The sequence below is a fragment of the Monodon monoceros genome, unplaced genomic scaffold, assembly GCF_005190385.1.
Source record: "Monodon monoceros isolate NGI ecotype Baffin Bay Population unplaced genomic scaffold, NGI_Narwhal_1 Super_Scaffold_2, whole genome shotgun sequence".
NCBI classification, from domain to species: Eukaryota; Metazoa; Chordata; class Mammalia; order Artiodactyla; family Monodontidae; genus Monodon; species Monodon monoceros.
In genome coordinates this window covers 11403978-11548156 of record NW_021703776.1, presented here as the reverse complement: position 1 = coordinate 11548156, position 144179 = coordinate 11403978, and positions in this window count along the sequence as shown.

Here is a 144179-nt window from a genome sequence, read left to right as displayed (position 1 = left end):
ACGAGAGTAGAGGAAGGGTTGTAACTATGCTTTTTGTGTTCCTCCAACTCATCTTCTCTCTGTCCCGAACACCCTGACAAACACAATCCCAGCTCCAGTCACACAGTTTTCATTATGATCTTTCATCTAAAATATTCTCCTCCTTCCAGGAGAAGGCACTAGGGATACGTTGAAAAGAAGACCCAAGATGGCAGATAGAATGATCATTGGAACCTAAAGCTTCCAATACAAACAAACAGAAATAATTGACTATGTTTTAAAAGAAATCCTATGGACCAGGACCAGAGATCAAACCCACAGAAGGAAGCAGGGAAACCAGAGCATTGCTCTCGGTGCTGGGTCTTCCATGGGAACCTGGCCTGAACAGCTCTATGTGATGGGCACTCTGCATGAAGCCAAGAGCTGGGACCAAGCTGCCTCTTATGAATGAGGGCTGGAGGAGTTCCCATAGCCAGGAATAGAAGCAGACTTACCACTTGAAGCTAAGACCCACCATGCATAATAAGACGCCTGAATTTTGGTCATCTTTGTGGCAGGAGAGTGTAACGTCCAGTTTAGAGCCAGAGACCTTAAAGGGCTAGGGTGAAAGCAGAATTAAAGCCTTCTTACAAGCTGGGGAAAATTCCCACAGATAAACAAGAATTACCAAGCAAGTGAAAAAGTCTAGCAACAAAGTTCAACAGATCCATTAAACAAAAATTCCCACATAAACGTAAATATCATAGAACAATTTTCATTCATAAAATGAATATAACATTCTCAAAGAAATGAAAGATGGACTACTGTCCATGGAAAAAACAAAACAGAAAACAAGAGGTTATAAAAACAAGACAGGTGCATGTACCAAAAAAAAAAAAAGTATCATTAGTTGAGTTAAACTGATCACTGGACAGAGGTGAAGATAGAATCTTTAAGACAGAAGACAAAACTAAGAAGATATCACAGAAAGCATTATAGAATGATAAACTATTAGCAAACATAGAAAAAAGGCAAGAGACAGAGAATAGATCAAGCAATTCCAACTTAACATCAGATTCAGAAAGAAAGAATAGAAAGAATGGTTGAGAGACAGTGTTCAAATAAATGATGGCTCAGAATTTTCCAGAACTGAAAACAAGCCCTGATATTTTCCATTGATGGATAATTGGGAAGATTTAAAAAGAAAACAAACCCAAACTAGAGTCATTTTAGTGAAAATACATAATCTTGAGGTAAAGAGAAAATCTTAAAAGCTAGTAGAAAAACAGAAGACATTACTTACAAAAGAATGGCAATCATTTGATGATTCTCAAAAGTAATAACATGTAACCTAAGGCACTAGGGGCTTCAAGGTATTAAGTGAACATATAATTGTAAACCCATATTATGTAACACACAAACAAATCATCATTCATAAAAAAGTAAAAATTAAAAATAGTTTAGACTTTAAAAGTTGACTATTGACAAGGAACAATGAATTTAGAAGGAAAGTGATAAATGGTAAAATCATAACTTCCAAACTGGGGGTGGGGAAATAGAAGGAATGAAGTAAAAAAAAAAAAAAATCAATCTATCAGAATTTAGACAAATAGAAAAAATAAAGCAAGGGGAAAACCACACACACATATATATAGCATAAAATATGATCAAAACAATAACTTAATAATAAATAAGCAAGCATAGTAAGGATAAGTGGGTTCTCTCAGTTAAAAGAAAGAGACCTCAAATTAGATTTTTTAAAACTCCAGTTGTAAGTATTTACAAGATATAAACTTAAAACAATATTAAAACTTTGAATGTAAATACAGGGAAAATATTTCTAAGATAAATGCCTGTTCCCCTAAAGGGTGCTATAGCGATATTAATATAAGTCAAAAGAGAATTTAAGCTAAAATATAGGGCAGGTTAGATTTCAGATATTCAAGTGTTTTCAACCTTCCATTAACCATTCCACTTTAGAGGAAATATCAGTAAGGAAGGAGCCAACAGTCATGCTTCACTTTCTGGATAACCACCTATTTTTTGGACAGGAATAGATGAGATGCATCTTGAATTGAAAGCTGATCTCTTTCTAATGTATTTATTTTCTCTAAAAAAGGGATAACCCAGGATTTCTTTTTGTGATGGAAATGATGAGTAAATGATAGGCTGGTTTTTGAAGTACTGAACCTTCTGGGTTTTGTTTCTGGAAACCAAAGAAATAAAAACCTATAATAAATCACAAAAGCCATATGATATTAATAATTAATAGTCCCAGAGTGCAGGCTGTGTGCCCATCACTGCACTGGGCACCTTAGAGGCATGACCTCATTTAATCCACTGTGAGACAGGCTTTCTTTCAATTCCACATCACAGAGGAAAGTGGTGGGCTAGAAAAAGCAGAGCCGGGCTAGGAACCCAGATGAGGCTGACCTCTCAGTCGGGTACCTGCTTCCTGATCCACATTCACATCACCGACCCACACTTCTCCCTCTGGGATGGAGCTGAGAAGCAACTTAAAGCTTCTTCACATTGGAGAGCTACTCTCGTCCTCTGTGTCTTGAGATGCAACCTAGGGAATCAGAGAATGACTTTTTAAAAAAATCCAGAAAGCCTAAGTAAGCTTAAGGTTCTTCTCTTCTGAAAAGCCACAAGAAGAAAAACAAATCTGGGATCAGAGCATCTCTATGGCTTCAGGGAGGATACTGGCTGTGCCCGTGGTAGGTCCAGGCTCCTGGCCAAGAAGTAACCAGTTGCAGCTGCAGGGGCCCTTGGGAGTGGGCAGGGCGGGGCAGACACTCAGACCCACAGCTGCTCAGCAAGGGGTGAGAGGGAGCTCCCACCCTGCCAGGGGACCCGCCTGGCCAGAGGCAGCCAGAGCCCTGTGTGGTTCCTAAGAGGCCAGGTGCCCGGCCCAGCCTCCAGAGAGGAGTGGTGACAGAAGTGCCTTAAAATGAAGCAGGGACAAAAGGATGAGTCTCCAGGAGAATGTCACAGCTTTATTCTCTGCCCGCCTCCTTTTCTGAAGAGCATTGTCCTGCTAGCTGGTTCTCAGGCACAGAATTGAAAGCTCAGTGAATCGTGATGAAACAGGAGGCTTGGGACCACAAAAGAAAACTCCACACACCACGTGTGAGCTGGTCCTCATTCCACATTCCTCCCAGCCTTGTTCGTTCTCACACATGGGCCTCCTGGAAGGAAAGAGGGGAAGCAGGCTCCCCTTTGATGTTTGAAGAAACACCAATCAAGTGACTTCCCTCTAACAGATGGTCTCCAATGTACAGGGATCAAGGCCATTTAGATGAGGGAAGTCTTGTGACTTTCAGAAAATGGGATTGGTTTTCCTCAATAGCCAATGGAAAATTGGGAGCAGCAGAGCCAAGGATAATGGCCAAAGAGTACATGAAAAGGTGCTCAACATCACTAATCATCAGGGAAATGCAAATCAAAACCACAATGTGATATCACCTCACATCTGTGAGAATGGGTCTCATCAATATGACAAGAGATAACAAGTATTGGCAAGGATATTGAGAAACTGGAACCCTCGTGCCGTTGGTGGGAATGTAAATTGGGCAGCCACTATGGAAAACAGTGTGGAAGTTCCTCAAAAAATTAAAAATAGGATTACCATATGATCCAGGAATGCAGCTTCTGGGTATATAACTGAAAGAAATGAAGTCCTTATCTCAACAAGATATCTGCACCCCTGTGTTCATTGCAAAATTACTCACAAGAGCCAAGACATGGAAACAATCTAAGTATCTATTGATGGATATATGGATAAAGAATATATATATATATCAGCCTCAAAAGAAAAGGAAATCTTGACCTGTATGACAATGTGGATGAACCCAGAGGACATTATGCTAAATGAAATAAACCAGTCACCGAAGGACAAATACTGCATGATTCCATTTACATGAGGTAGTCAAATTCATAGAAACAGAGAGTAGAATGGTGGTTTCCCGGGACTGGGGGGAGGGGAAAATGGGGGGTTGCCTTTCAACTGGTATAAAGTTCCAGTTATACAAGACGAATAAGTTCTAGAGATCTTCTGTATAACATGGTACCCATAGTTCACACTACTGTATTGTACATCTAAAAATTTCTTTAAAGGGTAGATCTCGCTTTAAGTGTTCTTACTGCAATTAAGAAAAAAAAAGAGAGAGACAGCTAGGTGGGAAATGTACAGGTCATCACTCTATGCTATTATATACCATGAGATACAAGATTGTAGAAAAATGTGCATTTTCAAGTTTTAAATCTTGGGATAGCTTCAAACTGAAGAGGTCTCTCACCAAAAAGCTGATAGTTAAAAGTGGCCCCGTATCTGTGTTCGGCATCTGATGGACTCACTTTGTTTTGTACTAATGCTTTATATGTGTTCATAAATTAATATATCCATTGTTGCAGGAGGTCATATAATATTGCATTATGGAGGCCATGTGATTTCATTAATTTATTCAATAAATATGGATTGAATACTCACTGGGTTCCATGCACCGGGCACACATACAGGAGATGGGGACATGGCGATGGATAGGCCATATCACAAGGCATGGTTCTAGCAGGGGAGACAGACAGACAGAATGCCTGTGTGAAGGAGGGCCCTGGAGCACAGCCCTGAGGAAGTCAAATAGTGGATGTCATGAAGCTCTGGGGGAAAATCATTCTGGGCAGAAGGTCTGACACCCACAAAGATTCTGAAATGGGAATGTACTTGGCCTATGACAAAGGGCAGGTAAGGATCCCGAAGGTAGGCTGTGGTAAAACATTTTCATTTTATACCAAGAAAAATGAGAAGCCGTTGAACGGTTGTGATCAGAAGGAGATGTTTCCTGGTTTATATTTCAGAATGTAGTCGAGGCAGGCAGTGGTCAGCCATGGATTTATCACCCATCTATTCATTCACTTGTTCATTCACTTAATATGTATTGAGCATTTACTATGTACTCAGCTATCAACCAGCTAATGATGGCACAAATTAATGGCTTCTGTGGCTCTGTTTCCTTACCTATAAAATGGGCTCCCCTTTATAGGCCCTTCCTACTGTGAAATTTCTGTCTCTGGGAAGGGGCAGGCTCTCTGGCCTTAGTTATGTACGTCTGAGATGGGTCCACCCTGGACGTCTACCAGAGCAACACAATTTCTGGAAACCTGCCCATTGTTCATTTGGAGGTACATGAAACACATTGGGTCCTGGGTTTGTATTTGAAGAATAAAGTATAAACGCAGAAAACCATAATTCAAGAAGAGTCATGTACCACAATGTTCATTGCAGCTCTATTTACAATAGCCAGGACATAGAAGCAACCTAAGTGTCAGACAGATGAATGGATAAAGAAGATGTGGCACATATATACAATGGAATATTATTCAGACATAAAAAGAAATGAAATTGAGTTATTTGTAGTGAGGTGGATGGACCTAGTGTCTGTCATACAGAGTGAAGTAAGTCAGAAAGAGAAAAACAAATACCGTATGCTAACACATATATATGGAATCTAAAAACAAAAAATGGTTCTGAAGAGCCCAGGGGCAGGACAGGAATAAAGATGCAGATGTAGAGAATGGACTTGAGGACACAGAGAGGGGGAAGGGTAAGCTGGGACGAAGTGAGAGAGAGGCATGGACATATATACAGTACCAAATGTAAAATAGATAGCTAGTGGGAAGCAGCCACATAGCACAGGGAGATCAGCTCGGTGCTTTGTGACCACCTGGAGGGGTGGGATAGGGAGGGTGGGAGGGAGATGCAAGAGGGAAGAGATATGGGGACATATGTATAGCTGATTCACTTTGTTATAAAGCAGAAACTAACACACCATTGTAAAGCAGTTATACTTCAATAAAGATGTTAAAAACATTTTTAAAAATTAAAAAAAAAAAAGTATAAACGCAAAGGTCTAGGCCAACACGGCTCTCTAAAAAAGAACGTAGCAGAGTTTTGAGGCATATGAAGATGGGATTGACTGTCTCTAAGGGCAGTAGAGTAGAGTTGGGGAGAATTTTAAGTGAAGATACATTTAACCTCTGTGAAAAATAACGGGCAGCAAAGTCAGAAATTCCACAGGGGAACAGTTAGGTTCAAAGTAGAGGTAAAAACTTCCGATGGCAATGAAATTATGGGCTAAAACTGAGGTCAAAATGGCAGACATGTGGCCCCTCATATAAAGTGATAGTACTGTTTGCCTTCTACCCCGCATGTAAAGTGTACATCAGTCATGGCAGCCGTGTTCGGTTTTTTGTGTGTTTTTCTTTGTTATTTTTTTTGTTTTTTTTTTTTTGCGGTATGCGGGCCTCTCGCTGTTGTGGCCTCTCCCGTTGCGGAGCACAGGCTCCGGACGCGCAGGCTCAGCGGCCATGGCTCACGGGCCCAGCCGCTCCCGCGGCACGTGGGATCTTCCCGGACCGGGGCACGAACCCGTGTCCCCTGCGTCGGCAGGCGGACTCTCAACCACTGCGCCACCAGGGAAGCCCCCCGTGTTCTGTTTTATAGGCACATCCTCTCAGCCCCAGCGAGCCGCAACGGGCACTGGGAGCTAAAATGCAGCTACAGCCAGTGATCGCGAGCAGAGTGTCCCTCTGGTGTGGAGGGGTTTAGCCAATTAGGTTGACCACAAGCTGCTGACTTCAATGGTACCATTCTGTAACAAAAGACATTTTTTACGAAGAAACCAGTCATTGGAACAAGGGAGTCAGTCAGCACATCGGCTCTGGAGAAAGACAATCTGGCTGCACCATTGTGGGACTGAGGGAAATCCCTCAACATATCTGGGTCCCGGTGTCCTCATCTATCAAATGGGGCCATGCCACAACCTTCTCTCATAGTTGTTATGAGGAATAGATGAAATTATGTACATGAAGACTTTCGTGCTGTGTTTGGCACGTGACAGATGCTCTTAGGTATAAGCCACCAACATATGTAATTAGTCATAATAGAAGCTTTTCTCCTGAGCCCAAGGACTGTGCTTATATGGTGTCCCAGACACTTATGGGAGTCAGGTTCCTTCATGGAGTTACAGGAAAGTACTTTAGCTCTTCCGCAGGCACAGTTTAACTCTCTGCTTTCAGTTTGAGATGTCATCAGCCAGCGTCCAAAGAAATCTAGCAGGGAGAACTGTATTATCTCAGGGACTTTTCCATGTTTCCAGGTGTAGCTCGAACCTTCTTGGCAGACACACTGATTTTGTAAATACTGTGATGAGGTATCCACTTCTCCTAGGCAGAATCACCTGAAACAAGATGACAAGACTGACCTATATATCAGAATGTCACGGACAGAGGTATTCTTAGAATCTGTCAGACTCCATACACGTCTTATTTATCTCACTGTAATAACATAGCAATACGAAGAGAATGCCAACACGGTGATCTGTAATGCAGATGACTCCACAAACATTTCCATGTTCAAAGTCTGTAGGGTCAGTGCACAGTGACTCTGTGGGCTGAGTTTCACAGGAAGGAAGGGTGTAATCAGAGAGAGATTTGGGGTGAACATGGAACTAAACAAAGGAGTAATTTGAATGGAATGTTTGAAAGGATCAGCTAATCCATTTCACCACCGGGTTGGGCTTGCCCAAGGCATAGCGATTTGGTTACCATACTCTGCTTCTATCCCCATATGAAGGGTCATTTTGCCAGTGGGTCTGAAGTCTTTGAAGTCCTTTGGTTACTATTCCATGTCCCCATTCATTCCTCCCATGGGCACTGGATATGTTTCCTAGTAACTCATTCTTTCTTTGCTAGTCTATTCCCTCATCGCCCCCTCTGGATGGACTTGTTTTCTCTTTAGTCACGTTAATAGCATGAGTCAGGTAAAGAGTTAGTGAGGATGACAGCAAGGCAACATCTTTTTCTTGAAGATGCTCATATAATCTTGGAATCATTCTATGTTCTTTTATTTTCTGATGACAATTTAATTCCAGTGATTTCCAAGTTATTACAAGAAGATGTATAGAACCCTTCCAGTACTGACAATAAAAACTCATCCCTCTGGGGTCTTCCTACATTTTATTTTGCCTGGTTCGTTCTCTTCTCATATCCTGTTGATATCCTCCTTATTCTTTTTCCACATCTCATGTGGCACAAGGTCACATTTCTCAACAGGGCACCTTTGGGCTAGAAATGGGAAAGAAATCTTTGCCCCTCTCCAGCCCTTTCCCACATATGAGCTGCAATGACCTCCCCAAGGGGATCTGACATAGAAAAGAGCAAATGATGTTCCTCAAAGCAGCAAGTATCATTTAGAGTTTTGTTTTAGACAAAAAAAAGTTAATTTAGGATTGAGACTCCAGCCTTATGCTGACAAACTTTGCATTTTATCAAGTTAATAAATGAATTAGTCATGCAAGAATGGAGGAGTGTAACAAAGATATCTGTCCATGCCAGTAAAGGTTCTGCTGATCCCAAAGAGAATGAGGTTCGTGTCAGAGGACATGCAAAGTCATCACAAATATACTTCGCATTTGTGTTTCCAGCTTAATTGCTCATGGCTAAATGGAAAATAATAGAAATGGGGTTTTGTTTACATAAAGCGTGAAACTTTGTCCTGGGAACTTTTGTCCTCCAAATAATTCCCAGCAATGTAGTCTTTGGAAGGTGCCCGACCATGTGGAGTTTTAACAGGAAGAGCAAAGAGAACCAATGTAGAGGTTAAGAAAATGTCACAATGCCAGTGGATATGAGTGATTTCCTCTTTATAGTATCAAAGCGGGAGGAGATGTAACTGCTCCAGTGAAGATATAGATGCTCTTTTCACGTTGTCAGTATCTTTCCTTTTGAAGGAAAGACTTTATTGTCCAGGTAAATCCAGTCAAAAACTCCATGGCTCAACACTAGAGTACCAGGGAATACTGTCTACTGAAAAACAGTGTCTTCTGGAAAACTCCATTTCACAGCACCTGTACTGTACTGTTGGTTTTGGAAATGATGTAATAAATCTACCGAAAAAAACACCCTCTGCCAATGCAGTTGTGTATATAAAATCATCTAGCTGCTCTGCTCTTACTAATGAACATAAGCTTTGGGCCATGCTCATTGGGGTAAGGTTACCAGGTGGGTATTTAGAGCTGTCTTCAGGTCAGACCCATGGCTGCCTGTTCTCCTCATTTTCCTCTGATGCACTGGATCACTTTCTCTCCCACACACCCTTAATTTTCTTGGCTGTCTTTAGGTTCTGCTTCCAACTTGCTTGGGACATTTTCATTTCCTCTCCTTCTCCTGTCGATTTCTTAGTAAGCCATTCCCAAGCTCCTTTCCCCCATTGCTTCTCTCTCGGTTAACCCTTTGCCCACTTTCCTCTTCCATCAATAACCACAAACATTTCTGCCCTCCAAGTAACCCAGATCAACTATCTACTAATCACCAGGGCACAAAAGTGCTTTCCTCATGTTGTCAGGGATTTAGCTTCCCAGGTAATCCCACCCTCCCTCACCTACCTAGAGTTCACAGAAAAAGATTTCAAAATGAGGCTTTTGGAAACCAGGTGCAGTAAGATGTACAGGGGACTTGGGATCAGTCAGAGATGAGTCTTGTAAAACACAAACACAATATTGTAAATCAGCTATACTCCAATAAACTTTTAAAAAATCTATTATATCAAGAAAAGACAAATGGAGACATATTAAACATTTTAAAAGTTTATTTGAGCAAAAATTGATTCAAATCGGGTGGCACCAGATTAGAAGGGGTTATGTGCTCTACCAGCAGGAGCTGGGGAAGATTTCTATAGAGAAAAGGTAGAAGCAAAGCAAGGAAACTATGTGATTGGCTGTAGCTTTAAGCAGTTGCATTCTTTCGGAAAGGCTAGTTGGATGTTTGTGACTGGTTGTCCTAAGGTTTTGATTTCTTAATCTTGAGGCATTCACACTTAGATCTGGGTTTGCTTAGGAAGGTAGGCTGCTGAGGCATTAGAGCCACCTGAGTCTCATGGCCTCCTTGTTTCATTTATTTAACGATTCCCTTCATTTGGTGATCCTCTCAGACGTGAGGGACCCGTCAAAAAGTTGTGTCACTGTCAGTCACCATTGGGGTTAAGCAGTCCTGTCTCATCATGAAAATCAGAGGTTACGATGTCAGGTTTGTGGAAGAATGGTTTTTGCTGTTCATCTTGTTTGTTTCTCCAAGTGAAGTGAGACCATCTGATGTACAGCTGATGGCTACGAACGTGTATCCCCGAGAGCATACAGTGCACCAGGGAGACTACAATGGTGACTATCAAGAGAATGATATCAAGAGATTGAAGTATGTTCCGTAGTCAGGGCCCCCAGGAAGCAAACCAGTTGGTTTCAAATACACCAACGAATTTATCAAAAGGAACATCAACCTGTTTTAGCCATGTGAATCATTTGCTAATGCCTTGTATTTGCTACAGTACAAGAGGTATTGATCCAGGTACAGCAGGAGGTATTTGCTGTGGCACAGGCTTTTCCTTCTTGAGCCAATAAGTGATCTAAAGCAGTTCTATTATCTAAACCGCCCCTTAACAAGAAAGCCTAGGGACCTTGCTTGTGCAGCTATGACCTTAGCAGTCCATTCAGTGGTAGTTGCCAGAGTTAAGGAGCATTATCTTCTCAGGCATTAATAGAGAGAAAAGGCAAGTAGTGAAAAGGCAAAAGAAATAAAGGTTTCTTATTGGAGATGAAGATCTTGGTCTGTGATCTTGGGAGAGCTGTCCACCTCAAGGCGTCATCTGCTTCTGGGGAGGAACCTCCCTGGTCCATTTTAATTTTAGATCTCCACCTGGTGTGCAGTTCCAAGAGTATGGAGGAGCCCTTCTTAACTGGGATATGTGGATCAAGGTTCCAGGCCCTGAAGTTTGGCTGCCATCTGGGTAGCGGCCCGGTATGGTCCCTTCCAACGAGCTTCAAGTGCAGTCTTTGTTCTTTTGTGATTCTAAGTCCAAATGGTGGGAGAAATTCAGAGATATTAGTTTGGAGAGTTGTAGTCAGATATTTGAGAAAACAAGAAGAATTCAGGATCCAATCCAGTTTACCAGTAGATAACAAAAATCTCAAAGATGGTGAAGAGGACTAGAGTTTAATACCCACAAGCGTTGCTAATATTTTTAAATCAAAATACGATTTTTCTCTCTATAGTTTCTCCCATTTCTATAAAGGTTAATCAAAGTAAGACTAATTTGTTTGCACTATAAGTCTAGTTTTATTAAACTAGGCCTGATGATTTACATAAGTGCAGCAAGAATAGCGACTGACCCCATAGGCTCTCTTTAAGTTAGTTTTGCTGGACCTTTTCATAAGGAATCCCTTATGGGCTTTTTTTTTTTTTTGCGGTACGCGGGGCTCTCACTGCTGTGGCCTCTCCCGCTGCGGAGCACAGGCTCCGGACGCGCAGGCTCAGCGGCCATGGCTCACGGGCCCAGCCGCTCCGCGGCATGTGGCATCTTCCCGGACCGGGGCACGAACCCGTGTCCCCTGCATCGGCAGGCAGACTTTCAACCACTGCACCACCAGGGAAGCCCCCTTATGGGCTTTTAAAGGCCTCTCTAGGCTACGGAGCCAAGCTAAAGACTTATCATCAGACTTTGCTGGGAATCTCTATAGATTTGGGTGAATTGGTGAATTCCTCCCTTTTTGTGGGCCCCTAATTTGCTCTTACTCTTGGGGCTGCCAGGAAGTGACCTTATTGCTCACCTGGCAGGGCTTGGAACCTTGTCAACAAGATACCAGATGATTTTTCCAAGGGGCTTTATTGGTTCTATAAAGTCAACCTTAGTTCCTTTAAAACTGTCTGATCAGATTTGATTTTGTGCACATCACTCTCAAAGATGACATTCTAGTCAAAGCCTTGGTAATATAACCAATGTTTCCAATTGTGTCCTGTTATAAGGAGAACAGGACACAATATTGAACTTATTGAACTTAGGCCAATAACTATATTGCCATGAAAATAAGAACACTCAATATTTTTTCAAATTCTGGAGGGATCAGATAGGGAGAAAAAGTAAATGTTTCAATTCTGTTTACAAATATGTAATTTACCAAATTGATGTTAAGTCATAGATAGTTTCAGAGAAAAGATTTTCTTAAACCTGGAAAACCAAAACATTAAAGAGTCAGCAATGTTTCAAACAAAAAGTCATTAAAAATTATAATCATCCACATCAGTTTATTCAATCTTATGTTATTAATTCTTATTTTGCTTGAATCCAGTTTTTCCATCAGAGTTTTGGAAATTCTTACCCAATTCAGTGGTCTGATCTTAAAGTTATCAGCAACCTGTATTCTAGAGTACTTGTCAGAATCTTTTCCATGAATCTCTCTGAAGACAAAGCACTTTTGCAAGCATCAGAGTAAAACAATAACTGTCTGTGAATAACAAAACAACTTTAAAAAATGACCTGTTGGGACTTCCCTTCTGGCGCAGTGGTTAAGAATCTGCCTGCCAATGCAGGGGACACGGGTTACAGCCCTGATCCGGGAAGACCCCACATGCCGCGGAGCAACTAAGCCCACATGTCACAACTACTGAGCCTTCGCTGTAGAGCCTGCGAGCCACAACTACTGAGCCTGCGTGCCTAGAGCCCGTGCTCCGCAACAAGAGAAGCCACCGCAGTGAGAAGCCCGCGCACCACAACGAAGAGTAGCCCCTGCTCGCCAAAACTAGAGAAAGCCTGAGCGCAGCAACGAAGAGCCAACACAGCCAAAATTAAATAAATAAACAAATTTTTAAAATGGTCTGTGGTTAAAGACCTGATGAGAGTTTATTTGATAAGAAAATTTAGTTCTTTCTGTGGCATACAACAGTTTAAGATAATAATTGGACAATAAAGAAACTGGAAATTTTCTATTAACTTCTATTTCTGGAATACCTGCATTAGTAACATATATCCATATATACTTAACCTAAGACGGTTTATCATCACTTCTTATTTGATAATGCTTCCCATGTAATTTAGCATGAATATCTATCATGTAACTTAATTTAGTAGAACTTTAAGTTTTCAAGTTACCAGAAAGATTTCAGTAACTATTTTTAAGGTGACATACCATAAAACATAATTATTGTTGAAAAATTTATCTTATTTACACCTATTTAATTTATATAAATTTTTAAATTTATTTAATTTATTCTTAACAATTACGTTTAGCTAATTCTTGAAAATTTCACTATACATTAAATAGCTAACCATCATCTTAAGTTATTTTTTTGCTGACAAATTTTGAAATAGAGATAACATGAGCTTATGTGACTTTTAGTAAACCCAGTAGAATAAAGTTTGTATGTCTGCACTATATTTAATATTGATAACTCTGAAGTGCTTATTTTAACTAAACCAACAAAACTTAAACTAGCTTTTATTTACTGAATATTATCCTAGATCATGTGAACTTGAAAAATATTTGCGTTAGTTTCTATACTTCTGAGAAAACTTTACAAGCATTTATTTTTCTTTAAACCAATTAAATAGAGCTCTTTTACAAATTAAGTTTGGCAATACCATTTGGCGGTAGAAAGTCACATGTGTATAACACACATATATAGATATACATAAACATACAGACAGATGTAAACAGAAATATTATAGCTTTCATTTTTAAACTTTAGCCATGAGATAGACAAGATAGTACAAAACTTACTAGGTTACTTACTGCTCATTACTTGCTCCCCCAGGGCTGTCAGGGTCTCCTTCAGATCCCTCTTGACACCAGAACTATTATGTGATAAATGGAGACATATTAAAATTTTTAAGTTTTTTTTTAACAAATTGATTTGAATTGGAAGCGCCAAACCAGAAGTAATTAGCAACACTCCACCAGCAGGAGTTGGAGGAAGGACTTTACAGAGAAGAGGAGGCAGTAAAGCAAATACATGATTTGACTGGACTTAGCTTAAGTGGTTGACTTATTTAGGAAAGCCCAGTTGGCTACTGGTGATGGATGGCCCTTAGGTTTTGATTTCTTAACCTTGAGACAGTTCAGGCTTAGACTTTAGTTTGCTTATGTAGGCAGATAAGGTATTACAACCACCTCAGTCTAATGGCTTTTTTTTAAAATTAACAGTCTGAATCTTCAGTAAACCTGTTCCCTCGTAAAAACAAAAACAAAGGTGAACGGGGAAAATGGGTTCAGCAACATGACCTCAGAATTGTGAGGGTTGATCCTACATATATAAACTTGTCTAGTCCGTGCTGAGCATACAGCAAATGCTCAGCAGTTATTTGTTTTCTCGCCTTTAATGTCAATCACTAAACTTTGAAGCAGAACTTTGCTACTTCTCATTTATTATAACTTTTCCACCACTTGCTACTGTGTGTCTACACGTCTTATACAAAGACGTGTAGATTTTTCCTTAATAAGAGTTTTGTACCCTCTCCCAAGTAACCACTCATTGTGCAGTGCATTCAACAAATACCTTACATTTCCAAACTGCCTAGTGTATGACTCATGAGTCCTATTTTGTGTGTCTTGGTCCAACACAGGCACAAAATTAGTCATGTTTCAAAGAAAGCTGTAACTTCGTAGGAGAAAGCGGTGAGGACCCCGGGCCTGGGCTGGGTGGAAACACACCTGGCATCCCCGCCGTTGTGCTCATTCCCGCCCCCAGTTCACACTGCATCTTGCTGTATTTGCAGGGGAGGGGAATGGGGCACGCGGGATTAGGAGTTTCTTGGGAAATAATTTAAACCTTGTCCATAAGTAGACTTCAGACCATTCATGGTCCTTTATAATTTATCACGTTCTTACTCCCACCCGTCCCCCTTCCACGGTCCTTAGGGTCCATTCCATCCTGTTATCACCACCACCTGGGAGGCAGGTACTCCAAGACTATCAGGTAGAAAATGGAGGCAAGTCAGACAATGTGCCCCCGCTGGGACTTGAACTCAGGCAGTTACAGTTGAGAGCGTCTGCATTACTCTCTTGAACTGTGGAGTCTCATAGAGGTCCACAGAAGCTAAATGATAATGGGACCCTGAAGGAATCTGGAGATCAATTCTACCCTGGGGGGAAGGAATGAGGGGTGATTAGCTATGACCAGCAGGTCCTAAGGTTGGGAGGAGAACAGGTGTCCCCGTTGGTATTGGGGTGTTTGGTACCTGCTTCCAGGCCGATCCAGGCTCACTGCTCCCCACCACAACCCCCCAGTGCAAAAGCCCCAGCCTGGCAGCGGACGTGGACTTGGAAGGGAGCCCTGACTCTGCGGCCAATGGGCTTCCTAGGCCCCTGGGTGTCCTATTGAAAATGCAGCCGGTTGTCCAGCTGTGCTCCCACCAGCAGGGTTTGAAAAAACCCGATTCCTCCTAACCAGACTGGAGACCATCAGGTGTTTTCTTTTCTGACAAGGTAGCGTAGGAAAGATATTCTCTTACAGTTTGACTTTGTATTTACCTGTTTGCTGGGAAGGAAAAATATTTTTCTATATGTTTATTGACCATTTTTTCTCTCCTCTGAATTTCCTGTTTATAACCTCTGCCCCCTTTTTTTTTTTTTTTCATTTATTCTCCTGTCCTTTTTGCCTTCTCCTTGTCGATCTGGAAGAGTTCTTTATATAATTCTTGATCATAATCCAGAAACTTAATATATGTTGCACCTTGTTATATACGTTGCAAGGATTTTCTCCCTGATGATCATTTATATTTCAATTTAGTTCAGTATGTCCTGTGTGGATGGGGGGAGTTCAAACAAGCTAAACTTCCTTCAGCAGGGGAGAATCCAGTTAAATTACATGACTTCCTTTCTGTGGCCTGCTCAACAGTGGATTAAAGGCATGAAGTGAATCTATTCTTAATTAATATGGAAGCATACCCCCAATATATTGTTGTTGAAAAGGCAGGTTACAGAATGAGAGCTCAGTATTTACTGTTGACTAAAAATACATATATACAAATAACAATACTACACATTTCCTGTGACTGTGTAAATAGAGAGAGATAGAGAAACAGAGACAGAGAGTCAGAAAGAGACACACAGAGAGAGAGATTAGGAACAGAGACTGGAATAGACATCTATCTATCTACCTATATCTCTATCTATAGATAGGTATCATATATTATATTATTAATTTATTTATAAGAGTATAAATATATTCCTATGAGTATTCCATGAGTATATTTTCTGGAAATATATACAAAAATTGAAAATCATGGTTGCTTCTGTGGAGAAGGTTGAGACCTGGGGTTTTCAGGGCTTCTGCCTTATCTATGATATTTAAAAATTTTATAAGAATATTTTTCATGAACTTCAGGTAATTTAAATTAACTTTAAAATGAAACAGGAAAGGAGTGAACTAAGTCGTACAGAGAAAGACAAATACTGTATGATCTCACATATATGTGGAATCTAAAAACGTCGAAGTCATGGGAACAGAGACTGGGATGGCGGCTGCCAGGGCAGGGGAGGGGGCGTCAGGGTGGAGGGAAAGGCGTAGATGTCAGTCAGAAAGTACAGACTTCTGGTATAGGACGAATGAGTTCGGTGGACGTAGCGTACAGCAGGGTGACTACAGTTAACACTACTGTATCTTATACTTGAACATTTCTAAGAGAGTAGATCTTAAATGTTCTCACACACACACACACACACACACACACAAGGTAACTATGTGAGGAATACTTATTGTAATCATTTTACAATATATATGTGTATCAAATCACCACATTGGGGCTTCCCTGGTGGCACAGTGGTTAAGAATCCGCCTGCCAATGCAGGGGACACAGGTTCGAGCCCTGGTCCGGGAAGATCCCACATGCCGTGTAGCAACTAAGCCCGCGCACCACAACTACTGAGCCTGTGCTCTAGAGCCCGCAAGCCATAACTACTGGGCCCATGTGCCACAACTACTGAAGCCCACGCACCTAGAGCCCGTGCTCTGCAACAAGAGACGCCACCGCAGTGAGAAGCCCATGCACCACAACGAAGAGTAGCCCCCGCTCACCGCAACTAGAGAAAGCCCACATGCAGCAACAAAGACCCAACACAGCCAAAAATATATAAATTTATTACAGAAGAATCATCAGGTTGTACACCTTAAACTTGCACAGTGTCGTAGGTCAAATTATAGCTCAGTAAAGCTGGGGCGGGGGAAGGAAGCAGAAGGGGAAGTCATTTCCATATTAGCAGTAGAAAAGTTGGAAAAGGAAACTTACAAAACTATGCACACCAGAGAGCGGCTAAGGGTGATAATAATAACAATAAAGTAAACAACAGCAACATTAAATAGCAAACGCTCCCATAGCCCTCACTGTGGCGCCCAGCACTGTTCCAATCGCTCTACACTTACTATCTCAGTTAACCCTCACAAAAGCTTTATTCTTTCTCTTAATTTTTTAAATTAATTTATTTTTGGCTGTGTTGGGTCTTCCTTGCGGTGTGCGCTCTTCTCACTGCAGTGGCTTCTCTTGTTGCAGAACACAGGCTCTAGGTGCACGGGCTTCAGTAGTTGTGGCACGTGGGCTCAGTAGTTGTGGCTCCCGGGCTCTAGAGCGCAGGCTCAGTAGTTGTGGCGCACGGGCTCAGTTACTCCGTGGCATGTGGGATCTTCCCGGACCAGGGCTGGAACCGGTGTCCCCTGCACTGGCAGGCGGATTCTTAACCTCTGCGTCGCCAGGGAAGCCCCAGTGTTATTATTTCTGACACACACTTAGTCTCCCCCATCCTGCCTTCGATCACAAACTCTCATCAAAGAGTTTTCCCTTAACAAGATAAAACCTCCTTAGAGGAATTCTAGCAGATGAAATTTTCTCCATCTCTCAAGTCTAGCTGTGGTTTGCAACTTCCGTTAAGCCTTTCAGGCACTGCAGGGGCCACGTGACCATGGGGGCAGCTGATGGGACTGCAGAAAGCACTGAAGATCCACTCCTCCTTTTGTCTGACAGGGGCTGCCTCCCTCCTGCTGCAGACTTCTACCCAGGCTCTGTTCTGCTCTGCCACCTCTACTGCCCAGCCCACAGATGGAGAAATTCAGCCCAATGTACATACACTTTCTCCCGAGTCTCTGTGCAACCTTGAGAAAAGGAAAGAGCTTCTCATAAGCCCTGAACTAGGCAGCTGGCACCCTCTAGGTTCCTTTCCTTTACCTCCACAGGCTCGGTGGAAAGTGTGTTTTCTGTGGGGCAACGACAGTGTCAGTGTGGTCAGGCATAGAGCATGGTCACTGCTGTTATGACAGAAAATATAGTAGACCCTTCTCCCTGCATTGGACACTGTAGGCCTCACCTGATGGGATGCAGGACCCAGGGAACCCCCTGCTGTATCCCACAGGGATGCTGTGTCCATACTTGAGTAGACATCATCTTTCTAGTGTTTGAAGGGGTTGAATAAAGATCTTGGGGCACAGATTTTCGGCATGAGGCCAAGAGCTATTTTCTTTAACTGGAAAAATATATTTTCCTAATTTTGTTTGCCAATTCCACAACTCAGATTTCTTTCTTTCTTTTTAACAAAATCTCTCAAGACAGATGGAAATGCGGCAACAAGCATGTAGAGGGAGGGTGGAGAAGCAATCAGCCATTCATAAGTCCCTCCTTTGCACCAGACACTGCATTGGATGCATTGGATGTTACAGCTCTTTCAGCTAATACAGTCTTTACTCTTGGTTTCCAGATGAGGAAGTTAGGGCAAAATGACTTAAATTACATTCCCATTCTTCATGGTGTTTCACCTGTTATGGGCCTTTGCCCACCTCTGTTGACATTGCCAAGGGTCTGTGTTTCAGGATTCTCTTTGTAGACCTTCCTTAGTTCTGAGAGCAGGCTGCTGGGGGCTGGATGGCAACCTTGTTTCCAACTAAGGGTTCCCTGATCAACTTTAGATCTTCTTTGGCAGATGGAACTCTATTTGCATCACTATGTTTTACACACCACAGGTTACAGAAATGAAGGGAAGAAAACGAATACTTCCAAGGTTGTCTTCAAGGGTTGGAGGAACGGCAGAAGTGAGAGTAACAAAAGAAAACAATAGGTTGCAATAGTGAAAGGACAAGTCTGGCTGTGGGTCCCTGACGACTAGGATGACAGTGGGGCTGGAGACCTGTGGAAGGAACAGTCTGTGAATTCAAAAGGCTTAGTTCCAGGTAACCAGCCCTACTAGGAGCTGAGTGTCCTTAGGTGAGATACTTCACCTCTCTGAGCTTTCGCGTCCTCATTAGAAAAATAGAGATGATATTAACCTGAATATAAGAATTTTATATGAGGTGCTTGCATTTGAAACCTTGTTCTGTTCTGCCCGGAAACAGGATCTCAATAAGTACCTCCCACTGCTCCCTCCCCACTGAGGTTTGAAAGCTGATAAGAAGCCTTATGAATAAAATGATCATATAATCTATCATCCAAACCAATATTTTTGAGACTGAAAGGGGCCACTGTTAATAATCACATCGAGACAATAGACATAAACTGAAATTGTCTCAGGAGAACAAGTCACTCTTCTTACAGAAGCAGTAAGGGAAACGTCTGGTCCAGGCAAACCGTAGGGCCTTGACGCCAAAGACCTCCAGAAGCTTCTAAGAGTAGATTTGGAAGGGAAATGAAGTCCACAGACTCAGAAAAACAGACAGGCTTCCTTAGAGGTAAATAGGGGCTAAGCAAGAAAATAATTGAGTTTGAGCCTGGGAAATAATTGAGTTCATATTAGGAAGAGAAACTGGAGACAGGGAGAAGGAAAGAAAGGCCTGAAAGGACAAAGTTCTGAAATGAAACTACATACCTACCATTTGCCTCTCTGCATCTTGGAGTTCATTATAATATAATAACCCGTGTTCTTACATTCCAAACAGCTGGTTATACTTTATACTCTCGATGACTCATTTTGAAAGGGGAGTATGAAGCAGAAACATTACGAGATCAAGGTTTAGGGACCCAGGATGATAAATTCAAGAAGCCCTACTTACACAGCAGCAAGTAGGAGCCTCTGCTGAGATCTGCTAGGATTTCGTCCTACAGATTCCTGCTGTGTGGCATAAAGATGGTGGGCAGCCGGGGGCTGGGGTGCTTCTCTTGAAATTGTAATATGGCAGTCCTCCACCAACAGTGGTTTTCCGTGGCAGTCTGCGGTCTAGCAGTTTTATATTTGAGCGCTCTGTGCATGATGCAGTCCAGTCTTCTTAACCAAAAGGAACACTCAGTACCATCCCCCCTACAGTGTCCATGTGGGCAGATGGAGGGCTTAGAACAGGGAGAAGAAAGCAGAGCACATTCCACCCTCTCAGCAAAGTGGGCCCTGAAGGATGAAGATACTTTTTGAAAATGTCAGAGAGAGAGAACTTACTTTATATGCAACCACTTTTCCAAGACAAGCGGCAATGAAGCAAGGGAAAATACAAGTCTAAAACATTCAGTTTCAAGTAGTTGGGGCTAGTCAAAAAGTTACAATGATGTACCAGCTAAATGAAGAAAAATTATGGGGGAGAGTCTTCCCCAGCCAACTTTGGTGTCAATGCAGTCAGATTTTCTAAAAATAGAAGAGTTAAGGACTGTCTATTGGGGCAACATTTCAACATCAACATATTTGGTGTGCTTTAAGAGTCAATTCCTTCTAAAAGTTTTGTTTAATATCTTTTTAAAATGTGTGTGTGTATGACTATATATTTGTACACACACACACACACACACACATGCGCACGCGCACACACATATACACACAAGGTGTCCATAAAGTCTGGAAACATGATTTTTGTTCCACAAATTAAATACATCTCTGACAACATTATGCATATTCATTTATCCTTCCAAACTTTATGGACATCCTGTATATCCATTGCCATAGTTATTTTTATTCCAACTTTCCGAATAGAAAGTTGGAATAAAAATAATAACCTCAGTCTTGGCATTTGTGACTTTGTCAAGCATGGTGCTTTTCTGGAAAGAAACTCCTTCCATATAGTCAAGAGCTGACATCAGTATAGTTAAGATAAATCTTCTAGAGTTTTAACGCCAAATCCTTTGTACTATGTTTCATTGATATACGCATGTGCACTCACCCAGAAGTGTTCTTCTTTCTAATAATTCTTATTCACTGTTTGGTTTCTTTCTTTATATTTACCTATAGCTACAGTTCACTGTGTCCCTGCCATGCCAGGCAGTGTGCTAGGGCTCTCGTACATACTCTCTACTTTTCATGAGAACTCTGAAAGTTATTAAAAATCATTTTCCGGTTGGAGAAACCAAAATTTGGAGATTTTTTTCTTTATGTTCACACTCTCTTCCATACTCCTGACCCGCCCAATCGCCAGATTCTGTTGGTTCTTCTTCAGAGTCATTTTGTAAATCCATCCCATCCTCCCCATCATTGCCACTCTACCATTGTTGGAAGCCCCACGTGGGCTGCCACCACGTTGTACTTGAACTTCTATCTGGTCTGGGCCTCTGGTCTTAGCTTCCTCAGGAGCTTTACCTACCTAAGGAACCATTAACCTAAATCTATAGACAACTACCGCTTTCTGCATGAGCCATCTGATTATATCCTAGTGGTAGAAGCACAACGATAGATACCATTTCAGAAGAAGAACATTTAAAAGAAGAAATCAATGTCTTATAAATGTAGCTGCCAGAGGCAGGGTGAAGTAAGGTCAAGTGGGCAGATTTTGGCGGCCAGGGCTCAAACTTCAGCACTTACTCATCGTGTGACTGTGAATAACATCTTCCATCTCTGCTGCCTTGTCTGTAACTTGGGGATAAAGAGTGAGCACTGACGCTTTCACAGAAGAGGAATCTGTGTCATTGAGCGGTGAAGTAATACCCCAGTTCACACATCTCATTCCTGGTGGTCCTGTTCTAGAACTTGTGGACTTATCCACTAAACTACACTAGGCTGTCTTTCAGTAATCACATCATGCACATCATGGAGTTGTGATGAGCATTAGAAAAGCTAATGCATGTGAAAACTTAAACCAGAATCTTCAGTATAATCATCGCTCAACCATTGTCTATGTTTTATCTATTTATTGAATCCAAAAGCTGATTCCCAGCCCTGAAAGCCATGTGGTTCTCAGCTACCTCCTAGGATCACGGTGGTTGGCTGCCCTGCTCTAGGAGACTGTTCGGGAAAGGTAAGGGTTAAGTAAGGCATGGTGATGAGTAGAGGCAAGGTGGTACCCTCCTCTCCAGACCTCTTTTCCACTTCAAAAGTTCGAGTTCTCTATCTTTGGAAGTGTCCCTGGGTCCCTACTGCTTCAGAATCCTTTCTACCAAGACATTTTTGGTTTCTTTTTTTCCCCTGGGTGCCAGTTCACCCAGAAGGGGGAGCCACCTGTGTTGGCTCCCAGTGGAGGAAGCCTGAGGATGGGATGAAAGAATTGATTTTATGAAAAGCAAAACGAGAAAGCAGAATACAGGGTCATCTATGCTGGACACAAATACAGGAAATAGTAATGTTTTATGCAAGTTTGGCTTTGGTTAGGTTACACAATGCAGGCAGCCGATGTTGATAACCAACGAAGTGAAAAACTTTTCACCATAACTTCAGAAAACTTTTCAATATTTTTACCCCTGCCAAATTTGTTTTTCACTAATTTTTTTCCCTCTGATTTACTGTGATGCCATGGTGAAAAGTTCTGGTCTCCACATACTCAAAACTACATGTGCATTTTAAATGTTCACATCGTGTTACTCATTATAGATGAAACATTGTGTCCCTTTGTCACAAAGTAACTTCCTCTTCAATGGGATGGTTCCTGGACTGGCAGGAAGGAGGCGGGATGGAGGGGGGGTGTCTGGATCAACAAGAAGATGACTCTGGAATTAGCCGAGCTTGCAGATGGCCATTCCCTTCTTGGATTTCATTATTTGGGGACATGTCATCTAGCTCTGCCACTCATGGGATTGTTGTTGTAGAATTGTGAAAAGAGGGGCAGCTGAAGGGGCTACGGAAGACTTAGAGGGATTACAGAATGACCTCAAATCATTCAGAGGTTTTAGAATTACCACATGGTGAGATCCGGGAAATAAGAGACAATTGCAAAAGTGAGATGGTTTAATCGCTGTTTCACTCACTAAAGGTTCTCAGTAAAAGACTTCAGTTGTCACCCTAGGGGGAAATATGGTCCCAGAAGAGCTGGCTTTTGACATGCTGTAGAAACTGTTTACTTCTCTTTTCTTTCTTTTGTGTCTCAAAACGCACAAATTCCGCAGACTCAAGAAAGAATGCTCGAAATGAAAGTAAATATTTTCACACATGTGGACCTTTGGAAAAAGAGGAGTAATACGCTGTTCAGCTGCTACTATACTCATGATCTTCAAAACTGTTTAATGTAATTCCAGTGTTGGATTAGTTCAAAATAGCCCCATCTGGGGTGCTAAAAGGACACTGAATGGTTTTATTGTGAAAGGCAAAAATCCCTACTTTGAAAATTCTAAAATATACTGATTTATTTATTTTTGACGGAGCTCGTAACTGTGAAGATGAAATGTCTTTAAACAGGCTCAAGACTTTTCCACAGTGCTGGCTTGATGACCAAGTGTTTGGGTCCAGGCAAGCCCCATTGGTCAGTGAAAATTTTCATGATAAAATCTAGCCCCGATACGATTTCCAAGGGTGAAGGCTGCCAACATTTAGTAAGGTTAATGGGCCACCTTGATCATCATTAGGGGAGGAAATAGGCAGTTCAGGAGGAATGAAGATAGAAAGAATGAAAAGAGTAAAGAAAACGCAGGGGGAAAAAAAGCAAAGAGCAGGTAAGAATTTTTATAGTATCATCCCCTGGTAACATGCTGTAACAGTAATAGTAGGCTTCCCATGCTTAGTAACAAGTCATAACCTAGTGTATTGTTTACTGAACCACTTTCAGGATAGAAACTGACTCTAAACTATAGTAATTTGCCTCAGTAGATGATGTAGAAGATTCAATTTGTGGGTAGCACATGTGCTGAGGAGACCAAAACTGGAGTGTTAGGTTCAAGTCCAAGTCCCCAATTTTAGGAAGGATACTGACAAATAACAGTTAATCTCTTGGAAGGTAGCTAGCATAATGAGGAGATTGGAAAAAATCAAGGCGACTAGAAACGTTTGCAGTGGAGAGGAGATATAGAGGGGCCGTGATAGCTGTCCACACGTCGGGGGAAGCTGCCATGGACAAGAGAGGGAAGCCTGGATCTGTGCTGCTCTGAATGAAAAAACTAGAAACTGCAGGGACTGAGTTTTCACCTCCACCCGAAGAGTCATTTTCAGACAAGCAGAACTTTAAACATCAGAGAGCACCGCCTCTTTAAGGCGTGAGAAGAAACAGTAGACAACAGATAATGGATAGCCAAAGACAGACGCTATGGAAGCGGTTCTTGGATTCAATGAAAGAGCGAACTGGTGAACTGGTTCAATAGTTTTTAAATTGCTCCACAGAACCCCTCCCCTCAGGGCTACTAAAAACCGGGTGGTACAGGTGAAATGGACCCAGAACCCCAGTGCTGCCACAGGGCAAGGACTCCTTTATATTATTCTTCTCTGCAAGGCATAGCTTGAACAAGGATCCTTGGCTAAATAAAGCATTTTGAAGAGCAGTGGTTTCCTAACTGAGTCCTTTCACAGATGCTGAAAAACCCAAGAAAGGCTGCTCTGACTCTGTTGCTTCAGGAGAGCTACTCTGATGCTATTTCTTTCAAAAAATGGGCCTCTGAGTAAATTTCACTTGTATAAAGTTTTGCAGCTAAAATGTTTAAACCACCGGCCTGGTTCACTTCTCAAATCTGGTTCAATTATTAGATTTCTAGAGTTTGTGTTGCATGACAGACTCTAATGTCATCATTTAACTAACCTTAGGACTTTGCTTTTAGGTATATAATTTTCTATTTCTGAGATTGAAGCAAATTATTTGAGGTAAACTGCCATTTCAAGAAACTGCTGAATTGAGTTCTAGGCCCACAAGCTGAAATTTGTTATATGTCTCAGCATAAATTTGCAGAAGATGCTAAGGCAGTAATAGAAGCAAAGTAAGACTACTCATTTGTGTAGTGTCTTTTAAAATTTACAAAAGGTCTTAATTTGCATTATTGTATCTGGAGTCTCAAAACAACCCTGTGAAGAAGATAGGACAGATAAAATTATTTCATTGTTCAAATGAATAAACTAAGGCATAAAAATATTATATATTTTGTAAAGTTTCACATAAGTAATAATTTATGAACATCAGCCTCAAAACTAGGTTTTTGGACCCTTGGGGTACTGAATTTTCTATAACCATATAACCATAGCTAGTCAATCTTATAGTAACAGCTGAAAACTCTAAAAACTTTTTTATACTTTTCTTTAGACTACAGCTTACCTTTTTTACATAGAATATAATATCTTCAGAGTACATTCTCTCTTCTGAAGTTCAGATATTTTGGGACCTTTCAGGAATCTGGATTTTTCACAAAAATGAATCACAATTTTCAAGAGATCTGGTATGCTGGTGGACTTTTGCTATCAGAGTTTCAACTTCTGGCCTTGAAGTCAAGCCCTGCTTTTAATTCCTAACAATATTCCATTAACTACAATGGTGTCACTAAAACAAAACAAAGGAAAACTTAGCAGAGCTTTTCAAAGGCGGCCAGAAACATGGTGTAAAATGAAACTGCCATTGACCCCTTGGGAATATTTGAAATCTACCATTCCAAATGGGTCAGAGAAAGACAAGAGACCCTTTATGTAAGCCCAGCATATTGTCCAGGGCTCATCCTTGGCAAAACCTGAGCCAGATAACCAGTGGCCACTTGTCATCATCTAGTAGTTCTTCACAAGTGGGCAGTGAGCTGGGCCAACCCATTGTGAGACTTTGAACTGATCTACTTTCGGATGTCTTGGCTGTGACATTTTCTTCATAAGATCAGAGAACTTAAAAGGAAATGTACAAAGATCAAATAGATGCCTGCAAAATTGGATGACGTGAGAGGAGATATCTGACGCCTTCCTTCCCAATTCCAAAATAAATCATTTCCAGAAGAACTTTTACAACGAGGGAAAAGTAAAATCATCATCATTAACATCACAAACGTTGCTTCAGTGTTGTAAGTTAGGGAAGAGTGCTTCCCAAAATGACGGAAAATTCCAAGAACTTCTACGAGATGTCTTACAGATGCGAAAGGATATCCAGGGCTGATATGAAACACCTCCCCCAGAATGCCAAGGAAACCATAAGACTTCTAAAGAAGACAACAGAGAAAACCGTGGACCCTAGGACTAGTTGTTTAAAGACCATGATGTGGTATTGGGGTCAGGTACTGACCCATATATTTAGAAATATACGTATGTGTGTAGCTTAGTAGTAGTAATAGTAGTTGAAGATTTTTACTTGGATCTCTAGACATTGATCTGTGTTCATTCTTTCTGGTAGCCAGTGGATTCTCTACGGACTCAAATTCAGGTCCTTCTCTAGGACAGGAGAGTGTTTTTTGGTACCTCTGTATTCTTTCTGTTCTATTTTATGTGGGTCTGTTTTTTCTGCAAGATCTCTGTTGCCTATCCTTTAAATGGTCAGCTTCTCTGTGAATACTGTTCTTTTCCTCAACACTCTTGTTTCTCAGCCTGGTCCTCCACGTTATTGATTATATTTTTCAATTCCACTGATACTCTAAAGGCCTTCCATATAGATTCACTTGGTCAGGTCTCAAACACCCCAGACCAGTTGCTCCCCAAATCTGGCTAGTTCTTTCTGAGTGATGCTCCCCACTATGCCAAGGAAAGTTACTGGCTTCCTTCCTTCCTCATCCCCTGTCAAAGAAATGCTGCCAAAGCCCTTCTGTTCCATGCAGTGAGTGAATACCAGTTTCTGACACTGTTATCATCAGATCCTAATAGCTATGTAGAAAATCCAAAAGATTGGCAAAAGAACTCCTACTATTATAAGTGATTATAGCAAAGTTGCAGTATACAAGGTTAGTATAAAGAAAAATCTTCTCTTTCCTATACACCAGCAATGAACAAGTGGCATTTGAAATTAAAAGCACAATACAATTTACATTAGAACCTCCCTTCCAAAATGAAATACTTATGTATAGATCTAACAAAATATGTGCCAGACCTAAGAGAAAACCTCAAAATTCTGTTGGTAAAGATAAAAAAACCTAAATAAATAGAAAGATATTCCATATTCATGGATAGGAAGACTCAATATTGTCAAAATATTAGTTCTTCCCACACTGATCTATAGAGTCAATGTTCCACTTAAAATCCCAGCAAATTATTCTGTGGGATATTGACAGATTGATTCTAAAATTTATATGGAGACACAAAAGACCCAGAATAGTCAATACCTGTTGAAGGAGAAGAATAAAGTAGTGGGGCTGACACTACCCAACTTCAAGACTTACTATGACTACAGTAATCAAGACAGTGTCTGAAACAATGTTTCTTTCTCTTCTTACTCTAAGAGTAAAACTCTAGACTTCTCATGACTGGAAATTTTCTCATTATGACTATTCGAAGGAGTCCAAATCACAGTTTTCCAATGTGCTTCTTCCTTAGCTTTCTATCTTTTGTTGACATCTGTTATTCCTCTGCTACAGCCCCCAACCTGATTACTGACTTCCAAGTCAAGGTCAATAGCATCTCTTTTGTTGCTTGTGTGGTCCAGCTCTTTTGTGCCCATGTATTTGGCTGCACAGTGATCTTTAGCCTCGCAGTGATGGACTTTGACAGGTATGTGGCTATCTGTAAGTCTTTACACTATACAACCATCATGGACTGAAAGGTCTGTTCCACACTGATAATGACCTGCTGGTTGGAAAGGTTTGCGCATTCTTTTATCCAGACCATCATCACTGTACAACTGCCTTCTCATAGCAGCAACCTGATTTTTTTTTTTTTTTTTTTTTGCGGTACGCGGGCCTCTCACTGTTGTGGCCTCTCCCGTTGCGGAGCACAGGCTCTGGACGTGCAGGCTCAGCAGCTATGGCTCACGGGCCCAGGCGCTCCACGGCATGTGGGATCTTCCCGGACCGGGGCACGAACCCGTGTCCCCTGCATCGGCAGGCGGACTCTCAACCACTGCGCCACCAGGGAAGCCCCAACCTGATTTTTTTTTTTAATTTATTTATTTTTGGCTTTGTTGGGTCTTCACTGCTGCACACGGGCTTTCTCTAGTTGTGGCGAGCGGGGGCTACTCTTCGTTGCTGTGCACAGGCTTCTTGCTGTGGTGGCTTCTCTTGTTGTGGAGCATGGGCTCTAGGCTCACAGGCTTCAGTAGTCATGGTGCATGCATGGGCTCAGTAGTTGTGGCTCGCAGGCTCTAGAGTGCAGGCTCGGTAGTTGTGGCGCATGGGCTTAGTTGCTCCGCGACATGGGGGATCTTCCCGGACCAGGACTCAAACCAGTGTCCCCTGCATTGGCAGGCGGATTCTTAACCACTGTGCCACTAGGGTAGCCCCCAACCTGATTAATTACTACTTCTGCTATGTCCACCCTTTACTCAAGCTGTGAAGCTCACTGTAGTGGCCAACAGTGTCATAATTTTGCTGAGATGCTTTATCATTCTTGTCATTTGTGTGGGCTGTTGAAAGAAAATTACACTAATTTTCTTTCAACTTCTTTGTTTATAACTGGACATTTGGAACCTCTTTTGCTCAGTACTCAAAGATCTTTGTCCACTAAGCTTTTGATTTTTTTTCATTTTGAAATAAGCTACGTTCTGAATGGGGTCTCCTTCAGACCAGCACACTTTGTGGATGGTTGCCAGTGGCCCACCATGGCAGCAATAACTGTCCTGTTTAGTTGAGTGGATAACATCACCATCACATGTATAATGTGTCAACATTATTCAGATATTAAAGTGGAATAATTAAATCAATAGTTCTTAATCACTTTAGAACAACTTGGTTATCTGAATATTTCTGACGTTTAGAGGCCCAGATACATTAACTCCCAATTTATACATTTTATTTATGCCAAAAATGTTATTTAAGATTGAGAGAGAAAGAACATATTTTTAATAAGTAATGTCCAGTGTATTCATTTTTAATTTTACATAACAAATTACCATAAATGTAGCAGCTTAAAACAAGCCACATTTATTCTCTCTCAGTTCCTGTGGATGAGGAGTCTGAGCACAGGTTAGCTGGGTCCTCTGCCAGTGTCACAGAGTTGCCATCAAGGTTTTGGTTGGGCTGTGTTCTCATCTGGAGGCTCCACCAGGGAAGAATCTTCTTCCAAGCTCACGCAAGATGTTGGCAGAATTCATTTCCTTGTAGCTGCGGATCTGAGGAACCCAGCTTCTTGCTGGCTGTCCACCTTTGCTCCTAGAGGCCACCCACAGTTCCCAGCCGTATCAGCTTTCCCAGGATGGCTACTCACTTCACCAAGCCAGCAAAGTCTGCAGAGTGAGTCGGCTAGCATGAGAGTCTTATGTAATGTAAGGCAATCATGGGAGTCACATCCCATCACCTCTGCCATATTCTATTGTTAGAAATAAGTCACAGGTCCCACCACAAAGGGACAGGATCGCACAAAGGCATGAACCCCAGGAGGTGGGAATTATGAGGACCACTTTGGAGCCTGTCCACTTCAGGAGTGATTGTTGTATAACCAGTGCCCAACTAAATGCCAAACACATTAACAAGTTTTTGCTGAATTAATGTAAAATATATCCTTGATATACCATTCACCAAAACAAATGACTTAAAAATTTAAACATAAAAATTATTAAAGAACTGATAAATACATAATAAAATATTTATATAACTGTAGGTTTGGAAAGACCAGTAAAAAGGAACACCAAAATTAGGATACATAATGAAAAGACTGATGGATAGATTTAAATAATAATTTAAAATGTCTCTCAAAACAATTTGGGAGCAAAAGTAACATTATTCATTGCTGGTATAAGTGTAAACGGGTTTGGAAAATATTGGAATTACCTAGCGAAACTGAAGGTGCAGGTATCCTGTAACTAAGCCTTGTTATATTACCCTAACTCCTTGTTACCATGCTGCAGGAGACATTTAGAAAAATATTTAAAATGGAGTTGCTTACAAAAGTAAAGTAGATGGAAACAACAAAACTGCCAAACTACAGAACAAAAGAGAAATTAATAATGATCTGTTCTAAGAAAACTGTATATTACTGAAAATAAATGGATTACAATTACACAGATCAGCGTCAAATCAAGACAATGTTGGTCAGAGTATCAAATAATGGGAAAAAAAGTTTGACTCCTTTTATACAAAATTTAAATTTTGCAAAACTATGTATTATTTATGAATACATACATACATATAAAAAAGGAGTGAATGAGAAATATAAAGTTGAGAAAGGAGGTGACCTCTGGTCTAGATGGATGATGAAGTGAGTATTGAGGGATTCAAAGGTGGCTTCAAAGGCTTTGGTAATGTTCTATTTTTGAAGGGGGTTTGTGAACACAGTGGGTCTTCATTATTATTTTGCTTTACAATGAATATATAAACTATACATTCTCATGTATGATTTGTTTATTTCATAACACAAAACAATACATTCTTAAGAATAACCAAAAAAAATTTTTTATGTCTCTAAATGCCACCAACATTGCAGCCTATGTGGCAAAGTGTTAATAACTTAAAATATAAAGGACACTTACAAATCAATGAGAAGTAAACAGATGAAAAAAACAAACACAAGCCATGCACCAAAAAATCACGAAAGAAGAAATATAAACAGGATTCAAATTCACCTGTGTCAAGGCGAGGCAAATTAAATCAAAGAGATGTGCTTTTTTGACTTTATGAGGAACAAAGATTAAAAAGGCCAGTAATACTTCATTTTGGCTAAGGATTGGGGCAAGAGTCACTTGTATGTGCTCTCAAAGGAGAGGTCATTGTTACTGCCTTTTGGGGGATCATTTTATCTCTTACCAAATAGCTTTTACCTGTGTCAGGCCATCTCTTAAGGGACAATTTGTCCGTCTAGATATATCAAGAATCTTTAGAACATGCAAATATTTTTAACCAGAAGTTCTACTTCTAGGAACTACTCTTTTTTTTTTTTTGCGGTACGCGGGCCTCTCACTGTTGTGGCCTCTCCCGTTGCGGAGCACAGGCTCCGGACGCGCAGGCTCAGCGGCCATGGCTCACGGGCCCAGCCGCTCCGCGGCATGTGGGATCTTCCCGGACCGGGGCACGAACCCGTGTCCCCTGCATCGGCAGGCGGACTCTCAACCACTGCGCCACCAGGGAAGCCCTAGGAACTACTCTTAAGGCAAAAATCAGCATTAGCCATAAAACACGTTCATCTCAGTTTGGTTTTTGGAAGCTAAATATTAGAAACCATGTAAAGAATACCTGGCTAAGTAAATCAGAGCATTTTTATACATTGGAATTTCATGTTAGAATCAGTGATGTAGTAACAATATGTTTAATGATTTACTGGAAATATGTGTGCAGTATATTAACTGAAAAACTCATAGCACAAAACAATATTTACATTTTGTCTTTGTACAGACATAGACATCATAATGTTGGAAGTTATTTCTTGATGGTAAGATTCCTGATGATTCTTTCCCCAACCATGATGCTTTCTCTGTATTTTCTAAATTTTTTTCTGAATATATATTACTTTTAATTTAAAACAATCATATGTTTAAAATAAACCATACATATGATAATATGAATAATAGTGTTCCTCTTTTCCAAGGAGATCCATAAGTCTATATCACCTTGCTTACTTCTGGATTTAGTTATATGACTGGTCAACAGCAGACTGGTATATCTTCAAAATAGCTTATGCTAAGTTTCATTATTTATCACAAGTGATAAAAGCAGGCAAATTTTAAGAGCTACCTAAATTAAAATTAGACTTAGCATTTATGTGTTTAACTGATCAAATCTATTTGGGGCATGTGTTTCCTGTGATGAGATTCAAATGTAAGTTTCCTACATCAGCAATTTACTGATTAACCAATTAGAAGTTTTTAAAATCCACTATCTATAGCAAATAAGAGGAGTGATTGGAAATGCTGATTAATGTCTGACTTGTCTTCAGAAATAATTATTCTTTATTCCAATGTATCCTCTCTGGCAATATGGTGGAGAATTTCTGAAGAGCAAATCTCAAGTTACACCCCAGTTACGCAGTCTTTGGTGCGATGCTAATGCCCAAATTTTATTGCGTTGTCAGACAGTAACAGCTATACTGTCTGAGAACATTTTAAACTTGCTCTTTTAGCCTTTGGAGAGCTTTCTGTGCTGCAGACACCATTTATAGGGTTTTCCTTGGGTAAGGCTCACTTTAGCTAATTTTCAAACCACAAGGAAGGAGGAATTTTTAGTAAAATGCAATATAAATGGCATGACTTATGTTCCTTATTTCACTACGGTAGGAACTAGGTGTAGGTCAGGCCAGCCTCGTCCTTGGATCCCTCAAATATCTTGAACTGCTTCTCAGATGGGCTGGGTTTAGCACAACCCATAAGACCCTGGTCCAGGCACTGTTTCCTCTTTGATTTTTAAGCCCCTGTGTATTTCAAGGGAAACTTAATCCATATGTTTCTGATTCATTTACACTTAACTCATCAAAATGTTGTCTTGAAGGAGCTATCTGATATCCAACAAATCTTTGGAGCCCTTTTCTAGGGGACTTTGAAAATCTTTATTTTGAGCCCTATAGAACAGAAAGTTAGAGTTACGCTTCTGGTGTGTGTGTGTGTGCACGTGTGTGCTTCAACAAGCCAACTGAGCCACCCTCAGGCATGAGTTCAAACTAAAACTAACAAATGAGATGTCAGCCTGGAATTTTAACATGGTCTAATGTCCTACCTACTAATTAGAGTCTCTTGTGGGGGGGAGGGAGAGATTCTCACTCTGATCTAAACTGGTCCCAAGTCCATGAAAATGTTCACCATCTGTTAGCAATATAGGACCTAGCTGTGGCTGACAGTCATTGCCCTGTTCTTGGGTTCCAATCCACGCTGAACTAGTTAGAATTATTTTATTGTTATCATGGGTTCTGTTTTAAACCCGTAATGTCTTGGTTAAATTTTTATTGCCTAACCTTAGAGAAGGATGAAGAAATGAAACTGCCAGGGTCTGACAGTTATCTTGCCAACATCCTGGGTTAAGACTGCTTAACTAGCTTAATTTATACCCTTAGAATCGACCAGATTGTTGGTTTTAAATTCTTTCACTAAACCCTTTCGCTGCTCATGGAAGTGGTTCATTTTTCCTTTCTCCAAAAATACACAGTATGACAAGTTGAGATGGTATTTTCTGCCATTCAAATCAGCGAAAGGGAGGCTGATGTCAGAAAGGAAAAAGCACTTATGTTACTGACTATCTCCTAAGTGACAAGCACTTTATGGATTTATTCATTCAATATTCAACAAGATTTTATTAAGGACCCATTAAATCTCAGTGATGTAGGCACTGTGTTAGGTGGGGGGGAAATAGATGAATGAGATAAAGGTCTCCATGTGCCAGGGGCCAGTGAGATGGATGGTGGTGTGATAACCACAGTGTGAAAGGGAAATAGAAAGTGTGGTACCACCTGGTAATGACGGCTGCCAGTTACTGGATAGTAACCTTGCATGAGATACTGTAGTACTTTATAAGCATCATCTCAGTGACTCTTGGCAAGAACCCATTTTAAAGATGAGAAAACTGGCCACCCCAGCCTTTGGGGAGAGGCCCTGGGAGCCCAGAGCCTGTGCTCTTATCCTCCATAGTATGTGACTGTCATGCCCATGTCACTTATTGAATCGACTCTATTAAGTCAGCCATAGTACCAGCCCAACTTTACTCATCATACTTAAATCTTCTCATCATCGTTACCATTATCTGTGAGTTAATTCCCAATAGGTTAAAAAGGCTGAGATTCAACAGCTAGGAAGCTTGTTCAAAGTCATCTAGCTGGTGGGTAGCAGAGCCAAGATTTTAACCCTCATCTGTCTGGCTGTAAACCTGGGAAACTTTTCCCACTACGTCATGTTGTCTTGCATCCTGTACTCAAATCACCTTCAAATGTATAAATTTTGCTCCCGAAAGGCATGACTTCAAGCCAGAACGGGTTGGTAAACATACCCTTCCTTTTGCTAGCCGGTTTCACAATTCACAAAATAAAAGACAAGCTGTTGCAAACATTTCATCTTTTGTTTTCATTTAACTCACTTGCCAAGACCTCAAGAGGGACGCGCACAGTGCTTCTAAGGACCCGTTCTTTCTGTGGCTGTTAGTCATCTGTCTGGTGTCCCTGGTCAGCCGTGTTTGGATTGGGAGGTGTCTTTTTCGGTTCATTTCATTTTGCATTCCTATCACCTGAACACAGAACTTTCCAGAGTCCCTTGAAAAATGCACCATCGGTAAGTCTTGAGACCTCATGAAGGTTATTAAATAGCACAAGCCCAATTCTGCCTTTGGGGGTATGGGGTATGTCACGGGGGGACGTGGTAAGCTGAGGTACCCGAGCAAGGGTGATGACAAGCTCTGGGGGAAAAGCCCAGTATTTCATCCCATCCAGTCTTGAGTAATACTGGACTGCCTTGACATATTCCTGGCTACAGCTCGGGGAGCCTTCCCCCCTACCTTGACATGCTTATGTGCAAATAAATGCAAGCTTGCCCAAGTATAACAATCACAGAGTGCTCTGTGTAATGAGGAAAACTGCCTGTAAATATCTGACAGCTGATTTAGGCTCCATTTGAAGTGTATGAAAATCAACATGTTCCATGAACTTAGCCTTGCGTCAGAATCTCCTAGAGTAAAAGCTATTCCCTAGGTAGAAGCAAGGCACTTTGGAAAGCTCTGTTAACCACTTCAGGGCCCGGAGATGAATGAAAAAGTTAGCTGGGGACGTGGCATCCCAAGGGCTACCACCAGGGCATCCTTTTAAGACACCATGCTCTCATATTCCCCTTTTCCTCTGGGCCACAGAGTCACTAATAAAAATGGAGGCTTCTCAGTAAAACTCATCTGCCGGTAGGAATGAGTCAAATAGAGCCTTTTTCATTTTCCTCCACAGACACTCGTCAGTCTGTCTAGCTCCGGCCCAGGAGCAGAAAGGAACACTCTTTAAAGAGCAATAATTAGCAATAATTGCTGCACGTCTTTACTTTTTGAGCCTCGGACGCTACCCTCTTTCCGTAAAACTTTCAGAAGGCGGCTAGAGGAAATTGCTCCTTTCCTTGCTTCATCCCTTCTCCCCACCATCGTGCAGATACTCCTTCCTGCCTCTCTCCTTCTTGCCTTCATGGAAGAGCTGTACTTTCTGTGCAACTCAACTCATCTGCGTACTTGGGACTCTGAAGTTCAAAACTTCTTAGGGACATTGCTTAAACCCTTCCTTCTTCACCACCTTTCATAGAAAAATGACCACAAAAATCATTGATCTCGGGCTTCCCTGGTGGCACAGTGGTTGAGAGTCCGCCTGCCGATGCAGGGGACGCGGGTTCGTGCCCCGGTCCGGGAGGATCCCACGTGCCGCAGAGTGGCTGGGCCCGTGAGCCATGGCCGCTGAGCCTGCGCGTCCGGAGCCTGTGCTCCGCAACGGGAGAGCCCACGACAGTGAGAGGCCCGCGTACCGCAAAAAAAAAAATCATTGATCTCAACACTTTCCTTCCCTCTAGCTGTTCTTGCTTTTGCCTTATCTCCCCCTTTTTCTTTCAGACATGCTTATTGGAATGGTCGGAACATGAAATGAAATGCTTTCTCTGCTTCCGCTCCTCCAATCTCAGGCCCTGCTACTCAGCTGAACTTGCATGGCCAAAGTCACTGTGAATCTCCCTCTAGCTGAATCCACCACATTCCTTTTCCCTTTTTTTAAAATTAATTTTTACTGGAGTATAGTTGCTTTACGTTGTGTTAGTTTCTGCTGTACAGCAAAGTGAATCAGCTATACGTATATATATAATCTCTCTGTTTTGGATTTCCTTCCCATTTAGGTCACCACAGAGCACTGAGTAGAGTTCCCTGTGCTATATAGTAGGTTCTCATTACTTATCTATTTTGTACATAGTAGTGTATATATGTCATTCCCAATCTCCCAATTCATCCCACCCCCGCCTTCCCCCCTTGGTATCCATATGTCTGTTCTCTATGTCTCTGTTTCTATTTCTGCTGTGCAATTAAGTTCATCTGTACTTTTTTTCTAGATTCCACATATAAGCGATATCATATGATATTTGTTTTTCTCTTTCTTACTTCACTCTGCATGAAAGATTCTAGGTCCATCCACATCACTACAAATAACTCAGTTTTGTTTCTTTTTATGGCTGAGTAATATTCCATTGTATATGTGTGCCACATCTTCTTTATCCATTCATCTGTCGATGGGCATTTAGGTTGCTTCCATGTCCTGGCTGTTGTAAATAGTGCTTCAATGCACATTGGGGTGCATGTGTCTTTTTCAATTACGGTTTTCTCAGGGTATATGCCCAGGAGTGGGATTGCTGGATCACATGGTAGTTCTGTTTTTAGTTTTTTAAGGAACCTCCATACCATTCTCCATAGTGGCTGTACCCACCTTTCCAGCCTTGACTGCCATCCTGGTGGCACGGCATCCTTCTGCCCACTCCCTTGAAAAGGTCTGATTCTGTGACGTCTGCCATACATACACTCCCTGCTTTCCCCTCGTCCTTCTACACACCCTTTCCAGATTTCCTCTGTGGATCTGAATCCCGTTCTTAAGGAGCCTCCGTCACTGGTACACTGAATCACATGGGTTCTTGTAAAACATGCAGATTCCCAGTCTTTCCCTCAGACTCTTACTGGATAGATCTGGACCTAAGCATTATATATACAATCAAATGTATATTTGGAAAGATAAATACACCCACACAATTTTGGAGTCTTGCCCAGGACCACACTTTCTAAACAAGTACTCTAGTTGATGGTGATACTAGTGACCTGAGCGCCACACTTGAACAAACTCTGCTTGAAAACTGATGCCCCTTAAGTTTCATCTTTGGTCCATGGTCCTCCTGGGAGTAACTGGCCAATGACTTAAACTCCTACGTACCCACTGATGATCTCTTTCCAATCTTTATTTCCAACTTAGATTTGTCTCCTCTTTCTCTCTCTCTCCATCTCTCTCTTTCTGGATTTATAGATTCAACTTCCTACTTGGTTCTAAATGGATGTTACACAAGATGCTGAAACTTAACATAACCAAAACTGATCTCATTTCCTCTCAACCCAAACAACCAGAATAAGCAAAATAAAAACACAAACAAAACCAAAGTCCTAACTTTTATTAATGCCTTAACCATCAGTCAGCGATGATCTTCCCCCTACGACCCTATGACCCAAACGTGGAGCCTTTCACTCCCACAGCCAATGGATTTCAAGACCTCTTGACTCTCTTTCTGTGTCAGCTCTGAAATCACCCTCCTGTGCTACTGCGTTAATACCTCATTACTAGGTAATTATGTTTGCAGTTTTCTCCCCATTGTTCTCTCTGCCTTGGCCGCTCAATCCATCCTCCACAGTTCCATCGAAGTGACTGAATGGAAATCTGATCACATCACACCTTAACTAAAATAGAGGCTCCTGCAGGTTGATGTCAGAATTCTTTAGGTTCCTGAGGTCCTTTGTGATGCAGGCTTGTCCTACTTTGCCTTTCTCTCAACCTCATCACACACTCCAAACCTTAGAACTTGTAGTTCCTTTAGGGCCCTCTCGACACTTCCCTGTTTTCTCACATGCTGTTCCCGTAAGCTAGAATGGCATTTTCTACTATTTTCCCCCAGGCTCTCTCCTGTTAACTATTAATAATAATAATGATGATGATAAAATAATAAGTAACATCTAATGACGCTTACTGGGTGCAAATCAATGCTCTCTATATATATACGTCTTACTTAACCCTCACAATCTTTGAGTTACTATCCTGTTTTTACTGCATGGCCATTTATCACCAAGAAGCTAATTAATTAGCCTAGGATCACGCAATTAAGAAATGGTGGAGCAAGGGTTCAAACCCCAGTGGATGAATCTAGAACACATCCACCTAACCATGACCTTAGATCCGTGATCATCTCCTCTAGGGAGTTTCCCCCTGTTGTTTTCCTGCCCCTGCCCCATACTGCCCTTCTCCACGCCTCTCTGCTCTTGTGACACTCTGCTGTTAGCTAATTGATAAATCTACCTCCCCTCAATCAAGACTCTGATTTCCTTGAAAGCAGAGCCTCTACCATTTATTTTTGTAACCCCAGAGCCTAACAGTTTGTGTGTATAACAGAAGCTTAAGCAACCTAAATGTCCATCGACAGATGTATGGATAAAGATGTGGCACATATATACAATGGAATATTACTCAGCCATAAAGAGAAATGAAACTGAGTTATCTGTAGTGAGGTGGATGGACCTAGAGTCTGCCATACAGAGTGAAATAAGTCAGAAAGAGAAAAACAAATGCCGTAGGCTAACGCATATATATGGAATCTAAAAAAAGAAAAAATGGTACTGATGAACCTAGTGGCAGGGCAGGAATAAAGACACAGACACAGAGAATGGACTTGTGGACACGGGGAGGCAGGGAGGGGGGAGCTGGGGCGAGTGAGAGTAGCATCGTAAAACAGATAGCTAGTGGGAAGCAGCCGCATGGCACAGGGAGATCAGCTCGGTGCTTTGCGACGACCTAGAGGGGTGGGATAGGGAGGGTGGGAGGGCGGCTCAAGACAGAGGGGATATGGGGATATATGTATGCATATGGCTGATCCATTTTATTGAACAACAGAAATTAACACAGTGTTGTGAAGCAATTATACTCCAATAATGATGTATAAGAAAAAGCCTATGGGGCAGAGAAGGGATAAATTAGGAGTTAGGGATTAACATATACACATTACTGTATATAAAATAGATAAACAACAAGCACCTACTGCATAGCTCAGGGAAATATATTCAATATCTTGTCATAACCTATAATGATAAAGAATCTGAAAAAGTATATATATATATCTGAATCACTTTGCTGTATACCTGAAACTAACACATTATAAACCATGTATACTTCAATTAAAAATAGATAAAAAATTTTTTTTAATTTTTAAATAAAAAAATATATTGGGGGAAAAAAGCCTATGACTGAACAAAGAAGATGGAGAAAGAAAGAGAGAAGACAGAGAGAACTTTGAGAGAGACTTATCCATCTTCATACCCTCATAGTATTTCCCACAATTCTGTGCACAATGTTGCCTTGCAGAGATGTGTTGAAGGGAGTAGGATGATGCTGATAATTTGATTTTGAATCAGTGAGCTGAAATCCAGGTCTTCCCTAAGGAAAGACGGATAGTGGGGCGTGAGGCCCCATGCCTTATTTATCTTTCCACCTTCACAGTATTCCTCATCAAACTGCATACAGTATCTCCTCAAACAATAGGAAATCACTGTTATAAAAACACTGTGCTTACATTTAAACAAATTACATTAACTACACACAAATGTTCTTTTTAGTGGGAATTCATTCATTCATTCAAACATGATTTTATGGGAGGTGGCAGATACCTTTACTTAAAACCACTCCTACAGTAGATGTAGGAGTCTAGTCCTAAAGTTCTAAACAGATAAATATCCTTGTTCTCTTCTACCAAAAGCATGATGATTTTTATGCTGAATCTCTTATTCTTTCATCATGTGTTTTTGATGACCATTTCCTTTTTGAACATCTCTTCCATTTAGTTAATTAAACCACTCATCTATTTCCTCAGCAAATATATACTGAGTGCCCTCTCTGTGCCAAGCATTATGAATACATTGTTGAGCAAACTAGGTTTGATATCCTCAAAGGGTTCCCACTTTATGATCTACTGGGGAAAGACCAAGAAAATTAAGCAGTCAATAAATAAATATCTAAATATATAAATTTGTCTTTCTCTGTCGGACTTACTTCACTTAATACGCTAATCTCTGGGTCCATCCATGTTGCTACAAATGGTATTACTTCATTCTTTTTTATGGCCGAGTAATATTCGTTTGTGTATATGTACCACACCTTCTTCATCCATTCATCTGTCAGTGGGCATTTAGGTTGCTCCCATGTCCTGGCTATTGTAAGTAGTGCTGCTATGAACATTGGGGTGCGTGTATCTTTTCGAATTAGAGTTTTTCTCTTTTCCAGATATATGCCCAGACAAAGGCAAATATCATATGATATAACTTATATGTGAAATCTAAAAAAAAAGTAATAAAAATGAACTTTTTTACAAAACAGAAATAGACTCACACACATAGAAAATAAATTTATGGTTACCAAAGGGAAAAGGGGAGGAGGGACAAATTAGGAGTATAGGATTAACAGATGCACACCACTATATATAAAATAGATAAACAAGGACATCATGTATAGCACAGGGAAGTATGCTCAATATCTTGTAAGAACCTCTAACGGAAAAGAATCTGAAAAAGAATATATATATGTATCTATATTTGTACATATATATATAACTGAATCACTTTGCTGTATACTTGAAACTAACACATTATAAATTAACTATACTTAAAAAAATAAAAATAATAAATAAATATACATAGTTTAAAACCAAGTAAGTGTATGATGGAGACATCAGAGTTGACACCAGAACGTATTATCTGTGCCATTCATTGGCATTTAGAAAAAACTGTTGCCTTGAATAATCATTTTGTGACCACCTGCTTTTCTCAACCTGATTGCAACATGTCTTCTGGGCAGAGTGGGGCCTTGGTTTCTCTGTTTCTGGTGGAATAACTACATTAATAAGACTTTATAAAGAAGGTGACCTTTCAGTTGTTTCTGGAAAACAGGTAAATTTGGCTAGTGAAAATGAAGGCTGAAGGCATTCTGTACTGAGACAATAATGTAAGCAAAGACACAGAGACCTTGCATCTAAGTGGGACAATGTAAGCAAATTTCGGTCAATGGAGTACAGGGGAAAAGTGATGTACAACACTTCCAGGTTTTATCATAGGATGCTCTGTGCAATCTTCCACATTCTCCTGTCCATCATCCTTTACCAGTCAGGTGCAGAGGATCCAGATGAGGACTCTGGGTGTCTCTGGGATCATGGAACCACTAGGGCCTCCAAATGATCACGTGGAAGGTCACTCTTGGGACACACAATTAGATTATTGCATGAGCAAAAGCTAAACCTATTATCAGGTGAAGCATTGAGATCTGAAGTTATTAATCCACAATAGCAGTTTTTGTATCCTGACTAATAGGAGGAACCTAGACGGCTTTTGGATACCATATTCGTTGATGGAGATGCTCTGTGAAAAAGAGACAGATTTCCTTTAAATAACAGGTTTAATACTATTAGCTGCCGGGCCAGGAGATTGATAAACTCATTTTAACATTGATGACTAAAGATGGCTGCAAAGAATCTGAAAAGCAGAGATATAATATCCACAATGATAATGTGATTCTAGCAGAGCGTTTGTAACACAGTTAGTGCCCAATAAATATCCCTTGACGAAAGAAGTGTGAATGAGCATCTAAACAAAAGTGTTGATGGAATAATGAAGTGTTTTAGGGATGGGAACTCAGATGCCAATCGGGGTTGCTCTATAACTTGAGGCATATCATAATCAGCAAGAAAGGCCACCTGGCAGCAGGGCCAGAGTTGACCCCAGCAACTAAAACACACCCCTTTCACCAAAATCCACTCTTAGTCTTTGGCCAACTCATAATTCAGATCCTCACACTCTAATATTTTTCAAAGGGGGCATAATGTTAAGTATGTACAAGAAGCTTCATAACTGAATTTAAATAAGAGTATAACATAGAATAGGCTTGGATATTTTCTCAGATAGAGATTTGGGTTCATCTCTATGGCACAGAAACTTAATGAGGGTTCCTTAATGTAAGGACATAGCACTGATAGGAAGACTATGGTTGGCCTTCCAGGGCTGGTACCTTGGCTCTGTGATGTTATCAGGGCCCCCAGTTTCTTCTATCATCCTGCTACCTCATCCTTAGCACGCAGTTATCGTCCACACGCTGGTAGCCCCACGTGTGGGGATATGATGGCAAGCAAAAGAGACATGATCCCTTTCTTCAAGAGGCTTAAACCTCCTGGGGAATAACGAAGCACGTTAACGAATACAGAATAATTTACTGAAATAAATGTCCCAGAGAAAGAATATGGTCCTATAAGTGTGTATAATAAAGCCATCTCATCTAGAATGGATTATTAAAGAATGTTTCTATGGAAGAACAAATAAGTTGAAATCTAAAAAACCAGGAAAGTTTGAATATATGGCAAAGTATAGGGGGTGTATATATATGTATGTGGGAAGAACTTTCCAGACAAAGGGAGGGGTATGTGAAATTTTTCTTATATGAGAGAGAGAGAGAGAGAATGGCAAATCTAAGAAATGGAATATATTTATATGGAGACCTAGAGGTCAGAGAAGGAGTAGACAGTGATATGAGAAGGCGTTGTAAGACCTTACAGGGGTAACTATATAGGGATATGAAGCATCATCATATTTGCACTGTGAAAGATCACTCTGTCTGCAGAGTGAAGGGTCAAGGGGATGGGTCAATGACTTATAATGAGCAGGCATGGGGTCCAGGTGAGAGGAAATGGTGACTTGGGCTAAGGTGCTGGCAGTGGCAATAGAGAAACCATACAGAGCTTTATAAGGCATCAGAAGACAAAATGAGTGGAACGTGTTGATAAATTACAAAAGAAAACTTCAAAAGAAAATAATCAATATCACAGAAGATATTGAATCCATGGAACATGAAGGGAGTTTATTTTTTGAAAAGAAGGAGAAAAAGATTCAGAAAACAAAAAAGAGCTCTTGGAACTTGAAAATATGATGACAGATATTAAAACATTCAAAGTATTGAAAGTTGAGAAAATCTTTGAGAAATTAAAACCAAAAGATAGTGATAGAAAGCAGGAGAGCAAAGGAGAAAAGAAATAGAGGTTGTGATGGTTAATTTTAGGTGTCGGCTTGACTGGACCACAGGATGCCCAGACATGGGGTCACATATTATTTTGGGTGTGTCCAAAAGGGTATTTCTTGATGAAATTAACATTTGAATCTGTAGATTGAGGAAAGCAGATTGTCCTCCATATTGTGGGTGGGACCCATCCAAGAAATTAAAGACCTGGAGAAAACCAAAAGGCTGAGTAAGAGGGAACTCCTACTGCCTGACTGCCTTGAGCTGGGACATTGGTATTTTCCTGCCTTCAGATTCCAAATGAAATATCAGCTTTTCTTGGGTTTTGAGCCTACTGGCTTTTGGACTAAAACTTAATCTGCTTTCCTGGTTCTCAGGCCTTTGGGCTTGGAGTGGAACCACACCATCAACTCTCCTGGGTCTCCTGCTTGCTCCCTGCAAATCCTGGGACTTCTCAGCCTCCATAATCACTTAAGCTAATTCCTTATTATATATGTGCATGTGTGAGTGAGTGTGTGTGTACGTGCACATCAATACACACCCTTATTGTCCTATTAGTTCTGTTTCTCTGGAGAACTCTAATACAGAGGCCATAGTTGCATCATCTGAATAATAAGAGTTCCAAAAAGAGAGAATATAAAAATATTCAGAAGAAAATTGTCAAAGAAATAACATAAGAAAAATTCCCAGAAACCAAACACGAGTTTCTAAATTTAAAGAACCTGAAGGAGACCAACAAAATGAATAGAAACAGAACACACTAAGCCCTTTTGGGAAAGTTCAAAACACCCAGGGATTAAGAGAAGATCTTAAAATTTCCAGAGAGGGGAAAAGAGAAAAAGATAAGAAAAAACAGGTCATGCACAAGGAATCAGGAATCAGAATGATGCCAGACTTGTCAGCAATCACAGCACAAATTAGAAGTCAGTGGATCTGTGCCTTATAAATTCTGAAGGAATGGGTGGTGCTTTGTAGGACAACTTGACATTTATAAAGTAGACTCAGGAATTGCTTGGAGAAAATATTTTTTTAATAAATAAATTAAAACAATTATATCATTATTTGAATTAGGAACATGGAGATCATAGATGTCCTCAGAACAGATGCCCCCTGTTTTCACCACTGTTTCACCAGTGTTGGGACTACATCCAGATTAGAATGAATTGAGAAATGAGTGGGAGGTAAGGAAATGCAACTCAAAATCACAGACAAGAGAGGGTTAATTACTAAACTAATGAGTAGGGGAAAATCCTGAGCACGTTTCATGCCAATAGAAATAATCCAGTTGAGAAGGGCAGTTGGACATACTGGACAGAGTAGAAGTTATTGGTAGCATCCAAGTACACTCCAGATAGAGTCGATGGCTAAGACAAAGGATAGCCCCACCTAACTCAGAAGGGAAGACATGGAGTCCAGGGCAGACCTTGGTTGATTTGAGTTTGGGCAAAATGCTAAGGGAGTTCCATGAGAGTAAAGACGGTTTGAAATAACTCCTGCAGAATGTGAGGTAGCAAGACTGAGAAGTCACGGATTCACAGGGCAGATGAACATCTTTCCAAAGGCTTTGCTTCACTCTTGAACTTGGCCTGATTCTCTCTCACTGACCTTTTGTGAACAGGGTTTAAAGCCAGGGCCTTCTCTTAATAAAGGGGAAAAGAACTATCTAAAGAGATGGGCCTTTCCCTGTTTTGATTCATAAGAGAGAACTTGAGCATATAACTTTGAATGATGGTGAGCTTTTTCAGGGCAAGTGCCACGTCTTGTATTTCTGTGTATTGAGCACCTACTCTTCTGAAATGGAACAGCACAATAAGTTTATCTTGAATGAATAAGCAAATGAATGATCAGATGAATAGATTTTTTTCTCTCCTTTTTGGCAAAGTCCCAGGATCTTTCTTACTTTGGATAATTCCTTATTATATATGTGCATGTGTATTTGGCCAGGTATTGCTAAAGGCAGTAGGTAAATGGAGAGCTGGCGATCAATACGTCTAAGAATTTAAGACAGAGATTTCCAGTATGCAGACCTTGCGAAGAGAGACTCCTTGTCTACACTGAACACATAACAGACACACTAACCATGTTGCTGAGTGTCCCAGAGTCACAACTGCTTATGTTTAGTCCTGTTCATTTAGTTTCCAGTTAAACAGGGTAAAAATATTTATTATAGCGGCTAAAGATTTAGTAAGCAGAGTCATTTCCAGGTATTTTTAGGCAACAGAATAGCCTAATGGCACAAATATTTAAATAGATAATTTATTTCTTTTAAAAAAAAAATCACTTTAATTTCGATTTAGAAAACATTACTGATTATTCTACTGACCTGCTGCCATGTTGAAATTAGCCTGTATTTCCTCCCCCACTGGAAAGTATATTGGGTATCAAGAACCAGGTTGGAAGTAGATACACATTTTGAAATATATATTGTAGGCTCCCAAACTAATGTCCTTAGCTAAGCAATTCCAAAAGTTCAAAGAATTCAGTTCACTTTTTCTCTCACATCCAATTTTCTGTAGCAAACTGTTGTCAACCATCTGAGCTGAAACAGGTCAGAGTTTGGATTCTTTGTCAAAAGGAAGTATCTTTCAAAAGGGGTCACTAAAATTAAGAAAGTGGTTATGTGGGGCATGGAAGGAGTGAGAGGGAGAACTGATGGGCAGGAAAGAACAAGACTCTGATCCCTCCAAAACCACACAGATGGGGAGAAGATGCCTGAGGGTGGCCACAAAAGGCCAGTGAAGAGTGAGCAGAAATATGGTCTGGCATGGGGGCTGTTTGCCCAATACAGAAGTACCAGTTAAATCTCACGAAAAATTCTCCTAGGATATTTCAGCTGAGAATGCCATGGCGGAGGGAGAGGGAAAGTGGAGCTCCAGGGCTGGGTGTTGACAGCAGGGTGAGGCCAGTGTTGGGAGAATGTGATGTGAATGGGTGATGCTGAAATGGGAAGGAACCAGCCTAATGGAACATGACTGTCCAATTACTGGCTTTGGGGACCATTCTGTGGAGTGCAAGGCGGGTGGTCACAAGAAACTCAAGCTAAAGAGACTCTGGAGATTTTCATTGGAAGGAGAGAACCTGGCAAGCCTGAAACCCACATTGTCACATTCACCCTCTGGCATTAATTACCCTCAAAGCAGGGTGTCTGCAAGAGCCGTACTAGTTTCACACTTACCATATTTACCACATCGCCTGGCCACGGGTCATGGGGCTGAGGCTCTGAAGGAGATTCTTCTCTAAACCTCTGAGCTTTCATGTTCTTTGCTTTATTTCTTGCCAGCCTGGGACTGAAGATGACTGTCTCGTTATGGAAAAGTGACTCTGTGAAGAGGAATTCACTGCTCTGGGCCAAACCCAAAAAGCCATTAATTTATACCATAAAACGGACAGCCAGAGAAGGCCAGAAGTGGCACTGCTCTGCCCAGAAGCTTTTCGCAAGTGTAAACAAAACCCTTGGTTGTTGCGGGCGACTGCCTGTTTTTCAGAATCTGACCACGTTTTAGAATGGAAACAATCAAGAAGTGATGTCAATATCCCCATGGGGTATAAACATCTTTTCTAACCTTGTTTCCACCCATCACTTGGCTCTATCTATATAACGGGGTATAGCTTGAGTCCTGAAAAAACAAGTGAGACAAATTTCAAAGACATTTGCACCCTAATTGATAAAGAATGGATTAATTATTTGTATCTGTGTGTGTGTTAACTCTCTAGTATGCTGCAAAGGCCCACACTTTGGTGGAGACTTTTCATAAATAACCCTTGCCTTGTGTCCCATGATTTCACAAAGGTCCTCCAGAGCCGCCCATATACTCATAAAGCTTAGAGCCCATGGCCCTGTGGTTTACTTCCCGGAGTTCTCTGCCCTTACTTACCATCACTGACTGTGGAGCCTGTATTACAGAAAACTGAAGTTGTGGCTAATTCTCCTGTGTCGTTCGAAAGAAGATGGAAAAATAGTTCTTGACCTTTAAACAGAAAGTTACCCACACAAACCTAAGAAGGATGACAGTAGTGGAATATTTTTTAAAGGGGTAGTATCCTAGAAACAAGTAACCATTTTAAAAGCCATCAAGAAGGGCAACTTGGGACTTCCCTGGCAGTCTAGTGGTTCAGACTTTGCCTTCCAACGCAGTGGGTGCAGGTTCGATCCCTGGTCGGGGAACTAAGATCCCACATGCCTCGTGGTCAAAAAACCAAAGAAAACATAAAACAGAAGCAATACTGTAACAAATTCAATAAAGCCTTTAAAAATGGTCCACATAAAAAAAAATCTTAAAAAAAAAAAAGGGGGCAACTTATTGCAACTGAATTTACTTAAGGTTCAGAGATCACCATTGGCTCATTTCTCCTTCTTTGATTGTGGTACCCTTCAATGTGATGGCTTTCTGTAGGCACCTGCAGGCAGCTGCTAGAAGCAGGGAACATGCCAGACACATGAGCAGATGTACCTCTTTATATTTCATACAGAGAAAACTCGACTTGTCATGGATTGACCAGGCATCTCAGTTTGCGTGGGTCAGTCCCACTTTATAGCTCTTATCCCAGGGTCCCAGGCACCTGGAGCCCCCTTTCACTCTCAAATGTACCCCAATTTAGATGATAAATAACACAGGCACTCTCCTTAGTCAACAAATTGATTTTCTCCCCGATCTTCGAGTCTCCGTATTCTGGAGAAGCTTATCACGGTGCAAGACCACATGGGCTGACCATGAATGGTCCCAAAAGCCTGAATACTATAGTATCACTTCAGACACTCACAAGAAATTGATTCCAGCTCATTATCAGGAAAAGAAAAGTGGTATCAATAAGATCTAATCCAAAAAGAAAAGGGCTACCCCACTAGGCGTTGAGTAAGCATCTCACCCCTGAAAGCATTCAAGCAGGAGGCCATCTGTTGAGGATGCCTTTGAGGGGTACTCGGCAGTGGTTGAGAGTTTGTGTCACATCATTGGCTACCAGCCTATTTTAAGTCCATAAGAATCCACTGGAGAGCTTGAAAAACTAGGCCTCATCTTCAGAGACTCTGCCTCATTGGGCTGGTTGGGGCCCAGGAATATGCATTTTCCCTATGATAATTACAAAAATACAACCAAATATGAGGGCTTCCCTGGTGGCGCAGTGGTTAAGAGTCTGCCTGCAGATGCAGGGGACACGGGTTCGTGCCCGGGTCCGGGAAGATCGCACATGCCGCGGAGCGGCTGGGCCCGTGAGCCATGGCCGCTGAGCCTGCGCGTCCGGAGTCTGTGCTCCGCAACGGGGGAGGCCACAACAGTGAGAGGCCCGCGTACCGCAAAAAAACCCAAAAAACAAATATGGAAAATGTGAAAAAACAGAAGGAAATTAAAACGGCCTGAAATCTCATCTACCATCAATATTCAGGGGCCACCCTGTCATGTGTTGCTACACATATATCCGTCACATATAAATAGTTTTACATCAACTAAATTACACCAGGGAAGTGGGTTTACTGTCACTGATATTAATATATGTGGGCTTTTTTCACTTACTTCTTCCTGTTCCCCCTGAGAGTAATCAGTAGTATCAACATGATATATATATTCTTTTATAAATCTACGCCCATGTAATCATATATAAAAGTACATACATTGTATGTATGTGTATGAATACTGGGTTTGTCTATTTTTCTAAATGGGATCGTATTATACACACTTCCTGCCTTCTTGCTTTTTCCCCACTTATGCATGGAAAGCTGCGAAATCAAGTGGTATTGATCTCATTCATTCTATTTAATGTCTTTAAAAATGTCCTCTGGTATGAATATCCCCAAATTATTTATTTATTCTCCTGTTTTGGAGCACTCTGAAGTTCTTTGTCATTACCCATAATGCCGCAATTAATGTCTTCGTAACTAATATTTTTAATATCTACTTTAGTTTCTATGGAAGAGAGTCCCAAGGTTGGAATTATTGGGTCAAAGACTGCATGTGCTTTTACTCTTAACAGGCATTTCCAGATTTTTATCAACCATCAGTGTATGAATGGACCCCTTTCTCCACATCATGACCAGTACTATGGGTTCCCGCTCTTTTTCACGTTTGCCAGTTTGGTAGGTGAGAAATGGTATTTTAGTGTTACTCTAATTTCCACTTTTCTGACCTGCAAAGAAGTTGAGCATCTTTTCATATGTTTATTGGCCTTTAGATTTGCTATTTGTAAAGAGCCTATTTATATTCTTTGCCCACTCTTGGGTCATTTGTAAGAGTACTTTGTATATTATAGGCATAAATCCTTTATCTGCCATATGTGTTGAAAATATTTTTCTCAGTTTACAGTTTATATTTTAACTTTGTTTATGGTTTCTTTTAAAATTTGTTTATATTTAACTATGTTTATCTTTTAAAAAATGGTTTCTTGGTTTGCTCTCTTAGTCATAACTCAACAGGGAGTTTTGTCACTGTGATGGAGAACCATTCGTCTAGATGATCTCAAAGTTCCCTTCACACTCTTAATTTTACGATGGTAAGTCTGAGACACCACAGAGTTTTTCCATCTCTCAAATTCAAGTGCCGTGCAGTGAGATTCTGCTGTCAGATTTTAAGGTAGATAATTAGAGTCTAATGAGAAGGTATGTAACTCATGAATAAGCAGGATATCTGTAAAACTTTAATACAACTTAGGGAGCCTAACATGTGCCATATTATCAGAATTCTATGGGGGATTTGATCTATAGAGTTGGCCCTACATTGTTGGGGGTATTCGTGACCCAGCACTCCATTCTAGAACCTTCTTCAGGCTTGCCAGGGCCATATTGGCAACCAAAGAGGTAGGATTTCTTTGGCTCATAACGCCCAATACTCAGCAGAGAGGGTGTTTACCTCCAAAGGAAAGTCTGATGTGAATGAAAAAAACCAGCAAATGGAATCCTAGTTCTGGATATTATTTTCTTTTCTTAAAGAAGTCTAAAAGGTATTTCTTGCCAGATTTTCATCTCTGGTAGAAAACATGCAGGGCTTAATTGATTCCTGCAGAATCTCTTAAGCTGATGAAAGGAATATGTCTCAGAGAAATTCACTTGTTGGCTGTTTGACATGCATGTGCCCGCACACACACAGGGACACATCCCTGCCCCGAGACTTTACAGCCAGGGTCCCAAGCTTGAGGATTTACTGAACCAAGTATGAGTCATCAGTTTTCCAGACCCCTGTCCCTCAGGGTAATTGAGATACCACCTCCTTGGCTATCTATCTAGCCCATCCTCAAAGGGATCTGTTTACTTTAACAAGTGCAGTGAAATGAAAAGCAAGACCCTTCTGCTAAAGTTATTTAGCGGTTTGCTTTGGGAACCTGATTTTTCTCTCTCCCCGCCCCCCCCCTTTTTTTTAAGTGTGAATTTGCCCATGGGGACTTACACAGGGTAAAGGCTTTCTAAACACTACGTCCATGTCTGCTCCCAGTTTATGAACTTTTACCTGATGTCTCCCTGTATCTAAACCCGTATTTCCTACAAACAGATAGTAAGAGCTCAGTCTGTTTGTAAGGTGCCCCAGTGTCAGAATTCCTGGATACAGAAGAATTTCCACTCAACCTGGAATAGTCCAATTTCCTGCCTTGCTTGCTCTCATAAGGAAGCAGCTAAGTGTTGCCTTAGGAATTCACAACCCCACGCAGATTGAAGCCACTACAGCCGCAGGGTTCCCAGCCTCAGCTGGGTCTGTGGCCCTTCTCAGCAATCCTCTTCCATGGTCAACTTCCTCTTTCATCCCTACATCCCCCTTTCCAAGGGTCTAAGCACTGTCCTCAAACACCCAATCTGCCTCTCAGACATGGACACCCTCAGGGCGGTGACCCCCGCAAATTATAAGTAAATCAATAACTTCATTTAATGCTTTCCTCGCTGCCTCAAGGAAGGAACTACCCCACCTCTCAGCCAAAACTCTTCCCTCTATCTGTGCTCTGGACTTCCTGTCACCTCCACTACCTTAACCTGTTAACAGATGTAATATCTTTCCCTCTCGTATATCTTGAATCTTGTCCAGTCCTCTATCAGTCCTTTCCCATTGGCTGATAAACATGGGCTGGTCTCTAGCAAGTGTGAAAAGCCCACTTGGCCTTGCTCTTGCAGGCACCCTGTCTTTCCACTGAAAGAGCAGATGGTTCCTGCTAGCTCCCTTTTATCTCCCCACCAACAGCCCCTCTCTATTCATTTCTGTTCTTAGTAGAGTGATGTGTTTACTAGAGAACTTCTGTCCCAGCTGAAGAGTATTTTCCTGGTCCACATCTTACTTGACCATTTTATTCTTTTTTTTTTTTTTCTAGGACATCTTTCTCTGTCCTTGGGTTCCCTTGCTAGCTCTCTTGACTTCTTCTATTTTTAGGATCCTGCCTAAACTCTTCTCTCCTTAATGACCCTAAAGCACAGCACCGTATAGAATTCTGCCTTTAGACTTGAATCCTCGTCATTTCTCTCTAGATGACTTAATTTGATACATAAGATTTCAGCTGTTACCTGTATATGTTTTGTTTCCAAATGTATGCTACTTAAGTGCATAGGATACTTCAAAGTTCCTGTCCAGAAAGGAGTTCATTACTCCGGCCAAATCTACATCTCCCTACATTTTTCCCGTTTTGACAGCTGGTAGTATAGTTTGCCTAGTTATCCCAAGAGGCAGCAACCTGGACAACTCTTTCTTTCCCAGCCACCACCCTCCCATAACCCTTACTCTTCCTACTCACCTCCGTTTGGTCACTACATGCAAATCCACAGCACTGTTGCCACTTTGCTTAAGGTTGAGTTACCTAGCCCCAGCCTCTTATAACACCGTCTGTAAACCATCTCCATGTCTCCATGATCAACTCCCTCCAAGAAAGCCCAGCTCCCTGCACAGGATGACAGTCCTAAAACAGAGATCTTATGTGACCTAGGTGCTTGGACACCTTCAGGAGAACCCTGACCCCCACAGGATCTTCCTTAGAGGTTCCAGAGTTAAGACGAGATACACTCCCTGCCACTGGCTGGCCTGTCACTTGTGCTTCAGCCATGAAGAGCTGCTGGTAATGCCCAACCATTCATGGTCTTTCTTCCCTTTGTGACTTTGAACGTGATATTCTAAGCTCTGGAATACCCTTGGAGGTTTTTGTCAGGGTGATTGAATGAATGCACATATATGTGATTGTACGCTCATTTATGCAAAGTAGATTTATTTTTCCTACAAGTCTTTGTTGTTTGTCTTTTCGTAGGTTTTCTGGACCACTGGGCTCTTGGAAGTCTGATCATGCTTAGGGATAATTGAGTGTCATCAAAGCAGTTTTTTTTTTTAAAAGCAGTTTGAAAAGATGTACAAGATGGTGAGTTACAGTGAGTCATTTAGAGTAGTTTTTAAAATATTGACCATCCAGTAAACCCATATCTCTTCTACTCCCTGTGTCATCCTCTCTGTCTCCCTTTCAGTTTCTGTCTTCCTCTCCTTTTCTTTCCCTATCCATCTTTCCCCCTATCACCGCCCAGTCTTAGCTGGAAGATGTACTAGGTTTGCAAGTAAATTTAGCTGTTTCACATTTTCCAAATAAACTTTAGAAAATTTTTTTCGTGTATTGTCATGAAGAGATGCCCTTTAAAAATACTTTGCTCGCTTGCACAATATCCCCATCTTTAGCAGATGACAGCGTACCTTCCCTGCCTCTGCCGAATTTTCTCATCTTCCTTTGCCCACTCACCCACTCCCACTGCACAGCTCTTCACCCACCCTCCCAAGATGTAAAAGGAAAGATTCCCAGCTCCTGACAATAAGATCAGTGATTTTGCAAGGCTCTGATGCTCCCTGTGAATGCAGGGCTTAGGAAGCTGCCTTGGGTGATACCCCCATTCAGCTCCCCATGAAGCAGAGGCCAAGGGAGTTTCCACAGGATGGACAGACAGGCCCGAGCATGCCTTAGAGCCAGAACAAACAGCAGGAAGAGGGACAAAGCTTTGGCCTATCTAAAAAGGTGAACGGGCTCCAAGAAAACCCAGAAGGGCTCTGCAACTCCTGTGCCCTGATGATAAATAATATAAGAGCTGCTAAAAAACATGTGTGCCCCTGGTGTGCCAGGCAGTGGTCAGCAGCGCATACACTGTAGGATTTAACACATCAGCTTCCTTGAAAAAAAGGAAACAGTAATATCAGAGTAAGAAAGAAGTTGGAGGTGACTGCTGGAAACCTTCAGTGGGGCCCCAGCATCTCCAGGATAAAGGCCAAATTTTCATCTCCTACTCTCCCCCCTCAGATACCCAGATCCTCACTACAGTGAATCATTGGCATCTGTACTCACCCTAAACCTCTGGATCTTTGCACATACCCTTCCCAATGCCTGGAATGTTCTACCAATGCCTACTCATCCTGCACGACAAAACAGTCTTCCCTTATTCTGAAGCATAGATGGGCTCTGCACGTGAACTTGGGTCCTCCCTCGCTATGAACTTCACTTTGCTCCTAGCTCCATAACATCAATGACGCTATTGTATGGTATTCATCTGACTGCCTTCGAATCTTCCCAGCCAGGTCGCATACTCATTAAGTCCAGGAATGTGTCTTTTTACCTAGTAGGCAAGTGTCCAATAAATATTTATTGAAGGAATGAGCAAACAAGTGAATAAACAGATGTTCCTTGGGGACACAGGGGAGTCGTCCTCCCTTTCGTACACAGCTCTCATTTCTGTGTCCCACAGCAGGTGTTCCACTGTGGTCCTGTCCTGGTGAGGGATTTCCAGCTGGACTTGCCCAGAGCAAACTTGGGTGTCATGACCATCTTGGCATCAAGCTTGCTGTTGACACATATTCCCACGAGCAAGAGAAGGCAAGACTGATTGATGTCTTTTCAAGGGAAACTGCTGAAGGTCAAAGATCTGACCAGTGGGAACACATCCCTAGATCACAGACTCAGCTATATTTCACCTGCTGGAGGAGTGAAGGCCACTGGATCCCAAATGAAGAATCGGAATATATCCTACTTATTTTAAAAACTACAGAAAATACTTACAGATGGAGAATCTGCTGTTCTCAGTTTCATGTGGAAACTGACTCTGGAAAATGTAAGAGAAAATTTTACTGAAAGGATATTGTGTGCCTCCCAGGAACGCTGGAAAAACAAAAGAACAGCCTGACACTAAGAGAGGACAGCTAGGCACTGGGACAGGACCAGGCCACTGAGCTGCTGTGACTTCCATGGGCAGCTGCAGCTTGCACCATCCTCAGCCCTGGTGACCAACCCACATACCACTTCTGCTCCTGGAAATTGGAAGTGGCTGCTGCCACCAGGACAGCTTCTGCACTGTTGCTCCCTCACTGTGTCAGTAGCTCCAGATTCAAAATACTGGGGGTGTGTCCGATTTGCGTACCCATGTCCCAGTCGCAAGGTGGAGTGAGGAAGGGTCATGCTGCCTTTGCAGCTTCTAGAGCAGGAGGTCAATTCAGCTTCATAAATCAGGGAATCTCTCACACATAGGAGGGAAAGCCAAAATGATGACAAATAACCACTACACCACCCAAGCCTGTCTTCACATCTTAATGACTTCATGAAGGAAGTAGGATTATTTCCTGTTTACATTTTTTCATGTCACCTCACATCATAAAAATAATAAAACCAGGCCTTTAAAAACATCTATAAAGATTCTATGGAGCATGCACCTCTGTGCAGCACAGGATGGCGTTAGACATCATCTAGCCTACTAAAACCTGATCAAAGAATGGAAATTAAACGTTTACACAAAAAATTAGGAAATAAGTTTTTAAGTGCCATTTGAGTGGAACAGCTTAGAGCCATAAGCCATCTTCCTGGCCTGGGATGATCAGGGAAGACATCTCTAGAGGAAGTAATAACGTTTTGTCCTCCTTATTTTGTGACTTTCAGATCTTTGTTTATGTCAACCACTGTCTTGGGGTGTCCTTCCCTGACTTCTCTGCTTATCTGAACTCGAATAGACTTTTTAAATCTCAACTCCAGAAAGAAGTGTGTGTCTACATGGGTTTCTGCCTGTGTTAGAAAACAGACATGGGAAGTGTTTTATGCAAAATACAGTATCTCAGTTGCAAGGGAAGCCTTCTGACGGGGAGGTCTGTCTACACGTGCAGGCAGGTGATGGCAAACCTGAACCACTAAGAACCATTACCCAGATTATAATTCCACATTGCCAATGACTTGCTGTGTCTTTTAAATTGATTTTCTTAAACTCATGACGCCGTATTCATCATCTTCCCTGCCTTGCAACTTCCTGTAATAGAAGCTCTTGCCCTTAGTCTTAAAAACTCTAAATGAGCCTTGACTTACGCTGACCACGAACTCCCTGGGACTAGTGAGCGATCGCATTCTGCTTTCTTCACGACGCCTCACGTCCTTCCTCTCTGTCTCCCCTTCTCCGTTGAACATTCACTGTCCATGCTAGGCAACTCACACTGGTTTCTAGTGGCTTCCTTAACCCCAGCCTTCTTTTTCCTGTACGCACTTCACAGGGTTTCACAGGTTAATCTTCCCTAAATATTTATTTCAAAGCCTTGCTCTGCCGCTGAAGGAAACTACTGGCTTGCTATTTCCTGCCTAATTAGGCTGAATTCCTTTGCCATGCTTCTAGATATTCTCTATTGTGAAATCATGCAAACTCTCCAATGTCATGTCATGGAACTCTCCAAATACCTATTCAGAGGGAGTTCTGCTGATCTCATCAGGCTCTTGTTTAATTTTCCTTTTAGGATTGAGAGTCCTTAAAGACCAAAAATCCAGCCTGTACCTCATTTCTACTCATCTAGGTCATTCTCCAAGCCTCCCTTCACAACGCCCTTTCCTCTACTTGGAATACTTTCCCATCTCTGTGGACTCTGAAGCGTACGCATCCTGGAAGCCTCTGCACCAAGACCTACTCATCGATAACCTCCTTCTTTGAGTGGCTATAATGTTGACAACTTTACTACACAATTCAATGTTTAAATATTGTTCAGTTTCACCAATCTGTTCATTGACTCAAATGTGTTAGTCTTGGTTCCCTACCTAGAGTTTATACTGCTTGAGTTTAGAGACCATGCCTTCTATTTGAATATCACTCCCAATTCTCCATTTAGCACCAGCTGAGAACATTACAGATGATCAGTAAATATTGACTGATTGGTGCCGGATCCTATATAGAGCTCAGTTTTTCTCATGGGTGTCTTAGTTCTAAGATAGTGGATCAGTTTACCTTTTAAGTGATCATATCATGAGTGCAGGGTTCTTAAATACATTCTTGTACATTCCTGGCTTTTGCATTTAACATTTAAAAAAACAAAACAAAACAAAAAATAACACCTTCCAGATCAGAGAAGGGAACAGCCTTCTGATCTCAGCAACCTCAAACTCCGGGTCCTACGATTCAAGGAGTGTTCATTTCTGGCTCTCTGACAATTCCAGCAACTTGGCAATTACTCAAAATACCTTTAATTAGGAACTCTTTCCTGATCCACAGGCAGCCACATCGCAGAATGTTTAAAGTACCCAGATGCCCCCAGCATTCCGAATATCTGTTCTGGAATGTCTCTCGGAGACTCCATCTTATAATTGCTTTAGCCCTTTGGCTGAAGCAGACCTGTCAACAAATATGGACTTGATTCAGCCAGCCAAATTTCATGCCGCTTATGTCACTCACACACTTAACTTGGTCCTTCTCTCTTGGCAATTGTCTGTTTCTCAGAAAATGCACATTTTCCCTCAACTGTTCTTTTTGTATCTCCTAGAAAATGAGATGTTTTCCTCGACTCATTGTGACTCTGCTGGCCTCTAAGTTCTTCAGAGAAGAAAGCCAGGAAGCGTAAACTACAGAGGGAATAATTGTGATCCAAGTTTACCCCTTTCTCTGAATGACTGTAGAACCACTGGGATGATAGCAAATAAAAGTGAACATGCTATCATGGGCATTAGTAGGGGATCCCTTCCTTACCAAAGTGAAATTCCGTGTGTGTGTGTGCGTGTGTGTGTGTGTGTGTGTGTTTTTCCCATAGCGTTATATCATGTGGGAAAAATCTGTGTATAATTTCAAAATCAAATTTAATGCAGTTATGTATTTCTATAGAGTTTTCAAAGTGGGTTCAGGTTAAGATTTATTTTCTTTTAGTTTTCTATCATCGGGGGCACTTGTCATTTTAGTTTTCACAGACAAAGCTAGGCACCCCTAATTATTTAGTGGCAGCCATTGAAATTGCTTGAATGATATCTAGGAAAAGTATAGTCAACTGGTACTCTTTCTTAACAGTTCCATGATAGTTACTGAGTGAAAAAAAAAATACATGATTTAATACCCCACCGATCAGAGTATATTAGATATACAGAGAGGCCATTGTTCTGTTGGACTCAGCACTCTCAAATCTGTAATTCTAACCCATTAATCTTAGGAATAGTCACAAAGAGGAATAAAGGGAGAAGCAAGATGGCAGAATTGTTGAACTATGGATGAGGCACAAAGAAGGGATCACTTGGGCTTCCCTGGTGGCGCAGTGGTTGAGAGTCCGCCTGCCGATGCAGGGGACAAGGGTTCATGTCCCGGTCTGGGAAGATCCCACGTGCCGCAGAGCGGCTGGACCCGTGAGCCATGGCCGCTGAGCCTGCGCGTCCGGAGCCTGTGCTCCGCAACGGGAGAGGCCACAGCAGTGAGAGGCCCACGTACCGCACAAAAAAAAAAAAGGGATCACTTGAGGAGATGGAAAATGGCCAAAGGTAATCTTCTGCCAAAGACGATTTTAAGTCTTCCATAGGGAAAAGGGACTAGACATTCTCGATGTGGATGCAGAGCAAGCCAATATTGGAATGGACTGTGTAAGCCAGAGAGATCCAAGGGGACAATGAATCAGTCTCCACAAGGACATCACAAAGGATTTCCACACTGTCTCTGTGGAAGGCTAAGTGGCCACCAGGTTACTCTCAGTCAAATCCTTCCTCAGAGGGAGGATTTTGCAAAGCTGTGAGTAGCTGACAGAAGTTACTTCTTACCATGGTAAATATCCTTTACAAATACTGCCTTTACTTTGAAACTCTCGGTGAAAGAGCTGCAAGTTCTCCAGGTAATCTTCTTCTCCAGAAAAAAAAAAAATCCTTATTTTAGGAGAGCAGCACAGAAAATCGAGGAGAATCATTTAGCCAAGATCTAGCTGAGCTGGGCTGGCCGGAAAAGAAGAAACAAACTTTTCAGTGTATCAGTGATACATCCATTTTCCTTACATATTTGAATGAGAGTGATTTCATTTCCTAGCCAGTTATACATTTTCATGAGATTTCAGAAAAGCACAACTGGTTCTGCTTCTGCATGAGGGTCTGTTTTATTAGATTATCAGATAAATAAGAGACTCCTAGACCAGTGCTTACCATAGTAATATAAACACAAAGACTTCCAAATAGTTAGCACACACTACACAATTTAATCAGTGCCCCAGGGTTCATTGTAGCACTCTTTACAATAGCCAAGACATGGAAGCAACCTCAATGTCCACTGACAGATGAATGGATAAAGAAGCTGTGGCATATATATATATATATATATATACACACACACACACACACACACACACAGAGACACAGTGGAATATTACTCAGCCATAAAAAAGAATGAAATAATGCCATTTGTAGCAACATGGATGGACCTAGAGATTATCATACTAAGTGAAGTAAGTCAGAGACAGACAAATACCATGATATCACTTATATGTGGAATCTAAAAAAAATGATACAAATGAACTTGTATACAAAACAGAAGTAGACCCACAGACAGAAAACAAACTTATGGTTACCAAAGGAGAAAGGTGGGTGGGGAGGGATAAATTAGGAGTTTGGGATTAACATATACACACTACTATATATAAAACGGATAACCAACAGAGACCTAGTGTATAGCACAGGGAACTCTACTCAATATTTTGTAATAACCTATAAGGGAAAAGAATCTGAAATATACCTATCTATCTATCTATCATCTATATGTATAGCTGAATCACTTTGCTGTACACCTGAAACTAACACAACATTGTAAATCAGCTCTACTTCAATTTAAAAAAATTAATCAGGAGCCCTCAGAACTGTTTTCTTTTTAACAGACAGGAAAATCAAGGCAAGACAATTATTGATAGAGAAAATTCAATGCAGCCACATTAAAATAGCTATATTTCAATATTAAAACCTTATATCTCTTTAACATTGGTATATTTACATTAACAAGTAATATAAAACAGGCATCTCAACTCTTTAAGCCCCATGGTGCGTGACCCTGGATAATACAAATGAGGTTACGTTTTAATGATTTATTTTTTTTTAACTCTTGGTCATTGTGCCATAGATCTGAGGAACTGGGGTCAGAAGGTCAGAGAGGTCAAAGAGTTCAAGTGAGGTCACATCATCCTGAGTGATGGCCATCACCCATCGCCATATTGTTTTTGAGGGCAGCTCCATATATAGGGATGGCCAGTGATGGCCAGTGGAGGAATCCCTTGGCATTGCTGGATGTGCTCCTGAGGTTAGGCCTATTTTCCACAAGGTGAGATGGTTTTCAGAGGTGCCAGAGCCAGTCAGCTCCCAAGGTACTGTGCACCTCACTTGTGTTAGAGATCAAGGTATATTCCTTTTGTCTCCCAGAGAGGAATGCCATGCTGGCTCTTTGTATTCCATTGGCAGAGTGACAACAGAATTTATTGTCCAAACCAGCACACCTGTGAAAGCGCCAGAATAACAGGTATAAACACAGAACCATCTCAGTTATATGGGAGTGTGTAGTCACCATACTACTGACCTTGGTCTGTCCTCGTGCTGTTGGGCTCATCCTTTCTGCAGAGCTTTGCTTGGATATAAGCACCGAAGAGCTACTTGCGAGCACACCCATCATCTTTGATTATGCAGCTTTACGTAAAAAATACAGAACAAAGAGGGTTGCTCTTTCTTTAAAAATGCTGGGTAATTTCTTTTAAAGTATTCTGTTTCTATAGTAATTATTCACATTATTCTCTGAGTTTAATAGATGTTATTAGTACACTGATTTATCAGGGATTTAAGCATTGTGGTTCTCCATCCTTTTTTATTTCAAACGGTCTTTTATATTTGGGGGAAATCTGTGCTGTTGAAAAATATCATTTTGTATCTGCTTTCACTGTACAGGAGGATTCTTAACTTGCTCCAAATGCTGTGCTTTGATTTTCTTGAAGAATTGTCATTCTCCTCCCGCTCTAACCCCATCATCAGATCCTGAGCTTCCCTTTGGACATCACAGTATAGCAATATGGTAAATATGAAAATAAAGCCTGGGCGGCAATCATTGTGAGAGGTAGTAGTAGTCGTGGGATGGACATTCAGGACCCGTGATACTAGGGTGGGGGACACAGGTGGTTACCTCAAGCACCCACAACCCCTTCATCCTTCTAACTCCATGCCTACGTCCATTTAAATGAATTAAAATTAGGACAGCACAGTGGAACAGCTGAATGAATTAAAATGAAACAAAATGAAGAATTCAATTCTGCTAGTCACATTGCAAGTGCTCAATCCCCATATTTGGTTAGTGGCTATCTTATTGGATGGTGTGGATATAGAATATTTTTCCTTCATTGCCAGAAGTCCTACTAATCACTGCTCTTCTAACTGAACCCTGATTTGTTTCAACGGCTGTCCTCTCCTTCTCTGCCCACATTATTCAGTGAAAGCCAACCCTGAGTGTTTCCTAATTAGTCTTAACCAATGATAATAATTCCATTCCTTCTTGCCAGGAACTAATTGAACAACTCAGGCTAAGGCAGCCAATGCATGCTATGCCCCTGTTTATAGCTGTTTGTCCTGAGATGGTTAGAAGCCTGTGTTAGCCCAATTATACTGAAGAAAATGACTTTTGATTGGGGGAAATATTTTCTCTTTCTCCTGACTGAAAGGAATAGGAAAGGATATGGTCCCGGCTCCTGCTGGCAACCAACTTGTGACCGGGAGGGAAGCCTGCCTGAATACAAAGCTGACATGTAGAGGAGGACACAGCAAGAGAGAGGCAGGAAAATCAAGTAAGGTCCCTGACATGACGGCTCCAGACCAGGAGCCATCCCCGCCCCCTTCTGGGCTTCCCCTTCAGCGAGATGATAAATGTTTTTCTTGTTCAAGTCCATTTGAAACCAGACCTTTCTTACTTGCAACTCGAAGCCCAATCAATCCTGATGGATTAATCAGGATTCTTATCCTGTCTCCACCAAAAAATAACCATATGACCCTGAGTGACCCCTGCAACCTCTCTGAGCATAGGTGTCTTCATGTGTGAAACAGCAGAGATAGAGATCTGCAAGAGGTCTTAATAAGATCATTAAAACCCTGAAGACCTGCTCAAGGTAAGAATCATCAATAAGAAGCTGTGACATCGATATTGCTCAACTGAGTCCTTAGTGGTCCTGATGGAGGAGAGTCCCGGACTCAGAGGCATGACTAACCCACTCCTTCGACACGGACCGTTGGGACCCTCAGAAGAGAGATGCTCTCTCATTTGCCCACATGGATGCTGAATACATCTTGGGTATTTATTTATTTAAATGCTGGTGAGTCATGATCTCCTGTGTCTCTCTGAGATGGGCCTGACATTAGCACATCTCAATGTAATGTTTTTGAATGTGCCCCATCCAGTCTCCCACACTCCCTTTCTGTGTTACCACATCAATTATATATTCTCCACTGATTCATAAAAACTTAATCCTCTCGATTTTCCCCTCCAAGAAGTGAAGTTGATTATAATCTGGCACTTCTAAGACATTATCTCTCTGCCTCCCCAGCCTACTCCCCATGTGTTCATCTTCTGGTCCACATATCCCAATTTATTGTCCATTTGGTCATCAAAGCCAAGCATCTAGAGATCATCCTTGAGTGCTCTATCCTGCTTATCCCTCCATTCAATGGGTAATTCATATTTTCCAGTTTACTTTCTAAATATCTCTTGAATCCATTGCATCCCTCCAGCTTCTCTGCCGTTGTTCTGGTTCATCTGGGTCATTATATCACCTCTTAAAAGATCTTACTGACAAACACATAGATCCCCACACTAGAACACACCCTCTAAAACCTGTATCTGGTTATCTTATTTCTCAGCTAAGACTTTTTAATAACTCTTTGTTGCCTTCATAAGCCATCCTAAATCCTAGTCAGAAAGAGAAAAACAAATATCGTATATTGTTTATATGTGGAATCTAGAAAAATGATACAGAGGAACTTATTTGCAAAACAGAAATAGAGACACAGACGTAGAGAACAGACGTATGGATGCTGGGGGGGGCAGAGGGGTGGGAGGCATTGGGAGATTGGGATTGACACATACACATTACTATGTATAAAGTAGATAAGTAATGAGAACCTACTCTATAGCACAGGGAACTCTACTCAGTGCTCTGTGGTGACCTAAATGGGAAGGAAATGCACAAAAGGGGGGAGATATGTACATGTACCTGATTCACTATGCTGTACAGCAGAAATTAACACAACAGTGTAGAGCAGCAATACTCCAATAAAAATTAATTTAAAAAAAAACCTTTAGCCTCACCCGAAAGCCCTCTCACCTTACCCGTCCTGCACCTCCAGCCTTCTTTCCCACCTTCCTGGTCCCTTGTAATGCTACAGACGTGTGTGATCTTTCACCGTCATGCTTCTGTGTGTACTATTCACTCTGTCTAGAATCTCCTTCCTGTCTTGTCCATTCACAGGGAGCTTCCCATCTGCCCATGGAGAGCTAGCTCACCAAAGCTGCCTTCCCCTTTCCTAGGCAAGCTGATCACACTCTCACTATGATTCCATTTCACTTCCTGTGTCCTCTTGTCAAATAGGACAAGCATGCCATGAAGCCAAAGGTCATCTTTTAGAATCCAGCACCTGACTCTCTCTTCCTTAACACTTCAACCAGCCCCCGTCCTTCATTTCCACATCCGATAATACTTAGCACCCTTTCACATCCTATATAATTTTTATTATATCTTATGTTTAGTGTTTATGGTTTGTCTCCTTCATAAGGACAGGGATCTTTGTTTATTTCCTTCACTCGTATACCCCAAGTCCCTAGAACAGTGTCTGGCACATAGTAAGTGCTCAATAAACATCTGTTGAGTAAAAGAACACATCTTTGTATCTTTGGAATGTGGCATAGTTCCTGGAAAATACCAAGTCCTCAAGTAAATATTTGATGTTATCCAATTTTTATAACGTTCATAATAAGAACAGTTAATATTTACTGAGCTCTTGCCACGTGTTAAATGATTTACACAAATCGTCTCATTAAATCTTCACAACACCACTATGAGGTAGGTTACTCACTTTATTTACAAGAAATTTGAGGCTCTGGGAAACTAAGCAACTTGTCCAAGGTAAATAAGCAGTCGAGCTGAGGTTCAAATATGAAGTGTGACTCCAGTGCCCACAATCTTAACAAGTATATTGTTCCACCTCAAATAATCAATCACGTGTTTATTTTTCGTGTCATTATATACTCTTCCAATCTAGTATATTTTTAACTTCAAGTAGAAGGCAATAGGAGTAGCTGACCTCTGGGTATAAAAGACAATAACAGGGCAATTTGTGTTGGAATTGTGATGCTAGTCACATTTTGTAGTTAAATATTTTGGATGAAAATAAAAACAATGCTTGTGGACAGCATGCTTATTTCTCTGGAAGGAGTAAAACTTAGGCGTATATTGACCTCACAGGTCCAGCACGATCTTGAAAACAATATTCAACACAGACGTTGAGTGACTAATCTCTCCTCGTTCTCTTTCTGAGCACGTTGAGGAGGACAGATAGGAGACAGCCCCATCCTTCCACTGCCCTTTCTCCAGCCTCACCATAGATGCGGTGCCCCTACCTCAGCATATACCAATTACACACCAGCAGTTGGCAGAATCATCTACAACTCCACACCCCTCTCCACACACACACCAAAACCACACACTTATGAGGGCTTCAGATTCTACCCCAGAAAATCCTGCAGGAGCAAATTTCATCTGCCAACGTTATTTATTGTAGTTTATTTTCTTTTTCGGTCTCACTGCACTCACCTGAGTGCAATACTGTGCATTCTTCTTGGGTCTGTTGAGTCATTACAGAGGGTGGGTGACCAAATCCAGAGTCCTGAATGCACTTATATATTTTGCATTTCTAGTCATCTTTGATTTCACAGAACGTTTTTAAAAATAAAATTTGGACTGTACACCTTTGATAAAAAATAAAATGCGTTATATATTTTCAATTAATACGTCATATTTTCTCTTAACACATCATGAGGATTTTTTCTGTCTTAGTCAATGTCCTTCAAAAATTCCAGTTCTGATGGGTGGTCTGTGTGTCATCTTAAAGATTCACCATTTATTTAGCCATTCTTTGTATGTTGAACTTCGAAGTTGTTCCATTTTTTTCTACTATAAATAATTTTCTAATGAATATCTGAGTATAAATTTTTCCTGTGTTACTTCTTAGAAGAGATTTCCAGAAATGAAATGGGTCTAAAAGTAGTTTTTCTAAAGACTTATATATTAATATTGCCAAAATGCTTTCCATAAAATTTATGCTAATCTAAATTCCCAACAACTGATACGAGAATGATCAATGCAAGACCCTCTTGCAAGCACTAAATAGTGTCATTTCAAAAACAATTCTAGATAATTGTATGGGAGAAATCTCATTGCAGTTTTATTTGCATTTTTGTCATTAATGATGGGCTTGAAGTCATTGCCTGTTTGTAGAACATGTGTATTTTTTGTTTGGTATATCATTTGTTCATGTATTTTACTCAATTTTAGTAGAATTTGTATAAATACTTTAGTTATTAAAGCTATCTTTGTGTAATTGAAATATCAGCTCTTGCCATATTTGCTGCCAACATTTTTTTCTCAGTTTGCATTTAATGTTTAATTGAATTTACGGGTATTTTTGTCATAAAAAGATTTTAAATTCATGTAGTTAAACATATTGATTTTCTGCTTTTGGGGTATATTTTTAAGCATATAAATCCCTTCCCCTTTCCAAGATCAGTATTTGGATTTTCAAGAACAGTTAGTAGTAGTATAATCTGGTGAATTATTTTGGAGTAGTTTCCAAATTACTGATCATCTAAAAGTCAAACTTTTATTTTTCTATAATTGTACTTCGGATTTATCTATTTATTTTGCAGGCATTGAAAACAGATTTACTACATCTCTTAGGCCCGTTAGTGACATTACTCTTGCTGGGGATCAGAAAGAAAGGTACCATGGGCCCCGGGGGAACCAGCCTTATTCCCCAGTGAACCCTCCCTGGGGCTGGGGAATAACCCTGCTGCTCCCTCCCACCATCCCTTTCACCTTTAAAGATGTTGGGTGTGAAGTGACCTCCGAGGCTCTGGCTTCCATCCCCACCAGAGCCCTTAGCCCGTTTTAATAGCACAGGTCACAGTATCACAGGCTCCTGAGATCTGAAGCTCTCTCGTGATTGGCCTGTATCTTTTTCGGTGTTATCAGAAAGAAAAGGTCTAATTAGTTGGCAGAACCTGCCGAGAAGCTCCTGCTTATCAGCTGTGAAATTCTGCACAGGCCGTGTCAGAGCCACAAAAGCAGAGCTGATTTCCCCAGTGGGATCTCTGTACACCATGCCAGTCCCCAGATGGGCCAAGGTCAGTTAGAGCGGGCTTCCAGAGGAGATGCTTGGATCAGGCTAGGTTCGCAGATTATGACTGCAAGGGTGCACGGGAGTGTGATTATATAAATGCACACATGCACACATCCAGACAAACTGGAGAGGAATGGAGGAATAAACGGAGAAAAACCCTGCATTAAAAGGAAGAGCTCAATCTCATAGCAATTTGGTTACAAACATATAACAGCTGCTTCTTTTAAATATCTACCCTCCCTGCCCCTTTGGAATGGGGACCAATGCGGCTCAGCCTTCATAGGCAGGGGTAGCTTAAGAGCCCAGGAATCAGGCACTTTTGCACCTTGCCACCCATAGCTTCAAGGTCATGTGCTCACATACAGAAGCTTGAACAAGACGATGCCTGACGGTGGGAGGAAGGGCACTGCAGACATATGTTCCAATCTGTGCCCTACACCTCCCTGGTGTGCTCTCCTGGGTGAGCATTTAGTCTCTCAGTCCAGAAGCTTCCTCACCTACTTAAAATAAGATGACAACACCCATAACTAAATCTTATGAGGATGAATTTAGATCAATAAGGTGTCTATCACATATTTAATGTGAGTTAATTAGTCCTTGATAAATAGTACTTTCTTAATATCTTAGCCTTTTCTCAAGGCCGGCTCTTCTGCTTTGCTTTGACCTTATCATGTGAGCAGCTATGGCAGACGGAGAGGTGCGGAGGGCTTTGGGAATCTCGTCCAGTTGGGTCCCTCTAAGGATAGGAGTTGAACCCTGCGGTGGCATCTGGTCGACTTCACGTTCTGATCATGGGCACAAATGCTGCTAGTGGTCAGCGTTTTGGCTTTGTGTCAACCTAGGTTTGGAGCCTGCCCCCCAACCAATCTCTTAAAACATACATAAAAGCCCTCCCCTGAGAGCCAGCAAAAATTGTGTGCTCCCTTTGAGATGAACAGGAAACATTTGTTGCTAGATTCCTGGTGAACACTTCCTCTCCGGAAGCATTCTTCCCCAAATTTACGAGGTGGGCATAGCAAAGGAGAAATCCCAGAGCCTTTGACGTCTTAAGTGGGCACTTCTTCTCGAAACCCTGACCTCCCAAGGGCTTCCTCACGTCCACAGGCTCACCATGGCAGGCTCACTGTACAGCTCAAGAAAGTGTGACATAGGAATGAAGCAAGGGAAGAATCAGGTATATGGAGGAAGAGAGAAAGGGTTAAATGGGGGATAGAGGGGAGAAGAAGGAGGGGGAGGGAGGGGTGGGAGGGAAGGGGAAGAGTCTGCTTTTCAAAAATGAATGTATCACCTCAAGAACAGGCTTATAATGAAACGAAGCTGGGGTAGTGGCAAAATTAACTCAATTCTATAATAAAGCCTCTTGAATGTCCCTGAAAAATGATGTTTACCCCAGGGCCTGATTTTCTCTGTTTCAGAAGAAGAGGGATGTGAGGAAAGCAAAAATACCACAGCTAGACGTAGGAGGAAAGAGATGTCTCTTACAGGTAATTTGAATTCAGCAGGTGTAGAACCAGGTCCTTCCCCCCCACCCCAAACCCATAATTCTTATTCTCAGCAATTGATCACTGCAATACATCCATCACTCATCTCTGATTAAGTTCTTTAGTTTGTCTATATTCCTTTAATGTCTTCTCTGCATCCTCCTCTGATCGTGTTATAAATTATCCTTGCCCTCCCAGTGCCACAGAGGAGCAGAGGATGTTAGAAAAGGAAGGCATGGAGCAAACTCAAGGGAAGAGAAAATGAGAAAAGAAAGGGCAGAAGGTCTTCTCTGAAGAATGCCCTGTAGGAGAGGAGGCATCTTTCACCTGGGCAGCCCCCACCAAGCGTAACCACAGTGGTACCCTCTGCGGGGTCATTAACTGTGGGACATTCCAACCAGGACTTCTCTCCAAAGATACTGCAGATGGAGAGCCCCCCAGAATGATCTAAGATAGTATTGGGCTCACAGCAATGCTCAGTAAATAGGGACTGTTTCTGCATTATTTACAATAGCCAAGACATGGAAGCAACCTAAGTGTCCCTCAACAGATGAATGGGTAAAGAACATGTGGTGTATATATACACAATGGAATACTACTCAGCCATAAAAAAGAATGAAATAATGCCATCTGCAGCAACATGGATGGACCTAGAGATTATCATACTAAGTGAAGTAAGTCAGACAGAGAAAAACAAATACCATATGATATCACTTACATATGGAATCTTAAAATAATGATACAAATGAACTTATTTACAAAACAGTAATAGACTCACAGACATAGAAAACAAACATATGGTTACCAAAGGGGAAAGGTGGGGAGGGATAAATTAGGAGTTTGGGATGAACAGATGCACACTACTATATATAAAAAAGATAAACAACAAGGTCTTACTGTGTAGCACAGGGAACTAGATATTCAACATTACAAGGTTATCTTGTAATAACCTATACAGTAATGGAAAAGAATCTGAAAAAGAATAGATATTTCATATATATTCTGAATCACTTTGCTGCACACCTGAAACTAACACAATATTCTAAATCAACTATACTTCAGTTCAAAATAAAAGTAGTCAATGTGGGACACAAATCCATTAAAAGAAATAGTGACTGCATATGAAGGCATGCTCTCCCATCCTGCCCAGCTCCATCTCTCCAGCAGGGAAGTACGGGACAGCCGCTAAGACTGTGGGTTCACCATCTCTGGAGAATTACTTACTTCTTTGAAATCGCATGTCCTCACCTCTAAAAGGGGGCTTCTCACTGCCCTCCCCTCACGGAGCTGGCCTTGAGAGTTGCATGAGGCCAGACAGGCAAGGCCCTTAGCCCGGAGGCTGGCACACCCAGTCACGGGGTCATCAGCAGCTCTGTTTCCAGCCACCCTGTCAGAGCCACACAAATCTCTCCCTCCCAGAAAACTGCCCACTGCCCCACAGCCCTGCTTCCTGGGCACCACAGTTTGACCTGAAGTTACACTTCCATTTGCCTTTTCCTGACTTGGTGCCCCTGGGATGAGTCACAACCTCTTAGGGCCCTACTCATACTTCTTGGTGGGCCCATGATACATTTCTCACCAAACTTTTTGGAATTGAATTGTTACAGTCACTTGCACCCTAGAAACGAAAGCTCCAAGTGGCCCCTGACCTCCTTCCCACATCTGTACCCTGGTACCATGTGCATCATCTCCCACGGATGCTGCTTTAACCAAAACCAAGATTTTCCCTAAGAGGATTTTTGTGAAAATCTTGGCTTCCACGCTGACACTTTTTTTTTCAGTTATTGTCAAAATTGTGCAGGACAGAGTGGGCCACCCTGCTCTCTCCATTGTTTTAACTATGGCATGATTTGAGGGTGGACCAATTTCAGAAAATTATTCCTTTTTCTACCCCCAAAGCCTCTGAAGCAGTAATGTAAACAAGGGGTTTTATTTATATACAAAAATAACAGCATCAAAAGAACAAAGGACCGTATAGAAAAGCCGAGAACATTTAGGACAATTTGTATACAGGAAACGTGACGCAAATATTATTTTTGCTCTAGCAAAAAATTAACCCTACACCTCCTTTTGGCGGTAATAGGTAATTAACTTTTCTTGTATTGTTGTTCCAGATCGTTTTCACTTTTCCTATTTATGATTTCTGACATTTCCTGCCTTACCATAGGGCACACATCCACAAGCAGCAGGAACTAGAGTATCTGGCTTGAAACCTACCTTAGAATCTTGAAAAATAGTAAGCTAAATTTTGTGAGAACATCTTGAAGAGAAAACCTGTTCTGGTACCACTCTTGTTGTGTCAACATAGCAATACATTATTTAGAGCAGGAAGACCTGGGGTCAAACCCCAAATTTTCACTCCCCAGTTGTGGGACCCTGGGAAGGATGTTTATTTCTCTAAATTTTGGTTTCCTCATCGAAACAAAGAGTATAATAATACCTACCTTGAAGAGTTTTATGGAAATTAAATAACATAAAAGATGTAAAACATTTATCTTAGATGCTAGCACATAATAAACATACTACCTATTATTTTTAAGTCTGAGCAGTATAATTTTATCCATGGAGGACTTGGTAAATAAGAAGATAATGGACATAATTTATCTTAGGTTTGATGAGCACCCTTTAGTATAGTCATACTCATCACCAGCTCCAATGGATTTACTTGGTCTTTGACCTTGGGGTGCATGTTCCACAGAGGAGAAGACTCTCTTTACCTTTATCTACATATATGTGCCCAGGAAACCCTGGGCCCTGCTAACATGGAGTGTGCCTGATTGCTTCTTCCTACTGGGGAAGTCTACCATCTTCCTCATTTAGTCCTGGAGCACCTGCCTTGGGGGCAGCTGGTTATCTCATGCTTGCCTAATCTGTGTCTAAAGCATCTCTAGAGTTGTCCTTCTGCAGTTTTACAATGATATTCCTTTCTAGGTGATGCTACCCCACACCCCATCTCAGAACTTGCCCGGGTTAACTACAGCAGACGAGGCAGGCCGGGGTGGGTCAGGACACAGTCTCTGAGTTTGATCGGTACTGATCTGAAGGAAGCCGCAGCATAGAAGCTGGGAGGAAGTCCCCCTTAGCAAGCAGAAGAGAGTATCTAAAGGGCGTGGCTAGAGCAGGCAGGCCAAGAGCAGTGTTATGAAGCCTCTTGCTGGAAGGGGGTATCCTTGCAGGTGGGATGGACCCAGGATCAGGAGTCCGGGAGTAGGTGGTAATCAGAAAATGGGCAGCCTTGGCAAGTTCTATGTTGGGGAGCACAGCCCAAAGCATGGCAATGGGGACTCAGGGGCAGATCTCCACTGCGGCAAGGACTGTGGGTTTTCCCACTCTGCAAGGACTAGGATAATGAACAGGACCCAAGACAGGGATGGCCTTGACACAGAGCATAAGGAGGATATTTACTGCCAGGACTGGGGAAATATGTGGTCTCAAGATCAAGGCAAAAGGCCAGAAATCAATATACAGACTAATGTCCGAGGTTGGCTAAGTTTCTCTAAATCAATTTCACTGAGGTTAAGGTTTCGTCCTAAAGGTACGGATGAGGTCTAGCTTCCAGGTCGAAGGTCCTGGCTAGGCAGAGAGGAAGATGGCAGACCTGAAGAAAAGCAAGATCTGACGGGTAGAAATGGAATCTTTGGGTACCCAACCATGTTAGAGTGGTGAATAACTAATTCAACCAACACAATAAAATCAGTATCAATATAATTATTAAAAATGAATGATTCTGTGTGTTCTGTCTCTCTGAATATATGAAGATATTAGGTGAATGATAGTCTAAATTCTCTCCCTTCTATCTTGTATTGTGCAGGGCAATTAAGCCAATGAGCCTATTTCAGTTGGGAATTGTGTTCTGCCTACCCCCTCTCCCAAAACATCATTTTCTCTTACTGTGGACCAACGGTAAGGTCAAAGGCAGAAACACCTGTCCATGCTATGCAGCTGCTAGGAACCACCTTACTTGGTGAGTATTGGAAATCATACCTTAAGGGGAATCCCCTCCCCCTAGCAGTGGGAGGACACAGTATCTTGGCGTGAGCCCAAAGGATTCTCTGGCCTCAGAGAGCCCAGAACACACAGCCTCCAAGGACACACAGAAACCCTAAGCTTTCCCACAAGGAACAGAAGCTTTCTGCTAAAGGCATTTCTGCCTGGCATTGTTTCATGGGCTTTTTTTGGGCCACATGATGAAATTTAACCCGTTTTACTTGCGGAATCTTTCACAGAAGTAGACAAGACCATAAATGGAACCACGAACAGTGATAATTAAACCCTTCCCTATGGAATGCTGTTCTCTCACACATTTTGCTGACCACGAGACCTCTCTGACAAATGGGTAGAGAAAACCTCTTCTGGGTGAGTGGCTCGCTGAATGAAGCCTCCTACCACGGGTAGGGCATCTGCGTGCTCATCTTTGGGGACATCGGATATTCCCCTCTGAGGTCAGGAGGGAGGAGGGCAGGATGAGGCTTTGGGGAGCTAACTGCTGTCCCTCACCTCTGGTTCATCGAGGGTGAATTCCATTTCAGACCGTACCCAGATGGCAGAGCTAAGTGCTTGCTGGCGTTTTATTTTGCACTCTTTCAGAAAAAGCGAAGGCTGTACAGAAAAAGAAGGAGAAAAGAAGCAACAGCAGAAGAAACCAGGAACTGATGGGAAATGAGGTAAGTCTTGCATTTATGATGAGTGAATTGAATAAGACATGAGCAATTACCAAGTTGCGATCAGCAAAATGTTTTCGAAAAGTTCCAGCAAAGCTGTATGTGAGAGAAAGCAACTAATGCTACTCAGCTAAACATGCCCACGTGAACTATAATTGGGCAATAAACGGAGTCACACAACATGCTATTATGCTCAGTTTATAAGACACAGTCTCCACAAAAAGTAGCACAAATTACCATGATTTCTATTCTACCAGACCCTTGGGTGGGTAAGTTATGAGAAGAGCTTAATATATAGCACTACTAAGCGAAGCATTGAAAAAGACTGATTGAATTTTACTCAGCGATCCTAGGTTTGGGATAATTCTTTCCTTTAGGAGAAAATGAATGGGTATATTCTGGTTCTTTTGCCTGGAGCTGGAATAGAGAACATTATTTGGGGATTTTACCAACCCTTCGGTTCCTAGACCTTATACATCTGCCTTTTGCCGTCAATGCCAAACCACAAGCTTTTAATTTTCCCTGAAGATTAAACCAATATTTACCAGTAAGCCTGCATTTATCCTAAAAACCCTTTACTGAAAACCATTGGTTTCAAGTAAATGTTAGATCTTGTTTAAGAATAGTTGCCCCTCCTTAGTGAGGCAGGCAACAAGACAAGAACATTTCTGATGAGAGAATGAAAAAGAAAATTTCCTTTCAATTCTATCAACGGAGCATACTTTTTCAGTTGGTTCATTTGTCACTTATTTTTCAGGATTTCTCATTAGCTAGCCAATCCAGTAAGTCCTAAATGTTGGCAAAGAATCACTTCCGGTGGAGGTCTTCGGTAGCATCAGATATAAAGAAGCAGGGAGTTCAAGAAAAGATGAAAAAGAAACCTATATTGGAAAAGAATCTCAAAAAGGGTGGATATATGTATATGTGTAACTGATACACTTTGCTGTACAGTAGAAAGTAATGCAACATTGTAAATCAAGTCTAATAAAAATTTAAAAGAAGAATCCTAACTCTGATGTAGATATGCAAATAAATACGACATTTAATAGAAAGTAACCTCAGTATCAAAAAGCATATTGTTTCCAAGACAACATGCTATAAACCTTGCTTTTCTACTGCTCGTCATTGGAGTAAACAGATGTGCTTCATCTCTTTCAGGCCAGCATGCTTCAACTTCCAATCACAGATATATTGCAGAATATCCTCACAAATTCCTAATGAGGTTCTATCTCTTATTTGGTTTGAAATTTTGATAATCAATGGAGTCTTTCATCGACAGAATCCAAATAACTTCAATAGGTATCTGGATGTATATTATCTAAGATCTACTGGAAAAATCATGTCAGGGATCATCAATACAGATTGCTCTAAGGATGTCCCAAGGAGCCCATATGAAGTCATTAAGGTTTCCTTAGTACTTTTCAGAAGAGTTGGAGCATATTAACCAAATTCTAAATGAGCAGCGTACATGTGGCCCATCTAAATTATTCTCATAATAAAAGCTGCCCACTCTATTGTTGGGCCTATCTTTTCATTAAGGTAGCTGCAAAATGACCCTTCAGAATACGGAAGGAGAAGGCTTTGTTCTCTTTCCTGATCTCTTGGTCCAGTTCTAAAACTAGCTGGTGATAAAGATTAATCATGGGGCCCAGAGAAGACCAGGTTGAAGTGTTCTTGATTGGAAGGCTGCTCTACAAATGAAATAGGGTCCAGCCCAAAATTCCAAAAATGCCTGGCTTAGGGCAATGGAGGAAAAGCCCTGAAGAGCCTCCCACAGACTTCACTGTCTACTTTTCTGGGGAAGAAACAGCTGAGCCAAACATTGCAGATTGGATCAGAACATGCAGACCTCAGCTGCCACTATGACACTGTCTCTCCCAGCCAGGGTTAATGCTTCTAGACTGTAGGGAGGGATAAACAAGAGGCAATTAGTAAGGCCTTGTCCTTTGACCATGGGGACCCATTCCCTAAGGGCATAAGGGCCCTGGTAGACCATGTAGTGAGGGCTGGGAGGGCAGAGCCTGAGGTCCAGTCCTGGCTCTGATCCGTTGCAGTGTGTCTTCACCTTTGAAATTAGGGGTTGGATATGTGAGTTTCAGATTACGTGACTGTGTTGTGTTTTGTTTGTCTTTTAGGAGTTGGATCTTTTCTTAAAATAAGGTTTTAGGAGGATCCATGTGATGCAAAAGAGGTAAAAATCAATGCAGCTTTGGATGAAACTGGGAGAAGGACCCAGACTGATCCATTCCAGTGGATCCAGTGTTCCTTAGCAACCACTAGGAGTGATTTCACACAAGCCTCAACCCAGGACCGGCTGGTCTTCAAACACCCTTTACACTCTACACTTTGTTTTTCCAGCTTTATTACCCTCTGAATTTCCATGCAATGAACTGCCTCTCCAAACTTATTTCCTCATGAGCAAAATGGAGTCACTCATGTCAACAGGAATAAGTGATAAGAAAAATAAAGATGAAGTTAGAAGAATTGTTCCAATCCTGAGACTGCTATTTAATGAGTGTGAGACCTAGAGAAAGTTGCTTACTGTGTCTCAGTCTGAGTGTTATTTATCCTACGATGTGAACTTGGCAAGGCACAAGGGAAAACAAGATAAGATAATGCAGTTATCTCTCACTAGCCAAACTCTCACTCAGTAAATTCAGGAGCACATAGAGTTGGAGAGAGATTTTAATCCAAAGATTCCTTGTAAATATTGAAGAGATCATTTTATTTTTTAATCGCAAGGAATTATTATATTGTCTCAGATAATTTTTACAGCACCTTGATGAAAAAAAGATGTGAAAGTGCTTACTAAGTTGAATTCTACCCCAATACTAATTATATTCTGTGATGTTATTGAAGGAAGCTGATACTAAATTACAACCTCTAAGCTACTCTGTTGTAACTTCTGGTGTAACAGAGGACAACCCCTGTTATAAAATCACACCAGTTTATCAAATGGCCCTGACTCCAAGTCAGTAATTTTTTTTTAAATGACCTATCCCACTAACTATGGCTTTTCATGAGAATTGGCTTTGTGTTCAGGGAATAATTCATGAAAGCCAGTTGTCTGCAATCAAACATTTAATTAATTATCAAGCAAACACCAAAACAAAAACAACTTAGAACTAACCCAAGGAAATACAGAGAAGAATAAAATATGATTCTTTATAGCCCAGGAGTTTAAAATACAATGTTGAGAAACAACATTAATATTAATATCTATGCGGTACCACAATGAGAGGCCAGTAGAAGCTACTATGAAATGCGCTGCTGCAATTCTTTCTTCAAGCTGGTATGTCTGGAGGACCATCTCTCCAATTTACGTAAGTTCCCCTTGACCTCAAGCGTGTCTACAAGTAGCTGAGAATTAGCCATCTAATTGGTCGGTCATTCCCAAGTTGCTTGTCATGTGGCAGGCTCAGCAATCAGCCTTCTGGTGCTTATAGTTTAACAGGGAAGATATATTCTTCCAGCTGTAAGAGCTTCCTAGGGCTGCTGTGCTACAAATTACCACACACTCAGAGGCTCAAAAGCAACAGAAATTTATTCTCATCATTTTGGAGGCCAGAAATCCAAAAGCAAGGGGTCAACAGAGCTGTCCTCTCTCTCTGAAGGCTCCAGAGAAGAATCCTTCACTGCCTCTTCCAGCTTCTGGTGGCCCACAGGCATTCCTGGGCTTGGGCTACATCACTGTAATCTCTGCCTCTGTCTCCACATTTGTGGTTCAAATCTCTCTCTGCCTTTCTCTTTTAAGGACTCTTGTCATTGGATTTAAGGGAACCCTAATTCCAGAATGAGCTCATCTTGAGATATTTTAACATCTGCAAAAACTCCTGTTCCAAATAAGGTCACATTCACAGGTTCTGGGAATTAGGACATGGACCTATCTTTTGGGAGGGGGCCCACCATTCAACCCATCACACTTGTCTTGAAAGAAGTAAGTGCAGTTGTGGTAAGTGCTGAGATGGAATAAGGAATATGGAAGTATCTCAGGAAGTGACTAGCCTGGAGTTGGAGATCAAGGGAGGATTTTCTGAAGTCACTTTGGTTAAGACCTGAGGGATGGCCAGAGGGGAAGGGGGAGTGAAGAGCACACCAAGCTTAAAGAGAAGAATGGACTCAGGCCAGAGCAGGGAGAAGGGGAGGAGGAAAGAAATTTAGAAGAATCCAGGATGGATGGAACAGAGAGACTAGAGCAAGTAGATTCTAAAATTTTTCCTAAGAGTAATGTGAGTTCAACAAAACATTTTAATAAGGGAACTGAGGGCTTCCCTGGTGGCACAGTGGTTGAGAGCCCGCCTGCCGATGCAGGGGACGCGGGTTCGTGCCCCGGTCCGGGAAGATCCCACATGCTGCGGAGCGGCTGGGCCGCTGAGCCATGGCCGCTGAGCCTGCGCGTCCGGAGCCTGTGCTCCGCAACGGGAGAGGCCACAACAGTGAGAGGCCCGTGTACCGCAAAAAAAAAAAAAAAAGGAGGGGGAATTGAAAGTATTAGATTTGTGCTCTATAAGGAATACTCTTTGCTAAGTTGTTTCTATGTCACATGCAGTTTCCCCTGTCAGCTTTTTGAGCTGTTTCCCAACGCCACCTCTTCACTTCATTCTAAGGACTGTTACTATGGTCATTCACTTGTAAAACCTCACTTGGTATTTTACTGATTCTCCTCACAAATATCAGATCTACATCTTTTACAAAAAAGTCAATAATAATATACACTTGATCCTCAAAATATGTGGGGCTCTGGGTCAAGGAAGCGTCATGTCTGGGTTGGTTCTTAGCCAGTGAAAACAAATCTATTCGCAATTGTTCTCTCCCGATAGGTCTAATCATTATCTCATCCTGCAGTGAAAATTTTCTGAAAAGTATTGTCATCCTGTGTTCTTTTGTCAGGGGTCTGCAGCAGTTCTTACACTCCAGTGATTTTTATAACAGAATGTGTTTATTCTCTAAGATTCAGTCATAAATAATATTCTATTTGCAAATGCTACCAGAATTAGGAAAAAGATAGCGTCAAGGGATTAGGGAGGGTTACGAGGCTAAATTTACGGAAGTATTATTTTATCTTTGGAAAGAGGTTTGATTACTTAGCTAATTATTGTCTCCATGCTTTAAAATCATTCATCTTGCTATTTGGTTGTACTTGGTGCTAAGTTTTATTTTAAGAGGGCTCTGCTAAGAATCTGCATGGTAGTGACTCTGTCCAGAACACCAAGACTTATAATTTTGTAAATTCCTGAAGCCACAGCTATATAAAAATACATGTCTTGTATTTACATTCATATCTTGATGGCCTTTATAACATTAGTAATGCAGTTTTTTGGTTTCCATAATATAAGGCGGACAGGGGTAAGATGACCTAGAACCGCTTTTAACCCAAATTGTTTGGATTGCCAAAGCATTACCAAAAACACAGGAAGATCTGAAAATTATACAGGGCCTTGCAAAGCTGTGGGCCACGAGCTCTGCCTTTGCCTGCCCTATACAGTCAGGGAGCATTACTAATACATAAACCAGACATGAGACTGCTTCAGGCTATAAATTTCCCTCTGTTCCAGTCAGCCAGAGCAGTGGGAGAAGAACACTAGGTTGAAGGGAAGAGAATTACTGTTCAACGCACATGTTTTGAAATAAGCCCACTTACGCTAACATTATTTCCTCCTACACAAAATCAAACAAACAAACAAAAAGTCTTGAGGAGAGAATGAAGTAGAATTTTCTGTTTTGGTTTATTACAGAACAAGCAGAATTCCCATAAGCTACATATGGCAAAAGAATAAATATGATCTTTGGAGTAACAGTACAGAGTAATATCAAAGATTCTAACTAGAAATATTTTCTTACCTAATGCCAATTATATTTCTGTCCTAATAGCTGACCTCATCATTGAACTAGAGTTAAAAGGTGCTACAGCTACTTCAAGTATGCTCCCCCAAACGACCACCTCTCCTCAATGGCACCATATAAGACCGCCATGCCTACATCTTTTCCCAGTTCCCTGATTTCAACTCCCTGCTCCCTGCCAAGACAGGTAGTAGCCAAGATGGAAACTGAAATAAAGCCCCTGTTTCATTCTCTTCTGTTACAGCTTGACATTTCATTCTCTTCTGTTATAGCTTGTTACATTTTAACCTTAATGCCTATTCTTTCAAATTTTATTCTTATTATTGTAAATTACAAGAGTTAAGACCAGAAATTAACCAGCCAATAGGCCCCGACTTTGACAGACCAGAAAGGACCCTTTGCAGGGGCCAGTCTTAGGTGCGTGGGGTTAGGGAAGGATAGGATGAAGATGTCAACACACACTGCTTGGACAGCCTTGTTTTCCCTCTATTTCCTTCCTACTATGACATTCTGCATGGCAACATTGAAAGGATTTTTGTCAGATTTGGTCCCCTGCTTAGCCCCAAGATATGTAAGACGGGGGAGCCAGGCTGTAAGAGCCTCTCACTTGCAGTGGCTTGGATTCACGCAAATGGGTCTAGATATCAGCTCAAAATGTTCAGAAAGGTCTGAAACCCCTGAAAAGGCAGGAAGAGAAACAGAAGTTTCTGGAGGGGCACCTGTGGAGAGCTTTTTCCCAGAGCCTACTTGGTCTAGGCTTAAGAGTGCCAACTCATGGGGTGACGGGGGAACTGGGGGAAGGTAGTAAAAAAGGTGCAATCTTCCAGTTATAAGATAAGTAAGTCCCAGGGGTGTAATGTACAACATGATAAATATAATCAATACTGCTGCATGTCATATATGAAAGTTATTTAGAGAGTAAACCCTGAGTGTCTCATCACAAGAAAATCATTTTTTCCTATTTCTTTAATTTTGTATCTATATGAGCTGATGGACGGTCACTAAACTTATTGTGCTAATCATTTCACGATGTACGTAAGTCAGATCACCTTAAACTTATACAGTCCTGTATGTCAGTTTGTCTCAATACAACTGGAAAAAAAAGAAAGAAGCTGAAGCATAGACAAATCAAGAAAGCCCCAGAGTTAGCAATGAGAGGCAGGATTTGAACCCAAGTGAACTAACGCCATCATGCTCTTAAATACTGATACAATGTCATCCTCTTCGCAAAATAATCATTAAATAACATTAAAAACATATTTTGCTAAACATGCTATATCAGACATTGTCTAACCTTCTAATGGTTTATAGCCCGAGATGACCAGTGTGCAAATGAAAAAACAATGTGTAACCAGAGCTTGTGTTAGCCTTAATAGCTTGTTTTACATGATGGTGTGAAATTAAATAACTGTATTGATTTTTTTTTGAAAGTGCCAATTCAAGCAACTTCCTAGGCCAATGGTCTCAAAATGTGACCGCCCAATCAACGGCATCACCATCACCTGGACATTTATTAGGAATGCAAATTCTCAGGCTCCACCCCGGATCTACTAAAGGAGCAGCTCAGGGTAGGGTCAACAATCTACGTTGTAACCAGCCCCGCAGGTCATTCTGATGCACACACCAAGTCTGAGACCCCAGACCAGACAACTAAACTAGGGATCTTGCCTTTCACTCTTTTTCTCCCTCTCCCCCTCTCCCTCTTCCTTCACCCACCATCTCCCTAATCCCAATGACCAGATCTTCTACAGCTCACCTGGGGTGTAGCATGCAAGGCATTTTACCTCTCTCCATGTGTTTCCTCATCTGTGACATGAGGAGAAAAATACACCACTCCTTGGGGTCGTCATAAGGATTAAATGTCTAAATACATAGGAAGTTTTCAGAACAGCGCCTAACATGTAAACATAGCGAATTGCTATCAGAGTGGGCCCTCAGTATTTGCATCTCCCTTACCCACAAATTCCACCAACCATGGATCAAAAATATTGAGGGAAAAAAATTCCAGAAAGTTCCAAAAAACAACATTTGAATTTGCCATGCACTGGCAACAACTACTTGCACAGCATTTACATTGTGTTAGGTATTATAAGTAATCCCCTGATGGTTTAAAGTATATGAGAGGAGGTGCGTAGGTTAGTTGCAAATACTATGTCATTTTATATAAAGGACTTGAGCATCCACAGATTTTGGTATTTGCTGGGGTCCGGGAACCAATCCCCCTGGGATGTTAAGGGGCGACCATACCAAGATCTAATGTTTTAATGTTATTTAATGATTATTTTGCGAAGAGGATGACACTGTATCAGTATTTAAGAGCATGATGGCGTTAGTTCACTTGGGTTCAAATCCTGCCTCTCATTGCTAACTCTGGGGCTTTCTTGATTTGTCTACGCTTCAGTTTCTTTTTTTTTTTTTCCAGTTGTATTGAGACAAACATACAGGACTGTATAAGTTTAAGGTGATCTGACTTATGTACATCGTGAAATGATTATCACAATAAGTTTAGTGAAGGTCCATCATCTCATATTGATACAAAACTACCACTTAAAATCAGGCAAGATCGTTAACTGACATCATCCACTCAAACCTTTGTTTAGAAATGTAAGATTGTGAAATAGCTGGGTTATAATGGTACAAAACAAATAAACAACAGAATATTACTAGGTATGCAAGATCTTAAAATCAAAGTCCACTCCGTCTTATTTCCCCAGGGTTCTGTCTGGAGAACAAGGACACTCCCTCCCCAGAAAGCACAAAGAAGGAAACAGAAATTGTAGGGCAGTCATTCGGGGTGGGGATAGGGAAGCCAGGTGTTCCCAGTCTGCGTGGCCCCAGGAAGTCCACGGAAGGGCTGCCCAGTTTCTAAGTGTTTCACTCAAGAAACACAGAAGGGGAGAAACAGGAGGAGGCTGGAGTTTGGGGTAGAGTGGCTGCGGTCCAGGCAGTCTTCATAGGGGAGCCGCTGCTCCTTTGTCCAGACAATGCCGACTGCAGGGCTGTAACCTGAGTGGGGACGGGGCGGGGGAGGGGCTACATAATCAAAGGACTCAGGCTCTACAAGGTCCGCTCCCTTCAGCGTCAGCTTACTGTGTGGCTCCCTTGGGTTCTGCCAGAGGAGTCAGATGGAGGGAGAAGAGTGAACGGAGACAGATTTTTGGAGACGTTGTTTTCTAATCAGTTGTTCTAAAAACTACCTGACTGTGACTCTGAATATGCTCCTGCCATCCTAAATTTTCTTAAAGATGCAAGGGCATCTTCTCAGTGGAGCTTTCTTCTGGAGCTTCCTCTTCTTCCTCTCCTTTTTTCTGGTTGCCTTGTCCTTTCAGCCTAAGATTTGGGCTTTGGGACAAGTTCCATTTTAGACAAACTCAGCAGCAAACACAACAGGCTTGGTTTCCTCTCCATAGAGATGTATGTTGCAGAAGTATGTTATTTCGTTCTTCCTTGCGGCTCATGCCCCTTCAAATAGTTCTTCCAAACCTTTTTTGAAAGACATTCTAATTACGTGAGAGCCCCTAGTTGAAAATGGAATAAAGAGTTTTGTGAAAAGGCTACAAACATGAATTCTGGATTTCCACAAGAGTTTGAAGCGAGCCATGCATATACCCTCTGGCTGGCAAACAGGTCATCAAGTATTTCATTTGGGGTTTCTTTGTATCAGGTTTTCTTGGTGTATAGACCAAAGTACACCTTTTTAGCTAAACCACTTTAATAAATAGAAAGGAAGTTAGCTCCCTTTTCTCCAGTCCCCTACTAAATATACATTTTTATAGCCTGTCTAATCTCATTCACTTTGTTATGGTTCTGGCAGAGATATCAGTGTCTGGAAAAATAAATAATTTAAAAACCAGTCTGAGACTGAATCACCACAGCGTCAAAATCACCTATAAATATGTCACTGTTTTTGCACAGTTTAAACCATTTTCTTAGAATCGTAAATCGTATACGTCAAACAACTCAATTTCCCTCTCACTTCTATACATGGATGGGCGGGTCAATTACACTCATCTCACCTTGCTTCTGAAAATTAATGTCATGAGACTTTGAGAGCCTATTAGAAGTCTCTGGGACATCACTGATTTGGTGCAGTAGCTCCCCCAAAGATGGAAGCATCTCAGAAGTGGCCATACCATCCATATTATACCGGAGCTGAAAATGCCCTCTCATTATTGAGTTTTTATCTGCTTCTTCCTCTCCCCCCACCCATGCCTTTTTCCTGACAGGGCAGATGAATTTTACTGCCTAAATTTCTCTATAATCCACTCATTTCTGATCTTACCCAGTGGGCCACTATCTTCTCTCTCTGGAATCATCATTCTCCCTACATCTAGTCTTGAATCTCCCTCCACCATCCATCCCACAGGCCACACATTAGCCTGTGATTCTGGTGAAAAGGAAATCTGACCATGTCCTTCCCTTCCTCAAAACCCTCCGTAGCCCTCAAGACAGTGTCCAAGCTTCTAAGCCTGTTAAAAAGTGCTTCTCCTTCTGTACGCCATTTGCCTTTCCAGTCTCATCCCTTTGCTACTTCTTACCTCACATTCTGAAAATCAAGCAAACTTCCATCAGTCACTTAACTGGGCTATACTCCCACTCCTCCAATTATTCTTGCATGTTCTACTTTCTACCTGGAAGGGTCCTCTCTCTACCTACCTTCCCTTCAGTTCACTAATTCTTTTTTGCGGTACGCGGGCCTCTCACTGTCGTGGCCTCTCCCGTTGCGGAGCACAGGCTCCGCACGCGCAGGCTCAGCGGCCATGGCTCACGGGCCCAGCCGCTCCGCGGCATGTGGGATCTTCCCGGACCGGGGCACGAACCCGCGTCCCCTGCATCGGCAGGCGGACTCTCAACCACTGCGCCACCAGGGAAGCCCAGTTCACTAATTCTTAATGGCCTTCAGCTTAAAACCATGGAGGACGTCCTTCAATTCTAGAATAGGCACCAGCCCCCAGCCAGCCCTGATTTACCCTTTCCTACCACTTTTCACATTGTGTGTTTTCCCAGCTGAATTATTTGTGCATCCAGCTGGAGCATGAACTCTGTGTAAGTTGGGGCTATATTTATCTTATGGACTGTTGTATCTGTCCCTTCAATTCTCTGTGAGGGACTTGTAGAATGTTCTGCATATCAAGAGAACCAGTCAGGTGCACATCATGTCATCGGTGGCCTTGTTTGTGATTTTTGGGCCCAGCTTTTTCCTATTACTGACTTTGGAGATAAATGTGTCACCTTCTGGCTCCAGAACAGCTTGTGTTCACCATGCCTTCAGTGTGTGCAGTGGAAAGGAAGCCCTTAGCCAGAACGAGCAGATCTCTCCATTTGCCAAAGACAATTCCCGAACGGCTACTACAGCTCCCTTGAATTCTCAAATGGAGCCAAGATTGGATGATAGCTCTTTAAGGTCACCATATACACATGTACAGTTCAGGTACGTTCCTCATTCAGACAAGTTTCAACCTTCCCACAAAGCAGTGATATGAATGAAATCAATTAAATAATTTTAAAATTTTTTAATTAATTCATTTTCTAAGACACCAGAGTAGCCTTCTGAGGGGTGGTTTAGACTTTCTTTTGGTATAATGTGCATATCTCTCTCTAACTATAAATGCATATTTCAAACTCTTTTTCAATTGCTTTGGATCTTTCTAAGAACATAAAATAACCTAGAGAAATAGGTATAGGATCAGAATATGCTGACCAACTAAATATATATCCAAAAGATTTCGGAATTGTGCTAACACTCAGGTCCCCTTACTTACCTTTGATGCAGAGCCCAGGACGATCTGGGTTTTTGGTTTTGTGTATGTGAGTTTTGTTGTTGTTACTCTTGTTTCAGGAGAGTTTTTCCCCTTGTTTTAGCTCCCCTGACCACCTTTGTCCAAGCCATCCACTCCAACCCTCACAGACTGCAATTGAGGAAATCTTCTAAAACAACTATCAAGATTGGCTGCCTACTGTGATCAAATTCATTTAGATAATAACTAAATGCTACATTTCACTTGGTGCACAATGTTTTACTTTTTTCTCTCTCCCTTTCTTTCTCCACTATTCACACGGAAATAATGCCATAGTTGTCTAGGGGTAAATTTGAGGTGCTCTCCGAGGACCTGGCATATTTCGGTAAGCACAGGCAGAGAGGGTGGATAGGTATCTGGCAGCAGGAGAGATGAGAAAGAAGGGCACAGTAACTCCTTTTACAAAAGCTTTTTTTAAAAAAATGAGCATTGGGATTGACATGTACACACTGCTATATTTAAAATGGCTAACCAACGAGAACCTACTGTAGAGCACAGGGAACTCTGCTCAATGTTATGTGGCAGCCTGGATGAGAGGGGACTTTGGGGGAGAATGGATACATGTATATGTATGGCTGAGTCCCTGAAACTATCACAACATTGTTAACTGGCTATACTCCAATGTAAAATAAAAAGTTTTAAAAATAAAAATAAATAAATTACATTATATTTCTCATTATGAAAAAAATAAAATGAATATCACCATTAGTGATTATTCCTAAGGACTGTTCAAAACTTGGAAATAATGAAAAACTATAAAGAACATATTTAAAAAATAAATACACAGATCATACTATATGTACTCCAAAGTTAGGATCACAGCAAGTAAATACTTCTGTATTTTAAATTTCACATTATACTGAGAGTAATTTCCAATGACGTTCAATATTATTTTAGAACAGTGTTTTGAGATAGAGGGTTTTCATCAGACTTCACTGGAGATTTGTGTAAAAACTCGGACTCCCAAGTCCTGCACCAGGATCAAAAAATCAGAAAGAGGTAATGTGGGACAGGAGTTCAGGAACACAAAGACGTGTGTATAGTTAAAGATCATCTGAGGTAATTTTGATGGACAGCCCATTTTCTCATTTTAAGAACTGTTAGAGGCAGTGCTTAATACCAACATAATAGTCCACAGATGATATGGAGAATTTAACTAATTCCCTATTGCTAGGCATTTTGGTTGTTGAATTTACTGAACCCTAGAATGTCAGCATTTTTTTTTTTTTTTTTTTGCGGTACGCGGGCCTCCCACTGCTGTGGCCTCTCCCGTTGCGGAGCACAGGCTCCGGATGCACAGGCTCAGCGGCCATGGCTCACGAGCCCAGCCGCTCCGGTGGGTGGGCCCAGCCGCTCTGCGGCATGTGGGATCCTCCCGGACCGGGGCACGAACCCGCGTCCCTTGCATCGGCAGGCGGACTCTCAACCACTGCGCCACCAGGGAAGCCCTGTCAGCATTTTTAAAGCTACTGATTTACTGTATTCCGGAAGTTTTCAATGAGTTAAATAGTGTGTGGGACTTTCCGTCTCATTAATTTCTTTATACTTTTAAAATATGAAAAAACTTTGAGAATCCAATAGATGAATAATGGCTTTTCACTCTATACTTTAATTGATTTTGCTTTGTTTTCTAGTAGGTTGTATAATTCCCAAGTGTTTACTGACCATTTATGTTTTTTATCTTCCCGTTCTATTGAGAGTTCATTCTTGTTCTTATGAATCTGTAAGATCTCTGTATTTGTTGAAGGTATTAACATTCATTTTTCTCACATTTTGGTGACAATTCTTTTTTTTTAACCTTTTAATTTTGTCAGCTTGTTTTGTTGTGAAGAAGTATAGATTACATGCAATCAGATATGACACGACTATTTCATTATTTCTTTCTTATGGACCTCTCCTCTTGTAACAGTCAAATACTCTTTTTTTCCTCTTATTTCTTCTATAGATTAATTCTATACTCCATCTGGAATCTATTTTCATGTATAACTTGAAGTAAGAGATCTTGCTTATTTTTTTGCAAATAGTTTATCAACTTTTCTAGCAGCACATTAATAAATAATTCATTTTTATCCCCTCTAATTTAAAATGCCACAATTATTATAACAGGATGTTTAGATATAGAAGAGTCTTTTTTATTGTTTTCTGTTCAATTGTAACTTTATGCAACGTTTTAGTATTAAAAAGAATATATCTCTTAATGGACTTGAGGACACGGGGAGGGGGAAGGGTAAGCTGGGACAAGTGAGAGAGGAGCATTGGCATATACACACTATCAAATGTCAAATAATTAGCTAGTGGGAAGCAGCCGCATAGCACAGGGAGATCAGGTCTGTGCTTTGTGACCACCTAGAGGGGTGGGAGGGAGACGCAAGAGGGAGGGGATATGGGGATTTATGTATATGTATAGCTGATTCACTTTGTTATACAGCAGAAACTAACACAACATTGTAAAGCAATTATACTCCAATAAAGATGTTTAAAAAAAAATGCATCTCCTTCCTGTTTTGTTACTCAAAATTTTCTCAGTTAGAATCACTTTTTCAAGTTTCAGATATATTTTGTTTCCAAGTCAAATTGGAATTGCATTAAATTTATGAGAAATTTAAAGAGAAATTACATTTTTCAATAACTGATATTCCTGTGAAGGAAAATGTTATATGTTTTCACTTAATCAAATCACATTTTATTCCATTAAGAAGTAGAGTTTTTACTTTTTTCACATAAGTACTAAATAACTTTATTAATCTTATTAACATATGGTTTATATTTTCTCTGATATTATTAAGTTTATTTTATTCAATACAATTTTGAACTGAGGAATAGAAAAACAATTGATTTTTGTATGTTTATTTTGTAACTCACTACCTTCTTAAATCATCATCAATTCTAATATTTTTCAGTTTATTTACTTACATTTTATAGGTTGCAAACTACATCATCTATAAATAGCAACAATTTATCTCCTCCTTCCCCAACTTTATATTTCTTAGGACTTTTTCTTGTTTTGCGATGATTAGACCTTTTATAAAAACCATGAGTAATAGTGGTAATGGGTGACATCCTTTTCTTAATTTAAATATCTTTGGTATTACATAAGCACGTGTTGGCTTTTGGTTCGTGATAGCTATAAACTTTTAAATATCAGGTTAAGGCAATCTCCCTTATCATACGAGGAAATCATTATATATAAGATCCTGGCACTGCATTTATTTTGTAACTTTATTTTGAACTACTTTTAGACTTATAGAAAAGTTTAAAATAGCACAAAGACTTTCCATATGTCCCTCTCCCAGCCTCCTTCAATGTTAACATGTTACAAAACCACAGTACATTGATCAGAACCAGGAAATTAACATTGGCATGGAAAATGCCATTAACTCAAGCCCTATGCAGATTCCATCAGTTTTGTTTTGTTTTGTTTAACTGATGTCTTTGTTGTTGCTCTTGTTCCATGATCCAATTCAGAATCTTGCGTTACTTTAGTCTCAGGCAGCCTGTCATGGTTTCTCAATCTATCTTTGTCATTCTTAACTGTGGCCTCACTGAAGAGCATCTATCCGTTATTTTGCTAAATGTTGCTCCATCTGAGTTTGTCTAGTATTTGCACATGATTGTGATTATGCATGTTTGGTAAGAACCCAACAGAAATGGTGCAGTGTCCTTCTCCATGCATCCTATCCCTTTGCATCACAGGGATCGTGAGGGTTCACATGGTTCCTGCCAGGCTTTCTCCACCGGAAACTATCTTTCCTTCTATAGCTAACAGATAACTTGTGGGAGGTAGCATGAGACTGTACATCCTGTTTTCCTCACACTTTCTCCCACTGATACTAGCACCCATCAGTTAATCTCGACTGTTTTTTTTTTTTATTAGAAATGGTTTTGAACTTTGCCAAATGCCTTTTAGGGATCGATCAAGATAATCATGTACTTTGTCAAGTGTAAAGTATGTTGCCACTGAAATTTGTATTAGAACTGCATTATATTTATAAGAAGACATCATAGGGCTTCCCTGGTGGCGCAGTGGTTGAGAGTCCGCCTACTGATGCAGGGGACATGGGTTCGTGCCCCGGTCTGGGAGGATCCCATATGCCGCGGAGCGGCTGGGCCCGTGAGCCATGGCCGCTGAGCCTGCACGTCCAGAGCCTGTGCTCCTCAACGGGAGAGGCCGCAACAGTGAGAGGCCCGCGTACCGCAAAAAAAAAAAAAAATCTCTAAGGAAATTCAAATCTCTAATTTCTAAGTAAGGTTCAAAATATTGCTGTCGGTGTTGAGAAAATTAATAATGCTGGTGACTAACAAATTCCTCTGCTTGTCAGGCAGCTTCCAAGTCTCTGCTGTCAACAAAATTGAAGGAGGACTTAATGCAATTATTGATATTAGATCATTAAAAACATAACTTGGAAGGACTTCAAAGAATTAAGTGACATTTCCACAACAAAACTCCTTCCATTCTCAAATATTCTTTATGTGATCCAAGTTTCTCAGAGATTACAACTATCACAAAGGAAAATCAGGAATAGAAATTATGGTGAACACTTGTCACATTCTAATAATAAGTATTACTCATCCACAGACACATGAACCCATAATTCCATCCATCTGCTTAAGAGAGGCAGCTTCATAAGATTTTGCTTTTTATGTTTAATAATTATCAAGATGTATATTTATCTTTGTGATCCTTTGTCTACTATTAATTATAATCATAATTACAGAATTTTTACATTCAAAATAACATTTTAAAATTTAAAATAATAGGCTTTTTTTTGCAATGATGTATGATAGGTGGTGAATAAAAACTTTCAAACATAAAAAAATATGTATTACAATAAAATATATGGGGGAGGAGGAACAGAAATACACAAGTAGAGGGAAAAAGGAAAGATGCAGAATTTTGAACTTTAAAATAAAATCTATTTTCCTTTAATTTTAAATGATAGATAATGCATATCAAATTGCTACGGTATTTCACTGAATAATCTTAAAGATAATTTTGTTTTAAAATTACAATATTTCAGAAATTACGTTCTTTTAAATTATGTAAAACCTGATGAAAATCATCTAATTTGAAATTAGATGTTAACTTTGAAATGTATAAAGATATATAGCCATATATATGTGTATATATACATTTCTTTTATGGGCACACAAGCAAAAACTTGATAACCATTGAAAATCATCTCCCCTGTGAAGATTTAAATTTATTCAAATGTGAAACCCTCTATTAGTTCACTAGAAATACTAATCAAATGGGTTGTTTGCAAAGATTATTTCGATGAACGAATCCATCTACTCAGGGAAAGTGTTTATCTATAACCCATATACCAGCCTAATTCTAATTTGTCTGAACTATTGCAGCAGCTGCCGGTGTATAAACCATGGCTCTTAATGTAAGCTATGTTTAATTCATGTTATTATGTGGGCTACAAGCTCTGATTCCTGTGGGAAAAAAAAATCTATGTTTCTCAATTACAAGGTATTGGGTAAACTCAGCAAATGAGCAGGAGGCTGAGATGGTTAGCTACCATTTTATTCTGGAAGGCAGTTTTCATAATGTAAATTTTGATCTGTGTTATAAATTTTAAATCACTAATAAAAAGTCTTGGATTTACTTTTGCCCCTCAGAGAAGAAGATACTGGCACTTATTTAAAAAAAAAAAAAAGTATTTTTGCAAAAACAAAGTCACAAAATTAAAAACACACAGTGGGGGCTTCCCTGGTGGAGCAGTGGTTGAGAGTCCGCCTGCCGATGCAGGGGACGCGAGTTCGTGCCCCGGTCCGGGAAGATCCCACATGCCGCGGAGCGGCTGGGCCCATGAGCCATGGCCGCTGAGCCTGCGCGTCCGGAGCCTGTGCTCCGCAACGGGAGAGACCACAGCAGTGAGAGGCCCACGTACCGCAAAAAAAACAAAAACAAAAACACACAGTGGACTTCTAGCTTCTGATCTAGCGTATAGGGAGCTTGTAAGGCATCTCGCCCAACTTCACAACAAGAAAAAATGCTGAGCAACATGAAAACCAACAGCTCTTCTTAGATCCGTCATAGAATTGAGGTCATAGGACAAACTGCCGCCCTCAAACTCGGAAAGCATACAGGTGAATATAGAGAATCACAGCCTACCAGAGCAGTGGCCTAGCAGTCACTGTGCTTAGCAGAAGAGTAGGAAAACTTAAACTGCAAATGACAAATTGCTGGAGACTTGGTGTGGACAGGCTTGAGAGTTAAAAGCTCCAGGGAGGGGTCCAGTCCTAAGCGGATCCCCGCACTATCATGAGTTTTACCCCCAGGAGCTCTACGGGGTTCCAACAGTGAAAATGAGACCAAAAGTCCCTTGTGTTTCTGGCAAGGGGAGGTGAAAAGTGCCATTTCAAAATCTGTCCTGAGTGTTCTGTTCTCCTTAACAAGACCTGCCCTCAGGACTTACCTATTTTACCAGACCCTAATCCACAAAATTTTACCAGAGACTAACAGACTTGTGGGAAAGGAAATACCCAACTCTAACTTCCTCTAGACTTCCTGTCTCATCTAGGGGGAAAACAAACAAACAAAAAACCTGAGAAGCACTTGTGAAAGTCACAGTCTTGTGACACAGGTGCAGTAAAAATCTGAGACTGAATCATGGGACTATAGAATTCTTCCCCTCCCCACACACCTTACCACCATGTCAATATGGTTCCTGTAAAATTGCAGGGAGTACAAGTGTAAGACATGCATACCTCAGTCTTTACCTAACAAGTCTCTAAGGAAACTCAAAAACAACAGGGGAGAGAAAACAATGAACGCCAATGGAGATTTTAGTCTCTGGCACCTACATCTATGGCAAATAATATACACTACCTAACTCATAGCCAGAGAAACATAAAACCTCACATGAAAGGCCTATTTACCTCGGTTCCTTTTACCTAGGACGTCATGTCCAGCAGCCAACAAAACATCACAAGGCATACTAAGGATGAAAAATACAGTTTGAAGAGACAGAGCAAGCATCAGAACCAGACTCAGATATGGCACACATGTTGGAAACATCAGCCTGGGAATTTAAAACAACTATGATTAATACGCTAAGGACCCTAATGGATAAAGTGGACGACATGCAAAAACACATGGGCAGAGAGATTTAAATTCTAAGAATGAGTGAAAAGGAAATGCTAGAAATCATCAACACTATAACAGAAATGAAGAATGCCTTTGACAGGGGCATCATAGGTTGGACACAGTCAAGGAAAGGCTCAGTGAGCTTAAAAAGAGGCCAGTAGAAACTGCCAAAAATGAAATAGAAAGAGGAAAAAGATAAAAAGACAGAAGAAAAGATCTAAGAACCGTGGGGCAGTTATGAAAGGTGTACCATATGCATACCAGGAATACCAAATAAAAAGAAAGGTCAGATAAATGCCAAAACATCTACACCTAGATATGTCACATTCAAGCTGCCAATAATCAGAGAGAAAGAAAATCTTGAGAGAAACCACAGGAAAAAACTCCTTACCCAAAGAGGAGCAAAGGTAAGAATTACAGTAGTCTTCTCTTCAGACACTATGCAAGCAGAAGAAAGTAGAGTAAAATATGTAAACTGTCAAAATAAAAAAAACCTCACCAACCTAGAATTCTGTATTAATTTAAATTATCCTTCAAAAGCAAAGGAGAAATAAAGACTTTCTTAGACCAATGAAAATGGAGGGAATTTGTTTTCAATAGATCTGCCTTGCAAGAAATGTTAAAAGTTCCTCATAGAGAAGGAAAATGGTATATAGGTCAGAAACTTAAACCTACTTAGAGAAAGGAAGAGGCTCATATAAGGAATAAAGGAATACAAAGTAAAATCTTGTGTTTTTAAAAATTCTTAATTGGTCTAACAGATAATAGTTTGTTCTAAATAATAATAGCAACAATATATTTAGTTATTATAGCTTAGGTATAAGTGAAATGAGTAACAGTAATGTTATAAGGAATGGATGGAAGAAATTTGAAATATTCTGTTATAAGGTACTTATAGTATTTGTGAAGCCACTATTGAAAGTGGGCTTGGGTTAGTTGTAGACATATATCGTAAATTCTAGGGCAATCACTTTAAAAATATTTTAAGTATATATAATATGCAAAGAGAGGAGAGAAAATAAATCATATAAAATAGTCAAGAACAGAAAAGGCCAAAAAGGAATGGAAGAGAAAGAGAGAATGAAAGAAAAAAAGAAAGACAAAGAAACAAAGAACAGAGTAACGAACAGAAAACAGTAACAAATAAAGTAGATATGAATCCAATTATATCAATAATCACTTTAAACATCAATTGTCTAAATAGGTCAATTAAAAGCCAGAGATTGCCAGACTGGACCAAAAAGCAAAATGCAACTATATGTTACCTACAAGAAACCAACTTTAAATATAAAGATTAAACCTACAGATTAAAACTAAAGTTATAAAGGAAGATATACTATAAAGATTAAACATACAGATTAAAACTAAAGTCATAAAGGAAGATATACTATGCTAACACTAATTAAAAGAAAGCTGGAGCACATATTTTTATTTCAGACAAAGCATACTTCAGAGTAAGGGAAATTATCCAGACTAAGAGGCTCACTGTATAATGATAAAGGGGCCAATTCTCCGAGAAGATATAACAATACCTAATGTGTATGACCCTAACAACAGAGCATCAATATACATAAAACAAAAAGTGATAGAACTGCAAGGAGAAATAAATGAATGCAAAATTATAGTTGGGGTCTTCAACACCCCTCTATCTAGCAGGCAGGAAATAAGGACGGACATATTTGAACTCAACAGCACCATCAATCAACTACATATAATTGACACCTACTGACTAGTTCATCCAACGGCCCCAGAATGCACATTTTTCTCAAGGTTCACATATGACATTCACCAAGACAGACCACATTCTGCACCATAAAACATATCTTAATAAATTTAAAAGAATAAAAGTCATACTAAGTATGCCTTCGGACCACAATATAATTAAACAAAAAAATCTGTTACAGAATGATAGCTGGAAAATCCCAAAATTCTTAGAAAGTAATCAAGTTCCACAATCTGCTCCAGAGCACCCAGCTAAGAGGAACCTAGGCATAAATCCATTCTGTTTCATTCTGGTATCCTTGCTGAAACTGTTTTGCTATATTCCTTTTTAATTCTTTGGAGAGTGTTAATATATTGTAAAAATCTGAAAGGTTTTGAGATTATTTATATTTCTATTTTACTAGCTATAAGGAAAAGTGAGAAAATGAAAATTCTAAAGCCAAATCATTACAATTTATAGTCTCCTTTGCACAGTAGGTTTTTTGGGTCCTTTTCCTCATTGCACCAAGCATTTTTATGCCCTTTAAGATTTTATCTATCAATATTTATGATACAGTGTTTAGAATGTTATAGAGTTACAAGTCCATGGTATATGTTAGGAAAGTATCTGATAGGAGGGTAACCAAGGTCAGTAGGGCTGAATAAGCAGATACATTAAGTAAAACCTGATCAGTAAGTATGGTATAGTTTTCTGTTCTAGTTTTCATGGGCCAGTCAACACATTAACTAGTAGGCTTTTCTTAAAAAATTAAATGAAATAAATTTTTTACCAATTCCATGTCAAAAATTACCTTTGGGAAATATTTCTATTTACTGAGGATTTGGATTTGATTGAGAAAAAAGTTTTGCTCTTCAGTTTCCTTTAGCTAGCTTATGAGAATCAGTGTTTTTGCCAACTAGAGAGAATTAAAGCTCCTGGTATGTCACCCAGTACTTCTAGGCTCCCTCCAAAAGATGCTTATGAGGGATCTAGATTATCCTAAGAGTTGGGAAACCACCCCTCTAGACTTGAGCTCCACTAACCTTATAGACTATTTAGAATGGATGCCCGTGACTTTGGGTTTGGGGAATGTCTCTCTCAAAGTTATATGTAAATACTTAGGACTTGGCAAAATCAAATGCCAAACACATTTTTCTTTGATTTTCAATTTATGAGTATTTTGACAGAAACAAAATAATTATAATCTATGTGCTTTTGATTAATTTATAAATAATTCATTCAAATGCTATGAGCAAGACAGACTTTAGATCCAAGAAGTGTATTTGGCCTTTTGGTCTGTTAAACTTTTCAAATTATCTTTTTTTTTTTTTTTTTTTTTTTTAATTTTGGTTGTTGGACCAAAAAGTTGGTGGTGGCTAAAAGGCCAAACTCTAACTTCAAAGGGTTGGAATTGTGTTTAAAACCCAGACTCTCAGAAACATTTTCTCTCTCGTCTGAGTTGTAGTGTCCATCCTACTTTTTATTATAATGTCTGATTCTGGTCAAGGTGGCAGCCAGGGAGTCTTTGATCAGCTTCTATGGTGGGACTGGAGGCTGGGCTGCAGCCTCTCCACTGAATTTCATTCATGCTGTGGTGTCTGAGCAAAGAGTTAAGCCTCAGAACTTGATCAAGAGGCCTAGGGTTGGGACAGTTGTTTTTCTCCCCAACTATTGGTGATAGAAATTATTTCTTTTGTATCCTAAAACTGCAGTTAGCAGTGGCTAACTTTCAATAAAAATGCATAACTTCTCATATTCTCATCAGAGAACTAGTGGCAAGGCCCCAGTCAATGTTTGCTTAGGAACTGTCTTTGTGGTCTTTACCATTCTGTTCCTGCAGCATTTAAAAGGTTAGGCTCCCCCAAGCTCATGCAATGGCTGTCCTTCCTCTGAATCTGTAGCCTGTAAACTCTGCCTCAACATTTACATCACAGTTCAAAGGGCACTTCCTCCCTGAAACAGACTTGATGTCTCCTCCTTCCCAGCTGTTCTCAGTAACCACCCCCATTCCTCCCATAACAGTTACAGTTTATCACTATAGTTGTTTGTTTGCCTCTCTCCTCTAAAGTGTAAGGTCCTTGAGACAGAGATTTACTTTTCCCTTTTATGTCCCCAAGGCCTTTCATTAACATGTTTGGGATAAATATGTGAGTAATTGTGTCCATATAGTAATAAGTGAAAAAAAAATGAAATGAAGATTTATACCTTATACAGCTCATTGTTTTCTTCACCAAAAAAAATCTCAGGTGTGACCACCAGAATCTCCCAACATGTTTCTTCTGAAACCATACCAAGGAACAAATCACTTATCCACTGAGGAGTATTTATTGAGCTCCTCCTTGGTGCTGGTGATGCTGTGCTGTAGAAGGGAGATGTGACTCTGATGTCAAGCACCACGGTCTTGGCCATATCTTCCTGGGAAACTCTAAGGTGTCTGGAATTCCTAAGATGAAAATGTCTCCTGTAACTTGCCATGTGACTTTCCTGTAACCATCTCATTCTATGATAGTTCAATTCTAATTTTTATTGTTATTCCTGGCATAACTTTAGCACACTCTAGATGTTCCCGGCAACTGCCTGGCATTGATATTTTAAGAGCAAGAATGAGTGAAAGAGGTTCATAGCTGGCCGTGAGCTAGGAAATCCCTGCCAGTGGCTTTTTACTTTGTTGGTTCAGAATTTACCTCTTCCTTCCCTACAACCATGGATCATCCTCTTGCAGTGCTGCTTCTGAGCTATTTGGAGGAGGAAAGAAGAAAGAGTCTGGGAGAGCAAATACTACTCCTCAAATGATGCTTAGACCCATTTCAATCAGCTAGGGAGGCCGCTGGGTCACAGAACAGTGGCGCTGAGACAGCCGCCAGGAGGTGTAGGAGGTGTCTGGCTCTTGGACTTTGCAACAGGTTATGGATGGACTGTTTCCTCTAGTCTGGGAATTTTAAGTAAAGCCCCAAGCTTAGCTTAATGGCTTTTTAAGTACCGTTGCATTCCAAAGGGAGGCACTAGATTAGCTACTCCCCCCAGGGCTTGCTAAACAGTATCTAAACCATCCTAAATCACCGCCTCCCACACATAGTCTATTAAGGAGAACAGTAGGGTTTCAGTAGAGAGAAGGAGAAGCCATTTCTTTGAAGAAAATCCAGAAGAATGCAGAGCACTGTGACATTCTGCTTTTCCCCCTTGCACTCCCCATGCTTTAATCCAAGCAGTGGGCTCCTGGAGGTACAGGGTGGTCTGTGAGAGCGAAGACTTGTATCTCTCTGCTGGCTGGATACCAGCTGAGAGCTGATGTCCACAGGTCTCCTGCCAGAGCAGAGTGAGATTAAAGAGAGATGGACTCGTGCCCCAGGACTGGGCGTCTATGCGAGGGTTCTCTCCCTCTCCTTTATGGAAGCTGAGTCAGAGGTGGGTTATACCATTCTTGGAAGCAGTGGATTGCAGAGTGTGGCAGGGTGAGGACACGTGAGATTTCCCCTGGTCAGAGAGGGTATAAGCTCAAGTCATCTTAGAATATGCTCGAGAAGGCTTTCTGCTGCAAACCAAGGATGCCCTGTGGAGGGCATGTCTTCAGAAGTCAAGAGCAGCTGAGTGTGTGTGGGGTAGCAGAAAGGGCAGCTCAGAGGAACCTACCCATAAAACCCTGTAAAAGATGGTGCCACCAACCCAGTGGCATTCAAAGGCCGAGGGAGAAGGACGGAGTATGAAAACATACTCCACCTGGAGATGCAGATATAAATATAGACTTGCATATAAATATAGATATAGGGATAGAGATAGAGGTAGAGATTAGTTGTTCCAGGTGGGACCTTGATGAACTCTTGTTGTTGGAGTTCTTGTAGAATAGTGATTTCACTGGAGTCTTCAGGGCAAAGAACTAGAAGTGTAGGTATTAGTTCATTGTGTGAAAGAAAGCAGAGTTGTGAGAAAGAGGATGGGAAAATGTTCTCAGGTGCTAGCAACAAGAAGATCTTCAGAAGTCATGTTAACAAAGAATGGGGGTGGAGGAATAAAGCTAATCCAGCTTACACTACCTCTCAGGAAGTTTCTAGAATTGGAGTACAAGTTCCAGAAGCAGAGGGTTGTGAAGGTAAAAGGGGCAGACATGACAAGATCAGATACATTCCAGGTTGATCCATTAGAATGGAAGGCACTGGGTTACTTAAGCATGCCTGGGCTCAAGACTTCAAAATAGTGAGACAGTAACTACAGGCTGAGAAAGAATAGAAACGTGAAAAGTAGCCAAAGTAGGAACATGAGTTTTCCTTTTAACTAAGAATCACCATTTGATGAAAATAAACAGAATTTTTATGAAAGAAAGAGATCAATATTATCACTTCTGAGAGAGATGGAAAGGAAGGTGAAATTGGAATGACATGAGGGAATACTATGAACTGAACCATTGTGAGCTAATAAAAAAGAACTAATAAAATTAGTTCCAGTGTCCAAACATCCTTTCTAGCTGACAGAGCTCAGAGCTGCTCATCTCAAAGTTCTCCTGTTTAATTACAGGACATCTGGACTGGTCACACTGCTCTCCTTCAACAGTTAATGAGATTATCAGATAAATAGAACTGAAGTTTAAGATGACCATGGGAAATTTCTGTCTCTAATACAGAAGAGCCATGTGGGAATGCTATTCAAATCACAAATAGTTACCTGTGGGGCAAACCAAACCCTGTACTTCTGAACTATCAATCTGCTTGGCTCTGTTCAATAGCCTTCTAGACAAAGACAGGGCTATTTCTTTGTAGAACCCACTTACCAGCTGTGTTTCCTATAACATACTCAGAATAAGACAGTGGACTCTAACTTGGGTCACTGGTATTACTGATTATGATAAATGTTAGAGTTATGCGATTCCTTCTGTTTTGTTATTATATTAGCTTTTCAGATTCATTCCTATTTAAAAAAAGTTATGACACTCATAAAAAGAAATTATTTCTCATAATAGATGAAAATAAATCTAAAGAAGTGAAAAGGGTAGCTTAGTAATGTTTTTCTAAAAATTTTTGTAATTCCTTTTACAGAGATTAATTCATACCAGGTTTTATCTTGTTATTCAGTACATATCTCGTTATTAAGTACAATAAAACAGAGCCCAAATGTATTACAAATTTTAAGAGTTTTGGAATCCCAACAGACTTCAAAATCTAGTATATTAAATAAAATCTGATCATTGAATTTAGACTATTTCTTGAAAATTACATCCATTGAGTTTAAAATCATGTCATGAGACTTTCAACTCAAGACCTGGATAATGATGCATTTTGTTAATAATTCACAAAATGGTGACTTAGAAACCTGGAGGAATTGACTTATCTTTCAGAACACAAAACACGATCTGGACAACAACCTGGCTATGACTGTTCCCTCATCTGAAGTTTCTCTATTTAATATACATTATATCTTCCCTCACCTCCTTTATCATCTTTATCATCAAGGATCCAGAGGAGCTAAGAGGTCATTCATTTGATCATTCCTTCACTCGACAGACATCTATCAAAGACCTCCTGGGTGCAGGGCATGGGGATAGGCATTTGACACCTCCTCACCCCAGCAAGTACTCTCATTGACATGAGATAGTCACCATTTCATTAGAAAAGACAATTCAATGTGATAGGTACACCATTAGGAACCCAGGAGAAGGAGTAGTTAACTCTATGTAGAAGGGCCTAAGAGGATGGCTCAGAGGGGACAGCATCTAAATTGGATGGAGGAGTAATTCACCAGTCAGCAAACAAGGGAAAATGTACCCATTCTAAGCAGAGAAATCTGCATGTGTGATGCCCGGAAGTTCGAAGAGCCAAACATTTCAGAGTGAATGGAGTACAGGGAGCTTGTCACGGGTGAGGGAGGTGGAAAGGAAGGTGGTGGATAGATTGCAAATGATTCGCAACAGATTTCCTCCCAAGGATTTTAAGCAAGGAAGTGACGAGATTAGATTTGTCTTTTGGAAAGATAATATCTGAAGGAAGTCGAAGTACAGACTAACATAGTAGCAAGCAGAAATAGGAAGGTAAAGAGGCTGTTACAACATTCTAGATTAAAGATAAAAAGTATTGCTGGACTAAGGTTCTGGAAAGGGGATGGAGAAGGGGGAATATATTTGAAAGTTTCAGGATGTAGAATTTTAGGTCTTAATGAGCTCTTGGATGTGGGGGTCAAAGGATGGTCATTTTGGCAGCTGTGAAGTTATGAAAGTCCTTAACTACATAAATCCTACGAGAAGAAACCATCAGGGGAGAGCCAAATGTTTGCCAAGTGAGGAGAGTCTTATTGGACTTGTTGAGACTCAGGTGACAATCTGAGTTTCAGATGATAAACAGTTATGTCCAGTAGATATGTGCAATGAAGAAGAGGACCCAAGGGCTTCCCTGGTGGCGCAGTGGTTGAGAGTCCGCCTGCCGATGCAGGGGACACGGGTTCGTGCCCTGGTCCGGGAAGATCCCACATGCCGCAGAGCGGCTGGGCCCGTGAGCCATGGCCGCTGAGCCTGCGCGTCCGGAGCCTGTGCTCCACAACGGGGAACTATGGACGTAAAATTAGGGGTCGATGGTGTAAAAACACCAGTGGAAGCTGACATAGTGAATGAGGTCACCCATAAAGTGTCCCTCATGTTTGAAGAAAGTAGGACCTAAGATGAAACTCTAGTGAACTCCGAAATCTAGGCCATCTGGTTTACAATCATGCATTTTGAAACAAATTAAATTTCAATGGTCTAAACCACTGTCTAGGCAATCACTGATATTTGATACTATTATTAACAAGACTGATAGCACTAATGCTAATGAAATATGATCACAATAGGTTCATTAAAGGTAACCTCATTCTCTTCTTTTTATAACAGCCATTTTGTTAATGTCGGTCAAGTTCTCAAACGATGTGTTAATGGAAGAAACAGTAAAATCTAGCAAAATGAATGTAGAGATACAGCTGTAGTAGATGTAAATATATACACTCTGATGTAGGTGTACTGTAGAGATATAATCCAGTGTTTGTATCCATCAGGAGTTCCCCCTTCTAAGGACTTAGCTCCCACCTTTCAATCTTTGTGTTTTTAATCCAAAGGGAATAAGTTTACCAGCACCAGGTAACTTCCGTACATATTTGCCTCAGTATTGCTAGCTCTGTTTATCCAGTGACTCATGCTAAGCTGACAGGATCTTTTAATTGCAAGTGTGTGTAGGCACTGTAGCAATGTCATTCTGACATGGTGTGCTAAGAATGACCCATAGCAGAATTCCCAAATGTATCTGAGACTGCAACATGGAAAACCATTTTCAGCACCATTCTTTGGTTAGCTTTTAGAGTTAACTGGGGTCTCCACAGTCAGTTGCCCTGCAATTTCCACTAACTGTGCCATTTTGGATGATTTTATTGCTCTGACCCCGAACTGAAAATGGAACAGATTTTATTTTATTCCTTTCTTCACCCTACAGTGCAGGACAAGTTCATGCAATGACATCCCCAAGCACAGAGCCTAGGCAGACGTATATATGAGCCTTCACATAAAATCCCTGTGCATTTACACAGTGTAGTTGGATAACATACACACATAATAAAGCTTTCCATAGATACTTTTTCATTTGACGTTCTCACTTCTTTTTTCGTTTTTTTTTTAATGTTCTCACTTCTAAGTGAGATGAAAATCAATGTGAGTGATCACTAGTATGTTTCACCCAGATGACATTATTGTCATATGTGCCATACCATCATTCATACATTAATATGTAAAAATGACATTTTTTTAATAAAATGTGTCACTTTAATTTAGAGCCGAAGGAGAAGACATAGGAAAATATTTTCCAATTCATTAGGCCACAGGCCCAAAGAAATAAATCCTTCTGATGAATCCTGTCATCACATTGTAATTCCAACACTTCAATATTCTGAAATTAACCAGACCCATGCCACCCTTGACTTCACTATTTCAGCCTAAAGTGCTTCCAGAAAGTTCCCCAAGCGCTAGCTGTGATATGACATTGTATACTAATGGGAGTCACCAGGCGGGGGGTAAAAGAGGGTGTTTTGCAGTGTGTTAAAGATTTCAGATAAGCGGTGAGCTCATGTATCAGGAAAATGACTTGTTTCCTTTTCCCATTTTACATTGCGAAGCAGCCAAGGTAATTTTGCAAGCAAGGAAGTTGCTTTAAGCTGTTGCGACTGTAACTGTGCGTAAGCAAAGTTCCGAGGCAGCGGCCCCCCGAGGTCTTTTTCGGTGGAACTTATTTATTGTCTTTGGTGGGGTTCTTCTCCCTCATGGTGCCATCTGGCAGAGTGTTTAAGGAAGCTATTGATCCAGTCTCCATTGCAAGAAAAAAATGAATCGTCAGGTGGCTGCCATAGTTCTCCAATTTTGATTCCTCAGCACTTCAGATTATACCTGTCTCTGGCCAGCAAGGTTCTGTATGAGACTTACAGATTTTTCTTATAAAGTATTGGTCTCTCAGAACCTACCTGCTAATGATGTACCAGACAGTGTCACCTTCTTAAAACCAAAGGGCCCTTAATCCTGCCATGTGTCAGAGAACGTTCACTATTGACTGAATATGTTCTTCCAGACATCTTACAAACGTGGGACTTGGTATGATTAGTAAAGCTTTGGTTTCCAGAGAAAATGCAAGTCAGCACAACCATAGTTTCATTTCCCGAGCACTCTCCTAGGTATTCCTCCTAAAGACATTCAACTACATTTATAGAGCATCTACTACACACTCGTGATTGGGATAGACCTGTGAACAAAATGACTATCCTCCTGTCCTCAGATTGTGCAATGAAATAAGTTGAGAGACCCTGTGTGAAGACACCTAGAAATATTTCTTCCCTGTGGAGACCTATCAGTGCTGTTAATATGCTAACAAGTATCATCTATGTCTAACAGAGGAAGGAAAATCTTTAGCTTTTCCTACATTTATTTTATCAAGGGGGCTTTTTCTGTTTTGTTTGTTTTGTTTTTAATGGGGAGCATCAATCAGGACTAGTTCTTTGGAACAAATTGTTCCTTGTAGATAACTGTTTTCATTCCTACATATCTCTAGGTCTTTACCTTGTCCCTTCACTGATTATTCTACATTCAGTGCAGAGGCTAGGATGTTGTCTAACACCGCTATTTAAGAGGCCTAATTTCCTATGGGAGCTCCGGGAATTTCAAATAGCATAAGATTGACTAAAATTATCATTTACGTTTTCAGTGCTTCGCTAATATAAAAATTAAGTAAGATGACGTTGACCTTAAGGTGTGTCTTAATACATGTCTTAGGCAGTCTGATGAGTACTTTCTGTGAGTGGCCAGATTCAAATCTTAAAACAACCATGAGGGCAGCAGCTACTATTATCTTCATTTTTTAGATAAGGAAAGTGTGAAACAGCTATAAGTAATTTGCCCAAGGCCACGCAGCTACAGTAAAGAGGAGCTGATATTCCCTCACAGGCTGCCCGGGGTCCTGGCTCGCCCATGCGGAAAAGTCCCCTTTCAAGTCATTGTGTTTGCTGTTTGCTTGATATAATTGTAGATGAGTCGCCACCCGACCCCATCCCTCCAGTCAATTAAATTGTTCTCATTTGCTCAAAGACAGTCCTTATTTTTAGGAAGGGTTTTTGTTACCTGTGTTTTTCTAGTATTAAAGTAGCGAGTACATAAACACCTGTGTTTATCAGTGATGTGTCTCACATAGATCCTACTGTCCTGCACTTTTTGTATCCCTTTTGATTTATTTTATCTAAGAAAGTAGAGAGTAGGGTGGAAAAGATGGTAGTGGTCATAGCAGAGAAAGGTGAGAGCAGAGATTGTTGGGTAAAACTGTGTTCTTTTCCTTTTTTTTTTTTTTTTTAAGATAGTGATTGTAGATGGAATGGGTAGACACATTAATGACTGGAGGAAGGAGGCTCGACAGGTGGGCAAGAAGGGCAGGAAAGGAAACATACTCGCAAGTATCCAAGCGCTCTCCTCTCCTTGCCAGCCTCCCTTGCAGTTACGTTAGAGCCACATGACCAGAGCTGGCAGGTGGGTTGTGAGAAACCGGAAGTATTGGTTTCAGCCCCAGGAAGTGTGTCTCTTCCATGCTTCTGCTTCCCTCTTGTGACAACCTCAGGAGCCACGTGCTCCAGACACAAGAGGGAGGCAAGCCCACCTGACCCACATGGGACTTTGTGTGAGCGAGGAATAAACTTTGGTTGGGCTAAACCGCTGAAATTTAGGGAGTGATCTGTTATGGCCACTAGTATTATTTATGGCAAGTCACATACCAACAAAGAGGACCCAGATGTTTGAGAATGAATGAGCTGTTTCTGAGCACTTAAAAGAGTGTTGATAAGAAGGGCAAAGTCTTTAGGGAGGAATATCTGCATTGTCTCTACCCCCCAATTTGCTCCCTCAAAATTGGTATCTTGTTTGGCTCCCACCCTGAAGTCATGAAGATGACTTAAATATTCTAATAAATGACGTATGGTCTTAAGTCATGTTACCTTTGGAACACAGTGTGGAGCATTCTACACAAGGACAAGGGAATGCCCCAGTACATGCACAGTTAGTCCTCCCCTTGCAGGAAGATAACAGCAGGTATTTATTGTTGCATATTCTGCTGTACTTAAATGCCCTACGAACAACATGTAACAACACTGAATTTTACTTGCGAACATTATTTCGAAGATCTCATGGTGAACTGCAATGTATGTGCACACTATAATTTAACAATAATTGTGTTTTTCCACTCCTTTTGTGGACACTGAATACTTCTCAGATAAAATTCAATACTTAATTATGTGGAGGGTTTCTTTTCTTTTAAATGCTTTTATTTTATTTTATTTTTTGGTGGAAAGTTATTGATGGAGATTTTTCTGTGTGTACGTGTGTTCTCCATAGAAACAGTTCTTTTTTAAGGGGAGTAAATATTGAGGAGAGAGGAATCATTTAGAGGTTTGAAGCCAGGAATATCTGCTTGGAGTTAATCACATCTTCCTTCCCAGCCCACATAAACAGCTGAGGTTGCGTAAGTGATGTGTAGTGTGATTAGGGTGTACTGAGCTCAAGGCATAAGATATTTGCAAAGTTTTGGCATGAAACATACTCTATGCTAACATTCTATACTTTTTCCCACACAAATCTGGGGGAAAGGGCATCTGGTTCCTTGTTTTGTTCGTGGATGGGCTCTTTACTCGTCTGTGGAATTCCTACTCTGCTACAAGCCAAAGTTCAGAGATAGAACACACAAAAAGCTCAATTCTTTCCATATTTAATATTGATCATAATACCGTGTCTACCCAATCATACTGTTAGAGTGGCTGAGTTGGCTTTTCAATTCTCGGAATCATATCAATCATCTTTGTGGTTTAGATGGTTGAGGGATCATCCTTGGAGAAGACAACCGAAAACAAGGGTCACTCGAGATACAACTGGTTTAGTCTCCAGAGGTAAATATGAGAGAAGCTCATGATTTTGGAAGCTGGTGAGTTTAGCGAGCTACCATCATTGGTTGGGGGAGGGGAAGCTTGGGCACAAGATGCCAGAAACACCATAGTCTTCCAGCAGAAAGCAAGGGTTCTGAAACACCAATGTGATTTTAAAGTGAACTGTTTTACTGTTAAAAAAAAAAAAAAAGAAGGAGGAAAAGCTAAGAATGATCAAAGTGGGCAAGGTCCAAATCTAACCCAGTGTCAACATGGTTTTTATTTAGTTAGAGGGAAAAAAATGAGTAAAAGCTTCTTAAAAAAAAAAAAAATTGGACACAGGAGGAGTAAAAGGGGCTTTACTTCATAGTTTCCAATAGTAAAATATTGATTTCAAAAAACACATACCCACTTGCCCTCCAGAGGTTCGCTCTTCTGTAGAGCAGTGATCTGGCTGGCTTTGTTTCACCAGCTTTTCAGTTGTCTTAGCGCTCCAAAGCCATGTGTCTACTAATGGTCCTCCCAGCTCCTGAGCTAATGTTCATGGGGACCAAAGGGACTTGGCGCAGGATAAAATCGCATAGATAATGGTGGATTGGTGAGGGAAGGGATGGAAAGAGGCTCAGTTTGTGCCAAGAAAATTTTAAGTACTGTATAAATCTTAGCTCCTTGCTCCTCTAAAAAGTCCCTTAAGAAGGGATTCATATGGTTGTTCTCCTTTAACTGATGATAACCTGGGACTTTGGGGGTTAATTAACTTCGTCTTTAAGCAGAGGTGGTAGGACGTGACCTGACTCATCAGGTTCCAGGCTTGTTCCCTTCCCACCACTGTGCTTCCCTGGGCACCCAAGTCTACCTGCAGTTCCTGGGCACTTGCATGCTGGTTCCCCACACCTTGCACCCCTCCAACCACCTACACACATGTGCAGACGCGCACACACGCAATTTCTGAAAGACTCAGAAACTCGGAACACTGGCAAAGGCAGATCTCTGGTGGCTGGGTATTTCTACAGAACTGTGTGTTTCCACGATTTCTGACTCATTTCTTACTTTTGGTCTAATTAACTCCAGTATCCTCCAAGTCTTGGACCCCGCCAGAAATCTAGGCAGTAACTGGGCCACAGCCATCCAGCTGTGGCTCCTGTCACCTCTCCTTCACCTGTAATCCATGCTTACACCTCAACCACTCGTAAGAGCCATGCATGATGGAAAGGCTTTCCAACAATATCTACTGCCCTCACCTGTCTTTGTAATGACACCCTTGCTTGCCATGTCCTCCTTCCCATGTCCTATCTGTCAAATTGGGCTCCCAGATATTGATAAGGACCAGAATCTTTCATGAGCTTGAAGGTGAGCTCAAAAATATCACAAAGTCACCCTCACTGAAGCTACCTCTGCAGTTAAGATAATTCCCCTGAAGTCTACCCATGGCCTAAGCAGCATGTTCCCACTTGGGCCTGGCTCCCTTGCACCTTCTTATTTTCCCAGCATGCCTCACCATTGAGCAAACCACCGTGTCTTATCAACCCAAGAGCACCAACAGTTACTATCCAGGAGCAAGTGTGGAAGTGTTCATGTGCTTGCAGTGATAAAAATGGACAAGGGTGTGGTTTCTACCCTGGGAAAATCCAGCATTTCCTCCATTTAGGCCATAATGGAAAGTGTATGGAAACAGGATAATTTTCATTTATTTAACCAATATGTAGTGCTTTGTACCCTGGCTCCAAAGGTTGGGTTGCCACCAACAATCCTCCCTTGCCTCTCCTCCTAGTAAGAGGTGGAGTCTGTTTCCTCTTTCCTTGAATTTGGACTGGCCTATTGATCTGCTTTGATCAGTAGACACTGTGCCAGTTTGGGGCCCAGCTCTTAAGAGAGCTGGCAGATTCCTCCTTGCTCTCTCTTTTTTTTTTTTTTTGGCGGTACGCGGGCCTCTCACTGTTGTGGCCTCTCCCGTTGTGGAGCACAGGCTCTGGACACGCAGGCTCAGCAGCCATGGCTCACAGGCCCAGCCGCTCTGCAGCATGTGGGATCTTCCCGGACTGGGGCACAAACCCTTGTCCCCTGCATCGGCAGGTGGACTCTCAACCACTGCGCCACCAGGGAAGCCCCCTCTTTGCTCTCTTAGAGCCCAAAGCCACAGTGTAAGAAGGGCAAGTACCCTAATAGAGAGACAGAGAGAGAGAGAGAGAGAGACCCAGCCAGCCCACAATTTCAGTCACCCCAGATGAGGTGCCAGACATATGAAGGAAACCCTCTTGGACCTTCTGAACTTAGCTGACCTCCTCGCTGAATGTGATGTGACTGACCCCTTGCTGATGACACTGTGTGTAGCAGAAGGACCACCCAGCTGAGCCCTGCCAACTCTTGGAGTGATAAGTGCTAAATCATTGCTGTTTTAAGCCACTATGTGCTGGGATTGTTTAATATAAAAAAATATAACTGAGACAAGTGCCTACCAGGTGCCTGGCATCCTGTTGGCACTCAACATATATTGATTTCAATAAATACTGGTAAAGATGTTGACTCCCATTGCTGAGTGTAAGAGTTCAAGGGTAAATACTGCTGGGAAAAGATGTTCTGAATTCTCCAACTAACACTCCCCACTCCCATCCTTGGAGCAGTTTCAGGCAAGTAGCTGAGATGGATTGCAAAGGGTCAAGGCCAGCCATGTACTTTTTGGAGATGACTTCTGGGAATGGGGAGAGGTGACTTTCAATCCAGCTCCTGACAGAATACTTCCCACTCAAGAGTGGGTTCAAGAATGAAGCTGTCTCTATGTTTTTCATCTAATGACCTAACACCGTGTTCCCTCTGAAGGGCCATTATGTACATCTTGTACATCATGTCAAGTACTTCCCATAACTAGTTGCCTGCCTTTAAATATTTATAAAAACTCCACAATAGCCTGGCAGGACTTGGGCTTGGCAATGGCTCTAGCTGGTGGTTAATATTCTCCATTCTAAACCCCGTGGATAAGGCTATAGATTTCAACAACAAAAAAAAAGACAAATATTTCCCTGGGAGGTTGTTAAAAAAACAAACCTCCAAATCAGATAATTGCATCTATTTTCAGAGAGAACAACCAGCAATCACGTTTTATAGTGTCATTTTGCTTGGGGAAGGTTTTCATTAATCTGGCATATTTATTCCACTTTCTTTTGAACCAGCAAAAGCCCTTCAGTGAGCACATGAAGGAGGCCTTTTGATAGTCCTTTCAGGCCCCCAGGAAGCATTGGGATAAATTGCTAAGTCACTATTCAGTACATGATGGTTTGATGGCCTAGAGATCATTTGAGTCCCTACAGGTAGACAGCTGTTAACTATCCCTGAGCTCCTCTGGATCCTGGAAATAAACTGAAGATGAAGCTGTTTGCAGCTGCAGTTGACAGAGCTGCCATATGCTTCACTCCCTGGAAGCTCTGAGCCAAGGACTTTGTGTCTAACTGCTTCACAGCAGAGCGGGCAGTTTTCTGTAGGGAGCTGGCTTGAAGGTCACCTCTCCCCATCTCCAGAAGGCACTTCCAGAAAGAAGGACGTGGCAGCCCTGACTCTTTGTCATCTACCTCAGCCACTGTTCTGAAACTGCTCCTAGGAGAGGGGAAATCAGAGAATTCAAGAGAACATCTCTTTGGCCCTTGGGCAGTGTGACCACTTACCCCTCCAAAAACTCTCTTTCCCTTGAAGTCTACCTATCGTGTGTCCTTCTCTTTTGGCTCTTCTCTTCGGGCAATCACCTCTCACAGCAACACTTCTTTCTCTAACTTTCAAACATAGTAACACCACAGCTTTGGAGAACCCAAGTTTATGTGCCCCATGCACAGTGATGCCAAACAAACCAAAATGTCAGCGTTTGGAGCAGGGTAAGGCTTATTACAAGGGCCAAGCAAGGAGAACAGGTGGCTCGTGCTCAAAAGACCTGAACTCCCCGACGGATGTTGGGGAAGAGTTTTTACAGGCTATATTGGGAGGCATGGGTGGTCTGCAGGGTGTGTGACCCTCCTCTGATTGGTTGGTGGTGAGGTAACAGGGAATCTCAATCATCCAGGAATCTCAGTCATCAGCTTATGGTTCCAACCAGTCTGGGGTCCTAGGTTTGTGCTCAGCCTGAAGTTACCATCCTCCACCTGGGTGGGGGGGCCTTAGTTCCTGTTGAAGAACTCAGAGATATGTATCAGGTTGTTCTGTACATCCTCCCCAGGAGGAAAGAGGACCCTGTCCCATCTCTGCACTGTTGTTTCTTTCTGCATTCCCTCATTCCCTTAATTAGTAACTGTTTGAATCTGCCCTTTGGAACTCAGGGAAGGTCCAAGAGGCTAAAACCTTCTTCCTACAAACAAGAAATGGGGGACACAGAAAGGTTTTTGTGCCCAGGAGGGCCCCACAGGGTCCTGCTCAGTTTCAATCCTCCCTTTTCTATGATATTCCCTAATCTTTAGGGGAACAGGTGTTGTACAAGCAAAACAATAACACATTGGATAAGGAGATCAATCATAAATTGAGCAGAGGAACTCCGTTTTAGGGAGACTCAGTTTCAACAGGACAGTCCTCCACTCTGCTTTTCTCTTTCCGAATCTTCATTGTTTGAGTTATCCCTTTCAACCCCTGTACTCCATCTACACCCCAAGCAAACACACACATATTTTAATAATATAGCTCCAATATATCTGCCAACGAGATGTCTCCTACTAAACTTCCTATGTTTCCCAAATCAGCATTTCTAAAGCAAAATCAATCATATGTCTACATAAATGATGACCAACTTTGAACTTCCCTACCTGCTGACTCAAGTTTTTGAATTTTGACCTTAGTCATCCTATAGGCTATTGACCTACTTACTTCCCAAGCCTAATATTAAAACCATAGACTAAAAATTTCACCATCTAAAATCTGGGCACTTGCAATAATTTTCTAGTTCTCCTTCCCATCTCTATTGTTTTGACCTTCTAAGACATCCTATGCACTGCTCCCTGGAGGAATATTTCTAATGCAGGTCTTGCCACTTTATGCTTCTGTTCAAAAATCTCTAATTGTTCCTCATGTTCAGTATAAATGCCTTCACACTGACATTCAAGGTGTGTTAATTCATGGCCTCAACCAAGCTATCTTGGCTCATCTCCAGTCTATGTCTAGTATTAACATAGATATTGACTGAACCATTGTGTTGAACAATCCCAGAGTGCGCTATTGATACCAATTCCAGTGTGAATACTAGTCCATGGTGTTGTGCAATGCAGAGGACCTGGTCAGAAAATTCCACATACATTTCTTCCTCTGGGTTTTTGCCTACTCTGTGTATCCCCTTTCTTTTACTTCCTCCTCGTCTTCAGTTTCCCTTTATCTTCTCAAACTAAAGCCCAATACTCTCTCTTCTGGGAAGGCTTCTTCCATCTGCCCCCAGCCCTGGAGCAATTTATTGCTTAAATCATTCTTTGGCACTTACTCTCCACCCGACACTTGTTTCAATTTGGCCATTCTTCATGTGTAAGATCTATTTCTGGGACTAGAATAAAAGTTCCTAGATAACAAGAACCACTCTGAAATTATGTGTAGCTTCAACGTTTATTGATAATGATGCTTATGATGACAGTTTCTGATGTTTTTCTCACACATAGGCCATAGCTCTAACTAAGAAATCTTTTTTTGTAATGTCTGAGTGAAATATTTGAAAAAAGAGAATAGATAACTGTGTTTTCCATAACTATACACCCCATTCCTCTTTACTCTTAGTAAAGAGAAATACTCTTAGTATTTAATATTTTAATCAATTGATTCACATCAGTTATAAAGCAAATGCTACTATCAGCCAGCCAGTTTAGGACTGTGGAAAACATTACTTATGGTATATTGTGCTGCTGTCCAGCTTGTTGAAATTCTCTCCTCCCTTGGCACTGCCTCTACCTGATTCTCTTTCCATCCTTCCCTCTTCATCTCCTTGTTTGGATAATCTTTCTTGTCTTGTGTTTTACCCTCAAACCTTTTTTTTGGCCTTCTTGTTTTCTCACTCTACTTTCTCAAGGAGGATGGTTCCCAAGCCTGTCTCCAGCAGTGAGACATTTCTTAAATGCCAGACACACATCCTCTACTGCCAGCTGGAAACTTCTTCTTGGATATTCTTTAGACAATTCAAACTCAACACCTCCTCCTTTCTCCACATCTGTCTTGGTTAATGGCATTGCCATCCTCTCAAGCTAACAGCTCAGGGTCATGATTCTCTTATTCTTATGTCTCACTTCCAACACCAGTCTTGGTCTCCTGCAGTTTTTATTTCTTAAAATATTTTTACTCCTTCCAATTCCTGCTGTTGTGTCTTGATCCAGATCCTTTGTATTCATCAGGATAATTAACACTACCTGCTAGAGCTGTTAAACTTGGAAGACTTAGTGGCTTAAAAAAAATGAAGGCTTATTGCTATGGACTCACTCAGATCTGATACAGGTGGAATGATCTCCAAAGAGGCTGCTGTCCTCCAGGTGGTGGTTCAAGATCCATTCTGCTTCCATCCTGTGACTCTGCCATCTCAACACATAATTCTGTGATCTCTGTTGAAAGAGATGAGAGAGAAGAAGGACAGATTAGCTCTTTACTGCCTTACACAGGAAGTGACACAACTTAGAAGTGTGTCAGACCATTGGCCAGAAGGAAACCATTGGCCAGAAGAAGTGGCAGACCATTGGCCAGAACCAGTCACACAATCTAATGGAACTACAAGAAAGGCTGGAAACTATGGAGACACATGGAATTTGTGGGGAGCAGTAAGTATCTACTATACTCTTTTCCTTTCTCATATGGACTACTGCCACTTCTCCTAACTAGCTTCTTTAGTTTAGTTTTCTGTTCTACTCCATCTATACACTTTCACTAGAGAGGTTTTATTTATTAAATGTATTATTATTATTGGGGTTTTTCTGTAACTTACAAAACTCATCATGCCACTTCCCTTTCCATCAATGACTCTCCGCTATTCATGGACTAAAATTTATAGTCCTGCAAAATCTGGCTTCAATCTACTTTTCCAACTATACCTCCACATCTACAAATCCTTAGCTAGAACCACACCAGACAAAATATATCCTGAACATTCTGTTCATTCTCTCACTTTCATGCCTCAGTGCATATGGTACCCTCTTCCTGGAATATGTGGAAAATGTAATTTAAATGTGTTTTCACTTTGCTTGGAATTGTTATGTTAATGTAAATATTGAATGTGGATCCATACAGAAAAAAATATCTATACGAGTAAACAAACCCAATTCTTACAGTTCCCCTTATCTTAGGAAAACAGGCTTAGGGCTTAGTTTACTTCTTTTCTCTTTAAATTAAGAATGTAACCACACTTGGCTACAATTCCTACTCTATGTATACTCTAATCCCTCAAAAAGCCAGTGGTGAATGATGCTGCTTCTTTGAAGACAGGTTCCAGATCCCTAATGAGACTATTAGAGGAAAATTTGGAGACACTTAACAGCTGATGAATTTCATATAAGAACTGGAGTATTTCCCTTCTGGTTCAATCCATGACCACACCAGCCAGCTTTCGCTGCCAGGAATTACCTCTGGGACCAGGTTTATATCTGGATGTAGAGGAAGATGAGATCTTTGCTGCTGACAGCCTAAGCCACTAGGAGCTATGATTATTCAAACACAGAATAAGGAAAGTCCCCTTGGGAAGCCAGGCTGCATTAGCAAGAGTCCAAGGAATTAGTGAGAAGGCAGTGTAGCCTAGTGGAAGCAACCAGGTGTCTGAAGGTGTCTTAACCCCTCTAAACAGTAGGTTTCTCATCTACCTCTTCTTCCTGGGATGGTAATTACATAAAACAACAAATGTGTGGCAGATTAATTTTTGAGATGATAATTTGTACTTTCTCTCTGCATCTCCTCTCCCCCACGCGCACACACACTCACACACAATCCAGTCTTTAGACGTCCTTAATTTAATGAGTTCTTTGTTTTGCTGCACGAAGATCCCAGTAGGAACACCCCTGTCCTTCCTCACTGCTGAAATTCACAGAAGAGATACCACTTCAGGACAGGAGAGAGAGAGGAGCACAGAATGCAGAGAGAACTGGGGGCCGGAAGATGAAAGAGAAATTAATCATGGACTTTTGTGCGGCAGTGTCCTGAAAAGGCAGTAAGACCTCAGAAGGTCTGGACAAAAGACAGAAAGGATCTCAGCCCATCCACACACTTCTGGGCTCCAGGTATACTGCCAAGAAGCCAGAGCTGCACGAATTGGGAGGTCTCCAGTGTAACTTAAGACAGAGAGCTAGAGGCATCTTTTATTACACAGGATAGCCACAGTCGTGACTGCGAATGAATTTCTCTACCAAGCAGGTAGGATGGAGGTTGGAAATCTAATTTCAATTGATTCAAAGAAAATCCTGAAATATAGTGTTTCTTTTGCCCCGTGTTTTAGATCAAAGAGTTTATGTGCTACCAGGGTAAAGCTCCTAGCACTTGGTAAGCCTTCAGTGGACGTTCATGCCCTCCTCCTTTCCATCACCTTCCTCCTGCTGCTCTGGATACGATGGCAAGTGTCCACACATATCCCCCTGCACCACCGCTTTAGCCGAGACGTATTCCCCTGAAGTGCAAGTTCTTATCACAGACAAAATCTTTCTATCAAAATCGCAGTGAAAGCTTATGGTGCAACATGCCTAAGAGAGAGACACAATTCAAAAATCTCAGAAGGATGAAACAATAAAAATACACAGCCATTCTCAGGTTCAGTATTAGAGAGGACTTGGCATGCTTCTTTGGAGCAGAGAGACTTAAATCTCTATTTATTTACATTGGCATTTTGCCCAAGGTTTGTCTTCAAGGTAGCCCTCATGAAGGCAAGACTTGGAGGAGGGGGATAGAACGACCCCCAGGTTGTCATTACCTGATCTGTCCCTTTTCGTCCTAGATCAGAGGCCAGCAGACCACAGCCCATGGATCAAATCCAGCCCAGTGACAAACTATGTAAATAAAGTTTATCAGAACACAACCCTGCTCAGTTGTTTACCTGTGGTCTCTGGCTTTTGTTGTACAATAGCAAAGTCAAGTAGGTGAATAGTTGCAACAGACTGTATGGGTTACAAAACCAAAAATATTTACTACCCGGACCTTTACTGAAAAAGCCTGCTGACTCCTGTTTTAGATTATGAACACAGTGGAACTGGTCACACAGACAGAGCAAGACAGCCCCAGCTATGCAAGAGTAACTGCATCTACCATTTTTGAAGTAGGACATGTTTTGGCATGAGAGGACCCCAGAAACATCCCTGTCTGTCCCTCTCTGTTACCCCTACCTCTAGCCCTCTACCCTCCTAAATCATCCCCAGGGAATCATGATACTTCCCTCCATAATTCAACCAGCATTGCCCGTGCACACACTGTGTGCTGGGTCCTCTAAGGTACAGTTGATTTTGAAGTAAATAAATATCAGACTGGCCATGTTCTCAAGGAACTTACAGTTACTGTCAGGAGATAAACACCCAAGAGATCATGAGTTCTGTGATGCTTCAGGGCACTGGACCACATGACTGCAAGGCCTTAGCCTGGAACATCAACATTTCCATGTTTCTAAACAGAGAATGGAGAGTAACTTTAAAATAGAAAGCCCCTAACGTGAGCTGACAATTCTCTTCTAACATAGGTGATGTCAAGGGAAGAAAATAGACCTGCTATCTCTTTGTCCAGTGTTTTCTCTCTCTCAGATATTTCTTGTTGTGACACGAATAAATATAAAAGAAGTTCCAGCCACACATGGAGCAGATGAGGAAGACTTAAAAAATTGAGGGTGTGGCCAAAAGGACTTCTGCCCAGGTCATGCCTGTGGTATGTAACCCAGCATAATTATTTTTAATAGTAACCCTTTTACTCCTCAAAGAGCTCTGGTTTGAACATTAAATCACATGGTAACTTTACCTATAACCCAAACCTTCAGCCTAGCCGCCTATAAGATATTAGTAATATAGAGTTTTCTCCTTATCAGTTCAAAATTTCATTTAGGTGATTCTGCAGGACTCACACCAAATGAAACACCTAACGATCCTTTCTTGCCCAAAGAAAGTGATACTCTCTTTGCCTCATTGATTGCACAGTTTAATTATCAAATAAATCCCCAAATGCCTAGAATAATCCCTGGCATACAGTAGAGAACAGTTAAATTTGCAGTATATGAGACTTAATTTATTGAGTTTTTCCCCACAGGTTTACTGAGATATTATTTACATATAACATAAGCAAGTTCGAGGTATATAACACAATAATTTCATATTCACATATATCACAAAATGAGACATTTTATTGTTTTTAACTGATAAAATGAAGACCCAAGAGAACAGTCTTTACGTTATGATCTGCAGTTAATAAGTGGAAGGCACGCCTCCTTTGGGAAGCCTTGTCTGACCTCTCAATTCCCACCACCAGCATCCTTGAACACAAGCCTTTTAGAGCTTGTCACATTCCTGACTTACTTGTTTCTTGTCTGTTGCCACTGGAGGACCTTGAACTTCTAGTTAGCTGTAATAATCTCAGAGTTTAGTACAATGTCTCCCTCATGGTAGGTTCACAGGAATTTTTGCGTAAAATATTTACTGTCTGTTGACAAATTCCTGAGATATAAACAGCAATAATGTCTCACCAAATAGGCCAGAACAAAAAGCTCCTATCACTGTTATTATGATTATTGTTGCAACTTTTTTCTTCAGGGGGTGTTGTCTGCCCATCATCAGGGCCCCTTAATGAAAGCTGTGCTCTGGACATTTACTGTTTGAAAGGAGCAGCTAAACTGTGATGAGAATCAGCCAGGAACCAAATACTTTACAAACAGGAAAAGAATCAGACATAATTTCTCCTTAGAAAGGAAAATGGTACCAATCAACTGATCGCTGGTTATTAAGCAGACAGGATGGGGCAAAGCACTAAGTGTTGAAAGTTGAATTTCAGCTGCTTGGTCTGCTCTGATATTCCCCACCCAAGCCCAGTCCTGTTACTGGCGATTTCCCGAGTAAAAGCCACAGAGGTAATAGGTTCTTGTCTGGGCATTATTACAGTCCCTTAGTAGCAATGAGTGTGAACCATTTGGTGTCTCCTATGAACAGGCATTGTGGAATAAAAACTGGGATCCGGCAGCCTTTCCTCTCCTGAAGGAAAGAGAAGAAAAACTGTCAGAACAGAGAATCTGAGACAGGGTTGGCCCATGTCCTACCAAAAGGCATATAGCACAGAGGATGGATCCACTTCCAGGATGAACTTTTCCTTACTAGAAACAGCTGTTGATAGAAGGAAAATGGTCCATCCAGCTTTAATTGATGGGAAAGTGGTCCCTGTTGGAAAGGATTTTGCTAGAAACCCAGAATGAATGGAGGGAGAATGAGAATTGTTACGGAGAATGTTATGTAGGCAGAGGTAATTTTCAGAGACCTATAATGCCATATTGGAACAGGCAGGGAAGAAACACATTTCCCATAAGAAGACTAATGGAAAACTGTGAAGTAAAACTGTAAGTTAAAAGGAAATGTTAAATCAGAAGAGACCAAATGGTGGGCATTCTCCTTATACTGGGTTAGCAAAAATATATATACATAAAAAATAAAAAAGGTCATAAAGTGAATGATTCCTCCCAAGTACATAAAATGTTTGCTATACACATCAGAGTCACCCCCAGCCACAAAGGCCAGAGACATTTGTTGACTTAGTGGTTCAGGTTTAATATGCCCACTTTTCAAAGGCCATGCGTTTCAAACTGATCATCAGGGCTAGTTTCAACAATTAGAAAAAAAGTGCGATTTAAGCAAGTTCTAAATTTGTGTGTTTGGGTCACCAGAAAGGTGAGTCCCAAGGCAGCAGTGCAGGGCTGGTGTGGCGATTCTGCTCAGGGAAATCCTCAGGGACCCAACATCCTTCCAGCTCACCTCTCTGTTGTCTTTAGTATAGCGTTCTCACCCTCATCATCTGAGATGGGCCACATTCCTAGCAGCAGGATTAGGGAAAAGAAGAAAACGAAACACTTGTCATGGAGGAGTCCAGCCCCAGGCCACCATTCTATGTATGATCTTTCAGGTCCAACGACAGCAATGACCAGGCTGTACCTGGGCGGCCTCAAAGGAGAAAGCCTCCCCCTTCACACAAGATTTGATGCACAGCCTGTGCTTTGCAGTTGTCAGGAGGGAGTGGTGGTCAAGGACTCAGCCTCCCCTGTGCACACCCCCATCCCTGGACCATGCAGGCCAGGCTCAAACTCATACCTGCATCATAGCCCAGGTGACTCCATTCACAGGCCTCTTTATGGAGGCCTCCAATGAGACTCTGCGAGACCTCATTCATTATCAGCCAGCTGCCTTGGCTGAGACACTCTTTTCACAATGACTCAGTGCTTGCCAACTCCTTGCCCTTCCCCTTTTCTTCCCCCCTGGGTCCCTGAAAAGGCCGGAGCCATTTGTTTAGGGCTCCTGGTCAGTGAGAGTCGCCCTTCCGCACTGCATGCCATCTGGCCCTCACTGCCGCCAATCCGTGGGGAAAGTGCAACACGGCAGAACGGGTGCCCTTGCTTTTCTCTCTTTCCTGCACTGTTGCACTAAGTGGAAGAGGCTTGATTCTCACTTGCAATATGGCTCTGTGTCCTATCTGAACACCTTGATACCTGGCAGCTAGAGTTATGTGCCTGATGTCCTTACTGAAGGATCCCAAGACTGCCTTACAACTGTTTCCTTAATCCCATTGATCAGAACTTAGTCACATGGCCATAGCCAGCAACCAGGGAGGCTGAAAAATGCCTTCAGTTACTATTACTATGGAAGAAGAGGATAGGCTAAATCAGGAGGAAGCTAGCGGTCTTTGCTATATCCTTGTATGCTACTGACTTATAAGAGTAGGTGCCGACAAGTACTGTATGATCTCACTTGCCTGTGGAGTTTTTTAAAAATACAATAAACTCATAGATACAGAGAACAGTATGGGGGTTGCCAGAGGTGGGGGAATTTCGAGAAGGTGGTCCAAAGGTACAAACTTCCAATTACAAGATAAATAAGTCCTAGGGACGGACAGCATGTTGACTATAGTTAACAATATTGTATTGTATATTTGACAGTTGCTAGGACAGTAAAAAAATCTTTAAAAAATTTTTTTTAAATCTGAAAAGTTCTCATCACAAGAAAAAAAATTGCAGCTATGTGAGGTGATGGATGTTAACTATTTGTGGTAATCATTTTGTAATATATACATATACTAAAGCATTATGTAGTATGCCAAAAACAAATGCAATGTTATATGTCAATTATATCTCAATTAAAAAGAAGAAGAAAAAAGAGTAGGTATGGCAATGGATGCAGTATTGTAAGGAGACCAGCGTAAGCCTGCGCTACCAGCTAAGTCATGTTGACTTTGGGTAGCTCTCTCCATCGGTCCTATACAGGCAAATGAATTGCTTGTATTATACTTTTGTTTATTATAGCTACTCCTATGATTTTAAAGACAATATTGAAGACCTAAAGACTTGCCCTTCAAATCTCATTTATGTGGATAAAAGCCAGGAATGGAATTCACCACGAGAGAAGACCACGTTTAGAGAATTTTTCCCCACTTTTGAGCTTCTGTTCAAGGTTATTAGCCATTTATTTGCCCGAGTTCTCACCTTGCAAACTGCAGTTGAATGCCTTTTCGTTAATGAGGGAATAAGACAGATGGCCAATCCTGAGATATCTGAGACAATACAATACTGAACCCCAGCAGGACTATAGGAGCTATAGGACTTCAAAGGACACAGATGCCAAACGAAATACAGAAAATATAACCCTTAAAGAGTCATTAAGTTAGCAGGGTGGGAAGATAATGTAGAATCTTCCTTATCCACAGAATACTATGAAATCATTTCCGGAAAGAGTTCTCAAATTTATTTGTGAACTCTAGCTAGACAAGATGTTCATTCAGTTGACATGAAAGGCCCTTCCACCATTAAGACATGGGCCTTGAATTATCCACTGCTATTCTGCCATCCTTAAACAGAAAAGTTTTGGTAGGGCTTACTGCAGATGTCTCTCTATAATTTTCTATTCTTCTGTAAATGATAAGGAATATTGTGATTCTTAAAGTGAATTTTAAAGATTCATAAGTGAAATGTCAGGAAATATATTTGCAAAGCAAACTTCTACTACTAAATTTTGATGATTTAGCTCTGCTAAAAACTCAATTGAAACTTTATACTTCATTAGTTTTTATTCTGCTAGTTTTATAGTATATTTTTAAAACTCTTTTCCTGTTATTATGCAATACTGTATATTCATTAGGCACCAATAATCTTGTGATGCTGGGCAAGTCATTTAGCTCCGAATATACTTTTAGTTCTTCTTTCCCAAGACTCTGGTATGTATCCTTCACACTAGGCACAGCTCGACCCAGGTTAAGAATCACAAGACAGGATGAACAAGCATCCTTGCAATCTCACCACTATATGAGCAACTCCATGTTATGTGAAGATGCTTTATTACAATTCTGCCACCCTGTTTCTTCTGTTGTGTTTAATTTTTATTTATCGAATTCTTGTTATCTGATAGGTCCTCTGCTGAACACTGGGGATACAGTGGCAAATAACAGTTATATTCCCTGCTTATTTCAGAGACTATTTCTGCCCAATCAATGCCCATTATCCATTCTTCCTTACCCAGAGAACTCTAGCTTTTTTAGGAACTACAGCAAAATTTTCATTTTTCCAGCTTCCTTGCAGTTGGAAGAGTTGGCATTTCTGTATGCTGAAAAAAAGGTAAAACTGCCTATTTTAAAACTTATCTAGTCACTAATAGTATCTTTTCAGAGGCTGTTAGAATAAGCTCTCATACTTTATTTTTAAGTACTGTTGCAATTTTTATTTAGATTTAGATTATAGATTATTTTGGGGGCATTGAATACAGGCATACCTCAGAGGTATTGCAAGTGTGGTTCCAGACCACTTGAATAAAGTGAATATTGCCATAAAATGAGTCACATGAATTTTTGGTTTCCCAGTGCATATAAAAGTTATGTTTGCATTATACTGTAGCCTATTAAGTGTGCAGTAGCATTATGTCTAAAAAACAATGACATACCTTAGTTTAAAAATACTTGATTGCTAAAAAATGCTAACCATCATCTGAGCCTTCAGAGAGTTGTAGTAGTAACATCAAAGTAGTATCACAAATCACTATAATAAATATAACAATAATTTACAAATTTGAAATATCGTGAGAGTTACCAAAATGTGACTCAGAGACATGAAGTGGGCAAACGCTGTTGGTGAATTGGTGCTGACAGACTTGCTTGATGCAGGGTTGCCACAAACTTTCAACTTGTGAAAAGTGTAATACCTGTGAGGTGCAGTAAAGCGAAGAGAGATAAAACAAGGTATGGCTGTAATAGCTTTGCTCTCTATCTTATTACTTTCTGCTCTTACTTATTAACTCCTTTGTTTTATTCACTTCATATTTACCCGGTTGAATTTTTCTAACTTCTTCAGTTGGACACATAGTATGGCAGTTTAAAATATACCCACAAATTCTTCGATGCTTTTCCCTTCAAAAGGTAGAGTCCTTCTGTTAATTGTGGACTGGACTTATTGAATCACCTCTAATGAGCAGATTACAGCAGGAGTGATGGTGTGTGACTTCTGAGACTAGGTCATAAAAGACACTGGCCTACTTATTGCTCTCTTTTGGGTTACTCCCTGGGGAAGTAAGTCAAACAGCCCTATGAAGAGGTTAGGGTGACCAGTTGTTCTGGTTTGTCTGGGAGTTTCCCAGTTTTGGAACTGAAAGTCCTGCATCCCCGATTAAACTTTTAGCCCTGGGAAAGCTGGGATGGTCACCCTAGAACAGGCACACATGGAAAGAAACTGAGGCTTCCAGCAAATGGCCACATGAATGAGCCATCTTGGAAGCAAACCCTTCAACCCCATTCAAGCCTTCAGATGACTGTAGCCCTGGCAAATATCTTGAATGAAACCGTATGAGAGCGCCTGATCCAGGACTGCCAAGCCAAGCCATTCCATGCTCTCTGGACCCACTGAAACTGTAAACAATGAATGATTGTTGTGTTAAGCCAATGAAGTTTGGGGTGATTTGTTATTCATCAATAGTTCATTATCTTTTAGCGCTTCTTTCTTTGTAATAAAAGCATTTATATTTTCAGTTATGTTTATAATTTTCTCTAAATTTTATTTAACCTGAATCCCACAGTCTTGAAATTATATTTTCGTTATTGTTCAGAATTAAGTACTTTTCATTTCTTTTGTGATTCTTTCTTCAGTCTATATATATTTGAGAAGTATTTTTAAAGTTACAAATGTAAGGGCTTTTCTAAGTTATCTTTGAGTTATTGATCTCTAAAGTAATTTCATGATAACCATAATTTTTGAAATTATTCTCTGTAATGCTGATTCTTTGATATTTATTGAAACCTACTTTACAGCCAAGCGCATGGTCAATTTTGGTAAATATTAACATCTTTGCTTGAAAAGAATAAATATTGGGAGATACAGTGTTCTGTATATGTCACTTGGATCAAGTTTGTTAACTGTGCTCTTCAAATCTATACCCACAATGATATATTTGTGTGCTTGATCTATTAATTACAGAGAAAGATGAATTAAAATGTCCCCCTATAACAGTAGGTTTGCCAAGTTTTCCTTTTATTTCTGTTAACATTTTGATGTCTGAAGCTGTGCTGTTACATGCATATAGTTTGTAAATCTTAACAACGTTACATTTTATCAATATGTAATAATTATCTTTAACCTTAGTAATCCTTTTTGCCATAAAAACTATTTTGTCTGCTATTAATAAATCCATACTACTTTGATTATGGTTAGTACGTACCCAGTCTATGATGTTTTTATCTCCTTGCTTTTAATCTTTTAGTGTCCTTATAGTTCAGTTGTATTTCTTTATAAGAGTAAATCTACCTGGATTTTTTTTTTTTTTTTTTTGGTGAAGGCTAAATTGTAATCTAATCTAACAATTTTTGTTTAAACTGGACAATTTAGTTCATTTATACTGATTATAATAACCAATATTTTGGATGCATTCCTTTCAATTTATTTCAAACTTCTTATTCTCCCTCTTTTTTATTGTGATAAAAATGCATAACATAAAATTTATCATGTTAACCATTTCTAACTATACAGTTAGATAGTGATATACTCACATTGTTGTAAAACAAATGTCTAGAACTTTCCATCTAGCAAAAGTGAAACCCTGTACCCATTAATCAACAACTTCACTTTTCTTCATCCCCAAGCCCCTGGATACCACCATTCTACTTTCTGTTTCTATGGATTTGACTATTTTAGGCACTTCATATATGTAGAACCATACAATATTTGTCTTTTTGTGACTAGTCATCAAGGTTCTTCCATGTTGTAGTGTGTGACAGGATTTCCTTCCTTTTTAAGGCTGAATAATATTCCATAATATGTACATAACACATTTTGTTTATCCACTCATCCCTCAACAGACACTTGGGTAGCTTTCACATCTTGGCTATTGAAAATAGTATTGTTATAAATATGGGTGTGCAAATATCTCTTTGAGACCCTGTTTTCAATTCTTTGGGATATATAGTCAGAAGTGGGATTGCTAGATTGTATGATAGTTCTATTAATTTGGGGAGAAACTGCCCTACTCTTTTTCATAGAAGTTGCACCATTTTGCAATTCCACCAACTGTGCACAAGGGTTCCAATATCTCTACATCTTTGCCCACACTTTCATTTTCTATTTTTTTAAAGTAGCCACCATATTGGATGTGAGGATTTTCCCCCTTTTACTATTTTATTTTATGTTCATTTAAAAATTTCAGATTGATTGAGGTCCCCTCCTCTTTCTTTCTAGTTTATTTTTCTCTTGGTTTGGAAGTTATTCTCAATTTAGTCTATTCTTTTAGAGATTACTTTAGGAATTTTAACTTGTATATTAACTCATATAAAGTTTAAAATTTACCTATAAATTTACTTTCTGCTCCAGATTATGCAGGAACTTCAGAAAATTGTAATTTCAGTCATTGGGTCTTAATTACAACTTGATTTTTTTAAACTCCACTAACTACACATTACTGTTGCTGTTTTACAAAGCCAATGTTAGTTTCTATTTAATTCTATCATTTTTTATTAAATATATTGAAGCTATGCTATTAGGTCCCTATACATTTAGAGTTATTTTATTTTTCTGCTAGATTGACCCTTGTAAATTTATGAATATCTCTATTTTATTTCTCTTTATGCTTCTTGCTGTAAATCTACTTTGTCTGACGTTAGTAGCTTCCCTAGGTTTCTTTTTGTCAGTGTATTCATGGTGAATCTCACTATATCTCTTTACTTCCACTTTTTATCTTTGCTTAACACATCCCATGTCGTCAGCATAAAGTGTGGTTTTCCTTTTTCATTTACTGATTCTTGGTGTTTTAACCAACGTATTTGGTCTGTTTGCATTTTTTAAAAAATTATTGATATATTTGGGTTTTAATCTACCATTTTCCTGCTTTATTTCTAATAATCTTACCTATGTGAAACTTCTCCTCCGTCATTGTCTAATTTTGTATTAATCAAGTAATTTTTAAATGATCTGATTCCACCTCCTATTAGCTTATTAATTGTGCATTCTTTTACTTTTCATTTGATAGTTAATCTAGAAATTACAACATGCTCATAAGAGTTTAATTTAAATAATTACTTTTACCACTTTCAGTACAATGCAGAGGCATTAAAGCACATATCCGCTTTCCACTTTTTGCACTATTATCGTTGTTGTTTTAATTCTACCTGTGCTTAAACTCGTACATGATACTATTATGTACAGTCAATATTCATTTGATTTGGGTATATATTTCTTTTCGTTGCTCATTTCTTCTTAATCTTCCTTTCTTCCACTTGGGATCATTTTCTGCTGCCTGAAGAGCTCTCTTTAGATTTTGGGGGTTTTTCTGTTTTTTGTTTTGGGGGGTTTTTAAGAGCATGACTGCTGGTGATCATTTTTTCCCTGAAATGTCTTTATTTGACTTCATTTTATGAAAACATTTTGGCTGATACAGAATTCTAGCTCATCTTTAAAGAATATTTTGCTTAGTGTAGAATTCTAAGTTGGCAGTTATTTCTTATCAGCACTTTGAAGATGACATACAACCATCTTTTGGCTTCCTTCATTTCTTTTAAGGAACCTGTTAAGGAATCTGGTGTTAAAAGTAATGAAAAGTATTTTATTATTGAAAGTAATGTGTCTTTTTTCCTCTCTGGCTGTTTTCAAGATTTTCTCATTGTCTTTGATTTCCATGAGGTTTACAATGATACGCCATGGTTTGTTTGCTTTGTTTCCTTTTCTGTTGCTTTGTTTTCATTATACTTGGGTTTTGTAATACTATTTGAACCTGCAGTTTGATGCCTTGCAACAATTTTGAAAATTTTTTTGTCAGCATCACTTCAAAAATGCCAACAGTCTCCTACTCTGCTTCTGAGATTCCAATGCACCTGCAAGAGACATTTTTTTTTACCATGCCCTACATGTCTCTTGTGATGATTTTTGGATTTCTTTTTGTTTACTTGTTTTTGTTTATCTTGCTTTTTATACATTTGTTTCTCTGTTCTTCAGTATGGATATTTTCTACTGTTCTATCTCCCAGTTCATCAATCCTCTATTTAGCTGATACTATTCTGCTTTTAATTTGTCTACTGAGTTCTTACTTGTACTAATTATATTTTTCTCTTCTAGGATTTCCTCTTTAATCATTCTTTACAGTTTAGTTATCCACTAAAATACTCCATTTATGTCCTTGAGCATACAATAATCCTTATATTAAATTCTGTGTCTATTTATTCTAATATATCATTTGATATGGGATTTGATTTTCTTATCTACTTTTTCTCCTAGTTTTTATTCAATTATTTTGTCCCATGGAACACATGATAATTTTTATATGGAAGTCAAACATTGCAATGAAAAATTAAAGAGATAAATTTAAGTTCATGAAAACATGGTTTTCCTCCAAAGAGAATATATTTTGGTTATTACAGGTGTAAGGATAAAAGCAGACCACCTCATGTACTTTGGTATTGTGTTAATTTGGAATGAGTTTTATTGGTTGTGAAGGCTAATCTATTGTCATCTGGTCAGTTCTCCTAGAGTACAGCTTTTTAGGTTTCTTAATTCAAAATCTGAGATGTTTTCTGGGGTTCCCATTTTATTGGTAAGTTCCCTAAAACTGCTGAAAACTCCAGGGAAAAGTAGTAAGTCAACCCAGAGGATGGTAAATTTCAAGGATAGAAACAGAGAAAGGGGGAAAGTGGAGTGAGCAGGACAGGAGACTGAAGAAATTCATAGCTGATTAATCAGAACAAATAGGACAAATATATATTAGCTACATAAGAAATTGGCTCATGTGTTTGTGAAGGCTGGCAAGTCCAGAATCTATAGAGGAGGCCAGCAGGTTAGAGATCCAGGAAAGCGTTGATACTGCAGTCTCAGGCCTGAAGGCAGAATTGCTTCTCCTTCTAGGCACCACACCCCCATCCACCCCTCTCTCTCCTCTCTTTTTTTTTCCAGTGTTATTGAGATATAATTGACATATGGCACTGCATAAGTTTAAGGTATGAGCATTTGACTTACATACATCATGAAACGATTACCACAATTAAGTTTAGTGAATGTCCCTCATCTCATACAGGTAGAAAATTAAAGAAATAGAAAAAAATATTCTCTTTTGTGTGTGTGTGTGTGTGTGTGTGTGTTGAGAACTCTTAAATACCTCTCTTAAGACCTTCACCTGATTGGATGAGGCCCACCCACATTATGCAGAGGAATCTACTTTATTCAAAGTCTACTGATTTAAATGTTAATCATATCTTTAAATATACCTTCACAGCAACATCTAGACTGGTATTTGACTAGAAATTAGGTACGATGGCCTAGTCAAGTTGACACATGGAATGGCTTTACGTACTCACATATTCAATCTCTTGAATCGTTTCTGCTTTCTTTCTTCTAATTATGTTCTTTCTCAAATCTCACTTTTCCTAAATACAGTTCTGCAAACCCAATCTCTACTATTCTCACCAGCACTCTCAGAGATAGCTTAGCTTAGCCTTTTCCAGAAAGACCCTGAAACAAAATTCAAAGTGTCCCTTTCCTCTTTCTCTAACCTCTTCCTTTCCTCTTTTTCTTTTGATTTTTGGGAAAAGATGGTTTTATATATTATCTTGGAATAGAAGAGATTTGTAGCAATTTAACTGAAGAGAAATAGAATGAAACAAGTGGAGTAGAAAGAAAGAGATGACAGTGGTAACTTAGAGAAGAACTAACAGGATATTTGAAAGGTGAAAGAGCATTTGTAGATCTAAGAATGTCAGCAAAGTTTTCCTGGGCTCGACCTGTTAGGAAAGGCTTCGAAAGCCTGGGGGTGCCTCAGCGTGCACTGGCCACTGAGCAGTTCACAGCTGGGAACTTTTGATAATTTGATAGAAGGGTCAGTGCTAGGGATTCTGAAATAAGGATTTGGCATGTCTGTGGGAATCATTTACTATTACAATATGAGTAGAGAATATTCGCCATTCTGTTAGCTTATTTTCCTCTGTGATTAAACAGTGAGATTGTAGCTGGCTCTTTTGAGGACCTAGCTCCTGATGAATTCAACGTCTTCAGTTTTACAGCAAGCACCGACAAAAATAAGAGCTACAATGAGATTGAGTCAATCTTTCAAAATTCACTGAAACTTTCTTTTCTAGGAAGCTTTTTCATGTTATATCAATCAGGAGCTTGATATAATATAGTTTACTATATCAAGATATACAGATACTACCCAACAAATGAAACTTGCCCCTGTGAAAAATAAATTAATATGGGTCTGACAGAGTGATTATGTTTCATGATATGATAGTCCTTAGGTAGTAATCAAACCTGTATTTTCTTTCACTGTGTGAATGAAGTTTATAACATTTGCTACCGAATTGTGGTTTGATTTGTGCTCCACTGGTGGGGAACCCACTCTTCAATCAGCCCATCTGAATTTTAGACAACTTAGACTGTAACTTCTTTATATGAAACTGGAATTTATCTTCCTGTGGATTCTACTCACTGACCCTAGTTCCACTCTTTGAACCCAATTAAAATAAACCTCACACCTTTGACTCATAAACTCTTAAAATATTTGAAGGGAATTATTATTCCCTCCTCACGCTTAATTTGCAGTTGTCTCTCTTTCAAAGTACCCTACACACAGTATCTTCAACTATGTTTTATTACTAACTGTCAAGCATGTTTGCTTTACTGATTCCTTTCTGATAACAGATCTGAAAATAGACAACTACCTTATATGATCTGACCGGCAGACAATAGTAGGAAAAACTTCTCTGAAATGTTTAGCACTTCTATTATTCCATGATAATACCCCTAACTTTTCGGTTTATTAAAACTCGACAGTCATTTTATCACATGCTGCTATGCTACATACATCACTCCCAACTGCATTTGGGCAGTTGGGTTTTTGGACCCAAGTGTAGGATCTTATGTTAATCCCTGTTAATTTCTATCTTTTTAGAGATTCATCCCATTGCTACAGACTGACAAGATTTTTTTTTGTTGTTTCAATTCTGGTTCTGACATACAATGTGTTCATTCTCTTGCCAGGCTTCATGTCATCTACATATTTGATAAGCATGCCTTCTGTAGCTTCATACAATTCAATCTATAGGATTATACAGTCATAATTACATCTTTTGAGAACTTTCCAACCTTCTAAAGTTGTATTTCCTTTCAAAACTTCATGTTATGGAGTAATATAAACTTTTCACTAAAATTTTAGAAGTTCTACTTTCTAAACCTTGGAGTATATTTTTCCCTTCTTTGGATACCACACATTTCCAGATGACAGGTTCTCAAAAATCACTCATTTTATCAATCCCTAACTGTGATGGTTAATTTTATGTGTCAACTTGACTGGGCTGAGGTTTGCTCAGATAGCTGGTAAACATAATCTCTGGGTGTATCTGTGAGGGTGTCTCCAGGAGAGATTAGCATTTGCATCAGCAGACTTATAAAGAACGTCTTCCTCCCCAGTGCGGGTGGTCATCATCTAATCAAGGTCCTGAATAAAACAAAAAGGCAGAGGAAGGGCCAATTTTCTCTCTTTCCTTGAGCTGAGACATGGTCTTCTCCTGTCCTGGGGCATTGCCACTTCTGGTTTTCAGGCTTTCAGACTAAGATCAGGACCTACATCATTGGCTTCTTCTATCCTCAGGTGTTAGGACTTGACTAAACTACACCACCGGCTTTCCTGGTTCTCCAGCTTATAGACAGCAGATAGTGGGACTTCTCAGCCTCCGGAACCTCACAAGCCAATTCCTAGAATAAATCTCATTTTACACATCGCTCTCTCTTTCTCTCTCTCTATCCTGTTGGTTCTATTTCCCTGGAGAATGCTAACTAATACACTAACCTGATTTTCACCATCATTGCTTACACATAGCTTTATTTCCATTCCTTTATCTCCATTGTACGATTTGTTTAAAATTGTATTTGGGGCTTCCCTGGTGGCGCAGTGGTTGAAAATCTGCCTGCCGATGCAGGGGACATGGGTTCAAGCCCTGGTGCGGGAAGATCCCACATGCCGCGGAGCAACTAAGCCCATGTGCCACAACTACTGAGCCTGTGCCCCAGAGCCTGCCAGCCACAACTACTGGGCCCACGTGACACAACTACTGAGCCTGTGCCCTAGAGCCTGCCAGCCACAACTACTAAGCCCACATGCCACAACTACTGAAGCCCGCGCGCCTAGAGCCCGTGCTCCGCAACAAGGGAGGCCACCGCAATGAGAAGCCTGCACGCCACAACGAAGAGTAACCCCCACTCAGTGCAACTAGGGAAAGCCCGCGCGCAGCAACGAAGACCCAAAAGCAGCCAAAAATAAATAAATGAATAATAAAAATTATTTTTAAAAAATAATAAAAATAAAATTGTATTTGTTTCCTATTGCTGCTATAACAAATTATCATAAATTTAGTGGTTTAAAACAGTATAAATTCATGGTCTTATATTTATGGAGGTTAAACTCTGAAATCAGTCTCACTGGGCTAAAACCGAGGTGTTGGTAGGCTGCATTCCTTATGAAGGCTCTAGAGGATGATCTGTTTCCATGTGTTTTCCAGCTTCCAGAGGCTGCCTACCCTCCTAGACTGTGGTCTCGTCCACCATCTTTAAAGCCAGCAGCATAGTATCTTCCAATCTCTCTCTGATTCTGACTTCCTCTTCTACCTCCCTCCTCCATCCTAAAGGACCTTTGTACTTACACGGGGCCATTCTCGATAATCCGGAAAAGTCTCCCTATTTTAAGGTCAGCTGACTAACAACCTTAATTCCATTTGCTACCTTAATTCCCTTTGGCCACGGAACACGACATATTTACAGGTTCTGGGGATTAGTATGGGGACATCTTTGAGGGCCATTATTCTGCTTACCACAAAAACACAAGTGAAAGAGTTATTAGATACCTTGTTTAGCAACAAATAAATCATCAAGCGTATGTGCAAACAGTCAAAGTCACTAGTCATGACTTTATTTTGTTACAGGATTAGACTTCCTTATTTGGCTAAATGGCCTAATGTGTACTCTGAGAATACTACCATTTTCCTCCTCTCCTTTCAGTCACATAAATATAAGCCTCTAACTCAAGGTTTTTGAATGTTCCTGAGGACATACATTTTTCCCTAATAGTGTATCATTTACCTTAGATCTCTCTACACTTAAAAAAAAAAATTATTTCTACTCTTTTACCATTTCCTAGACTTTGCTGGTCCTATCACACTTTTACCGATACGTAACACATTGTCACAGTTCACTATCTGAATAAAGTTAGCTTGATATTTAAAATAAAATGCAATAACCATGAAAAGATCATTAAAGGAAAATGGAAGACACTGGTCCAAAAGTAAGCTATGTGAAGAAGACAGGTTAAATTTTTAGAACAGGCTCTTATTTGTCACTGAGACAAAACTTCTAGTCTGGATCTGGTTTAATCACCTGAAAAATGAGACTATTAAAAAAACTGAGTTTGTCAAGCTCATAAGGGTGGTAGCAAAAATCATTTCATTCTATTAATCTGTGTCTGCATACATATATGTCTACATGTATCTCTAAGGTGAGAAACCGCTTTGGCAATGAAGAATTCAATGGGTTTTTTGTTTGTTTCTGTACGGATCTTAATGATACTATTTCACCTTAAAAATCACCAGGACAAATGAGCCTGACGTTGGCAAATGTAGGATGGCAGTTCACCAAATGTAACATAGTACTTGCAAAGTTTGGAGAACCCACATGAAATACATGATAGAGTTGTATTGCTTCTACCATCTATGGGCTTTAGTCAAGTTAAATTTCTACTTTTCAATTTTATCCCTAATGCAGTTCATTTGATCATTAACAGAGTTCTCTTTGTTTGTTGTCTAAAATAGGTTTTGTCCATTTTAGCTTGTATTCACTGGGCTCACTCTATCCAGACCTTTAGAACATGAAACCATCCTCCCTCCTTCATCATTGTGGTGAAGCTGAAAGAACACTTGAGTGGCTTCCAAACACAGAATTTAGTTCCTAGGTTAGTGACTACTAACTCTGTAAGCTTGGAGAACTCACTTTCAACCCCAGTTTAGTTATCTGTAAAATATATCTGTAAAAATGAGGGTATTGGATGCTCTCAGTATCAATCGTTTATGAATAGCGTTATGTAGATCCTTAGTTCATAGAAATGCCTAAGGCGCTGTTGGGGTGGAGAAGAGTGGGTGAGGGAGATAAATGGAGAAGATGGACTCCCTTGCAGCTCATTCTATGGACAGCAGAGGTCTGATTACTCATAGAAATTGGCATCTTAGATCATTGGTATTTATCAGTACCTCAAGCACCATGTTAGATTTTGCCAAAGTTATCAATTTAAAAAACAAAAAAAAATAGGCATGTGAAGACATTATACAAATTGATATTCTATCTGATTCCCAAACTATTTATCTTTGTCATGGTAGGTTAATCAGTGTAGCTCTAGCCTAAATGTGGGTGCATATGGAGAAAGAAAGAAATCCATGGTCTGTAAACCATTTAGCAAATGTTGAACAATTAAGAATTAGCCACATCTTTCTTTAGCTAAATGGTCAATTCCAGGGCTAGCTCATGAAAAAGAAAAGATTAACCTGGAGCACCTTGTGGTATCAGAGAGTAAGGACATGCTCACATGGATGGGGGAAGGCAAAGGAGAAAGGAGCCAACCTGGACAAGCTCCCAGTGGTCAAAGCTGGAACAGTTTGAGAAACCAAATAAATAGCAATGATACTGTGTTATAATCCAGAGACTAAAATATCCATGCATCCTCCTTATTGTCATAAATAATTGAATAAATAAATGGGGGGAGGGGACAAGTGCTCCTCACAGCAGAATTCCAATCAATACATAGAAGGAATGAGGGAAATCACCATTAGGACACCACAGTAGTAATCACTGCACTCAAGATCCACCAAGGGATGCTAAAATTATTGAATAAAAGTTTCAGGAGAAACAGGATATTCTCATAGTATCAATGCATTGCTCCCCAAATAGTTGCTAATTACAAGGGGAAAAAAAGTAAGTTTATGGTGGAGAAATCTGGGAGACTACACCTTCACCAAATGATTATCTTATATTAGAACCCTGAATATTGTAATGAGCTCCACTATTTCTCTACGTAAAAATGATGTCCAATGCATGTCCAGCCAAAGACTTAATATTATTTTAGAACTTCACTTAACATAATTCTAGAATTAGCCCTAAAATTTTGGAGGAAACAAAGGAACAAAAAAGAAATGAAATGAACAAAAGAACAAAAAAGGAATCTAAGAGCAATATTAAATTGTAATAATTAAAATTGTAATGAAATTGTAATAATTAAAACAGTATCCTATGGACAACATGGAATAGAGTATATAACCTAGAATCATCTATGAATAGAAAGATAGAAATAGATGGAATAAGTATTGAATGACTTTGTCTGTAATCTTAATACATTACATACCAAAATATTTCCTTTAGAAAAATAATTAGTTCACATAAACAATGAGTTCCAAATATATTAAAAAATTAAAAGGAAAAACATAAAACCATAAAATCCTTGAAAAAAACAGAGGTGTGTCTTTAACAGATGCTTGGGTCAGGAAGGGCTTTTGGGGTGAGTGCATTTACCAAAGAAAAGACAGAATTCATTGCATAACAACTAATTACTACTCCACTTAAAAATACCATAAAAAATTATAAGCCAAAGGTGAAACTATGATAAATGCTTGCAATAAATGTAGCAGTAAAGAGGAATAACTAAAAAGATCCATACAAAACCATGTATTCATTTATTCATCCATCTATTCATTCACCCAATAAATGTTTATTGAGCAACTCCTCTTTGCCAAGCCAGAATATAGTCACAAACAAACTGAATTTCTCCCTACACGAAGCTTACATTCTAGTGGGGCAGTTTGGGGGCGGACCATGAACAATAAGCCAATAAACAGACGGTACCTGAGATCATGGTAGCATCTTATAGAAAGAGAACGCTGGCTAAGGGGGATGGGGCGTGCAGAGAGGGGACAAGGTTACTTTGTGCCAGGTAGTCAGGGAAGACTCTGATGCCGTGTCATTTGAGCAGAGACCCTGGGAACATGAGGGAGAAAGCTGGGGAGACGTCTGCAAGAGGAGCTTCCGAGCAGCAAGAAGGAGACCAGGTAAGGGCTGAGATGGGAGCTGCCTGGCCCGCCCAAGACTGGTGAGGGGTCAAGGGCCAGAGCCCCTGAGCAAGAGAGAGAGAAGCGTGGCCGGCTTAGGGTGGCGAGGTAGCTCACCAAGGGCCTCATAGGCTGTTACAAAGACTTGGGAGCGTGCTGAATAAAAAAAAAAAAAAATTCATGTGCTTACCAAAGGTTTAGTGAATGATGACTTTGTACCAGGCATTGGTCTGAGAGCTGCTGATACAGAAGTAAATAAATCCCTAACCTCACAGGCTTATATCCTAGTAAGAGAAGGCACGTAAGAAACAAATAAATAAATGAGTGAAATATATGGGCTCTTGGATGGAGCAAGGGATGTGCAATAAAGCAGGCTGGGGTGGAGACGGGCCAGGGAAGGCTTCATGGCAAAGAGATGGCAGGGTCTGACCTGGGCTTTTGAAGGTCATTCTGTCCCCCTGTGGAGAATCGTATGGGCATGGGGGGGCTAGGGGGGCAGTGGGGGGCATTAGGGGGGGCAATTGCAATATCCAGGCAAGAGAAATGCTGTCCCGAATCAGGGTAAGAGGGGCAAGTGGAGGTGTTTGTATAAGTTTCTAAGGTACAAAATGTTTGTGCTCATTTTAAAGGGCCCGTTTAGGGACTTCGCCGGGTGGCACAGTGGTTAAGAATCCGCCTGCCAATGCAGGGGACACGGGTTTGAGCCCTGGTCTGGGAAGATCCCACATGCTGTGGAACAACTAAGCCCGTGCACCACCTGCGCTCTAGAGCCCGCGAGCCACAACTACTGAGCCCATGCACCACAACTACTGAAGCCCACGTGCCTAGAGCCCATACTCTGCAACAAGAGAAGCCACCGCATGAGAAGCTCGCACGCCGCAACTAGAGAAAGCCCGCGCACAGCCACAAAGACCCAAGGCAACCAATAAATTAATTAATTAATTAATTAAAAATAAATAAATAAAGGGCCAGTTTAGACAGACGTTAGGTGATTAAAGCAAGAAAGCAGGCAATGGAATATAAGTGTTTAATGTGAACGAGAAACCGGACGTCAGTAAGCTGTTTTCACTGCCAGGGAAACTGAGAGACCTTGCCTGGGTCAGATGTAGAGTCACATGGCTTCTTGGGTCTCTTCCCATCAAGAGACCATTTTCTCCTCAGAATAGATGTAAATGGGAGAAATAGGAAAACACTACAGAAAACATTATAGAGAACAGGAGAGCTGGTGGATGTCTCTGAAAATGTGAAAAGAACCAAGGTGAGGAAAAGACTGATGTTGACTCAGCTCTGCCACTTAGCAGCTCTGTAATCTTTGGTAAATCTGCTCTCGGTCTGTATCTCATTCTGCTTTTCTTTCCTCCTTTTCTCCCTCCCTCCCTTCTTTCCTTCCTTCCGTATCTCCCTCCCTCTCTTCCTCTCTCTCTCTCTCCTCTCTCTCTCTCTCACTCCAATACCAAGGTCTAACACCACAGGACCTCTCACCTCCCATCACAGGGAGTCAAGGTGAAGGAAGAAGTCATAGCAGAAATGAGAACCAAGTGTTCGTTTTTGTGTTTGTTTTGTTTCTCCTCATCATTTCCTAATAATGAAAAGTATTGCAGATTTTGATCCAAAGCGTGTCCTATGAAAAAGAGCACCCAGGGCTTCCCTGGTGGCGCAGTGGTTGGGAGTCCGCCTGCCGATGCAGGGGACATGGGTTCGTGCCCCGGTCCGGGAAGATCCCACATACCGCGGAGCGGCTGGACCCGTGAGCCATGGCCGCTGAGCCTGCGCGTCCGGAGCCTGTGCTCCGCAACAGGAGAGGCCACAGCAGTGAGAGGCCCGCGTACCTCAAAAAAAAAAAAATAGTATCCAATTTCTAAGAGTATGTGACCGTTGGTACACATATGAAAACTATTCCTTAACCTTACATGGTAACCAACCATCCTGGTTTGCCCCGAACCATCTGGTTTTTAACACTGAAAGCCCACATCCCCCAAAACTCTCTAGTTTTAAGAAAATGAGCAGTTAGTCACCCTAGTTACTTGTCATTAGCCAACACTATGAAAAAGATAAAAAAGGAAGGGAGGGATGGAGGGGAAAGAGAGGGACGGAAGGAAGATGGAAGATAAAAACCTTTTTTGAAAATTATAAAGTGCCTCAACTTGGATGCTTCTGGCTTCACTGAACACACCTTAAATCAAATTGACTTAAATGAGGAAATGTATTATTTTACAGAACAGGAAGTCCAGAGGTAGGGGTAAGTTTCAGGGCAGGATGAGCCAGGGCCAGGGCAATGCACCCCTTCTTTCTGGTTCCTTCCTCTGTTCTCGGGGGCATCCGATTCATCCTATCATCCTATCATCTTATCCAGTTTCTTTATGGTCCCAAGTTGCCTCTAGCAGCAATGGAGTAATGTGATTTCTCGTTCAGTGTTGTGCTGGGGAGAGGTGGAGGGTGGAATCCCTTTCCTAGCAGCTCAGGGTGAGCCTTTCCTTATATGGCTCTGTCCCAAGCAGGTTTGGGCCGGCTCATCTCTGTACCGATACCTGCAGGGGGATGAAATGTCCCCAGGGGGCTTGGACCAGTTTTATACAGTGAAGAGATGGCAACCACCATGCCCATTACAGAAGGGGACAGGAAGTGGGCCATGGAATATGAGGAGAACATAGGACAAGCCTAAACCAGGGTAAGTCAGTGAGTCTAGGTTTCTCCCCAGGCAGTGAGACTCCAGGAGCAATTAGGTGATAAAACGAAAAGCTGGGTTTGGTTAACATCATCATCATCACCACCATCACCACCTCCATCACCATCATCGTCATAGCAACTGTTGCTAGGAAGTTATATGCTAGATCCAAGAATTCTGAAGTGCTGCCTACTTGGAGTATCAGACTGCTTTCCTGCTTTTAGTTGCTCTGTGTCAAATTGTTATACTTACTCATGTTATGTCATTAAATCTTGAATTTGTTAAAAAACAACAACAACTGAGTTTTGATCACTCAAAAAAGGGGGGAGGGGCCAGTATAATAACATCCTTGTTGTCCATTGATGCCCATGTTGAGCAAAGTTGGGAACAGATGGATGCAGCCAAGCCATGGGCACTAAAGAGGGCTCCCTACCTTGAAGTAGCATCTCTAGTCTAGGCATCATCAGACCCTGCCTTGTGTGACTTTGAATATGTCCTCTTAATTCATCTGGAAGAAGGTTTGGAGAGGTTTTGACCTATGTCTGTGCAAGTCATTCACAGCTGGCTTCTTTAAATTTTTATATAAAATAACTTCATGGCTCTTTGTTCCTTGTGGTACAACGGGGACAAGAGAATGGGAAAGGATAAAGGAAGCCAAGAAAGAAGAAAGAAGGAGGGAAGGGAGAAAGGGAGGGAGAAACAGAGGAGGGAAGGAGGCAGCACTGCAAGGTTCCAGAGCTTTTCTGAGACCAGAGAAAGGTCGAGGTCCCAGAGGAGATGATCCAGGTCTCCTTACTCCCATGGTTCCTTCACATCCTTACAAGACAGAGGAGCAGTTACAAACTTGGGGTGTCCACGTCTAAAGCAGAAGTGGACTGTCGTCTAGATCAGCGGTCCCCAACCTTTTGGGCACCAGGGACCCAAAGGTAGCAGCTCTCATTGTCAATTTCCAATGTTCATGCTACCCCAAACTAGCATTCTCAAGGGACCGGTTTCATGGAAGACAATTTTCCCATGGACCGGGGAGGGGTGTGTGCAGGGGGATGGTTCAGGCAGTAATGTGAGCAATGAGGATGAAGCTTCACGCGCGCATCCACCGCTCACCTCCTGCTGTTCGGCTGGGTTCTTAACAGGCCACACCCAGTGGTACCAGTCCACGGCCCGGGGATTGGGGACCCCTGGTGTAGACTGAACTGAGAATTCCTTGCTATTTTTTTTAAGTGTAACCTCCTGAAACATAGAGACAGAATCTCAGGGACTCTCCAGGGTTTCTGCGATCAGCGGTGGACTGTAATTATCATCCCCGTGCTGCCTGGGAAATAACCTCCTCTCCATCAGCTGCTGAAGAAAAGCTCAGCAAGTTCACCAGCACAGGGGAGCTGTGAATGGGGCGTGCATGCCAACTCCTCTGCAGACGGAATACTTTCATGTCTGTTATAAATTGGTTTCAAATGGTTGCAATGTATAATGACATTAAAGGGGCCTCATTTGTTCAGCACTTTGAGGAATTTCAGACACACTACTCCTATTAATTTGTGGGAGTAGGGTGACTTGCTTCCTCTGGAGCCCTTTGAAAATGAGCCCCTGTGTGTTAATATAATGTTGGGATGGAGAGAATTCATAACAGATTTTATCACACGACTGGTTTGGCGTAAACTTCCTTCCCCAAACAACAATAGAAAGGGCTCGCATCTCCCCTGCTCTTGGGGGCTTAGTTACAGTTTCCTTCATGTCCAACAGCAGGTTCCCTCAGCATAGTTTTAATTCCTGTAGTTTAAAGCACTTTCAGAAGTATTTCTTTTCTTCCCCGTCTTTGGTGGTTCTTTTTCCTTTCATCTTCTTCTTTCTGTGGCCCTTTTATATCATCTTCTCCTTCCTGCTGGCATCTGCCACTTCCAGGTTGCTGTGCCCTGAGTACTGCTGTCTAGATTTCTATGTCAAACGATGCCCTCACTTTACCCCCAGAGCCTTGGCACCTATGTATTCTAGGACTATGTAAAGGAAAATGGGAAAGCAAGCGTCTACCCAAGGAAATATCAAAACAAAGCAAAACATACAGCAGTGAGATTGCTGGGTCATACGGTAGTTCTATTTCTAGTTTTTTAAGGAACCTCCACACTCTTTTCCACAGTGGTTGTATCAATTGACGCTCCCGCCAACAGTACAGGAGGGTTCCCTTTTCACCACACCCTTTCCAGCATTTATCGTTTCTAGATTTTGTGATAATGGTCATTCTGACTGGCATGAGGACCCAGCAATCCCACTACTGGACATATACCCTGAGAAAACCATAATTCAAATAGAGACATACTGTAATGTACATTGAAGGACTATGTACAATAGCCAGAACATGGAACCGACTTAAATGTCCATCAACAGATGAACGGATAAAGAAGATGTGGCACATACATACAATGGAATATTACTCAGCTATAGAAAGAAATGAAATTGAGTTATTTGTAGTGAGGTGGTTGGACCTAGAGTCTGTCATACAGAGTGAAGTAAGTCAGAGAGAGAAAAACAAATACCGTATGCTAACACATATATATGGAATCTAAACAAACAAACAAAAAATGGTACTGATGAACCTAGTTGCAGGGCAGGCATAAAGACGTAGACACAGAGAGTGGACTTGAGGACATGGGGTGGGAGGGAGAAGCTGGGGCGAAATGAGAGTAGCATCCACATATATACACTACCGAATGTAAAATAGATAGCTAGTGGGAAGCAGCCGCATAGCACAGGGAGATCAGCTCTGTGCTTTTCGATGACCTGGAGAGGTGGGTTAGGGAAGATGGGAGGGAGGCTCAAGGTGGAGGGGATATGGGGACACATGTATGCATATGGCTGATTCACTTTGGTGTACAACAGAAACTAACACAGTATTGTGAAGCAATTATACTCCAATAAAGATAAAAAAGAAAATTCAAATGGGATTAAAAATCAAAAACTTTAAAAAAATAGGTAAAAAAAATCTAGGGACTTCCCTGGCGGCACAGTGGTTAAGAATCCACCTGCCAATGCAGGGGACACGGGTTCGAGCCCTGGTCCAGAAAGATCCCACATGCCACGGATCAACTAAGCCCATGCGCCACAACTACTGAGCCCATGTGCCACAACCACGCGCCTAGAGTCCATGCTCCGCAACAAGAGAAGCCACCGCAATGAGAAGCCCGCACACCGCAATGAAGAGTAGCACCCGCTCCCCCCAACTACAGAAAGCCCATGCACAGCAACGAAGACCCAACGCAGCCAAAAATAAATAAATAAATTTATTTAAAACAAAAACAAAAAACCACATACATACACTGTTCACTTTTGACCATGTCAGAGGCTGTGCTCAGAAAACCATTTCCACTATAGGGAAGAAGCAGTGACTGTTTGAACGTAGTAGCAGCTCTCATTGTCAATTTCCAATGTTCATGCTACCCCAAACTAGCATTCTCAAGAAACAGAATTTGCCTGTCCTTTATTTGAGCCTCCAGCAGCTGTGAACTTACTTCGTTTGTAGCACCCATAATTCATGATTAAATTTACTAGCTTCTATATCCACATGATGGAAATTCCCTGGGAAGCTGTCTTTTTGTTAGTATTATTACTTTCAATCCTAAAAATCTGTCCAGGCACACTGTAGGTATCTAATAAATATCTGTTGAATTAATGAGTGATTTCATTAAGTAAAAAGTAATAGGACTGGCAGGCAAAAAATGGGGGGACCACGCTTGAGAAACTTTATAATGGTCTACAATTCAAAAATCTTCACTTTAGTCGTACGGCTCTTACTGCAAGACCCTGTGAAACCTACAGACAGCATTGATCAATTGATACTGGAATTTGCATAAATCATTTCTGTTTTCTATTCTGTTTTTCATGGTGTTTCTTCTTTGGATCAGAACTATTTTTCTTTTGTGTATTATTGAGTGTTTATAAGTGTTTATATTGTATGTGTAATATACTAAATAATTATATACAATAGTATTGTATTAGGCACATAATTAAATACAAATATAATTTTGAAAAGAAAAAGGTAAAATGTTATATCCTCCTATCTGGTAGCCTGAGCTCCTCGATATTTCTAAACTATGTTAGTTTCTCCAATGAGAGTGCCTTTCTTCCTAAGGAGACAGAAGTGCTTTAAAGCTACAATTCTGCCATTAACCAAAGGCCTTCTCACGTGTTTTATATATATTAATAGACATTTAAATTACCAGTCGGTGTGGCTGATTCTGTCATGGAGCTTTTGAATTTCAGGGTAAAGTTAGTAAAATTAGCATTTTGTCTCAACAGCACAAGCAAGGTGATCAAAATGCTCATGGTGTTAAATCTGCTTCTGCTGGTTCTGTAAGAGGAAATGAAGAGAACCCTCAGTTCAATGAAAATAAAATTGAAAAGTCATTTGCTCAGTTTTTTTGTTTCTTTTCTTTTTCCTTTTTTTTTTTCTTTTTTTGAGCATGAACAAATAATATTTGGTGACACTTTCTTCCTCTGTCACCAATGGCAAGGACAAGAGTGAGAGAACACAGCCCTGGCCAAGTCACGACAACAAACTATCAGTCTGTCAAATCTTACAGACCAAGAAAAGGTCAACGGAGAGGATAGTTTTGTAACTTCAGAAATGATTGCTTTGATGGCACATCTTTCAAAGAAAATAATGAATTAAGAGTCCCTTAGGGAGTCCCTGGCTAAAAATGAAGGACCTAACCAAACCATGATTTGAAAAGTGAAAGCCTGACTGAATTAACCAGTTGCTTTGGTGTCCACAAAACTCATTTCTTCATCCCTTTTCGCTTTCTCCCTCTCTCTCTCTTTCCTCACACCCACACCATTTAGGTCCTTATGTGACCGAAAGTACCAGGATCACAGGTTCCTTCCTCTAAAACTTATTTGTGCTCAGGTTCCAGGCGCCAACATTACAACATCTCCACCCAAGTCACCGAACTGTCGCCTTTGGTAACCCCACCCCCTCTCCTGCCCATAACCAGAAACAGTGACGGGATCATCTTGAAAACGAGGTAGCTGCCAGATACTGTTAAAGTTTCCAGACCTTGAAAAAATGCATCTTCTCTCCAGATTGTGCATTCGGTTAACAGAAGCATCCATGTGACCAGTTCCATGTGCTCAAGTTGTGGGACATCTGGATGATGCCTGCAAGCTTTCGGTGCTAAGTGCCCATTTATTCATCATAAAAACGAACTTACCATGTTATAAACTCAAGGCAGCCCTCTTCATTATGGTCAGACCTAAGACAATGAATTAAAGGAACTACCTTTTGCCTCCCCATGTATAGGCTTGGGGTCTGGTCTAACAATCTGGTGTAGCTTGTCAAAGTAAATGAAAAACTGCCCATGGACGAAAAGTTGCTGCTCCCAAAGAAAAGCAACCAAGATGAGACTCTAGGCTCAGAAATAAAGAACTTAAGGGTCTGAAACAAAGGGGTAAAACTGGTTCCAGTTGCTTCCTGTAATATGTTCATTTCCCCTTGTGGAAAATGATTTCCAAACACAGCAGTCTTTGAATCCAAGAACCTGACTGAATACTTGTTCAACTGTTGTCTGAAAAGAGTTTGGCTTTGACACATCACTTACCACCCATGGATTCAGGAGACACTAAACAGGCGATTCAAAAATAGTCCAGTTTATGAAGGAATAGATTTCACCTTGGTGACTTTCAATCCCTTCTTCCACAAGTATCTTTGCTAAAGGTATATTCCCTTTCTAAAACTTCAAAGAAGTTCACATCTAAAGGCACCAAAATCTGTATCAATATACATGGTATTTTCAAAGTCTATTTTGAACAAAAGAAAATCCTATAGGTTTTTTTCTGTTTGCAGAAAATTTGTGACACTCCCTGTTATTTCATGCATAACCTGGAATGCATAAAAGTCAATTATTAGGAATAACTAGTCAATAAGTGACTGTAACATACACTCTTTATTCTGAAATTTATGCTGAAAATTGAGAGTTAAAGGAAAGAATTAAACATTATCCTGCCTTTTCTGAAGAAACTACAGTTCACTTCCAGTTGATAAAAAAGGCTCTTTTCTCATAAGAGAATGCTAGCTAACAAATGAAGATTATGGAATTTAAAAATAATTTCTTCATAATAAATGAAGGAATAGATTTCAACTTGGTGACTTTCAATCCATCTTCCATCTAACAGCTGATAATTCCATGAACTCTCTGTGCTGGTTCATTATATTAGTAAATGAAGAAATGGAATTGTCTGCAACCTCCAGTGATTCAGGCAAGGAACATCAGTAGATGCCAAAACTATTTGGTGAACTTTGTTGGGGGCTAGGATGCTCACAGGTACCAAAGAATTATCCCAAAGAGTGGTTTGTTCATCACAAAGAGGAAAATGGACTTTACAATGAGAGAAGTCACTCCAGATCATGGAAGCAACAAAATGCCCATCGAGAGACAAGTGGATAAAGAAGATGAGGTACATACATACAATGGAATATTACTCAGCCATAAAAAGGAACGAAATTGAGTCATTTGTAGAGACGTGGATGGACCTAGAGACTGTCATCCAGAGTGAAGTAAGTCAGAAGGAAAAAACAAATATTGTACATTAACGTATATACGTGGAATCTGGAAAAATGGTAGAGATGAACCGGTTTGCAAGGCACAAATAGAGACACAGATATAGAGAACAAACGTATGGACACTGAGGGGGGGAAAGGGGTGGTGGGATGAAGTGGAAGATTGGAATTGACATATATACACCAATATTTATAAAATAGATAACTAATGAGAACCTGCTGTATAGCACAGGGAACTCCACTTTGCTGTACAGTAGAAACTAACACTACACTGTAAAACAACTATATCCCAATAAAAAATAAATAAATAAAATAAAATAAAATGAGAGCAGTCACTGCCAGAGTCAAGTGATCAAATTTATCAACACTGCTAGAGAGAAAACCAGGAATTATGAAAGCTCCTGCTATGATGTTATATAAGGTACGTAGTGTCACCTTAAATATTCTTGCCAAAAATATTTAATCTGAATCTAATGAAGCCTTTATATACAACAACTACTTCAACAACTAACAGGAAAAACAAGGGATAGAAAAACAAGTTAAGCAATTAAACAAAAGGAAACAATCCAACCAAACCCCAGATGTTGGACCACTGGATTGATCTCTTAAAAAAAAAAAGTTTGGAGGACTAATCTAGATTTTAAAGACTAAGGAAAGAAAACACATGCAACACAAACCTTAATGGGACTGTGGTTCAAAAAAATTATAGACAACACTTAGGGTTCAACTGAGAAAATTTGAATATAGACTCAGTATTAGAAGATATTAAGGATTGGGGTTGACATATATACACTAATATGTATAAAATGGGTAACTAATAAGAAACTGCTGTATAAAAAAGTAAACAAAATTCAAAAAAATAAAATAAATAAAAGAAGATATTAAGGGATCACTGTTCATCCTCTTAAGTGTGATACTGACATTGTGGTTATGTAGGAGAACATCACTTTTGGAGATGCTGAAGTATTCAGCAGTGAAAAGTGAAGATATTTTCAAGATCCTTTCACATGGTCCAGTATTTAGATCAGGGTCTCTTAACCTCACCACTATTGACATTTTGGGTTGGAAAATTCTTTCCTGAAGGAGACTGTCCTGTCCATTATAAGATGTTTAGCAGGACCCCTGACCTCTGCCTTCTAGAGATCAGTATCCCATAGTTCCCCCTCCCCCAAGTAGTGACAACCAAAAGTGTCTTCAGACATTACTAAATGTCCCCTGGAGGGCAAAATTTTCCCTAACTGAGAAACACAGACTTGTATAAAGCAAAAATGTATAGTTAAATAATTACAGCAAATTGTTAACTGTTGTTGGATCTAGGTATATGTGTTTATGGGTAATCATCAAGCTATTCTTTCAACTAGGGTACATATATGGGTAATCAGTAGACTATTCTTTCAACTTTTCTATAAAGTTTTCTAATAAAAAGATGTGGAGAAAAATGATGCTTGGTTCACTCCCAGAAATTCTTAATTGGCTTTGGGTAGCGACTGGGCTTGTATTTTTCAAAAGGTCTCCAAGTGATTCTAATGTGCACCCAGGGTTGGGGACCACTGTATTTAAATGATTTTTAACATGCCATCAGGGTTTTGATATGACTGTAGGAAATATAGTAGGGCTGAAACATAATGAAATGTAATATTTAATTCATACCTCATGTATATGAGACAAGGAAAATACTTTTACTAGTTTGTATCCACAGAAGAATGTGGGATTAAGAGCAGGCAGTGATTTCATACTTGCTACTCAAAGTGTGGTCCATGGGCCAGCAGCATCACTTGGGAGCTTGTTCTAAATGCAGAATCCAGACCACATCCTCAGACTTACTGAATCAGAATCTGCAATTTGGCAACATCACTGCAGGTGATCCTATATATGGTCACATTTGAAAAGTACTAGGTAATACAGCCAGAGATAGCTGAGCTAATTTTGTCTTTAAGTAGTCACATCACCAACAGTTAAAGTAAGAGGCAAACAACTAGTTAAAAGGTGGTAAAAAAAAAAAAATTAGTCAAATAACCCATCGTGTATAAAGCCTAATTTAACAAATTGATAACTTTGATGTTATATAGTACTAGATCGCTTCCTTCCTCTGGAATGGTACTTTCTCTTTAGAAAACCCTTCTCTCCTGACCAAAGATACCCTTAATCATTTTCATTCTCAAAATTCTTGAACACTATTCTTTTATCCTCCATAAACTATCTGAACTTACTACCAATAAACTCAAATTTTTTTGCTTATTTTTCTAGAACTAGAAATACCTTTAGCATTTGCAGCAGAATGTTCTGTGAAAGGAAACCAAGTAGCAGAAAAAGTCAAGAACGTTTATTCTTTCACAATAGGCATAGAAGTAAGATGTATCTCCAGCGCTTCACATGCGAAGATTTGATCTCGTATGATGACACGGTTTACGTGTCCGTGCTGTCACTCTCTCCACCCTATTAGGTGAAGCAGAAATAAGGGCCAGGAAGATGGATGATCTCCACTCTTACCCAACAGAAAATAGCTCTAAGATATACTTTCTATTCCTGCATCCCTTTCTCTGTTAAATGTTTCAAGAGATGAAATATTCATTGCATCCCTTTGACTGCTTCAGAGCACAACAGGCTTCTCGTTAGGAAATATTTTTGGTAACTCTAACAAATTTTTTCCGTGTACAATTCCATCTAATTATCCTGTACTACAACCATTTAGAGTACCCAAGCCAGCCCTTCTTCTTCTCTGTTGCTGCAGCCTCCAAATATAGCTCCTGTAGTCAGTCAGCTATCGAGCCCTCTCTTAGTCATTGCCCAGGTGCTTTAGACAAGGAGAGTGTATCTGTCGAAATGAATCAGCAATAGACCTACTGTGTAGGTGAAATACTCCTCTTTTCTCTTTACCCCCTACACTTCATCTGAAAGATGAAGGGGAGAAGAGTTCTCTGTGATTTCTCAAGTAGAAAAGGAATTTACCTTTAACATTGCTCTACATAACTCAGTATCTAATCTGCTCTTCCTTCTTAGGGATTTACGGAATTTTTTTTTCATAAAAGCAGCATTATTTGAGTCTACATTTTGCTCTCTACCTCCCACCTTTCCGAAGAGCACGGTCTATTGCACGTAAATCACTCCACTATTGTTATCATTCAAAATACCGGCCATCTTATTTAGCTGGACACGAGTAAATGCAGAGAACCGAGAGCTTCACTTTGTCCATTTTTTTCCCGATTTTGTCTATTTCTTCCAAAGGGTGCCCTCGTAGGCCTAAGGGGTTAATTTCCTTTGAGAATCTAAAAGAAATGCAAATGACGCAAAGCAAACAGAAGTAAACATTTAAATCTTCTGGTTGGAGAAAGCTGTGTAGTTAATTAAAAAAAGAGGAAGCCACCACTGGTTTGCATGAGAATTTGTGGGAAGGCTGCCCATTGTTAAATTAGGATCATCCATTCAGTGCTGAATTTGATTTCACCACACTCCTTGCTTCAGTTCTTGAGTGGGAGCTAGGCCAGTTTCGAGATTTACAGTCTTTCCCGTCTGCTTGTGCCAACACATGGATATAGGGAAGGTGTTCCACGGTGTTTAAGATGTTTTCAATAAGAAAAACCTGTCTGTGGGGTAAGTGCACTTTTTGTCCCCTCCTTTTAACTTTCATTTGGCTATGAACTTGGCTTCTTTGTTCTTTCATGACTAATATTACCATCTGTGACATTACATATCAACAGAACAATGTAACATATTAAGCACAGGAAAGCTCCGGAATGCTTGAGTTCATCCAAGCATTTGTTGCTCAAAGTTCCGGGCCTGCTTTCTAGCCACCTGAAGCATTTCCCAAGTTCCTATTGACATAATATCATATAATTAGTCAAAGCGTGTAATTTTCGCCTCATTAGGAATTGGAAACACAAAGCCTCTGGCACAACAATAATTCGGTGAGCTGTCTCTAAGAGCAACGCCTAACTAGGATAGCTCTGACCATCACTGGCTGTCTCAGCAGGAAGGACCAATGAGAAGCGGCTATTGACAGAGTCATCTTGATCCCCTCTTACAAATGA